This window comes from Heterocephalus glaber, unplaced genomic scaffold, assembly GCF_053883595.1.
Source record: "Heterocephalus glaber isolate CG9 unplaced genomic scaffold, H.glaber_assembly_v1.0 deba00001547, whole genome shotgun sequence".
In the NCBI taxonomy this organism is placed as follows: domain Eukaryota; kingdom Metazoa; phylum Chordata; class Mammalia; order Rodentia; family Bathyergidae; genus Heterocephalus; species Heterocephalus glaber.
In genome coordinates, this window is record NW_028258340.1 from 9,250,133 (window position 1) to 9,393,550 (window position 143,418).

The 143,418-nt window shown below is 48.5% G+C and overlaps 3 long non-coding RNA genes across 3 annotated transcripts; 2 read left to right on the top strand and 1 right to left on the bottom strand.

Moving 5' to 3' along the window:
• Positions 1-6,627: 6,627 nt before the first annotated feature.
• On the top strand, positions 6,628-15,832 carry LOC147824341 (uncharacterized). Its single transcript, XR_015442433.1, has 3 exons — positions 6,628-6,926; positions 11,557-11,778; positions 12,130-15,832. It is a non-coding gene; the product is annotated as an uncharacterized LOC147824341 (long non-coding RNA).
• A 31,351-nt stretch (positions 15,833-47,183) lies between these two features.
• Positions 47,184-90,541, top strand: LOC101704914 (uncharacterized). The gene is made up of 3 exons (XR_205471.3): positions 47,184-47,367; positions 80,079-80,212; positions 80,319-90,541. It is a non-coding gene; the product is annotated as an uncharacterized LOC101704914 (long non-coding RNA).
• Positions 89,581-90,929, bottom strand: LOC147824342 (uncharacterized). The gene is made up of 3 exons (XR_015442432.1): positions 90,652-90,929; positions 90,260-90,397; positions 89,581-89,719 (listed from the first exon to the last, which is right to left on the bottom strand). It is a non-coding gene; the product is annotated as an uncharacterized LOC147824342 (long non-coding RNA).
• Positions 90,930-143,418: the final 52,489 nt, after the last annotated feature.

The window sequence follows — 143,418 nt, forward strand, 5'->3', positions numbered from 1 at the left end:
GAGAAAGAAGGTTCTGCAAAGTTGCACGGTCATGGGTTATAACATACTGCTCGCTGTTCCAACTCAAGCTCAAGGCTGGTCACAGAAGGCTTGTTTTGGGGCCCCCGATTCATGATTATCCCATAGGGTAGGGTACAGGTTCTTTTTTGCCCCAAAGACAGCACCCAGGGCCATCACCACACGGAGACCTCACTTACCCACAGTGGATCCGCTGTCCTTTGTTGCTGAAGGCAGCGGCCCATGGGACCCTGCGGGCGGGTGGCATTGTTCCCCTCCCCAGGCATTTCTTGCAGCCCTTTGCCCCCAGTGACGGAGGGAAGAGCGCATGGGGGTGTGGGAAGGCTGGGAGTAGAGAGGTGTGCCAGTCACCCCTGGATCACATGCCTTTGTTTCTTCCAACTTCCCTCCTCCTACCCAGTGCCAGGATGGCCGCATTCTTAATGGTAATTTTTGAAAAGTGCCAGGCCTCTGTTCATTTGCAAACCATCATGTCTAATTTGCATAGCAGATCGAGGAGGCCCCAACTCCAAATATGGAAAATGGAATATGTTCTAAATATGATAAATGGATTAGGTCAGCTGATTATAACTGTAGCCACGGCCCACCCACAGGCCCGGTGCCCATGAACTACAGAGGTTTGTCAATCAGGCAATTTATTCCGATCTTGGAAGTGGAGGAGTGGGATGTGTGCGCACGCTCACAGCAGGCTCATTGGCAGACTCGCTGCAAAATAGGCCATCAGACAGTTCCTGCACGCATGGCCTCACCCCCCGGGGAGGGGGGAGCTCCTGCAGCCCCCTTCATTCAAGGCTCTCTGTCAGAAGGGCTTTGCCTGCAGCCCGTGAGGGGTCAGTGGAAAGCCAGTGTTCTTGAACTTGCTAACTCAGTGACCAGCAGCTGAAAGGCCGAAAAGAATGGTTGCTGGAGGGAGTGGCTGGTGAACTTTCAGGGCTTCCCACCTGTCCTGGTCCTCACAGGCCCCGTCATCCTGGGCCAGTCATCTCTCGAGGCCAGGCCTTGGCAGTGGTGTCTGGGGACCCAGGAAGTCTTGGATCCTGCTTGGTGTGGGGAGCAGTTACCCTGGCAGCTGGCCACCCATTCCTGTCCACCCCTCAACCCTCTTCTCGGCCTGACACATGAGTCTCCATGGCTGACCCCCACCCTTTCAGGACATGGACCATCCATCACGGTCGTGTCACTCACAGCAGTAGCAGGTGGCTTGTTGTTTTTATCAGCACAACTCAGGAAGTGAGGTGCGGGTGAAGGGGCTGCTTCCGTGGATTAATATGATACGCTACAGGCACCTTTTGCAATTAGTTAATGGGCTGGCTGTATGGGGTATCCTTCTCTGGCCTTCTGTCTCGGGACTAATGACCTAAGATGACAGACGAGAACCTAAAATCGCTTGGGAAAAGAAAACAAGCCTGCAGAGGGAGGAGGGGTGGGTAGAGTGGTCCAACTCCTGGGCCGGGACGGTGGTGGGGAGAGGAAAGCAGTAATCAGTTAGTGAGGAGGGAAAGGGGGCCAGTGCCCAGGGATTGCTTTATGACCTGGCATCTTACAAGGAGCTGTAGCCAGATGCATACGCATGTGTGTGTTTATGCATGTTTGAGTATATAAATGTGCACACGCGTGATTGTAAGTGTATGTGTGTATACGTGTGTACACATGTGCGTATATATGGGTGACTGTGTATATGTGCATGTCTGTGTGTGTCAGAGGGTCTGTGGTGTGTGGTTAGGGGTGTGTGTATATGCGTGGTATATGTTGATGTGTGCTTATATGTGGCGTGTGTGCTGTGTATGTGGTGTGCCTTGTGATGTTTATGTGGAGTGTGTGGGGGGGTGCATGTGGAGTGAATATGGACGTATGTGTGTCTACCTCTGGGTCCGGACATGCAGAGGCGAGCAGGCTTCACCTCAGGATTGCACTCACCAGGCCCCTCTTAAGGCTGCTGGGATGGCTAGGAGTTCAGACATGGCTGGATCCAGGAACACACAGGATACTGGCAGCTCTCTCTTTCTCTTTCTCTCTTTGGCTAGTTTTGGACTTGATTTCTCTCTGTACTGCTTTCATGCTCTGCTCCTGCTGCTGCTGCTGCAGCACATAAGTCTCTCTGTGCAGCACAAGAAGTGGCTGCCTTCATTGCCTCCCAGTTTAGCAACTTACGGGAAACAGCTTCTCTTTCTCATGATTTACCACATTTGCTACTTTCTCCAAGACACAAATATTCTCACCGTGGTCAGTTTCAAGTTACCCAATGCTGCATGTGTTCAGCTTTCCGGAGCCAGGGAACGGGGCTCCAGCAGGCCTCCGTTCCCATGTCTGCAGGCCCATTAGGGAAGGCAGCTTGATCGCTCTTCCTCAGCAGGCAGCCACAGCCTGGCCCAAAGCTCTGTGCTGCTGGGGGAAGGGATTGTGTCCATTGGTCAGCACTTGGATGCCCTTTGGTGGGGGCTGGGGAAGGGGCACGAGCTGCAGGAAAATGAGTGGGGGTTACCAAAAAGAAGGGGCCCAAATAATGGGTTCATAGGATGCCTCTCCCACTGCTGAAACACCCTGGGGCTTCTCATCTATGACCCGAGCTGCTGCTTCGTAAAGACGGAACAGAGGAGCTGCCGTGGGAGTGACATTTTCAAGGCAGGAAGCAGAGGAAGGGAATGGGGCAGAGGAGGATCTGGGGGAGGACTCTAAGGGGGAGAGGAAGGCAGCTCTTGGCCAGGTCTCAGCCCAGTAGGAGACTGGGGGGGGGCATCGTTGGCCTGAGTCTGGCAGGGACCCAGCAGCATTCTGTGTTCATTTCGCCTAAAACAAAGATGTTAGAGGAAATCACAGAGTGGCAGGGCTGCCTGCAGAGAGGCAATGTCGCATGACCAGGAATTGTGACTTCCTGGCCTGAGCACAGGATGTCGCAGGGCTCCAAGGAGCGGTTGGTTGACTCATCTTCCCCTAGGAAATGGGCCAGGCATCCAGGTGCAGCAGTTAATTGGAGACTTTGTGCGCGTGCGTGCATGTGTGTGTGCGTGCGTGCGTGCGTGTGTGTGTGTGTGTGTGCACGGGCGCGCGCGAGTGCACGTGCGCACCCTCAAGTTTGTGTATGTGCGTGTGCGTGTGTATGGGCATGCCGTGGGACAGCCAGTAAGATGGCCAGGAGCGTGAATGAGCACTGGGCAGAGGAGAAGGGCAGCGAAGGCAGGAGACAGAGACAGGGTGAGGGCCGCATGTCTGGAAGGGCTTGTGGCCCCATGGCTGTTGTCTGCCCGCTGCTGCTTAGGAGAGCTCCAAGTGCTGCTGGCGGTGGAGCTGCCCTGCGGGTGGCCAGGTACCTGGCTAACCGCTGAGTAAGGAAGAAGGGAAGCTGCTCTCCAGAAATCTCATGGGATAAAGCAGATTGTCACAGGTGGCCCAAGATCAGCAGCATCAGCATTGCCTGGGAGCTTGTTAGAAATGTACATTCTCCAACCCCACCCCGGACCTATGGAATCAGCCACTTTCTGGAGTGAGCCCAGCCATCTCTGTTTAGCAAGGACTCCCAGGGCTTCTGAGGCACACTCAAGTGGAAGAGTCATGGCTGAAAAGGTGCAACTAGCAGGGTACAGTGGTGTGCACTGTAGTCCCAGCTACATGGAAGGCTGAGGCAGGAAGATCACTTGAGCATAGGAGTCCGAGGACAGCAAAGACTAGTGAAAGGAGCAGCTGAAGTCCAGAAGTGTCCAGAGCAAACATCATAGTGTAGGCATGTTCTTGTCCTCTGCTTGCCATCCAAGATTTGTTTCAACCATTTTCCTGAGTTCCAGAGCCCAATCTCTGTGGACTGCTTCACTCAGCTACCTTGCCAGTTAGCATTTAGCTGGGCTTGCTCAGTGGGTGGGCCAGCACTCAGTTGGATTCAGCCAATGAGAGGGTCAACCTTCAGTTGGATCCAACAAATTGAAAGTAAGAGATCAGAGGCAGGAGGAGAGAAAGAGGTCTGGGTATTCTTCTTGGCTCCCTCCCTGCTTGCCTCGCTGCTAGGAGGAAGGCAATGCCCCTCAGTTATTACAGCTCCTCTGGAGGCCCCCTCCAAGGTCTCACCTCTCCCTGGGCCCCGTATAACACTGTTCCCTCCTCTTATCCCTAAGGGTGGTAATAGTGCCCTGGTGTTCCTAGTGTCTGGGTACCTCAGCATCTCCTCCTACTTCTTTTTCCTACTGGTATCTCTGCATGTGTCTCCTGCCTTAAAGCCTCTATCTGACTCTCCTGGGGACAGGGGTGGGGTGGGGGGTGGGGCTGCTGCTGGCAGCACCTGACACCAGGCAGGGCATAAACGGGTGCCACATGCTGATGTGAGTGCTGATGCTGTCACCCACTGGTCTCCGGGAGGGGACAATCCATTTCTCTGGTGCCCATAGGAAAAGAGAAGAGATGAAACTGGCAAAGCATCTACTGCACATGGGTGCTCGGTGCTGTTCTGCGTGTCATTTTAATCCCCCTGTCCCCAGCTGTCCGCTGGGGGGACCATCATTTCTAGCCTGACAACAGCGAAACCAAGGCTTATGGTCTGATAGCCGGTAGAGGCAGAGCCAGGATTTGAGTTCCTATCTGGTTCCTAATTCTGTGTGCTTCCTACAACTTCATGATATTATTGAATAATCACAGCACCATTAGATCATGTCCATTTGGTAGACGAGACAACTGAGGCCCAGTGCGTAAACTGGAGAATTTCTGGCTTCCTGATTGTCCTCTTCAACTTCCACATTTTAGAATCGCTTCACATTTTGAATGCCCTACTTTAGGATTTGAACAAAGAATCGCTGCAAGTGCCTTCTCTCATGTACTTGTGTTACAGCCACCTTTGAATGTGGTCAGCCAAGAACTTTCTCTATATGAGGCTGTCAAGTAGAGAAAATTCATCACTGGTATCTTTGGAAATGTGTGGCCCCCAGCCCTCCTGGCTAGGCCAAAGGCAAGTGCCAGGCCTTGGAGTGGGAAGCTCCTACTTCGGGTTTGATGAGCATTCGACCTGGCATACAGCAACTCCAGCCACAAAAGGTGCAGTCTACCTCTGGACTTCGTATGGGGGAGTTTTGGTTCAGTGTTCTCAGACTATCTTCACAGGAACCTTGAGAGCTAGGAATTCTGAGGCTTAGAGCTAGATAGAGGGAGGAATTCTTGTCTTTTTCACAAAAGTATGTGTTTCCATCATAGCCTCAGTTATTCGAGGAGGAAAGAAACTTAAAACCAACAAAAGATTGAAAGAATTAGGGTGTAATTCCCCACATTCCAGTGTAGAGGGCTAATCTTAGGTTCCTTTAAATGGCAAAGCCCTCTCTTTCTGGGCATTGAAAATATCATTGATCATTCATTCACTTTCAACATTTACTGAGCTATTACCATATGGCAGATGAGTGGCTTGGTGCTAGGGATTCAGATAGGAGATAAAATATTTATGTCAATTAAAAAAGATATCTGTGATGGTCAGTTGTAGTGTCAACTTGACTGGGCCCTGGGGTGTCCAGATATTTAGTCAAACATTATTCTAGGTATTTCTCTGAGGGTGTTTTTGGATGAAATTAGTATTTAAATTGGTAGATTGAGGAAAGCAGATTACCTTCCCTAACTTCCAAAGAGTTGAAAGCCTTAATAGAACAAAAAGACAGGTCTCCACAAGCAAGAGGAAATTCTACAGTGGACTACCTTTGGACTTCATCTGCAGGTTGAGTGTCTCTGGAAATTATAATCCCCCAAGCCCAAACCAAGACTTTGTGCAGGGGCAGCCATCTTGTACAACATGGCTCCGCTTTTGCTATAGATAGTTGGCTTGAGGCAGAGACACCTGCTCCCCTCAGAGCTGTTCCTTAGGAGCTTTTATTTGGGATAGATGCAAATCTCAGTTCAGGTGACAGCAACTTTAAGAAGCAAAGGTCAGGAGCCACCCTGAAGAGCACATTCTTCTACTCTGTGGAGAAAGCTGGGGAGTGGTGAGAGAGGGTGATGGGAAAGCAGCCAAGACAAGAGGAGGGGGCAGCCAAGTGGCCCCTTGTTCCAGCTGTCGCTCTTTCACGGGACACTCCACTATCCTTATCGTTAGGCCCCCTTTTGGCTTAATATTGTTCAAGTTGGTTTCTGTCACTTTAAACCCTTCACCAAATCATTTTTCAGACCAAAGGGAAGATAGAAGTTGGAAAATAAAAAATGAAGCTAAGGTTAAGGTTAGCTGGCTGAGCTTGAGGCTCTGTGGCCCCATAGATACGATAGAGCTGGGTCGCATGCTGAGCTCTGAGCTTTCCAGCAGCCAGTCCAAAGAGAGAGGTATGTTTTGTAAGATTCGGGGTGTCTACACAAATTAAAAGAAACCTATTGGTCAAAAGCAGCACTCATCTCAGTATAAGACCGAGACCAGATAGAATTTTCTCTATGGGGCTTTTTAGAGTCAGCAACAGGCAATCTGCTAGTAATTCTTAAAGTGTTGCCTGGACCACCATCGTTGTTTTCATCTGGGAACTTGGTAGAAATGTGCACTCTTACATCTGTACTCTGGGGGCATGGCCTAGCAATCTGTGTTTAAACAAGCCCTTCCTGAGATTGTGAAGCATGCTGATGTTTGAGAAACATGACAGTGTGATAAGCAGTGTCCCCGCAGCACCCCGTCCCAACGGTCAGCCCAGCAAGGAGTTTTACAGGGCTCTTTCTCCTAAACGCACTCAATAATTGCAGTGTCTACCTGCTGTTCTTGTCTGCCTGGCACCTGTCTACCAGCTATAGAAGCCCCCCTCCACCATTTTCCGTGGTCTTGGGGGGATGGTCCTGGGACCCAGGCCTGGCCTATCCCGGGACACTCCCCTCTGGTCCAAAATGACTGCTTTAATGTGACCCTCATGTGACCCTCATCCAGCCAATCAGGAGGCCTTCATGAGATGGAAAATGGACACTGGTGGAGGGTGAAAGTGAGTACTGTTTCTCTTTTGACAGCAAGCTCACAGGTGAGAGCTCGGGTTGCCGATATTTCCTCTTTCGGAGAGAGCCTGTCTGTGGCTGGGGAGGATGAGGTCCACATGGAATTGCACAGAAGGAGGGACAAGTAGAGCTGAGGGAAGGAGATTGAGGGGAGGACTGGAGGGGGAAGGAGAGATGGAGGGGATGAGAGAGAAAGAGGGAGGGAAATAGGGAGGAAGAGAGAAGAGGAGAAAGGAGGGGAAAGAGGAGGAGAAAGAAGAAGGAGGAGAAGGAAAAAGGAAGATGAAGATGAAGAGGAAGAAAAAGGACAAAAAGGAGGAGAAGGGAGAGAGGAAGGAAGAGGGGGAGGAGGAGAAGGAGAAGGAAAAGAGAACAGATTAACTTGTGTCTTTGTGCTTATGGTCCTAGAATCCACACCCTTAATGACTACATCTGACTGCCTCACTTTGCAGAAAATCCGTAAGACTTTCCTAACTCGACTCAGGCCAGAAATGAGTTATCCTGCATGTGTGGCTACCTGAGGAAACAGGGTGCCATGCTGGTGCCTCCTTGTTGGCTGTGGGACAGGAGCAACAAGAGTTGGAGGCTTCTGGGTAAATCTTTAAAGTAGCTGGGATGAGACCAGAATAGTAGCCCTTGGACTGTATATCAGGAAGTTCTGTGGTTCAAAGTGAAACAGCTCCGACCTCTTTGCTGAGATTTGCGGGGCTGAAATGGACTTCTGCTTTAAAAAATTGTTCAGGCTAAAATGATGATAGTCTGACCCTATCACAGATGCAGAGCTTGGACACACATGTGTTTCTTAACGTCTCCACTTTATGGAGAATCCTGGGTGTGCACGTTTTCCTGAATGGATGGCCCTTACCTTTCATCTTTCTCAAAGGGCCTGTGGCCCAACAGAAGGCAAAAATGCAGTAGTCCGTGATAGGACAGGGTGTATAATTTTCTCTTCTGTGTAAAAAAGGACCACAACAGCTTTTGGAGTAAAACTTTGGCTTGATTTGATGGTACAGCCTTAGAACCCCAACCCTCACACCCTTTCTCCCCAAAGACAGTGAGAGAGGGCTTCAGATCACCTGTGTCCTCACCAGGCTCTTAAGCTCCTCCAAGCGTCAAACCCCAGCATGGCTGATTGTTAAAGCGCATGATTCCATATCCAAATGGTAACACTGAAGTCATGAGCTCTGGGTATTTGACTAGGAGTCTGACCTTGACTGCACTGTGGCTTAATGCCAGGCAAAGGCTGGAAGAAAAAAATATATTCACGGAGGATTTTCTGACAGTGACACAGTCTATATATTCCACCCTCTGAGATTTATCTTTGGATTAAACCAGAGTTAAGAAATGAAATGGTGGAGGCGAGGACAAGAGCAGATGGCTTAAGGTCAGGTCGTGGATGTATCAATTCCTAGCTGTGCTACCTTGGGGAAGTACCCTCAACTCTGTGTTTAGTTTTTTAATTTGTAAAATGAGCTCAATGATAATTAAGCTACTTCTTTGTGGTAGATTATGTTATTGGTCTCAATTCTTCTTGAATTCTCCTTGAATTTGTGGCCTCTGCCTTGCAACTTTGAAAAGTCACTCTCCTATTGAGTGGTTTGTCCCACCCCATGAGGCAAGTCTCGGCCATGTGACTCAATTTGGCCAATGGGATGCTGGCAGTTATGACACACGCAGAAGGCTTAAAGTACACTAGTGCAGTGGGGCTTGCTTTCTTGTGCTTTGCCATAGACATACAGACACCATGAGGCTCATAGACTTGAATGGAGTCTCCTGGTTGCAGCCAGTCAGGATCAGCTCACCCGTGCCATCATCAGATACACAAGAAAGCCCAGGCAAAGAGCTGCAGAGCTGCCCAGCCATGCTGGCCCTGATCAGTGGAAGGGAGCCTGCAGGTACTTGAGAAATCAGTACTGATTGTTTCATGCCACTAAAACTTCGTGAAGATCGGTTACACAGCTCACAGATACAGCCATGCTGGGGTTGTGAAGATGAAATGAACTCATGCATGTGAGTACAGCAGTGAAAGGTGCATAGGCTTAGCAAGTCCTGGGCATGCTTTGCACCTACAGGGTTTCTTTCCTAGGAGGCTGGCACCTGGGCTGCTCTTCCTGGCACACTGCGGGTGCCCTCAGTGCCTGAGGCCAGGAGAAGCTGAGATGGAACAGACTTCACACCATCTAACCTGGAGCTCAGGACTTAGAACACTTTGCAGTTTGTCCTTCCTTTCTCTGGCTTTGATCTCTTGGGATCAGATGCTACGACGGGGACTCCATGAGAGCAGATGCTTTTCTCACTCCCTGCTGTGTCGCTAGTATCCACAGCAGTTACTGACGCCCGGTAGTTTCTCCGTACACGTTGGTGAGCTGATCACAGACTCACCAGTTCCGGTTTGACCTTGTTCTCAACACTTTTCTCTATCCCAGTGAAGTCCTGCTGGCTCTTTCTCCCTCTTTCCAAGTGGGCTTAGAGCTCAGGGGGTGGCGAAGTCCAGAATCTCATGGGTGTCTCACAAAGCCCTGGAAAGCAGAGGAAGCATTATCAGCCACCTCCCTGGAGTCACAGCCAGGGCAGCCACATTTGTAAGCAGAGTTGCAAGTTGTCTAATGGTGCAATTTGAGGAATATGGGAGAGAGAGTCTTGTTTAAAATAGCCACCCATCAGTGATTATAAAAAATCCTCCCCAGAGCTTCTATCTCCTGCCATTAGCTTAGAAATGCAAATACCCCTGTGAGGCCTGCCACTTGGATGGCTCTGCTCATTATGTGAATGTATTTCTAGAAGTTTCTTTTTTATAACACTATATAATTATACTTACATGATATACTCTGAGAGCATTTTTACACCACTTCCTAGCTGTTTGGGTAAAAAAGATGCAAAGATATCCTGCCCTCAAGGAGTGTTAGGGAGTGGGAAAGGTGTTTCATGCCTACAGCTTTATAAGAGATGGGATAAAAGGCACCTTCAGAGAAAGGATGATGATAATCATAATTATTCTGGTCATTTGCAAAAGTATACACAGATTCATCTCCTCCCTCAGTCCATGGCCTTAGTGTAGATTTGTATAACAAGAAGTGACACTTTGGGGCACCCCTCCAATCTGGGCTGCTCTCACAGCTTGCTCTGGCCAGTGGGGGCCATGGTTCACAAGTGTGATGCAAACTGAGCCTTGAATGGTGCTTGCGTTTTGGGGATTACCCTCCTTGTGGACTCCAGCTGCCATGTCGCATCTTACCCTTAGTTTGCTGGGTCCTGAGAGACATGTAGCCCTGTCACCACCATTGCCAAGAGCCAGCCAACCTCAAGACGTATGAGTGGGGCGACTCAGGACTAGCCATCCCAAGGCCCCTAACTGGCCACAAATGTCTCTGTGAGCCTACTCAGGGTCCTCAGGGCCCAGCTCGTGTCTAAGAACTGACCAGGAGACCTATGAGTGCTTGAAGTCTTAAATTTTAGAGTACAAGTTAACCACATGGCAATAGCCAACTGACATAATAATAGTATCAGTGATAACTTCCACTTACTAGTTGCCGATTAGAGCACGACACATAATTTAATATGCCTTCATTTGAAAATGACAACAGCATAATGAGGAAGGTAAGAATTTACCACTATTCCACAAATAAGACAGGCACAGAGCAGTTAAGTCAGCTACCCAAGGCCACACAGCAGGAAGACCCCACTCAGCTCCAAGTTTCTGAGGCTCCATGCCGGTATTTCTCCATAATGCTAGGGCACTTACTGCAGGGGTCTCGCGGACAGCATGCCTGGAGTCTGCATGCAAGCCCTCTCCTCATGGGGACCTGGGTCAGAGAGCAGAGGAGCAGAGGAACCCCCTTGCCTGTCTGTCAGTGTGAGCCCTGTCTGCTTAGAGTAGTCCCCATCCAGAGGAAAGACAGGGCTCCCATGTCATCTCCTCTCTCTTAGTGACAAATGGCCCTATCCCTCCTCCCTCTGCTGTGCATAATCAGCCCCTTTCTGGAATCTCACTGGTGTATTCTCCAGTCCCTGGCTATTTCTCTGGGGCCGACATCTCTCAGCTGCCAATCCTCGGTGACAGGCTCCCTGCTCCAACCCCCGACGGCTGTTAGGGTGATTTGTCAATAGTAAATTCTGAAGCAAATTGAAATATTTCATGACAGCATAAAAACAAATGGGAGAAAACGGTTCCCATCCCGAAATGCTGATTGAATCAAATATTGCAATATCGATTGTATGATACATTTTCATATTTAATTCAATGAAAACCATGGGGTTCGAATGCTTTCCATTACCCTACAGAATTTCTCAGTTTGCTGGAGAATTTATTATTGGTGTGCCACCCAAATCGGATTACTATTGAATCAAAACTCTGCCATGTTATTCAATCAAAGACTGTGATTCTAACCCCAAGAGTCGATCATTACCACTTTTCCCAAAGAGTATTTCCTTTTCCCTGTTTCACACAAGAACGGCCAGTTCTCTTTGCCTGTACATTATCCATCCCCTCCTCATCCTGTTTAAATCTACTATGGACAAAAACCTAGAAAAACATAACAACGGGCCTTTCAGTATCAATATCAGCCTAGGCTTTTGGGGGAAATTCATGTGGTCACCTTTCTGTTTTTGTGTCCCTTCTAGGTTCTGGAATGGGCATGTGTCCACTGCTTGCAGAAGGCGACTTATCAGAGGCAATTAGTCATTTCTGGGCACACTGAGGACTTGGGGACTTGTAGCAAATGCCCAGAGCACTCCCCATACCCCCTCGAGAACCATCTCTCATGCTTGTGCATACTGTCTTCCACATGCATTTGCTCCCAACTGCCAGTACTTGTGTCACCTGTCTGCGGATGGAGGGAACGCGTGAGTACCTGGGAAATGATGTCTGTGTGGGGTCTCCATTAGCTAATACTTTAGTTTCCTTGGTCTCCAGTTGGGATACCTCTGAAGGTGACCTGTCCCCAGGAATTCCTCATGAGATTGAACCCAAGTTCTCCTCTCTGTGACTTTATTTGCCAATCCACCTTTGCTTGGTTCCCTTCCTTCCTTTCATCATTTCCTCACTTCTGGTTAGAAGCCGGATTATATACCCCAACCAAATTCATATGGTGAAGTTCTGAACCCTGGTGTCTGAGAATGTGACCTTATTTGGAAGCAGGTCTATAAAGAGGTAACCAAGATGAACTGATGCTGTTCTGGTGGCCCCTAATCTAGTGTGACTGGCAAGTTTGTCAAAAGAGGAATTTGGATCCAGGCACACATCCAGGAAGAAGGTTGCATGGATGTAAAGGCAGAGATGGGAGTGGTACTCACTTCTACACACCAAGGAAGCCTGAAGATGGGCAGCAGACCACCAGGAGCTAGAGCACAGGTGGAGAGCAGATACCCCGCTCAACCCCGGGGAGGAACCAACCCTGCTGACCCCTTCATCTTGGACTTCCAGCCTCCAGGACAGTGAGACAGTTCATTTCTGATGTTGAAACCTCCCAGTGTGTGGCACTTTGTCACAGCAGCCCTAGCAAATGAATATAGCGCCCCATCCCACTTTACTGGCAGAACTTAATAAAATTACTTCAGCGTGAACCCATCTCAGGGTCTGCCATGGGAAGTGCACAGCTAAGCAGGACTCTGCCAAGTGCACGGAGCCTGGTGCCCGGAATTGTAGATGTGAGTTTACGTGCCTGATTGAGATTGGATTTCCAAAATCCAATTAGAAAACCTCCACTTAACAAAACCCCCGCACAGGCCAGAGCCTGCGACCATAGGCAGCATTGTGCAGAGACATGCTAGTTGGTGCGGTGCTCTCTGGCCTCCTCCTCACACACATCTTTCTTCTATGTCCCTCACAGCTGTGGCCCTGGCTGTTTCACCAAAGTTGAATTGAGTGTCCCTGAAAAATATAGCGTAGCATCCTTTCCCTGCTGCGAGACACTAAACCAATAAATTATAAATCAGCCAGCAGCCCCATGACATGAGGATGTAATGAGAAATGCAAAATAAGAAAAGACATGGGGAGGAGGACACGCTCCTCCCTCTCCCCCAGTTCAGCTCCCTTTTCGAGCAGAGAAAACAATTGCTTTCTTTGCTCTGTTGTTACATGGGTGCAACACACATGTGCACATGTGCACAGACACACAGACACGAAGACACACAAACAGTGCCGCTACTAATGAATGATTGGAGGCTGCCAGCAGGACTCCAGGAGCAAACCCAGGGAAAACAATGATTTGGTTCCTGGGCTTATAAAACTCCCAGGCTAAAGGGCCAAATCATACCCCCAGGCCAATTTCCTCTTGCATGAGGTCAGCCCGGTCCAGCTTTGCCCTCTCCTGCCCCTCGGGTGATGGCCAGGTGGATGCTCACCTTGACCAGCACCTCCTACCTGGGTGTCCCCAGGGCCACCAGCACATCTTCTGGAATGCCCCGTGGAAACTGGTGACTGGAGATTTGTCTTCAGGTGCAGAACCCAGCTGCTCCCCTCTCCTCACTGTTTGTTTATTCATTCATTGCCTCGCTTCCTTTCATTTGGCTTTTCAGCGACTGATAGAGGGGGTCTGGGAAGGAATACTTTCAAGGACTCTGGGGAGCGTAACGATGCTACTGGAAATGCAGGAGCCGTCTGCTTCCTCTCCCACCAGCCTCTGCCTGGTGGCCGGTCTTCCAACCATTCACCTCCCTTCCAAGGCCTTCTGCTCACCACCACCTGGTCTTCCCCCTCCTTATCTTGCCCCTCACCAGAGGCAGAAGGCTGGGGACTGCTAATAAAGCTACTCACTTGCAGTATAAAATCCTGAGTCCCCATCCTGAGGTTTGGCCCCAAACTTCTTTGATGGCAAAATCTGGCCTGAAGCTAGGGGAGGTACTTATGGGAGGCTACTTTAAGGCCACTTTGAACCCCAGTTAATGTGTCTGTTAGAGCATTTGTTGCAAAAATGTTAATGTATTTGATTGTGAGGTGTTTCCCTGGACACAACTGGGATTTCCTGTAATATGTGGTCAACGTACTGTATGAGCTTCCTAAAATCTGAACAACACAGAATTCTGCAAGCTGTAAATCCCCACAGTCTAGATAAGGGACTATGGGCCCACAGTAGCTTCCATCTACTGCATGACTGTCAAGTCCCAGGGGTAGGGCTGACCTCTTTGTAAAGCATGACATGTCAGATATTAGCAACTTGTTGTGCTATTATTCCCAATTGACAGATGAAGAAACAGAAGTCTAAAGGATTAAACAAGCTGCCCTAGGTCCTAGGTCCTAGGTCCCTGCCCTAGGTCCCAAGCTAATAAACGGTGGGGCTGGGAGTTGAACCTACCTAGATTTGACCCAAAACCTTTAACTTCAACATTTGACAGCTTTCTCTGTTGTGTTAATTATTGTACCATCCAGTGACCTCCCAGGCCCCAGTATGCACTTGGACTTGGGCAATACTGTTGAAGTAAGGAGTGGGAAGGGAAGTTCGATTCTAGATGATCTGGGATGGGCCAGTAGGAGAGTGGAAGGGGCAGGGAACTAACAGGGTCTGGAGAGAGAAATCTAGATGCCCTGGCTCCACTCTGAGCTTGGCCCTGGGAATATGAGAAGTGCTCCCATGAGAAGTGCTCCTGTCTTGCCCTCACTGGGTCATCTACATGTGAAGAAGGATGAGCATGTTTGTAGTTCTGCCCATTTTTCAGACATCTTCCTGCTCCCAGGCCCTGCCCCTTCTCTAGCCCCAGCAATGCCTTCTTCTGTCTTAAGAAAGAATATTCTGTTTCTGGGGAGCATCCCTTAGGGCTACTTCTCACTGGCTAAAATCAAGTTGCCAAAGGGAAATGAAATTGAGTGTATTCTTGAGTCCCTAAACTAATACCACCTTAGGCTCAAATGATACTAAATCCTACTAAAATGCATCGTAGTTGTGCAATCTCAGTAGTTGTCACTAGTTATTCTAGCCACCTAATGAGGACTTTGCTCTTCATTAGTGACTCTCCAGTGTGGCTCCTTATTTGAGCTGCCTCATGCATTGTCTGCCTAACACTGAGTTCCAAGAACAAAGCATGCATAGAATACTTATCACGTAGGTAATGCAAAATTTGGTGGTACAAGGAGTAGAGACAAAGGATATCAACAAAAGATATGCACTTGGTTTGCTACTCCCTGAGCGAGTTGCCATGACAGGAGTCAGGATCCTGGAGGTGGTCACCCTTCAAAGTGGCAGGCTGTTGTGCTGCTTTCAGTAACTCCCATGTGATTAGACAGAATAGGTTTCCACTTGTTGGCACTGGGTTTGGGCATGTGACTTGTTTTGTCCAGTGGAGCACAAGCAGTAGTGATAAGGTGCCAGGTCTGAGTCCAGGCCTTAAGGGACAGCTCATGTTTCTACTTCTGCTATCTGTCCTAAGTAGCTGTGGATTCAAGAAAAGTGAAAAGAAGGAATCATTCAATCCCACTCAGGAGCCTGAAGCAGAGCTTCCCCTGGAGACCTTTGAGCAAGAAAACTAAATATTTTTACTTTAAACTACAGATGCTCCTTGACTTCCATGGAGTTAGTGCTGATAAGCCCATGACAAGTAAGTCAAAATGCATATACACTGTAGAGTGACCAGTTACTGCTCCTTATGATGGTGTGAGGTCTGGGAGCTGCAGCTCACTGCCACTGCCCGGCATCTGAAGAGCCCAGAAGAGATCAAAACTCAAAATCTGAAGTGCTGCTTTACTGAATGTATATTATTCCACACCATTGTAATGTTAAAAAATCATTAATTTGAATCATTGTGAGACAGGGATCATCTCTACAGAGTTCTGGGATAGTTTGTCACTCAGCATTATTGCAGAATTAGCTGACTAATGCACCTAGTAAAGTTGAATCCTTGAACCTGAATGTGGTACAATCAGGTACATTTGAAATCTCCTTGCAACAGAGCTGGGTTCTGACTGCCAGTGTCCTGTGAGTTACTTAGCGTTCTTAAATCTAGTTAACTCTGGAGTCAGAGCAAATGCTTTCTTAAGTTGGTGGTTTGTTCTGAGCCCTCAGTAGGTTTGGGCTTCCTAATAACTTTTGAGTCACCAAATATCTGTAGCTCAATATTTGAACAGCATGTTTCAGTGTTTAAAACCTTTTGATGTAAATTGTTTATATTACCAGTTGCCGTGCCCTCAGCTATGTCCCGAGAAATTCTTTCTGATGGCTCAGACCAGTGCCATGGAACCTTGTCACCCTTACATGTGTTGGCCTGACCAGGGATAGATGGGCACTTGCCTGATAACATCCAAGTCACACTGGCCAGTGACCTGGTGAGGTGGCCTGCCTCCAACATTCCACGAAATAGGGCCAGAAGTAACCCTTTCTTTCTCCATGATTGGGAAGATGTCACCATTGGAGTCTGTGACTTATTAGGACCAAGTCATGGAAGAAGAACACAGGCTTCCCAGCCACTTCGCCTCTTTGACCTATATAGTCAACAGCATCAGGGTCATCAGGGAGCACGTTAGAAAAGCAGATTATCGGGCCTCGTCTAGATCCACTGAAACAGAATTTGCACTTGAACACTATTTTCATGGGACTCAGGTACATCATCGTCTGAGAGGTATTGTTCAGAAGCATAGGTCAGGGTCTCCTCTTCCACTATGGCCTTTTTAATGATGCCTTTTTATGAATTAAATTGTGCTCCCTCCAAGAGATATGTTGTACTTAGAATGTGATCAACCTTATTTGGAAATAAGGCTGTTGTCAATGTAATTAGTCAAGATGAGGTTGTTGTGGAGTAGGCTGGGCCATTAATCCATAACGCTGGTATCCTTTAAGAGGAGAATAGACACAGGTATGTACACACACACACACACACACACACACACACACACACACACACAGGGAAAGACAGCCACATGATGATAGATGACAGAGATTGAGGTTGGAGTAAGGCAGTCAAAAGCCAAGGAAAGCCTGAAGCCACCAGAAGCTGGAAGCAGCAAGGAAGGTCCTCCACTGGAGCCTTTGGAGACAGCATGGCCCTGCCAGCACTCAGATTTGACAGCACTGTGAAAGAATCAATGGCTGTGCTTTGAAGCCACCCTTTTTGTGGCACTTTGTTATGGCAGGACTGGAAAATGAATGCACTCTCTAAACTGTTAAGGGCTTAGTTTGGGTTCTCTCCCTTTTTGAGGTACTGGGGATTGAATCCAGTGCCTTCATACTGAGCTATATCCCCAGCCCGTTTTTATTTTTTATTTTGAGACAGGATCTTACTAAGTTGCCCAGGCTGACCTCTAGGTTGCAATCCTCCTGTTTCAGTCTTCCCAAGTGCTGGGATTACAGGTGTGCGCCACCATGCCTAGCCTGTCTTCCCTCTTAGACTAAGGAAGATACCAAAAGAAGGACAAAGGGTTCAGGTGTGGGAAGCACCAATGCAGAAGTGTGGAGATGGGATGAGGAAAGAGATCGTAGGGATGGGCAGGTTGCTGCTGTGGGCAGCTGAATTCAATCTCACAGTAGCCCTCCAAGGACAGTGTGTAGACAGAAGGACAAATTGGCATTGATCCTATGACTCTTACCCATTGGTTGCTGCCTGCCCCAGGACCATGAATTTCCTCATACTCTAGGGGTGGTCCTCCCAAATTCGGCATGGCACTTGTTACTTCTTCCCCTGGGGGCAAAGGCTCAGGCATCCCAGGGCCTGGACAAGTATGTGTCCACTTGCCTGTCCTGCTCTTACTGTGATGCTCAGCCGTGGGGTAGGAGAGCCAGGCTGCTACCAGGCAGGGGAGGGTAAAACAAGGTGTCTGGGCGTGGACTGGGAGCCCCACAGTCAGCAGAGGACACTCAGAGGCAGTGTGACGTGCATGGGGGTGGCTGGCTAAGGGAAAGGAGGCCAGGGAAGGTTCGGAGGGCAGATGGGAGCATGATGAGGGAGGAGGGCCATCCACAGACCCTGAGTTCTACACCTTGGAGTGGTCAGCACAGTGTTTGGACACCTGTGCCTGGGGCACGCCCCGGCCCCGCCCCTTACTGAGTGCAAACTGTCGAAGCAGGAGGATGCTCACATCTCTGTCATGGGGGCACTGTGAAGCTGGACCACGCTTGGTCCTCTGCCTGACACCGGGCGGTACTCCCCCAAGTCACTCACACCATAGCCTCTCCCCAGAATGGGAAGCAGAGGCAACCAGGCCAGGAGCGAGAAGGCCTGTGACCCTGACCAGACTCCCCCCACTCTGTCCATGGCTTTCCTCTCTGGCTGCTCATAGGTAAGGGTAGATGGCACTGGCAGGGGGCTTAGGCTTCTCTTTAGTGAGGTGCCAGGTGTAAATGACTCACGTGAGGCCTGTCAGGTGGTCAAGGGTAGGCTTGCTAGAGGCCACAGTCACAAGTACTGGCTTTATCCCAACTGCCCCTGCTTGGGCACAGTCCCTTCCATTGACCAGGCCTCAATACAGCCGCCAGTCATGTAGGCCAGGCAATAATATGCTGGGGAGTAGCATAAATGCTGGAATCAGATTACCTGGGCATAGCATTTACCAGCTGTGTGACCGTGGGCAAAGTTACTTAACCTCTCTGTGCTTCAACTTCCTTGTCTGCCGAAGGAAGGTAAGAATAATACGTATTTCATGAAATGGTGGAGTGCCTCAGTCAGTTAACATGGATACAGTGTATAAAATAGTGCCCAGAACATAATGAATTCTATATTAAAAGTATGAAGTATTATCACTGTATGACGTAAGAGACAGTGTTAATGAGGGCCCTAGCCAAAACCTTCTTGGAGGTGACCTAACAAAGAATTCTGTTTACTGTCTTTTGCCTGGGAACCTGGCCTTTAAAGATCCTGCACTGTCCTTGGTACTAGGGGCAGGGAACCAAAGGCAGAAGTCATAGAAACTCTTCTCAGGGTGAGTAAATATTGACCTGGCAAAAACTGGGGGACACAGCCAATGGTAAGTGAGCCAGAGTAAGGGCCAAGCCACTTTGCTAAGATGGTGACCATTCTGTCCACCATGTGAAGGCATTTAGGCTTTATCCTCAAGGTGGTGGGCAGCATTGAGGTTATAATGATGAAATGCTATCTATGAGGTTCATTCATTCACTCATTAAGTATTCTTCCAGCAATAGCCCTGTGCCAGGCAGTTCTACACCCTGGAGTGGTTAGCAAGACAAGCATCTTGGCCTTCAAAGAGCTGATAGGCAGTGGACTTGGGAAGCCAAGACCTGTTAAGTCTTTGAGTGCTAGTAAGCCCCATCCCTGCTGGGACACAGGCCTTCAATCTGCATTCCTGTTGTTGGTCTGAGCTTTTACTTCTGCAAAGGGACCTGCAGGAGAAACCTGTGCATTTCTTCAGGTTGCCAGGTGCAAGGCCAGTTGTATTAGTCAGCTTTCTGTGCTATGACAAAATACCTGAGAAAAACAATTTAAAGAAGTTTATTTTGGGTCATGATTTTCAAGGATTCAGGCCATGGTTGCTTGGCTCCATTGTTTTCGGGCCTATGGGAAGGCAGAGCAGCATAGTGGACAGGGGATGGTGGAACAAAGCTGCTCACTTCATGGCAGTCAGGAAGCAGAGAGTAAGAGGAAAGGTTGGGAGTCCCGATATGGCCTTCAAAGACACATCCCCAGTTACCTACTTCTTCCCATCAGGCTCCACCTTCCAGGGTTTCTACCACCTCTCAATAGTGCCACCAACTGGGGACCAAGCCTTCAGTCCATGAGCTCTTGAGGGCCATTCCAGATCCAAACTCTACCATCTGTGCTGGCCATCCCGGAAGCCAGGCTTTGGACCAGCTTTTTTCAGAAGGCCCAACAGCCTTCAACCCCAGGGACTCCTAACAGCTGCCTGGCATTTTCTCTTGGTTTGCTAAAACCCCTGAGTTGTCTTGGTACTCAGCAAAACACCTAGTATATTTTCATTAAATAGTCACTGAAGGCAGCCAGAAGTCAAGATCTAAAAAGCCATCTTATGAGAGAAAGATCAGTCTCAGATTGGGTTCTCCAGGAAGCAGATGCTGAGATGGAGTTCATGATTGGGAGAGATGATTCAGTTATTCAGTGGCTCCCAGGAAGGCCCAAATGAAATTGGACACAAAATAATAACACAGGAGTAGTATCCTTGCAAGGGGATGGGGAGGAGGTAAGACTGGCCAGAGGAAGCTGTCTAAAGGGAATGCAAATTTCTTGAAGAGTCCCTGCTGGTCCAGCAAATGCTTCAAGCAAAGGGTGCCCATCAGTGGGGTGCCACAGTGGGCAGAAATGGCCAGCCCTGATTACCACTATCTTGCTCAGCCATTGGTGACAAGTCACCCCTAGAGGGATGTGACCTCAGCTCAAGAGCTGGGGGCAACTGTGCCAAATCCAACAGCTGGAGGCTGTCAGCTGGCCACCCCCGGAGCGGCTGGCTGCAAGTCCTTTCCTGAAGGGGCGCTGAGTGATACCTCTCTGTGTCTGTAACAGAACCAAAAGGAGAATCAGGCGTGCACCCTGGTACCACAGGCACAATAGAGGCAGGGGGCCTCTCTGCCTTCAGGCTGTCACTCTGTAGAACTTTTTAAGAATTCACAAGGGGGCCAGGGATTTAGCTCAGTGGTGCCGTGTCTGCCTTGCAAATGGCAAGGTCCTGAGTTCCATCCCTGGTACTGAGGAAAAAAAAAAAAAAAAAAAAAAGAATTCACAAGACTCCGGGAAGGAGAATCCAGGCAAGCAAACCAGAGCTCCCAGTCTATAAGAGGCTGAGTTGATAATGTTGGAGGCTGCTCGATTTGCCCGGTACCCTGGGAATTTCCCCACCCAGACCAGCAAAAGTGATCCTTATACTAGCAACCACGAAAACCTTTTCTATTTTGCTTTTGCCTAGTTCGATGGAGAAGATGCAAATGGATATGGATTCCATCAAAATGTTCTCACCAATGATAGATATCTCCTATTTTGTTTCACTCCCGTTTGGGTTGTTAGCGTGGCAGCAATTAAACTTGACAAAATAGTGATTAAAAAACAATGAGAGGCAAATGTACCAGCACACCAGTGCGCATCTAGACCATTCCGAAAATGATCTCTTAAGTGTTTGAAATCTGCTTTATTTTCCTACCGCAGGAATGAGTTTTCAAAAAACAGCACTTAGGAAGGGCATTTTGCCACAAGCATTCCACAGCCCCAACAAACAGTATTTCTTTCTAATGGACTCTCCCCCTCCAAATTTTAGCTGCAGTTCCCAAATCAGATTCATTATACAAAAGAAGGAATGAATGCCACAAAATGCCCAGAAACTGAGACTTTCCCCTGCCACTTTTAATGATGCAAAAGGCAAATGAAACTTCAGAATGGTAAGGGAAACTTGCTTACCAGGTCTCCAGGGTACCAGCTGCTGGGCTGCCCTGGTCTGGGAGGTCATGGCCACCTGAGATCTGGGACCTCTAGCTGAGATCAACCCAAAAGTCAGCTGTTGTTGCCTTTTGAGCAGGGTTTTTGTTTTTTTATAACATCTACCAGCTTCTTATAGGACAGAAGTGTGTGACACACAGGGGACCTTTTAGAAAGAGAAATTAACAGCACGGGGCATTTTCAACTATGGGGGTTTTGTTTGTTTGTTTTTTAAATCCTGATGCCTATCTGGCTTTAGTGAAGCCACGGTCATGTCTTTCTCTCTTTCTGATGTGCAAGCAGCTTTCTGGTCTAATTATAGATGTAGTCTGTGCATCCTTGATCAATAGTTCTGAGTGTCCTCCCGCCCTAAGAGCTGTTTAGTTCCTGCTGATGGGCTGGCATTTCAACCTCCAGCTCAGAGCAGGAGTTGTCAACCCCATCAGCAAAGCCCTGGCTTCTCCCAGAGTGCCCTTTGAACTTTGCAGAGCTTGGACTAAGCCCCACCTCAGGAGGCCCCATGTGCAGGAGGCTGGAGGAGGCTGCCAACAAGCCTCCCAATGGCTGGGAGACCTGCCACGGGAGGCCAAGGTTCAAAGTGTGGTGACAGCCAGAACCTGGAATGCCATCAGAGAACATCCCCCTTGAGGTGCCCTCTCTGAGGAGGGGCAGAGGAGACATTTGGCAGCAGAAATGAACCTTGGGAGCCAGACAGCAATCTATGTGCTCATCCTCCATTCTCTCTGCTACAGCCACAAGCGTGCTCGCTTCAGAGACTCAGAAAGTCGCTCTGTTTGCAGGCTTCTGTTTAATGAGAGATGCGCAGCACAGGGGTGGCAGGGAAATGAAGAGGCAGAGCAGAATTTGACCTGCAGGGCACAAGAAACCATGGAGCCGAGAGGTACTTAATAACAGGGTTTTACCAGCGGAGAACGAGTGGCTGCCCCTGGTGGTCTGGTGCCTCCTCTGAGCGTGACTTTACCTGGGCTCTCTGAATAGGCTCTGGGACCTCTGTCAGGCTGGAGGGCACTGTGGGAAAACTAACTGGACATAGCATTGAGTACCCAGTGAAGGGTAGCAGAGGACTGGAGGCTAGCAATCACTCCAAGCGAGGTGGCTTCGCAGACTCTCACTGCCCCGGAATTCAGTGTTAGGGGAAGCCCCCAGCTCCCCTAGACTTGGGCACTTTTCCAGAGCAGGCCTGGGCACAGGCATGGTAAGGGAGGGAGGCAACCCCAGGGAGGGGTTGAATAGCAGCCAGTGTAGGGAAGGCTCCCATGGCCTGCTGCCAATCCTGGCCCACCCGTTTCTATGGAAACAGGTGCCAAGCTAGGAGCCTGCTGCTTCTGGGGAGCCCAGTCAGGGCGGCTGTCAGGCTCAGCTGCTGGCTGCCCGCTGGGACGTGGAAGTGCCCTTTTTCAAAACCCATCTTCTATGGCTCTGAGTCAGAGGGGTCTCCTGGCATCCACTGAGCTCAGAGCCTGAATAGAAGAGAAGAGAGAGGAGAAGGAGGGGAGGAAATAAAAATATTTACGCTTAACAAACACTTTGATGTTTGAAGACTGTGTGTACAAATGAGGGCTGGGAACATCTTTGGTGAGGGGTTGGCGTTTCCAAGCAAATCCCTTCATGCACACACACACACACACACACACACACACACATGATCTCTCTTTCTCTCATGATGCATTTACCTTATTGCCGGGCAGAATGCAGGACTGGCCTTGGGAAAAGTATGGGCAGTGATGGATGAGTATCCAGGGACCACATTCGCATGTCTTGGTGGGCCTCCTTGTCAGCCCTGAGGTAGCCCGGGTGCAGAAGGAGGCTGGAGCCAGCTGGCCACAGGGGCATGCTGGGAAGATTTCCTGTTGCAGCTGCAGCATGGCTGGGGCCACTGGGACTGGGACTGGGGAGGCCTGTGTTCCAGGTTGATGACTGTGAAGGGAAAGCCATCAGGGCTGGTGTTCTGCTGCTTGGGTTAGCACAAAGGCCTTTTCAGAAAAAAAGTGTGGTGAACCCTTACATGGGGTTACCTTTTGTCTTCACGGACCCTAAACATTGGAAAGGGTATGTGCCAATCTGTATCGAGCTTGGGCAGAGGAAGTGGTGATGAGGAACATGGGCTTTAAGGCCAGACAGCACTGGCAGAATGGCCTTGGGAAAGTCACATTTCTTAAGTTGGAGGTAGTAATAATAATGCCTCATGGTGCTATGGCATAGACTAAGTACTTTAAAAATATAAGGAATTCAGAGTATTTGTGCAATAAATGTCAGTGAGTAGTGTTGATGATTGAGCCTGTACAATGTGCAGGGAACTGTGTTAAGCCTGTGGAAGATACACAGTTATTCAGGCATATAATTTTCCCTAAGGGACTTTATAGTCTAGGGAAGAAGCCAAGAGAGGAGCATTTTAATAATTATTAACAGAATTGTAAGCTACAAAGTGAAAAATCCAGAGTATATTCTGTACCCTTCTTCAAATAGTTCTTTAGAGGTAAAAGTAAAGTCACCGTGTATTACCCAGGGAAGGCTAGTTGCTGTAACAACCCTCAAACACAAGTGACCATACACTTGCAGTCCTCTATGAAGTGATTCAAGAGACCAGCCTCCTTCTTCTGTCTTCTAAGACCTTAGAGTCCTCTGCTGGTCCTTTTTGTCCATTGGGCAGAGGAGGAGTGGGAGAGAACTCTTAGAATTAGGTAGAAAGTTTGAGACCAGGCCTCACTCTGTTCACATTTTACTGTCCAGAACCTAGTCATTGGTCCCACCCTACTGCAGGCTGCAGGGAAATGCAGTTTTCCTGTGTATCCAATGAGTAAGTAAAATAAGGATTTGTGAACATATAGTGTTGTTTCTGCCACAGTTGGAAAGGACTTTGAGAATTTAGCAGCCATATAATTTTCAGGGTAAGGATGGTTGTTCTGATTACTTATTACTGTTTTATAAACCGCCAGAAAACTTAGTGGCTTAAAACATTTACTTTGCTTATAAATCTGCAATTTGGGTAGGGCTCAGGGGGACAGCTCTTCTGTACTCCACTCAGTGTCAGTGGTGTTGCCTCCAAGGCTGAGGGCCAAATGATCTGGAGGCTGCTCTCTCACTTTTCTGTAGTTCATGCTGGCTACTGGCTCAGAGAACTGGGGCTGGAAAAACTGAGGCCCCTTGGGCATCTCTCTGCATTTCTTTTTTGTTTTATTTTTAAACATTTTCTTCACTGACAAGTGAAAATTGTGCATATTCATAGTGTACAGTGTAATGTCTTGATATCTGTATATGTTGTTGTATTAGTCTATTTCATGTTTCTGTAACAGAATACCTGAGACTGGGAAGTTTACAAAGAACAGAGACTATTTCTTACATTCTGGAGCCTGGGAAGTCCAAGGTTCAGGGGCTTGACTGGAGAGGGTCATCTTGCTGCTCTATCTCATGGTGGAAGGCAGAAGGGCAAGGCAGTGTGAGAGAGCAAAAGAGGACCAGACTTGGCTTCCTAATAAACAGACTCTTGTGATAATGAACCCATTCTCATGGTAACAGCATTAATCTGTTCATAAGAGCTCTGCTTTCATGACCTAATCATCTCTTAAAGTTCTTACTTCTCAACACTGCCACATTGGAAATTAAGTTTCTAACACATAAACATTCAAACCATGGCAGTTGTGGAATGACTAAGTCAAGCTACTTAACATAAACAAGCTACTTTCCTCCCATACCTATCATTGTGTGTGTGTGTGTGTGTGTGTGTGTGTGTGTGTGTGTGTAGTGAGGCACTTAATATCTACTCTCCAAGCAATTTTCAAGTATACAACATATTGTCATGAACTGTAGTTACCATGATGTACAATAGAGCTCATGAACTTATTCTTTCTGTCTAACTGGTATTTTTTTGTACTTTGATCAACATTCCCCATACCCCTCTATTTCTTTGTGGTCTTTCCATGTGCTGTCTTCACCACAGAACCTTCACTGAATAGCAGTACTTTTCACATGAAGGCTCAGGGCTTGCAAGACAAGTGTCCTAAGATAAAACAGTACAGGCTGCATGGCCTTCTCCGACCTATCCTTGGAAGGCAATCCCACCTTGGCACCAAGGGATAAATTCATACAAGTGTCTGGTCCACAACTTTTGAAGGCAAGACATTTCAAATGACCTCATCATGCTTGGCTTGGAGGTCAGAGCTGGCAGGAGCAGTGATTTCTGGGAGACTCCTTTCCTTCTGTAGAGTCTTTAGAGTTCCTTGGGACTTCTGCAGAGTGGAAACTGGAGGCAAGGACATGGTGAAGGCCACTAAGCTACTCACTGTCAAAGATTCCTATTGACATTGTCTGCTTTCTTAGGATGCACCATGATCCCCAAGATCTTCACTGAGGGTCTCAGGCCCATGGAGCTTAGGGTCTAGGTCTAAGCCAAGCAGTGCCCCTGGGAGAGGTTATGGCACTTCCAGGACCTATGTAGGAGCTTGAGACTGGTCTCCTATGGCATCTGCCACCACCAGTGCCATCCACTAGTGATGAGATTCTCCTTCTATTCCTTACCCCTGCCTAGTTTTTTCTTTTCTTTTACTTCCTTTCTTTCTTTAGTACTGGGGATTGAACTCAGGGCCTTTGCACTGAACTACATTTCCAGCTCTTTTAAAATTTTTACTTTTTATTTTGAAACAAGGTCTTGCTAAGTGGCTGGTTTGCCCAGGGTGGGCTTGAACTCAGGATCCTCCTGCCTCTGGGTCCCAGGGTGCTAGGATTACAGGCGTGGACCACTGTACCTGGCTATCATTTCATTTTTCATTTTTCTAACTAGGCCCTTTCATGCTCCCCACTCATAGCCCCTGTGAGTCCGATTCTCACTCTTGGCCAATTAGTCTGAGGTATCAGCATGGTGATTTCTGCAGAAGACTCTTAAGAGGAGACAATCTGTACTGAAGGGATGCTGAGGCTTGGTCCATCCAGAATTAACAATACTTTATTTTCTAGTTAATTCTGGCCTCCAGGCCTTAAAGCTCTGCTCTACTCATTTCTTTCCCTTGTTCTACCTTGTCATCCTTCCAGTTTGAAGAAGGAGCCTGTCCCAAATCTTCCAGAGTGTAGAGTCCATATGATGTGCTCCTGAGGCTCAGGAGAGGAAGACCTCCCTGCATAGGAAGGGAAGAAGTGACATCTTATGGTGTTTGAGATTGGCTGCCCCTTAAAGAAATCCTGGGACTAGGGTTTTTGTACAAGTTCTTTACTTGAATGGAGATCCCCTCGGGGAACTTGGAGAGGGAGCCTGAGAAAGCCAGGGTAAGGCCCGCTGAAGAGCAGACGGGGCTGAGTCCCACTGGGTACTGCTGGGCGGTGATGAGGACCAGGCTCAGAGTTGTAGCCCTCAAGGGTGAGGAAGCCAGGATGTTCACCACCTACTGTGTGCATCCATGGAGAAGAGCTGCATGGGGAGTTTTGTGCCCTGGCAACCCGACCTGCCCTGCACAAGAACTGAGCATGCTCTGTCACCAGAGAAAGTCGTCAGACAGAGAGAGGCGCTTGGGTGCTGCAGGAATGACCGCAAGTGGGCAGGACCCCAACAATATCCATCATGCAAAGAAACCAATGTTATTTCTTGACTTTTCATTATGGAAAATATCAGAGGTACACGAAGTAAACAGAGTAGTACAACAAGTTCCTGTGGAGCCATCTGCAGCTCCAACAATGACCAGCACTCTTCCCTTCTTGTTTCATTCATACCTCTGAACTGAATTTTTTTTTTCAATACTGGGGATTGAACCCAGGGCCTTCACACTGAGCTACAACCCAAGCCTTTAAAAATTTTTTTATTTTGAGACAGGGTCTTGTTATGTTGCCCAGGTGGGTGAGAACTTGAGATCCTCCTGCCTCAGGCTACTAAAAATGCTGGGATTAGAGGTGTGTGCCACTATGCCTGGCTGTTGAACTGATTTTTATAGGATAGAAGAAACATGGTAAGAAAAGGAGGGTAGGACTCCAGGTAATAGGGACACCAGATTAAAGGCACAGGAACATGAAATCAGGAAGTTAGTCAGCAGTGCTCTTTGATGTCTGTGTCACATGTATGGTGGAAAAATGAAGTACAAATTGGGAGGATGGGCTAGGGCCAGCCTTGGACAGCCTTGAATAGCAGGCTAAGGAGAGGGTGGGGAGATGTTCTGTGGCCAGTTGTGTAGATGATTAAGCCAACAGTGTGAGCTTGGGCTCCCCAGAAATAGGCTCCAAGAAGATTCAGGGACAGGAGTGAGTTATTTGGAAGATGGTGGTAGAAAATAGCAAGGGAGCAGAGAAGGGAGACAGGGAAAGAAAGGCAAACATTAAGGGTATTGCCAAGCCAGCTACTACTGCAGGCAACTGCAGCTGAATCCCACGGGGAGCTCTGGAAGACACCGTAGAACACAAGGCTCAGAGTTATCCCAATAAGTGGCAGGGGCCTGGTGGACTTATCCACCAACGCCCCTTCTGGCTTGCTGGATGGCTGTGTCCTGGGGGTACTATTTCCTTGGCCCTTCCAGCTTACGGTTCTGGAAAAACCCCTCAGGGGTAGAGATACAGACAGTGACAATTGGAACTCTACCAGAACACACCAGACTGGAAAGGTCGAGAGGAAGAGGGACGCAGCACGAGGCTGCTCCTACACGTGTCTGAGATGGCTCTTACTTGGATGCAGGAGGTCTGATGGATTGGGACAGGGACACTCAGGAGGCAGGGACACCATGAGCAGGCTTTTGCTGTGTCCAGGTGGGAAGTGGAGCTCTGAGCTAGGAGAGTAGGAAGGAAGAAGAGGCGACAGATGGGGAAAGAAAGACTGGGGAGGGATCATCAACAGGATTTGGCAACTGATCTCACATGTACACACGTAGGAGGAAAATTACCAGAGATAGATTATAAACAATGCTCAAACATAGTAGCTACACTTTTAAACTTCTGGTAAAGCAATCAAATTCATCAACAGTCCTGCTGGGTCTCTCAATTCCAGCAGCCCCTCCAGGCTCTCAAAGGCTTGGAGGTAGAAGATTACATGACTGAGGGGCTGGTATCTTCTCAGGTGTGGCCACAGGCCTGGCTCATTCTAGACCATTCCAAACTGTGCTGTAGCTCAGAGAGGCGTGATGAGAACAGCACTGGGTTATGAGTCAGGAGATACCGGAGCAGGTTTCTCCTCCACTGTGCAGTCTGGAGCAAACCACTGGCCTCCATTTCTTTGCTGCAGAATGGAAATGATCACAAACACCCTCCCTGCCATGAAATACTTCTTGAGGGCCCAGCTTGTTTATGTGTCTGTTATGGTTTAGATCTAGAATGTCTCCCAAATCTTCATGTGTTCAGAGTGCGCCTTTCGGAAGGCGACTGGATCACTGGGGCACTATACTCAGTGGATTAATCCATCTAAATAGCTGTTAGGAGGCAGGGCCTAGTTGGAAAGGGTGGGTCACTGGTAGCATGACCTGAAGAGTGTCCCCAGATCCCTCTTCACTCTCTGCTTCCCTGCCACCGTAATATGAGTAGCTCTTCTCCACCATGCTCCTCTGCCCTGGAGCCAGCAGCCTATTGACTGCATCCCTAAAAACTGTGGCTCAAAATGAAGCTCTCTTCCTTGAAGTTGTGAGTGTTGGGGGCTGGGTCTGAGTGATGAGAATGTAAGACAGTGTCCATTTGGCTCTTTTGATCATTCTGACAACTAGATTGCTCTTCTCCACCTTTAGTCTCAAGGTTCTGAGACCAGTGTGGCCACCGACTCTTCCTCTGTCAGCTCAGTGACAGTCCCTGAACATCTTCACTTTTCTGCGCTGCTAACAACAACTCTGTTTCTCGAGATCTGTGCTCTGCTCATATCTGGTCACTTTTTCTGTATATCTGCAGGTATCCGAGAGCCCTTACCCCCAGAAGGCAGCTCTGTCTGTGTGGGGCAGCCAAGAAAGATCTAGTGTGCTGGGCTGAATAATAATGGTCTCCAAGGATGTCCATGCCCTAGTCTGAGATCTGTGATTATGGTATCTGATGGCAAAGGGACTTTGCAGATTCAAATAAGGATTTGAGATAGGAGATTATCCTGGATTATCCGAGTGGGTCTTTATAAGACGCAGGCAGGAGGGCCAGAGTAGGAGAGTGTGATGTGACAATGGAAGCAGAGGAGGAGATGTGACAACAGTAGCATAGATCAGAGTGATGCAGAGTGCTGTAGTTTGGCTCAGTGTCCCCCAAAGGTCAGTGTGTGAAAGGCTTGGTCACCAGGGTGGGATTACTGGGAGATGCAGTGGAAGCCTCAGGAGGGGAGGCCCCAACGGTTATCTTTAGGTCATTAGAGAAAGGCCTGCAAAAATGATTGTGGGACCCTGGTCTCTTCTTCTCCCTCTTTCCCTTCTGCTTCCTGGCCCCAAGGTAAGCCATTTTGTTCTGCCACAGGCTTGGCACTACTGCAATCTGGCATGCCCACCAGTCCCCCAAGCACTGAGTCTGCCTAATCTTGGACAGGAACCTCCACGCTGTGAACCGAAAGAACTTTGTTCTGTTCATAAGATAATTATCTCTGGTATTTTCTTACGGTGATGGAGAGCTGACTAACACAGAGGCCAGGAGCCAAGGAATGCGGGCAGCCTCTGGAAGCTGGAAAAGTCAAGGAAGTGGATTCCTCCCTCGAGGCACTAGAAGGAACACAGCTCTGCTGACCCATCTTGGACTTCTGATCTCTAAGAGATAATAAATCTGTGTTGCTTCAAGCCACAAAGTTTGTGGGGGAATTTGTTACAACAGTAATAGAAACTCATACATTCAGAAATGAACACTGGCCTGAGAGTAGCTCTCAGCCGATGCCTGATGGGTGTGGGTAGATAAATACCCCAGTTCCCTCACCCCTCAGGAAGGGTAACTCTGAGGTGTCTGTTTTACGTCACTCTCATTTCCCCCATAGGAGTAAGTTCTTGTCACTGCTGGACAGCGGGCTTGGTAACATGCCCCTCTTTGTCTTCTGGCCTCACTTTAGTACTTCCTTGCTGAAGATTTCTGGGATCCCTTCCCAAATAAGTCAGTTGCCCTTAGATCTTTATTTGGGGTCTGCTTCTGGGGAAACTAACCTGAGGTAGCTCTCAGAGAAGGCCTCCTATGGCCCAGGGCCTTTGTCAATGACATTTTACCTGACCAATCCTGTGACATGGGTCATGTTGCTATTTTTCGTAGGAGGAAGCCCAGATTTTGGGTTGTGTCTCCTAGCTAGAAAGAGGAGTGGCCTGGACTTGAAACCAGTTGCACCTGAGTCTCAGGTCAAGCTTCATCTGTGGGAAAACTGACAAGAGGGGTCACAAAACTCCTAATGCTTAGGAGAGGCCGCTTCTGGGGTCTCTGTCTTTTGTGGTGACCATTTTCCTTTTGGTGGTCATCTTAGGCCAGTTGCCCCTTGAGACTCGTCTCATAGAACCGTCACACTCCACAGTCACACCGTGTTAAGCTGCCGGGATTGTTGTGACAAAGCACCACAGACCTGGTGGTTTAAATGTACTGTCACACAGTTTTGGAGGCCAGAAGTCCAAAATTAAGGTGTTGTCAGGGTTGGTTCCTTCTGGGGTGTGAGAGAAGGATCTGTTCTCGGCCTTTCTCCTGGGCTTGTGGATGGCCGTCTTCTCCGAGTCCTTACATCATCTTCCCTCTCTATCTGTCTCTGTGTCCAAATTTTCCTTTCTTAAAAGGACGTCAGTCAGATTAGATTAGGGCCTACTTCATCTTGAGCAACTTCAATAACTTTATTTCCAAATATGATCATATTCTGAGGTACAGGGGTCAGCACTTCAACATATGACTTTTTTTGGGAGGATGAAATTCAATTCTAACAGCACCAGCCTTTTGTAATAGACTTTTGGAGTCACATGCATTTTTTTTCAGGGACCCTGGTTATCTTTCTTTGGGACTCTAGAATATATCACCTTTTGTTTTTGAGGGGTCCAATGATTGAGTCTAACCAGGAAAGAGGCAGGGAAGAGCTTCTGTGTATCTGGTCAGCTGACGCAGAAGCGACAAGATCATCAGCTGAGGGCTTGATGGAGAAGACCAGGAGAAGATCAGGCTGCCACCCTCAGTCTGTATCTCCCTGGGCCATGAAGGAGGAGGCCAGTCACTTGAGACCTGCCTGAGGGCAGACAGCAATCTTTCTTGTTCACCTTCATGTCCCAGTGCCTGGCACTGTGCTTGGTACCCAGCAGGGCTCTGGTGAATTTGCTGGTTGCTTGAATGGGAATTGGATTGGACCTCTGGTCACTTGGGAGAGTCGCATGCACATTTGTGGATGAGATACAAGGTTGGAGTCAAGAGTTCTGAGTGGGGAGATGGAAGTTGATGAGGGTTCTGGGCCCTGCAGAACCAGAACCCAACCCACACCATGTTTGCAAGTGCAAGCACCATGGACTTGGCAGCCCAGCTGACTAGTGGGAGCTATTTGCTTGTGTTGCTCTGCCTGGGGAAATGAGGGTCAAGGCCAGGCTCAGGGAAAAAGAGACCTCCAGGAGGAAGGGAAAGGGGCAAATGAGGGCTAGAAGGAAGACAGCGCAGGTAGTCTTTCACCAGTTGCCGGGGCTGCTGTGTCATATCACCACAAATGGAGTGGCTGAAACAATGGAAATTGATTGTGAACAGCTCCGGAGGCTGGAGTCTGAATCAAGATGTAGGCGGGGTTAGTTCCTCCTGGAGTCTCTGAAAGACATGCTTTCCCACTGCCCTGTCCTGGCTTCTGGTGGCTTCTAGTTGTCTTTGGTGCTCATCTCGTGGCTGGTGCACGCCAGTGTCTGCCTCTGTTTCTACACTACCTTCTTCTCCACGTGTCTTCTCCCTTTCTCTAAAGGCACTTGCCATTGGATTTAAGGCTCCCTCCAATTGAGGAAGATTTCCTCAGTTGGGGAGATCCTTACCTTAATTAAGTCTGCAAAGACCCTTTTTCCAAAAAAGGGTACGTTCACAGGCTCCAGGTGGACATACTTTTGGGATTCATAATTTAACTCACTATAGATTTGATGTTGGCTCCTAGCCAGACCCCTTGAACTCAAACTGAGACTTATGGAGAGGTTGCTGGCTGCTCTCCTAAAGGATTCTCTTCTGTCGTGCAGGGCACCAATGGGCTTCCCTGGTGCCCAGACATAGCAGTCCTTGGTGAGGAGGTGGGCAAGACCGGCCCCTCTCGCAGAGCCAGGTGTGGGGAGTGAGGGTGGGGTCGGGGAGGAAGCAAGAGCACTTGCTTTGGAGAGCAGAGGCTCCAGTCTAGGGCCTGAAACTGCACGCTTCATCTGGGGTGCCAAAGACAATAGCTAAGAAATTCCAACAGGAGACCAAAATGCAGATTTTTCAAAGGAAATATCAAAGAACCAGTTAAAGGACTTTAAATCCAGAGGAGGATATAAAAGGTTGAAGAGAGGAGACACTGGATTTTCTATGAACAGGTTTCTTTGGAGAGAACTGATCCCTCACTGTGAATCCCCAGGATCTCACCTAGAAAAGTGGGTTAAAGCATCTGGGGGGTGGGGTGGGGAAGGGTGTTCCCCCGAGCCCAGAATTCATGATGTCATACTCCACTTCGAAAGCCCATCATGCTGAGCCTCTGAGGTTACCTGATACATGCCTTTCTTCTCTGGGAGGCTGGGAGGGAGGGAAGGAGAGGCAAAGGGAGAGACAGAGGGGGAGAGAGGGCCCTGCTTCTGTAGGGAAAATGAGTGCCTTCCCTTGGATGGCACGTCAATGGGTCACTGGTGCAGGAGTGTCAGGCACTGCGCTCCAAAGCACAGTAGGGACAGAGGTCCAATCCGGCGTCATCTCTACAAGGGGCTCTGCCAAGAGGGCTCTTGGTTTCCCCATGTACTACCTTAGCACTTCTTCCTTCAAAGCCTGGAACTTTCTGCCACAGGCACTCTTGACGTAGTTATGTGCTTGGGTCCTGGTTGGGCAGTTTCAACATGTCAGGGAGCTCATGTGCCCGGGGATTAGCCCTAAGCCGGCGCAAGGTGGGAGTAGATGCTTAAACCCTCCATTTTCCTTGCTTTTAGGTGGAACAAGTCTGATGTGTGCTCCACACAGCCTCTCAGGTCCCCAGTGGGATGAATCTATTTGCCTGTAGTAGTGAGCGGTCTGCCCATTAACGCTCCCTGTATCCACCGTCTTTGCATCCCTGACTCCTTTCCCTGTGTTCTGCTGGTGTTTCCTTGGATTCCCTCCCTTGTAAATGACTGGCACCAGAATCCTTGTCCCCACATGTATAGGGGGAACCAAAACTAAGACAAGGTCAGCCTACTGTGGGCAGCAGGGGTTCCCCTCCAAGGAGAGGCAGTGTGCTTTGCTGCGGGAAGTGCACTTGGGAGCCCTGTAAAGCTTTCAAAGGCTCCCATGAAAGATCAAGAGACTGGGCAGGCCCAGGATGTCATGTGAGAAGTGTCCTGCTGAGGCAGAATGTGTTCTGCCTCTCTCATACCCTCTCCCCACCCTTGAAACTGGAGGAGGCAGAAGCTGCCCTTAGGAGGGAAGAAGCTGCAGATCCCACTCTGAGCCCCCAAGGCTGGTGTTTGTCCACAACTGCACTGTGGCTGAGAGGGGTATGGATGCAGTGCCAAACCATACCTATAGCTGTGGCCATCGCCTGACTCTGGGTACCAAATGGCAGCTGTGTGTGTGTGCACGTGCATGTGCATGTAAAGCTACAGGGACCTGGCGGAAGAGGAATCAGAGAAATCACTGGGGTCTGGGAGCAGGGGGGAACCGTCCTCAATTTTTTTTTTTTTTTTGAGGCAGGGTCTCACTATGTAGCCCAAGCCGGCCTGGAACTCATGGCAATACTCCTGCTTCAGCCTCTGGAGTGCTAGGATCACAGACATGTGCCACCATGCCTGGTTTGCTGACGTCATTTGCAAGGGACAGCTAAAGCATATTTGTTTCCTGGGGCTGTCGTAACAAAGGACTGCGGACTAGGTGGCCGGAAGCAGCAGAAGTGGATGCCGTCAGTTTAGGAGGCCAGCAGTCCGAAAGCGAGGTGCTGGCTGGGTTGGCTCTTCCTGGAGGTTCTGAGGGAGGTCTGTTCCTGGCCTGTCCTAGGTCCTCATGATTGCCTGCAGTCCTGGGTGCTCCCTGACTTGGGGATGCCTCACTCCAAGCTGTGTCCCAGTCTTCACGTGGCCTCTCTCTATGTGGCTTTGGGGCCAAATTTTCCTTTTTATAAGGACACCAGTCATTGGATTTGGGTCCTAAATCCAGTACGACCTCATTTTAATTTGCTTACAGCTGCAGAGACCCTGTTTCTGAATGAAGTCACCTTCCTAGGCGCTGGGGGTTGGACTTCCATATGTCCTTTTGGAAGACACACTTCAACTCATGACAGAGAGAGTACAGCAAAGGTGTATTTGACGCTAACTCTTACGAAGCGCTAGTTCCATGTGCTGGACATGTTTTGGGAGTGGCTGATAAGCAACGTCTCGATGGTCAGCACGGCAAGGAGTGTCACAGGCTCTTTCTCCTCACAGCACTCAATGACTGCAGGGTCTGTCCTCTGTTCCGGTCTGCCCTGCCCCTGTCTACCAATTGCATCAATCTCCTCTGCCATCCTCTGTGGTCTGGGCTAGATGGTCAATGAGTCACCCAGGCCTAACTCACCCTGGGCTACTCTCTTCAGGTCCAACACGATTGCTGCAAGGGGACCATATGATTCAACAACGATCCCAGGGAGAGATCTCAAGGCAAGACAAGAAGCCAGAGTGTGGGCTGGGCTTGCCCTTTTATAATGACCCACTCTTAGAGGAGCTAACTGGGTCCCATGAGAACTACACTAATCCCTTCTGAAGGGAGTGCCCCTGAGCACTTCCCACTGGGCACTGCCTCTTGAAGTTTCCGTTGCCTGTCACATCACCACAATGGGGACCAAGCTTTCAACACATGCACCTATATCCAAACCACAGCAAAGCATATACAAAAGAGTAGTTTAATGAACTTTTCTGTACCCAACACTCACGGTCGATCTGTTCCTTCTATAGGAACATCCTTCTCCCCCGCTTCTCCCCCACCACCTGATTTTAGAATATATTGCAGTATTACATCATCTTACCTATAACAATTTTTGCTATCTAGCTCTAATATGCCAGGGTTTTAAAAAAAAGTAACTGAAATATCATTATGATATCTAAAAATATTTTAATCTTTTCTTAGTATCAACTATCCAGTGAATATTGAAGTTTCCATTTCCAATTGCTTCATAAATGTCATACTTTAAAAAAATGGATTCTTTGGTTTGGGATCCAAATAAAGGCCATGCATAGCTAGTAATTATGTCTAAGTCCACTCTGTCTCTTTCCCTCTCTCCCTTTTTCTCTCTTCTTGCCATTTATTTGTGGAAGAAAGACAAAGCTTTTGTCCTGTAGTTTCTCATCTGCTTTTTCTTGATCACATACATCCTCTGTTACCTGTGAACCTGGTAGATCTAGAGGCTCCTTCAGACTCAGGGGTGTGGGGGGGAGGGGTGGGGGTGGGGGAGGGTACTTTATTCATGGTGGTATGCACTTGATCAGGAGGGACTGAGACCGGATGACTCTCCTTCTCTGATGACTCTTCTTTCCTGTCAAGGATTGCTGTCTACATCTATCACATCATGGGGCACAAGTTGTGCCCAGAATGCTCTTCACACCCTCTGTAACCAGTCACCTCCTACAGTCCTCAGATCTCTGCTCAAAATTTGCTTCCTCAGGGAATAGTTTCCTCACCCCAGATGAGCTCACACCCCCTTGCCAGAAAATCTCATAGCACCTTCCACCTCTGCAAATGAGCTCCTGCATTCATTTAGGATTCTTTGTCCTGCAGACTGCAAACTGTTGAGAGGGTGGCGGCTGAGTCTGTTCTCTTCCTCACTGGATTTCCGGTGCCTGGTATGAAGTAGTTGCTCGGGGAGTATTTGCTGAATGGATGAGTATGTGAGAGTTTTCGTTTTTTGGCAACTGGATAAGCCTGCCCCACCCCCCACCCCTGCAGGGCTGAGGCTCTGCATGACCTGGTTTTCTATAGAGTGACTTTTGGTGACCAGAGCATGCTCACCATGTGACAGCACCCTCTGTGTCTCCACTCTTGCTGCTGCTGAATTGCAAACTGCAACTTGCCCCTTTTAGCCTGGGTGGCATTGAAAAGATAAATAACTCCTCTCATTCTTTCTCCACAGTTCTTGGAGATGCAAAATATCCTATCTTTAATTACTGCCTAAAATGCAGGATTTTGATTTTCTGGATTAGAAAATGTTTCTCTCTCAGTGAGGCCTTGCCAGGAGCCCTTTGCATCTTCCTTTGATCTCCCTGGAGCATTCCCCCGGTCTCCACACTCCATCTTGTGAGGAATGAAACAGAAGGGAAGAAACTCAAGGAAGAAGCTCTCATGGGGTATGGGGAGAGTGCCCAAAGGGCAGGAGATTTCCGCCTGCCACACCAGGCCTCTTCCGGTTCAGGCTAGAGGACATGGGAAGGTCACATTGTTCAGTAGTCTCAGGAGACTCTTTGCAAGATGTGCCGGCAGAGGAACAAGAACTCCCTCCTCTGCCAGGCATGGTGATGCACGTCTGTAATCCCAGCCCTTGGGAGGCTGAGGCAGGAGGATCACTGTGAGTTGGAGGACAGCTTGGGCCACATAGTGAGTTCAAGGACAGCCTGAACTTCATAGCAAGACCCTGTCTCAAAAAAACAAACAGACAAACAACAACAAACAAACAACAAATAAACAAACAAAACCAACAACAACCCAAAACCAAAACCTCCCTCTTCCTCAAGGGTAGGAGGAAAGAGACACCCTGGCCTCAGCTGGGGCTACCTGTGTGTAGCCAGGGCAGGTTGGACAGAGCTCCCAGAGCAAGCTGACCCTGGCACTGGTGTCCAGGTTGATGCTAAAGGTGCCCTGCAGAAAACAGAAGGTGCCAGAGAGCTCCCAGCTTCCCTTGCTGCAGTGCCAGGAACCCCACATGCCAGGCAGAGGCTCAGCAGAACACGGGAGGGGGACTGGGGTCAGTCAGGCCACTGGACTGAGAGCTGGCCTTGGCCAAGTTCGGCTTTTGGTGTCAGCCTGGAGCTACCTCATCCCTTGCAGACCGATTATTCTGGGGACCTGAGTGGAGGGAGCCTACCACAGTTCGATTATCAGCTCGGCTTTCTCTAGGGCCTTCTGGGGAACATGGTGATTTCTTTCCTGTCTCTTGTCTGTTTGGTTTACTCGAGTAATTAAAAAAAAATGGTAGACGATAATGAAGCCTTGTATTAAAAAGCTGCATTCCCTGGCTACTTCTGGGTTACAGCTGTTGTTCTCTGAGGGAGTCACCTTGGGAGGCATTTACCAATTGCCAGGTGGCTAGGGTCACTCCAAAAAGCTGTGAGGACACATTTTGTGAGTGTGCTTTTTGAAGCCTGTGCCATGGGCTTCCAGGTGGCTTCAGTGGAAGCAGACCTTGGTCCTTTGGGGTCAGAGGGTGCCCAAACTGTGAACTTATGGGTCTGTCTGGCTTGTGACACTGCCCAGCAGCTTAGGAGCTATCTGTGGGATAAAGAAACAATCAAACCCTTGCCAGGGTCAGAAATGAGGTACGCTGATTGGTCACAATGATGCTATGAACTTGCCCTGCTTGCTTGCTTGCTTGTCAATGGCCCTGAGAGATGTTTTCGGAAAACAGCTTCATGGTATGTGACCCCTCCAGCAGGTCCCCAGAGCTTGTGGAGCTGATCTGCATTGCCAAGAGCAACGCACCTCACAGAGAGCTGACTTTCCAGATTCCTCGATCCTTGGGACCAGCATTCAGGGACTCTGGGAACCTTGCCATGGCTTCCCCTGCTCTGAATGTCAGCTCCTAGCACGGTGCACGTGGCAAGCAGCCCAGTTTGCATTCTCTGAAGGATGTGGATGCAAGTCGTCTAGCTGGAAAGAGAATAAGGGATGCAGAAGTGAGACAGGGAAGGAAGCAAAGCCAATCCTCAGTGTGCTAAGGAGCAGGTGGGCAAGTGAGGCTGGATGCTGCTGGGAACCTTTTGCAAAAAACAATAAGGAACATAGCCTGGAGTTGCCCGCTGCCATGCAGCTGGGGTGTGCAGATACCAACTCCTCTCCCCATCTTCGTGGAGGGTGGACACTTTTGTATCATTCCCCCATGCTTCCAGCCTGTCTGCAGTGCAGGCTGAGCACACTCCTGCAGCCAGGGAGAGCCTGGGGGCAGACAGAGCAGTGCTGGAGGCAAGAAGCTAGCGGAGTGTCCAGAGCTCTCCACCAGGCTGTGGGTGACCTCTGGAGTGGGCTGAAGGGATAAAGGACAGGGCAGTGTGTTCTATAACAAGTGATCAATTGTTCGGTGATTGAATGCTTGCTGAGTGACTATGCCTGAACTATAGATCCTTGCAATGATTTTGCAAATATTACAGTCAACAGGAACAAGCCGTCTCCATTTTAATCTCACACACACAGGTGTACACAGATGCCAGGCCTACAAGATTGAGCATTAAATGCATATTAAATGATTTATAATTAGTTCTGCTTGCAGTACACGATGTTCTTTTCCACATTCTCAGCAACCTCCTAACAACAGCCCTTTACATGTTTATGTACTGGGAAGAGGGTGGGGTTTGGAGTCAGGCACGCCTGAGTTTGAATCTTACTTCCACCTCTTTGTGACCTCGGACAAATTATTTTGTCTCTTTGAACCTCTTCCCCTGGGAAATAAAGCAAGGATGTCATTTCCCTGAGCTATTTTGAGGATCAAAGGAGATAACGTTGGTACAAGCAGTCAGCTATGTAGAAAGCACTGTAGAATGTGAATTAGTATTTTCTTTAAGGTTCTTACTGCATTCAGAACATTCCTTTATTTAGTAAATATTTATCAAATGCCTGTGATGTGCTGGACAGTGTTCTAAGTGTTGCAGAAACAACTGTGAACAAAATAGTCCCCAAATCTTTGCTTTGCAAAGCTTAATTTCTAGTAGAGAAACTACAGACAATAAACAAAACAAACCAGCTCATTTTATAGTATGTTAGAAGGTGACAAATCCCATGGAAAAAATACATCCAGGAAGGGAAATAAACAATGCAGAGAAAGTACGTAGGGCTGTGTATGTAGGTGGGGCACTTGGATGAGACTCACTGTAAAAATGATATTTAGCTGACTGAAGGAGGGAGGGAGGAAGGGAGGGAAGGAAGGAGGGAAGGAGAGAGGGAGGGAGGGAAACATATTGGTGTCTAGGGAGGAGCAGCCCAAGTACAGACAATGGCGTGAAGTCCTCTGGGTAGAGGCTTGTGGATCTTGTTTGAGGACCAGTGAAGGGGCCAGTTGTACTCATGTCCTGGGGCTGCTGTGACACATGACCAGAAACTGGTGGATTAAACAATAGGAACTGAGCCTCTCCCAGTTCTGGAGGCAGGCAGTGAGACATCGAGGATCATTCCTTACCTCCCCCAGCATTGGTGGCACCAGGTGTTCTTTCCATGTGTCTCTCTTCTGTGTTCTCTTCCAAGGCCACCTGTCATTGGATTTAGGGTCTACTTGAATAATCCAGGTTGATCTTGTCTTGAGACCTATGACTTAAATATATCTATCTGCAAAGACTGTTTTTCCAAATGCTCAGCTTCACAGGGCCTGGGGAATAAGGTATGGCTGTACATTTTCAGGGCCATCATTCAACCCATGACCCCAGTGTGGCTGGAGAGAAGCTAGCCAAGAAGAGCCCAGAAAGAGCAAGGCTAGAAAGCTGGTGTCACCCAGAGAAAGGCAGGCCTCTGCACCTGGCTGGTTGGCAAAGTGAGTGGCTGCAGCAGCCTGCTACCTATCTGCCCATCACTGGGCTTTCACCAACTACAATAGTTTTCTGCCATTCCACCTTTCTCTGCCGCCTTCCTGGAGTCATGAGAGGTGCACTGCTGGTACACGAAGTCTTCTCGTCTCTGCTGGCCCACCACCTGATAGGACCTTCTGGCCATTCAAGTGGACAGTCTAAAGTGTCTGGCCCACTGTGCCTCCTACTGTGGAGCTGTGGGCTGGATCTGTGTGGCCTGGCTGGGGCTATCGGGCATGTTTACATCCACAGCACCCCAGTGCAGGACAGCACAGGGTGCTGAGTAAAGGCCTTGGTAACAGCAGTGATGGCGCCAGTTTGTTAACCTGTGCCAGGGAGATCTGTAAGGAGGACCCCAAGGCTGTTTGCGTATCATGGGAGAAACAGATATCTAAATAGCTCTACTAGTCCCCCCTGATCTGTGAGGGTACCTAAAAGCATGGATAACGGTTTGGCGTTTCTTATACATCTATTTGGTAAATTCTAATCAATAAAGAAGGCACAGTAAGAGATTAACAACAATAATGACATAGAGCAATCTTAATACTATACTGTGGTAAAAATCACGTGTGTGATCTGCCTCTCTGTAAATATCTTATTACACCATCCTCACTGTTTTCATAATGGTATGGGGTGATTGATGCCTGCAAGATGAGAAGAAGCCAGGTGGGGGATGTGGGCACTGTGACATCACATTAGGACACTAGTGACCTTTACCGTGGACTCCTGGAAGCTGTTCTGAGAAGCATAAGGCAATCTCGCGTCTTCCTGCTCCATTCTGCCCTAGACGTGGAACATCCCTTTGTCCAGCAGATCCACACTGTATACAGGACCTACTCGTGAGTCCCTCAGCAGCTTTCTCCTTTAGATGAACTGTCCCCATGTCACAGGGCTTCTGTTCAAATAAACCTGAGAATGGCATATGATTTAACACTTAGGAATTGATGACTTCTGAGGTTTTCCATGTAATACTTTCAGACTATCCTTGATCTTGGGGAACTGAAAGTGAGGAAAGTTAAGTGGCAGGTGAGGGGGGAAGGCGACAGTTTGTCACTAATACTCAGACTGGGTGCTGTTCATGACCTGGCTGCAGCCTTGTTTTCTCATAGTTTCACTGCCTGAAGGCTTGGCCTAGGCCCTTGCAGAAGCCACCGGAAGATGGAGGGAGCTAAGGATCCAGAACACCTGGCCAGGAAGAGATATTGGGCTCTGATAAATACCCCAGGCTCCTTGTCCTGCAGGGCTGATTCTCAGGGATTCGCCAGGGCAATTAAATCCCAGCTCCCCATCCGCTCGGCTCCTGTTAATGGCTCCCTTTCCTTTCGGTCTCCCTCTCCACACTCCTTCCTTCACTGGGCAGCCAGCACTCAGATCCCTGTTTCTCATTTTGCCTTTGGAGAAAACCACACCTGTGACTGCAGGCAAAATGTGACATCGTGCCTTTACGCCGCCTGCTGAGGGCCAATGAGAGGGGAGATGTGAAGTCCATGGAATGCTCATGGAAAACCTCTTGGAGGAGGTGTGATTGCTCTGGGTTTTGAAGGACATGTAGGAGTTTAACAGGCAGTGAAGGACAATCCAAGAAGAGCACACAGTGTGAGCAGAGAGAGAGGTAGGCGAATGCCAGGTGGATTTAGGGATGGGAACTGGGGTTCGGGGTGCACAGATAAAGCAGAGGGGGAAGACAGCCGGTGAAGATAAGGCAGGGAGAGCAGGTTGTGATGGGCTTCCCACCCCAAGGTGAGACTTTTAAACTATTCTGCAGATGTATTCACTTTGTTCTGCAATATTCAGGGCCCCGAGTGCAATCCCCGATGTGTGGTCCACAGGCAGGAACAAGATGGAGCCCGCTTGCCCACAGTCAGCTGGCACTCCTGGAAGAGGCTAGAGAACAGCCTGGGCACCACACTGGCACTTCTGGGTATCCTAGGTTGTGTTCTCTCCTCAGCAGTCTGGTTCTTGGCAGCAGAGCGGGGTCCTGGGTGGAACTGCAGAAAGCTAAATTTGTCTTTGGCTTACCTTCCTTCTCCATTCCTTCCTTGAACCTTTCTGCCTACCCTGTACCATTCTTCCTTTCCCCCAGCACAGTGCCTTTCTGTTCTTTCCTTCTCTTTCCCTGTTACTATTTACTTTCAGGGTTTATACTGAAAGGGTTTATACTTTCATTTTTACTGGTGTCAGTGACTGATAGGAAAGCAATGTATTAATATGCATTAAGGAAAGGCATAATTAAAGCTAAAAGGGGACAAAGTCCTTGTTTCATTTAAGCCATAAGAATGAATCTTGTAGAATTTAAGTATGGAGTAAGCTGAATAGTTTGTGGATCTTCCGTACTCCCATGGAACTGTAAACAGGTTGTACCTGTTCTCCTCCTGGTGCGGGCGTGGGGGAACCGTCTCCCTGCCAGGCTGCTATGGATTTGATGCCAGCGCTCCTCCTGCCTGTAGGGTGGAGGTGTCCTCTCCAAACGTCTGCCTGAGTCTTCATTGGAGGAAGGAGGAAAACCCAGGCTCCTATTCTGCCTCGTGTTACTGGGGTCTTTGCACATGGCCTGAGGTCTGCTTTCCCGTCCTGCTGTGAAAGCTTGTGACTGGGGTGCAGTTGCCCTGAGGCAGAGGCACAGAGCATGGGGTTCCCAGGCAGCCAGGACCCGGATAACCTCCCTTGGCTTCCCTGTGGCAGAGTGGTCCCAGCTCTCTGCTGAGGACTGATTGGCTCTGGAGGCTGCCTGGGCTTGGGTAAGGCTTTTTCTTTTTAATGAAAAGGGGAAAATTAAAAAAAAAAGAAAAAAAGGTGACAAGTCTGCCTTGAGTCTGAAATTACCCGCAAAGTCACCTTTTCCAGGGCTCACAGACACCCTGCCTCCGCTCTCAGCTAACCATATGCTGCCACCGCTGCTGGCCGCGTCCTGGGGGATGGCTTTTTCCCCTTCAGCAAGCCTCCAGAAATGTCATCGAAATTTATATGCTTATTCACAGAGCCGATAAAGCAGAAAACTGGCGTTTCAGCTATTTTTGTTTTGCTTTGCAGATGGAGAGTAAGGAGCATAAATCTCTCCCTCATTGGGCTCTGTGGCCCCCACTCTGGTTCACATCAGACACTGCTCAGCCCTTGGGGGTGACACTCTGGGCTGTGGAACCCACCCCTCCCGTGCCACCACCCACGTCGAGCAGCCGACTCCAGACTGGGAGCCGAGATCCAGCCATGTTTGTTGCTCCTCGGGGCCCAGGACACCATGGGACCCTTCTCTCCCGGTGGCCCATGGGAGGGCGTGTCCTGGAGGAGAAAAGAACCTCATGGTGGCACAAGGCTGCTCCTGTGACAATTGTCTCTCTGCAAGTGAGCTGGGGACATAGGGCTCCAGGCTCTGATCTACTTACAGATCATCTGCAGCAGGGCTCCAAAATCAACGTGTCCTCATATTATTGCTGAGTGACAGCCTGTCTTCAGTCTTGCAGGCTTTCCTTTCCTTTCCTCGAGGTCCTATGGGCTCAGCTGGGCACTTCCCACCAGGACTGCCATGTGATGCCCGATGCGGCTGTAGTCATCCGAGTGCTCCACTGGGCTTGGTGTCCTGAGGGCGAGTGCATGGGGCTGCTAGAGGCCCTCCACCATGGTGTCCTGGGGTGGCTGACTTCTGGAGTAATCCTAGCATCCTCCCAGGTGATCATGCTGAGAGTCAGGTGGAAGGCACATGGCCCATCATCAGATGTCCTGGAGTGTCACTTCTGCTACACTCCATAGATTACCGGAAGTGGCTCAGGTCAGACCAGGGGCAAAAAGAGGGACTATAGAGCCTGCCTCCACCCGTGTGTGCAGGAGGGCGCCCAGGGAGCTGAGGAGAAGCTTCAGGGTGTAGGGTAAGGAGCTCTCCGTCTACTGTTGGTTGGGAACTGACTCTGGAGCCTTGGAGCTCTCAGTGTGTTAGCAGGGAGTGGCTGGGGAACCTCTGTCCCCTTCACCAGCCCCTGATGCCCCCTCAGGTGAACAGCCCTTACCCCCGTCGTGTTGCACATGCCCATCACGTAGACAGGGGGAGTCTCCAAGTCACGTCTGGCACCTCGTCCCTCGTCCCCGTTTGCAGGGGAAGGGGCAAGGGTGCGTGAGATCTACCCTCCTCTCTCATTCCTGGAACAAAGACCTTTGCCTGTTGGCTGCATCCTGGTGACAGATCTACAATCTGACTGCTTCTCTCCACCTTCTCCTCCACCTCTCTGGTCTGCGCCACCCTCATCCCTCAGCTGGACTATCACTAGCCACCCTGACCTCTGTAGTCTGTGCCCCTTAAAGCGAAGTCAGGATCTCAGAGGAAAAGCCGGAATCTTTACAGTGTCCTCCGGGTCCAGCCCCCCGTGACCACCCTGGCTTCACCTCCTACTTCTCTGCCTCTCACCATCTGCCACACTGGCTTTCTTATGTTCCTCTGACAAACCAGCTGGGTTCTTGCCCCAGGAACTTTACACTTGCTGTTCCCTCTGCCTGGGGTACTTTTACTTCAGATACATGTGAGGCCCGCTCTCTCACCTCCTTCAGGTCTCTGCTTCCGTACTACCTCATCAGGAGACCCTCTCCCTGTCACCTGACTTAAAATCAGAGTCTCACCCACCTCCCTCTGTCCATTTCATTGCTAGCTTGAATTTGCAGCACAATGTTTCTTGCCTCTTGGCATCATTTTGCCAGGAGTTTGTTTGTTTCCTGTCTCTCTCTTTCACTCCGGGAGAACAGGGGCTAGGTCCACTTTGGTTATTTACTGCAGCTCCGTATCTATAATTAGGCCATGCACATAGCAGGTGCACAGTAAATCCTGAATGAATGGATAGACTGCAGTCTTAGTTTTTGAGACACGAGGTGTAACAACCACTCAATTTTCGAGACCAGGGTCAGCAACCTTTCTGTAGAAGGCCGGACAGTACAGTACTTGGTTTAGGCTTTGCAGGCTATAGGCCTCTGTCACAATGACAAAAACCTGCCATTGTAGCACACACGCAGCTGGGGCTGGTATGTCAACACATGGGTGTGTTTGTATCACAATCAAACTTCATTTACAAAAACAGGCATCAGGCTACATTTGACTCAGGAGCCCAGGGTTTTCCAACACCCGCTTAAGCTATGAAAAGTCTTCTAAAATCAAAATTGTGGTTTTTTGTTTTCTAGATCAAACATTTGAAGCAAAGAGATGGTGAGTGGCTGACCTGAGATCATACAGCATGCCAGAAGCAAGGGTGGGTAGGGAATCCTGGTTTCCACTCAGGGCTCAGTTTACCCAAGCTGCCTCCCTGTGGGCTACTTGGACAGGAGGCCAGAGGGATCCCTAGCAACAGGGCTGGGGAGAGGCTTCTGTTAGCATCACGGAAAGCTCACAGTAAGTGCTAAGTGCTTGAGGTGCTAATTGCCCACGGTGTTGGTTGGGTGTTGGTGTACAGGGCTCCAAACTGCTACTGAGAGATGGAGGGAAGGAAGAGGGTGAAGGACTGGGATAGGGCCTGCATGTCAGGAATAGGGCTGACTGCTGGCTGGGAGGAGGAAGTGTAGGAAGTGGACGCCGACTTGCAGTTGAAGATGCAGGAGGACAAAGCAAAGGTGGGGCCTTGGGATGAGCCCAGGGGTGGGAGCAGAAGGAAGCAGGGCCACGGGGAGCTTGGGGACCAAGGAATGGCCCACGGGTGGCCTCCTCTCTAGCCCTCCTGTCAGTTGTCTCTGCTGGTGGCTACATTGGGGGAGGAGCATGCCATTAAGTGAGACACCCTGAGGCACCCAAAAGCTATTTGCTGACACCACTTGCAGCTGGGACAGCAAGTCCTTTATTCTCGAAAAGGGCTCTGGTTAGTATACCCCGGCCTTCCCCCAGGGTTGACACAGGGAAACGGAGGAGCTAATGGGCAATAAGAATTCCCCACACAGGCCAAGGCCAAAGCCAGAGCCAGGCTGATCCATAGCCTGAGAGCTTGGAATGGAATTACTCTGCCATAACTTCTTTGCCTGCTAGGATTAGTGACAGGAAATGGAAAATAACAATGGCTCGAACGCAATGGAAGTATACGAAGCTGGTGTCACACTGCCCAGTGCTGTTCAAGCAGTTTCACAACATTGTCAGAGACCCGAGCTTCTTCTGTCTTGTTGCTCTACCATCTCAGTCTGAGATGGCTGCTCAAGCTCCAGCCATTACTCCTGCAGTCCAACAACTAGCAAGAAAGAGGCAGGGATGAAAAAGTGCACAGACTTTCCATGTAAGAACATTCCCTGATAGTCATGCAGGACATCTTAATCCCATTGTCTAGCAAATTTAGTTATATAGTCACATATTGGAGCAAAGGAGTCTGGGAAACAGCTTTATTCTGAATGTCCTTTTCTTTGACCAGAAATCAGGGGGAAAACAGATATTGGGGGACAAGTAGCAATGTCTTCTTCAACCTGGTAAACCCTTCACCTGTAAAGAGCAGACCTTCAGGTCAAACCTCAGGTCCCCTCTTCCCAACACCCTGCCTGATGCCCTTTACTCAGCAACCACCCAGCACTTTCACTGAAATTTGTTTCCATGTCCAGCTTCCCCACTGGGCTGAAAACTCCCTGAGAGGAAGGAACTTGTGCTGCTGGTCTTCCATACTCAGCACCCAGCACTGGGCCAGCTGGTGGTATACAGTAGAGCTCAATAAATGCTTACTGAACAACTTCTAGATATTAGGAATGTGTTGCATTTCACACCTCTATTTATTCCACAATACCTTCCCTTTACAAGGTGTTAGCAAATACCTTTCATCAAACTCATGGCGTCTCACTAAGGAGTCCTAAGGAACCCTTGTGTTTTCAAGGAAATGACAAGCGATCGGCGGTTACAGCCGGGTGAACGTTTTCTCTTTTTCACCGGATCTCAGTTAAGTGCAGAATGTGGTTGGAGTGTATAAATATGACTTACTGTGTTGCATGTTATTAATGGTTGACAGAATCACAAGTTGAACCCGGTGCTTTTCACTCACTTGCAGCAAGAAGCATCAGAGAAAGCCTTGAATGATGTCTTGCATGATGTCCTTAGCCGGGAATGAACCCTTTGATCTGCCCACAGCCCCAACAGAAGCCTTCTGCTTCCTCCCGGGGCCACGCCCTCCTGCCGGGCCACGCCCCAGAGCCCCCCCCCATGCCCTCCCCATCTCTCTGTCCACCGCCTCTCCTTTTCCAAGCAGAGCCCTTCCTTTGCTGACAGACAGGCGGCTGGCTTTCTCTGGGGCCGTTTGTCTGTCAGATGGCTTATTTCCTTGCCTCCCTCAGGCGCTAATGGAGTTTAATCCCTCAAGAGGCAGGTCCTGGATTGGGTTCCCTTCGGCTGGTGGAGCTGTCTGCCGGAAGGAAGGTGGGTGTTGACTCCTATCCACCCACATCTACCGCCTCCCTAGGGTGCTGTCTTTGGTAGGTGGGACCCACTTTACTGGGAGATTCTGGGAGGCTACATGTGCCACCTTGGGGGTTGTGGGGAGGCATAGCCAATGGCCTCTGCCAGAGGGACAAAAACTTGGACTCCTTGTCTTCAAGGCAGGGGACAACTCTGTGGTGATGTTCACGCATCAGAGTTCCCTGTGGGAGCAGATTGTTAGGATGACCAGCTTGTCCCAGTTTTCTTGAGACTAGATTTTAAGGAAGCCTTTGGTTCTGGGCAAACTGGGACAGTTGGTGGGTTAGTGGCCCTGGACTTTGTGGGGTACACCTCTCCCTCCCTGCTCCCACACCCCCTGCAGGTCCTTCCCCACAGCTTGTCCTCCCTCCCTCCTGCCTTGTGTTAGGCAGCTTTCTGTCACTGTGGCAACAGGCCAGAGAAAAATCACCTTAAAGGAGAGGGTTATTCTGGCTTGTGGCTTCAGAAAAGGTCCATGGTCTGCTCTGTGCTTTTGGGACTGCGGTGAGGTAAACGCCTTACCGCAGGGCATCTGGGAAGCAATGAGAGAGAAGCAACTCGGGTCCCAGTATCCCTTCCTGGTGACCCGACTCTTTCCCATGAGGCCTTGCCTCCCAAGGCCCCAGGACCTCCCCCTAGCAGCACCAACTGGAGACCAAGCTTTCAACACACAATCGGGATATTTCCACAGCACAGTGCATCCTCATCTGCTGGCCAGGACCCCTGGGGAGAGGCCTTCCTGGTCTCCTCCCCTCTGAGTGTCATACTGTTCTCACAAGGTGCTTGGCTGTAGGCCAGGAGCTCCCTTGGAGCTAAACCCAGATTTGTTTCCTTGTCAGGGGTTTTGAGTGGTGCCCGATGTCCCAGTGCTCCGATCCGGCTCAGGTTCCCCACCCTTGGTGACACTTGGATGGTTTCTCTCCCCTGCTTGTGCTCTTTGGTCTTGTTGGAGAGAGGCTGTTTCTTTCCAGTGGCTGCCTATTTCCCCTAGGCTCTGTCCCTTCTCTCTTGGAGAGATGGTGCAGTGCAAGGCAAGAATCTGAGCACAGGCTTCCAGCCCTGGCCTGGGGCCCATCCCTGAACTCCTCCAGGCCAAATTTGGTGACCCCAGAAAAATGGCTCAGGGTAACAGGAGGACAGGTTGGGGGTAGGAGAGGTAGGAAAGCACTGGGCAGAGAGACTGACTCCAACCTGGCACTCAGCAAAGTCACTTCCTCTGGGCCTCTGGTCTCAGGTTCCTCACCTGTGAGAAGAGATGGCTGATGTCCCCTAAGCCTGTGTCCCCTTCTACACGGGGGGATCAATTCGGGGGGTGGTGGTCGCAAGGCAATGGTTGCATTGGCTTCTTTGCTTGCTCAACTTTACAGCTTGGCCCCACTTCTTGGAAACTTCTGGAGTTTTACTGGGGGTCAGCCCCTCCACTCTTCTCTCCTGGGTACTGCAGAATTCCTAGCCAGTTGTCTATCCCCAGGCTTTCTTCTGCATACCGCCCCCCCCATCTTTCTGTTACAAACTGAACTCCATTCAAGAACTCCCAATTACAGATCAAAGCCTGAACATATTGGTGGGATGATAATGGCCTTCCACCTTTGTGCCAGCTCCAGGTGTGGGCCCTGGGCAAGGTCACAGCACAACCTCACCTACCCTTTCCGGGTGAGGGGCTGAACAGGACTTTCAACAAGTTTTTTTTTTTTTTTTTTTTTTTTGGTACCGGGATCGAACTCGGGACCTTTTGCTTTCGAGGCAGGCGGTAGAACCACTGAGCTAAATTCCCAGCCCAAGTGTGTTCTTTTGAAGGCTTGGCAGATGGGCCTTTTTCTTGAGCTGCTCAGCAGTCCTCCCTAACCTGGGCACTTGGTTCCTGACTGTAGTTCTTCTATTGTGCAAGAGTTGGGAGGGGGAGTTTAATTTTCTCTGGGGTAGGATGAGCCTTCCTGAGGGGGTCTGGGCTAAAAATGGCCATTCCATTGGAGGAATGTCAAGACTCACTGGTACTTCCTGTGAAATACCATTAACAGAGTCTCCCTACCCCCCATGACCGCAGCAACTTAGAGGCTATTCCAGGTCAATAATTTCATGTCCCATATGGAGTATGCTACAACGCTGGTGATCAACACATTAATTTGAGCTGAGAAATTAACATCCGACAATGGCCTCCATGTAATAGCCCCGTCAGAGAGCATCATGTTGAATGTGACTTAACGTTTTACTTTTGGAAAAAACGTTAATGTAGATTTTCTTCAAATATAACATCCTGATGAAATGTGCACATTTCCTAAATGCCAGTAGGATGAATTGACACCAACAGAACATACTCACCCATAGACCTACACCTGGATTGAGAAACAGACCATGGCCAGCACCCCAGAGGCCAATGTGCTCCCTTCTCGGCCTTACCTGCTCATGGGCAAGCACCATCCTGACTTCTAAACCCAGAGTAGTCCAAGTTTTCCCTGGTCTGGAACTTTCTATAAAAGGAGCCACACAGTGTGTCTTGCTGTCTTGCTCAGCACAATGTGTGCGATCACCTCTGTTGGTTGAGCACTGTAGCTAGATCATTCTTGTGGTACAGGATTTTTCTTGCACCAGTGCTCCTAGATTTATTTATCTATTGCACTATTCACAGGCATTGGAATTTGTTGTTATTCTGGGGTGATTACAAATAGCAGTGGGGTGAACATTCTCGGGGAGCCATTGAGTATACAACTACTAGTTGAGTGGCTGGGCCAGAGAGTGTGCTGAGATTGGATTTTAGTTGAACTTAAAAAAATTATTAAATCCTGAATTAGGATTAAGAAACAGATGCAGAACATTACCGGAAATAATATGAAAGAGCCGTGAACCTACCATAGAGGTTAGACAGATAACATGTTGCCACATTTCTTTCATTTCTTTCTTTCATGTATTTATAAAATACAGATTTCCAAGTGTAACTAAAAACCCCATCTCTCTCTTTCCCCTCCCTTTCCCAGGGTCACCATAGTCTAGGGGCTGGTGTGTCATCTCAGACATGATCTATACTTGTATCGAGAATGCATCTAGCCACAAACACAGGGCCTGTTGTTTTGAATGCTTTCAGATTTTACGAAGGCTGTAGCATCCTGTACATATCCTCATATCATTTTGCAACCTGTTTTTTTTTTTTTTGCTTAACGTTATTTGTTTGTAATAGTGGAACCATGTCATTCCCCTAAGTGTCCCACCACAGACAGTGTAGTCCATTGACTGTGGCAATTGACACCCATCAACATGTACCAACATGGAAACTCAGGGTGCAGTGATATGGATTTTTTTTCTCTATTTTTGGTGGGAAACCCTTTGTGTGTGTGTGTGTGTGTGTGTGTGTGTGTGTGTGTGTGTGTCCAGGTTGCCCTGTTGAGCCTGAAATGCTGTGCATTGTAGAGACTATTTTATGGCCATGCAACCAAGTACAAATTGAAAAGGAGATTTGTCGCTAGGACCCAGAAAGCCCTCCCAGCAGGCTTTCTAAGCCCTGGATGGGGGATGGCACAAGGCAGTCCCAGACCTGAGTCCCCGCTGCAAGGGCTTGTGGGCTCCTGCTCTCTGCTTCGCCACTGCTGATGCTGACACTGACGCTGTCCATGTTGGCGGGCCCCCACATCTGTGCTTCTTCCTGGGCAGATGCTGGTGACTCAGGCTCTTGGCTGTCTGCCTCAGGCAGGCCTATAGTGGCCACAGGCAAAGCAGGCTTTTGCCAGGTCTCCTCTGGCAGTCTTGAGGCACAGTGCCTACAGAGCAGCTGGGCTTCTAGAGCCAGGGCTGGGAGGCACATGGCTGCTGGGTTCTCTGGGGCTCTGCCTCCTGGCTCCTGGCTGTTCCACTCACACATGCTCTCTGCTGAGCAGTGGCCAGCAGCCTAAGGACCTGGCAGGACCCACCACTTCCAAGGTCCAGTCCTTGAGAGCATTTGCGCGGTTGCTCTTTGACCTATGGGTTGGCTGACTTGGCTCATCCCCTCAGCTTTGGCTGGGTGGCCTGTATCATGGATCTGGTGGATAGAAGCAGGCTATTGACAACTGTGTTCAGAATAGAATGGCTCAGTCCTGGGGGTTTCAGTTAGCCACAAATATGGGACGGTGTAGGGGGAGTGTCACATGCCCAGGACTGTGAGCAAGTCTTACACATATCCTGGCTGTCGAGTATTTGGGGCGGGGTGGCTTTCTTCCTGAGGTGGCCATGTGTAGCACATGTTGCTAGGTATCTTTTACAGCACCTGTCCCCTCCCCACTTAGGGGGCTGTGCTGCCATCAGCTGTAACCTTCACAGGGTGACCCCTGGAAATTGGCACCTCTCCAAAGGTATGGAAAACTGGAAGTGCCTAGGAGTTTTCTCTCCCCCTTCTTACAACCTCCCCAACCTCAGGGCATCCCAGCTCCATTGCCTGGAGGCGGATCAAATTCTGGGGTGTAATTTCTTCTCCAGAGGCCCCCGCCCTGTGCCCTGTGGATAAGGCAGGACTTTGAATTCGTAGCCCAGCTTGGTTTCCTTCACTGTCCTGTTCAGGTCCTGTGTCCCTTGCTGGCTTCTCCTGGGAGCACTTCTTTAATAACACACCTTTACCCACCCCTCTCCATAGCGCCCTCTCCCCGACAGCTCTCATCCCACTTTCTTTCCCCTCCTCACCCTTTTTCCCCTCCTTTCTCACTTCTCCTCCCCCATCTGTCCTCTCCTCCCTTTCCCCATCTCCCCTCCCCTGCTTCGAAGGAAGGACTAGTGCCCAGGAGCCAGGCAGACCTGGGTTGGGAACCTACCAAAACCTCAGTGTCCTGATCTGAAGCATGGGGACAGAAACAGGCTTGGTGAAGACACAGTGAGGTAGGTGGTGGTGGAAAGCACTGAGGGGCAGGCCCAGGGTCATCACTGCCAAGGTGGCTCAGCTTGTGATGAGAGTGACGAGTGTGACATGTGTCTGGCAGGCAGACCCTCAGGGAGCTGCCCCATGTGGCCTCCCTCCTCCAGGGTAGCTCGCAAGGGCCTGGGGTCTGTTGCTCACCAGCTGCCCAGGCATCACAGGAGGACCTGCCGGGCTGCACCCACCTGGACTGTGAAGGAATCAAAGGACAAATGCTGAGGCAACTCCGGGGCGAGGAGCGGCGACCCTCGGGTAACGCCCTTTGGGGGTTCTTTCTTTTTATTCATGTTTTCCCCAATAAAAGTTTTAATGAAAAAGTATCCAGACCCTGGGGACTTACGATCAATTTGAGTGCGGAGCTCCTTGGAGAACATGTCTTGGCTAAATACACGGAACAGATTATTATTATTTATTATTATTTCCATTCCAAGAAATGGCGAACATTCTTTGGCACTTTTCTTAGTGATTTGTGGCTGCTGCAACTCTGGTCTCTGCTGTGGGGAGAGGAGAGCAATGCCTCTTAGCTGCCCAAGATGGCCAGGCTTTGCTAATGGAGGGAAGAGTGTACTCAGTGGCTCTGCTCCTCATTTAGGTCCGGCGCTTCCTCCCTGGGGCCTCCTCCGTGTCCAAACCAAGTTATTCAGATGGGCTCTGCCTCAGCCGAGGGATCGAGGCTACACCCGTGGTAGCATGGGGAAAAGTGGCTTCGGAGCTTGGCCCGGCAGGCCCACAGATGGGTGGCTTGCCAAATGCTTGCTCCTCAGGCCTGAGAATCACCCTCCGGCCTTGGGAACTGCAAGCCCCTCTGCTGCTTTGGTGATTTATGTGCCCAGGAGGTCCCTGGTCTCCTTTCCCATGGGTCCTGGTCCAGAGTCCTCTTCCACCGTGAGCAGACTGCATCCCCCAGGCAGTGGGGAAATTCAGGTGGGAATTGGGGCCGGGGTGGGGGGAGTGGCATGGGATGGTCTGGAGAGATATCAGAGAGACAAGAGACAAAAAGGAGAGAGGGAGAGAGAGAGAGAGAGGGGAGAGACAGAGAGAGGAGAGACAGAGAGAGGGAGGAAGGGGAGAGGAAGGGGAGAGAAGGGAGAGAGAATAGAAATGGAAGAGAGAAGGGGGAGAAGGGTCAGGAGATATCAGAGAAACAGGCTGACAGAGGGGGAGAAAGATATGGGGGGTGGGTCTGGGCCCACAAGGGGCGACAGGAGGAGGCAGGAGGGCCAGCTCAAGCAGGGCTGCTTGTCATTTTTGCAACCATTTCCTGCTTCCTCCTCCGGCCCATCTGACACTACCTCCTCTTCTCCTGTCAAGCCCTACAGTGTCTTGGAGACACCTCTGTGGGCCGTTTACTGTGGCCCGGGCTCACTGGAAGCAGAGCAGGGCCAGGGATTGGAGTGCAGAGTTTACTTGGAAGGAGATTTCAGGAGAACTCGACAGGCACAGTGGCTTCTGTGAGCCACCCAACCTCAGATGGGCTTGCTTGCCTCTGTGCTCATAGCTCAGCTCACATTTTTTTTTTAACACTCTGTTGTCTAAAGAGTTCTCTGAGCGACACCAGCTGTGGAAATGCTCCTTGCACAGAGTCGAGTCCCAGGATGAAAAGGTTGGGGACTATGCAGCACTGTCTCTTCTTTGGACAGGCACAGCACACATGATCCTCCCAAAGGCTTGGACAGGTCTAGCAGGAGCTGGCTTAGCTTCCTAAACTTCCTCCGGTGGAAGGGCCAATGGACTCTCCTTTCTCTGGAAGCCACACTTAATCTTGTGCAACCAGTGTTGCACAAAAAGCCTCAAAAGCACAGGTTTAGCACATTTGTCACCAGTGTCTTGTGACTTCCCCTGGATGGTCACTTTATATGAAAAGCGTGTTGTGGGAAGGGGTCGGCACCCAGATGGGTATCTCAGTTGCTGTTTAGGGAGCTCAAGTGTCTAGTGTAGGGACTAGAAGCCTCAGGGGAGATGGAAGGAGGGAAAATGTCACAGGAAGCTGAGTTTCAGCTCCAAGTTAGGCAGAGACCTTTTTCTCATGGACAAAGTGGCCACCTGTACGGTCAGGCACTGAGGTCCCTGCTGCTGACTTGCATCCGGATCCATGGGAAATAGGGGAGGGAGGCTTCTTGCCTTGGGCAAGTGTTGGCCCAGGAGCTTTGGGCCCCTGTCAAATTTGTCATGCTGGTCTTGAAGGCACTGATGCTCTTGGCATAGGTTGTACTCTACCTTTCTTTCTTTCTTTCTTTCTTTCTTTCTTTCTTTCGTTCGTTCGTTCGTTCGTTCTGTCTGTCTGTCTGTCTGTCTTTCCTTCCTTCCTTCCTTCCTTCCTTCCTTCCTTCCTTCCTTCCTTCCTTCCCTTCCATGCTTTAGATGGAACCAAGGGCCTCACATATGCTAGGCAAGTGCTTCACCACGGAGCTGTACCCTGGCCCTCTACATTTCTCCCAGGTTCCCACAGTGTAGGGACATGTGCTAAGCCCAGGGTGGGCCATTGGCAGACATTACCAGATGTATGCATAGTGATGGATAGATGAACAAGTTGGTTTCTGGAGCCCACTAGCAAAGCTGGGCTTTCACAGGCCCGATGTCAAGGGCTTCCATAGCTGCAAATGGTGCCTGCATAGTTTCAACATGAGGTTCAACCCTAGCATCGTATGTCCCAGAGACTTATGATAGCAATAACAGTGAAATCAGGACAGAATTATGTTCAAGCTACTGTCCAGTTCTTCCTCATTTTGTCTTCACTGCCTCGCTATGAGGAAAGCATCATCATTAGGACCATTTTCTTTTCTTTTCTGTTTTACTTTTTCTGCAGTACTGGGAATTGAACCCAGGGCCTTTGCACTAAGGTACATCCTCAGCCCTTTCTCATTATTTTGAGTCAGGGTCCCACTAAGACACTAAGCTGTGCAGGTTCACCTGGAACTGGTGTTTCTCCTGCCTCAGACTCCCACAATCCTGGGATTGTAGGCCTGCCCACCACACCTGGCTCAGACACATTTTCTCGATAAGAAGGTTGAGGCTGAGAGAGGTCACCAGGGTGGACAGTGACCGGGCTGGATTGGGTTCAGGCCTGTCTGGCTCCTTCGTGCGACTAGATTCCCCTCTCATCACACATCCCAAGCTCGAAGTTCTCAGTGCCATCCCAGAAGTACTCTGTTGCCTCGAGTAGTCCATGGGGCCTATAGCTCTGGGGCAAGGCAGGAGGAGAGTTTTGTATGTGCTATGACAAGTGGGGAAACTGAGGCCTGAGGTAGAGTGGCTTATTTGTTTTAGGGGGATAGAAGGCTGGGAGAAAAACATGGCTGGGGTAGGAAGAACTCAGCTGATTCCTGGACTGCATGTCACATCCCCATGTGCATGGAACTGTCCCCATGCTACTTCACGAGGGAGAGGAGGAGGAGCCACAGGAGCAGTTGGGGGCGGGTGAGATTCCAGGAGGCCACATGGCCATCTGGCCATCATTTTGAGCCCAGGCAGGTGTCTGGCAGCTGCGTCTGCCCACCTGCTTCCTCGAAAGGCCCCAGAAGTGGTTAGGGCCATGGCTCTTCATGACACAGGCTATGTGTTGAACATCTCTCTGACTTCACGGCAGTAATTCCTATACTAATCGTGGTCTTGGAACACACCTCAGTGGCTGCTCAGTCCCACATACCCTGTCCAGCCCAGAAGCTTCTATGCTTCTCTTCGCAGCCCCTGGAAACCTCAATTTAAAATGAACCAGGAAATCTTGTCCCAGAACTTGAAACAAAGGAAACACTAGTTCTCTCCCCACCCCATCTTCACGAGCTAAAAGCATGCTGTTTTCATACCTTGCTATTTTTTTAGGTGTAAGGGATTGAACCCACGGCCTTTGCATTGAGCTACATCCCCAGTCTTTTTTTATTTTTTAATTTGAGACCTGGCCTCACTAAGTCATTAAGTTGCCCAGGCTAGCTTCAAACTTGTGATCCTTCTGCCTCAGCCTCCCAGAGTGCTGGGATGACAGGCATGTACCACTGTGCCTGGCTTTTGTTAAATTTTTAAATGAGCCCTGCTGTTGGTTATGCAACTCTTTCCAATTTCTCACCCCTCCCCCAACCATGTCCAGAGCTATTCCTCTCATTAGAGATGGGTTTCCACCCTGTTGACCCTAGACTGGCCTGGGCAACTTGCAGTGACTTTTGAAATGTAGGCAGAAGTGATGACCTGCCAGTTCCAAGATGAAGCCTTAAGTGTTTCCACTTGACAACCTGCTCCATGGAGCCAGCTGGTCTCAGAAGAACCAGAAGACGTGTGCAAGCTTACTCTGAAGCCGTTGCCTGGAGTCCAGTGCAGCTTAGACCAGCTGACTTACCAACATAGAGTTGACCCCTAGTCCTTCAGGCATGGGAATACATGCTTATTGTCACATACTATTGAGTGCTGGGTACTTTTGTTACCCAGCAAGAGCTGACTTATACAACATGTGCCTTCTGGAATCCATTTCTCTGATGTGTGCAACATGGGCACATTATCTACACAGTATGTCATAAAAAAGGAGGAAAAACAGAGAAAAAGTTATAGTGCAGAGATACTTAGCCTACACTTTTCTGTGTGGACTTGTTTCTGCTAAACGCATCAGTCTGTCTAGGAATATTAATTTGAGAGGATGGGTCAATAACCCTCTGACAGAAGGGGCTGGTATGCCATTAGGTGTTTGGAGCTGTAATCACACCATAGTGGTTCAGAGCCTTGTTCTGCAACTTACTATGTGAGTATCTTTGAGAAAATTACTTTTCTTTTTTAAGCCTCAGTTTTCTTATCTGTAAAATGGGTACCTTTCTAAAAGCATCATTTGGAGGTTTAAGTGAGAAAATTGTGTCAAGTGCCTGGTGTAGTGCCTGACCATTGGCAAGAATTTACTAAACCATTTAGCTGGTGTTATTTTTATGTATGTATTTTATGTACAGCAAAAACATCGTGATACTTTAAAGAGTTATGACTCATACCTGTCTCACATTTCGACCCCAATTTTTCTAGTTCTCACTATTACACCTTTGCTAAAGAAATCTCTCCTAACCATAATTTTTGTGGAAAAAAAAATAGTGTAGTAATCTCTGACCCCTGAGTTGTGGCTCTGGTTCCTCTATTAGCTTGCTGAGTGACCTTGAGCAAGGCTTCTCCAGTCTGTGGGTCTCCACAGTGAAAGGTCAGGATTGAACTCATTTCTGAGAACCCTTGATGCCCATCATTTTGCGAGTCCCCTTTGGAAAAGATCTGGATGAGTTGAAAAGAGCTTTCACAAAGATACTGATTATAGTTCTGGCATACTAAGGGAAAAATTTTTCTTCACGTAGTGGGTCAAGTATGGAATTGAAGAATTGCAGAACATTTGACCTGGAAGGACCTTAGAAAATTTCCAGTCCAGTGATCTCACTTTATAGGACAGAAAGCAAGGTTCCAGTGCAGCTAAATGGCTGGCCCAAGGGCATTTGTATAGTCCGCAAATACTTGTTGAATACCTTGGGGTGCAGGCCCCAGGCTTGGGGTTCTGACCACATAAGACACCCTCCGTGGCCACTCAACCCTGCTGAGGAAAAAGGCAGCAAGCACACTTGGACATACAGGTGGTCAGCGCTCCCCACAGATCCTGTATCGGGCGCTAAGAGAACTTGGGAGGAGTTGCCTCCTCTGATCTCAGGCATGGGCAGGATACAACAGTGATCTCATTACAAGCCAGGCCCTGTTCTAAGTACTTTACAGTCACACTGTGAGGGAGGTACTCTCATCATCACCATCTCAACTGATTGGGAGGGAAACCCAGCCACAGAGAGGCGAAGTAACTTATTTAAGATTATGCAACTAGCAAGCCAAAATTTGAACTCAAGTTACTTAGTAGCAGAGTCCATGATTTTGATTACCATGTTATGCTGACTCTCTGGCAAAGAAAAAGTAGGTGGCCCAGAGAGAATAGCTTGGTAGGAGGAGTGGCAAGTGCAGACTTGTAAACTCCCAGAAATGAGTACGAGTGTTTTGTGTCTCAGGAGCAATAGGCTGGAGTGTGTGTGTGTATGTGTACAAGTCTCTGTGTCTGTGTGTATATGTGTGCCCATTCTGGAATGCCTGAGTATATGTCTACAGATATGCCAGTGTGTGTATTTATGTGTGTCCATATAGAGGTAGGGGTATCTGTGTGTACTTTTGTATGCATGATGCACATGTTTCTGTGTTCTGTGAACATGTATATCTGTATATCTCTGTGTGTCTTGTATTTGTGTATGTGAACATGTGTTTGAGAGGTGGAGGTAAGGATGGCTAAGTGACCAGAGCTATGCTGATGTCAGATCATGAGGGGTTCTGGAAGTCTTTACCCATAGGGCCAAGGGCAATTGTTCAATGATCACTTTAGAAAGACCATTTGCCCATCCATAAGCATTCACTGAGCACCTGCTATGTCAGTTACTAGTCCAAATGTTGGGGAGTAAATACTGAATAAAAGCAATGTCCTCGTCCGTGAGGAGAATACATTCTAGTGAAGAGAGACAGTCAATAAGCAATACACAAATGGAGATGTAATGCAGTGTCAGGTTAGGCACTCTAGAGAAAAACTAGTGTATTCAGGGGAAAGAGAATGGAAGAGAGCATTTGGGAAGAGGCCTGAGCAGATGTGAGTGTAAGCCTAGGCTTTCAGAGGGGAGAGCATTCCAGGGAGGGGGAAAGCAGGGGCAAAGGCCTTGAGGCGAGTGTGGGCCTGGCAGGCTGAAGGACAGCGAAGAGGTCAGGAGGGCTGGTTAAGTTGAAGAAGGGGATAGAGGAAGGTGCTGAGGTTGGGATCATTGCTGGAGCCAGTTCCTGAAGGGCTGGAGAGCTGTGGAAAGGATTTTGGATTGTCATCAAATAATGGGGATTTACTGGAGGACCCTACGCGTGGCTGCTATGAGACAAGTGTAGAAGGAGACCCAGGTCATCACACTCTCAAGTCCGTGCTCCCTCCAGGGTGCCACCTCAAGAACCACAACAGAGGCTGGCCTTCCTTCTGGTGTCAGATGTACAGTGGTACCTCAGTTCAGGAACTAAATTTGTTTTACGATTTTGGGGGAAGATAGCTGCGTTTGTGTTGGTGGGCAAGATGGCTGTGGTCGTGTCTGTCACACAATTTGAACAGATGCAACATTTTACCAAATGCTTTTATTTGCCATCCAAATTGTTTGTGTATCGAGGTATTACTGTAATTCATATTACAAAGTAAACCAATCTGTTTTCAAGACACATATTTTTCTTTCCTAATTGATTATTCCTTTGTTTCAAGTCCTTTCAATCTAATTAGTGTTGATCATAATCAAATAACTTGCACAGTTTCTTGAAGCCCAACTAGGTTTCTAATGGTCAGAGTTTGTCTCAGCCTTCCAGGCTGGAGTAACTAATACTACAGGTAAAAGGTGTGGCATGGATTCTGAAACACTGTGAGCATTCAGTAAGCATGCCTTATTATCTCATTGAATTCATTCATGAACTGCTATGGTTTGGATCAAAAAATGTCCCCTAGAAGGCCTGTGTGTTCCAAGGTGGGGATTATGGAAGGTGATGAATCCACTGATGAGTTCATAGCGGAATTGCTGTCAGGAAGTGTGGCCTGGTTGGAGGAGGTGGGTCACTGAGGGTGTGACTGAAAGGGTGCATTCTTGTCTCCAGCCCCTTTCTGTCTTACTTTTCACTTGCTCTGCTTCCCAGCTGCCATGAGTTGAGCAGCTTTCCTCTACTACACTGTTCCACCATGATGTTTCTGCTTTAGAGCCAACCGACCAGGGACTGAAACCTCCAAAACCATGAGCCAAATTAAACTTCTCCTCTTTTAAGTTGTCTATGTCAGGTATTTGTCCCAGCAATGGAAATCTGACCAATAAATGAACACTCTGAGGTAGGTGCTAGAAAAACTTTACATATAAGGAGACTGAGGTTTTGAGAGTATACATAATTATCCCAAAGACTCACAGCTAGTTAGGGGCATCCCAGTTCCCAAGCAAAAACAATCTAGTGGTGCACAGTTGTCGCACTCTGTGTTCTCAGGATTCATTGCTGGAGAAAGCCTGTGTGAGCAGGTTTACACGGCCATCCCCTTAGCCAGGTGTGTGTGCAGTAGGGCAATGGATCAGTACCATTGTCCATGTCACCACTAAGGTGCTGAATATCCACAAGGCTGGGCTGGTCCGCGGGATGAACATGGCTGCTTTATGAGTGTTTCCAGATTGAGTGGGCCCACAGATGGGAACAGCCAAAAGGGAGATTAAAAATGTCTTAGTGAGCTGTAGAGAGGCCTGACTTACAGATGTGAGCAACTGAATATATAATAAATTCTACAGACACTTGCTCCTCTGCCATGTTGCTTTGGTCATGTAGATGTGGTGGTCTTGGTGAACTTGGCAAATTGGCTCTGGGGTGTTAGAGAACAGGCGGGAGAAAGGGAGGCTGTCTCCCTGGCCATGAGTCCTGGGTGCTATTTTCCTAAAGTTATTATCGGAATGAAAACAGAGACATGGGCCTGTAAGGAGAGGCTGTGAATTAGTACCATCACCCCAGCTAGGCCTGCTATCACCAGACAGACTGCCGCCTCATCTCCTTTTGAAGAACATCACTGTAGAAACACCAGGCAGATCCCTTTAAGACCTGTGAATCTGGTTATGGTGTTAGGAAAGTATGAGGTAGCCATGATCCTGACACAAAGGAAATCTTGGAGTTGTCCTCAGAGGGACAGATCAGTGTCAACCAAACTCAGCCCAGCTCAACCCTTCCCCAACCTTGCCCATCTCAAATTGGGAATTTGGAAAATTTGGGGTTTAGTTGTTACATGTATTGGTTTAAAAAAAAAAAACACAACATACATAAGCAACCTAAAGGAGAAAAGGCTTATTTTGGCTCACAGTTTTAGAGGGTTCAGTGCGTTGTTGGCTGTCTCCAAGGCAGAAATAGCATGATGGAAGGGCATGGAGGCAGAAAACTGCTCATTTCATGGCAACTAGGAAGCAGAGAGTTCAGAGAGCCAGAGAGGAAGAGGCCAGGGACCAGATACACCTTCAAAGGCACATCCCAGTGACCTACTTCTTCCAACTGTGCCCCGACTCTTAATATCCATTTCAGCTATGAATTTAGGAATAGCTTAATTCATTAATGAGGTTAGTGCCTTCAATAAATGAGTCTTTGAGGGAACACTTCATATTTAAACCACAATAGTATGATTATATAACAAATCACCCCCAAACTTAGTGGATTAAAGCAACAGTAAACATTTCTTACACTCATAATTTCTGTGGATCAAAACAATGTGGACAGGACCTAGAGAGACAGGTTGCTTCTGATCCACAATGTCTGGAGCCTCTGCTGGAAGCCTTCAAGCCTAGGAGCTGGGACCATCTGCAGGTTGTGTATTCCCAGTGCTGGCAGCTGATGCTGGCTGTTGCCTGGGGGCCTCAGTTCTTCTGTCCCCATGCCTGTCTGTGTGAATTCTCTTCATGAGTTGATTTGGGCCTCCTCATATGGGGTGTAGGTTTTTAGAATGAGCTTCTGAAAAACAGATAAGCAGGTGGAAACCGGATCCTTGTATTGACCTGGCCTTCGAAGTCAGATCACATCATCTTCCCTACAGTCTGGTCAGAAGAGTCATCAGTCCTGCTCAGATTCGAGGGGAGGATGCTCCTCTGGGAGGAACATTAGCCACAGTGTCAGGAGAGCATGGGGAATGGGATACATACATTTTTGCAGCTATTTCTGGAAAATACCATCTGCCACATTGTCTTAGTCTGTTTGGGCTACTATAAGAAAATACCATAAACCTGAAGGATTATAAACCACAGAATTATATTTCTCACAGTTCTGGAGGTTAGAGAATATAGGATTAAGGTGGCAGCAGATCCAGTGTCTGACAAGGGCTGCTTCCTGGCTCCTAGTGTTCTTGCTATGTCCTCAAGTGGCAGAAATGGTGAGAGAATTGTGGGCTGTCTTTTGTAAGATCACTAATTCCATTCCTGAAGGCTCTGATCTCATGACATAGTCATTTTACAAAGGCCCTACCTCCTAATGCCATCACATTGAGAATTAAGATTTCAATATATGAATTTGAGGGAAAGGAGGGACATAAACATTCAGATATAGGTGAGACTCAAGGTATGATTCATCCTGAGGCAAACTGATCTTCACCTGGGAACCTGTGAAGCCAAGCATATGCTTCCAAAATACAATGGTGGCACAGACACAGGAAAGATATTTCTATTCCAAAAGGGACACATAAGAAAGGAGGAAGGCGGTAATGAATTCCAAGTAAGTCCAGACCAAAGACAAACTCCATGAAGTCTTTGGGTTTGAGAATAACCTTTGGCCCAATGTTCTGCCTTGCTAGGCCACTGGGCAGTGGTTCTGCCCCTGAAGTGTTGTTTGGCAGGGTTTGGTACCCCTGGTTCTTACTGACCCTTCCCCAGAGCTCTGGGTGGAGATCATCTGGTCTGCAGAAAGCAAGGTGATGGTCCCCTTTTTTGAGACCAGGGAATTTTCTTCAGGGTCATTCTTCCCTTGTCCCAAAGGATAGCACCTGGCTTCTACTGAGATGCCCATTTAGGCCTGTGGTTCACGTCCATACGAATCTCCTTATTAAATGGTTGCTTCGGTACATCCCTAGGATTCTCTTGTGATCATGGCTTTTCAATTTTTGCAATATGGATAGGCTGAGAATTTCCCAAATCTTAAGGTCTAGTTATTTTGCCTTACGATTCTGTCTTTAAATCATTTTTGCCTCTCCCATTTTACTACAAGCAGTCAAGAAGAGCCAAGCCATACCTTCAGCATTTTGCTCAGAATCATTTCAACTAGGTATCTAACTCCATCACTCATGAGTTGTACTTTGCACCAGCCATTGGAACACAAATACAATTCAGCTGAGTTCTTTGCCACTTTATAGCAAGGACTGCTTTTTCTCCATTGTCCCATAACATGTTCCTCATTTTGGTCTGAGACCTCAACAGAATGACATTTACCATTCAATCCATCTATCCATATTTCTGCTAAGATGCTCTTCATGATTACTTAGATAGAGGCTTTCTCTGTGGCTCTTCTCTTCTTTCTCAGCTTTCACTAGAATCACCTTTAGTGGCTCATTCACAGCAATGCAGACTTTTTCTCGCAGGTAGCTCAAAACTCTCCCAGCCTCTATGCATTACCCAGTTCCAAAGCTGCTTCCACACTTGCAGGTATTTGTTACAACAGCACCCTCATTTCTTGGTACCAATTTTCTATCTTAGTCCTTCTGAGCTGCTGTAACAATATAGACTAAGTAACATAAACAAGAGAAATGTATTTTTCATGGTGGGGTGGCTGGGGAGCCCAAGGCTAAGGTTCTGGAAGATTTGGTGTCTAGTGAGGCCTCATGTCTCAGTTCACAGATGGTGCCTTTTCACTGTGCCCCTTACATGGTGGAAGCGGTGAGGGAACTCTCCAAGGTCTCTTTTTATTTTTGATTAACATGTATTAATTGTGCATATTAGTGGGGTTCAGTGTGATATATCAGTACATGGATACAATTCACATTGATCAAATCCAGCCTTACTTTATCCATACTCCTCCCCCTTCCTAACCTCAGGTAATGACTATCCTGTATTCTATTCATTTTAAAAAAATTTCTGCATATGAGAGAGCACACAGTATTTGTCTTTCTGTGTCTGACTTATTTCACTTAATATAACGTCCTTCAGGTCCATTCATTTTGCTGCAGATGATAGGATTTCCTTCTTCTTTATGGCTGAATATTATTCCATTGTGTGCATATGTACCACATTTTCTTTTTTTTTTGTATTACATTCTTTTATTGGTACATTGTAGGTATACAACACAATTACATTTCTCATTGGGAATTGTACCTTTACATAATGCATCCTGGTTCTTATTTTTTCCCCATTCCTAGCCCTCCCTTCACGCCCTCCACCCTTCCCTATTTACAAAGACTTTATTTCCATTTTTTCCATTTCTCATCATTTTTCCTTTCCCTTTTTTCCTTTCCCCTGCCCCTCCCACTACCCCTACCCCTTTGGACCTTTTCTTCCTATTTTACATTATCGATTATTCATTCTAATCATTGGTACATTTTAGGTATACAATATAATGACATTCATCATTGGAAATTTGCACCTTTACATAGTCTCTCTTGGTTCTTATTTTTCACCCTTGCCCAGCCCTCCCTTCAACCCCTCCATCCCTCCCTATTTACAAAGATTTTGTTCCTGTTTTTCCATTTTCTCCTATTAATCCCATCCCCTTCTATCCTTTCCCCTAGCCCTCCCACTTCCTTCCCCTTTGCCCCTTTTCTTCCTATTTCACATGACCTATTATACCTTTAGTCCTTACTTACGCTTTCAGTTTCTCCCACCAGAGAAACCATTCGGTATTTACACACGTGTGTCCTGTTGATTTCACTTAAGAGTATTCCCTCAATTGCACCACGTTTTCTTTATACACTCATCCGTTGATGGGTGCCTTGGCTGATTCCATATCTTAGTTACTGTGAACAATGCTGCAGTCAACTTGGGCATCCAGGTATTGCTTTGGTTGCTGATTTCTTTTCCATTGGATTCACTCACAAATAGGATTGCTGATCATATGATAGATTCCTTTTATAGTTTTATGAGGAATCTCCATAAGGTTCTCCATAAGGGTTGTACTCATTTACATTCCTATCCGTAGTATAGGTGTGTTTTGGGGTCTCTTTTATATGGTGATCAATCCTGTTCATGAGGACAGGGTCCTTAATAGCCTGATCACCTCTCAAAGACCCCACCTCCTGCTGCCATTATATTGTGGATTAGGATTTCAACATATGATTTGGAGGGAACACAAATACTCAATGACTAGCACACACCATGTGTCTCTTTTGGGGGAGAGCAGTGAGGTAAGCCCTTCACCCCTCAATTAGGCAGGGCAAAATCCCTCCATTGACCTAATAAAAGCAGGCCTCCCATGAAATGGGGCCCTGTAGGCCCAGTTTGTGACAGCAGTGATAGGAGAAGGGTCAGGAAGCTGGCGATGGCCAAGTTATGTGACATTTTCCTTGTGACCTTTGCTGGAGGGGGTACAATATAGTTCCAATTTCAAACAGAGCTTTGAAGCTCTGTGTTCTTTGCAAATACCCTTTGGCCACCTAGGAATGCATGGCCCTTGGGGATGGCTGAGGCTTGGTATGGGAATAAGGTGAGGATTCTGACAAGGCAGGTACTAAGGATAGGCCTGGGGGACCCGGCTGGGGAACCACATCCATCGCGGCCTGCGTGAGTGATGACCAGGCTACTTCAGAGCCTCTGCTTCCTGTTGGTCCTTCACCTGGAATACCTGCCACCCTCCTGTTTCAACGCTGGAATTGTACCTATTCTCAATCCCGCCTCCTCTGACAAGGCTTTGAGGGAGAGCAATTTATGTGGGTAGCATTTCTCTGAAGTGCTGGTAGGAGGTGGGGATGTGGGACAGGGAAGGGAAGATAACAATTCAGGGTGTGCTCTCAAGCAAGTAACTACTTTGGGTGACTAAGGCTCAGTCCCACAGGGAAACTCTTGAGAATCACCATGGAACACGAGCCTTGCAGTTATGCCATTCCCAGTGCAAGGTTGCTGGCATGTTTATCCTTCACTTCCCATCAGTCATTGGGTGAGGGCTGCTCCTGGGCTGCTGGCAATTCCCCACCATGCCTTGCTTGCTGAATGGATGGACATAGCAGGCTGTGGCCAGAGGAGCCCTCAGGGAAAGAGATGCAGGTATTGTCAGCTAGGAGTTAGGATCATGTAACTAGCGGGGAGCAGGTGGGGAGATAGAGGAGGGGCAGCAGCGGCATCTGCTGCAAGCCCCTTTAGCATATTTCCATTGCTTCGCTCATTTGCTATTTACTGAACTCTGCCTTATGCTGTTAATTCTACTTTAACAGCACTTCCACAAGCTTCTCACCGTGACATTCAAAGCCCTCTGCCATGTGGCTCAAATCCTCCCTTTGTTGCAGGGGTGGTATAACACAGCGCATGGGATTGCAAACCCTGCAGTATGTACTCTGAAGCATGGCTCTGTCATTTATTGGCTGTAGGGCTGTGGCCAGGTCACCTCCTTACTCTCTCTTGGCCTCAGCTTTCTCACCTGAAACAGGGATGCCAAGAGCACAGTGCTGAGGATGAAATAAAACTGATGAAAAACTCTTAAAGTAGTGCTTGACACTTAGCAGGTGTGAGGTAAGAGGTAGCTGTTCCTGTAATTTCTGGGTTTGTCTGCTTCTCCATGGGACCTAGATGGGCTATTCCCACCCATTCGGCTCACTGTTGGTCAGCCATGGGCAGCCGCCATGGTTTTACATATGTTGAGAATGGCCTCCCAGTTTCACACAGCATCTTCTCTCCATCCTCCAGGCTCCAGCCACATGGGCAGCACACACTGTGCTCTCTCCTGCCTCTGAATGTACATACATGCCACTCTCTCTGTTGGGAAGTCCTCCCCGCAACTCCTTCCAGACCTTCAGCCATTTCCTCAGGCAAACTCTGACCTTGCTAGCTGGCTCGTAGTCTGTCATAGCATGCTCTACCTCTTTCAGAAGCTTCTCCTGATCCTCCTTAGGTGATTAATTAATGAGCTGCATATTTAATGTCCCTTTCCTTAGCTAGACTGTAAGCTAGGGACCTGGTCAGTCTTGTTGGTCATTTGTGATAAATACAGTGAATCGGCTTATGTGGTATATACAGCAAGGGTTCTGGAGATGGTTTTGGTTTCATTAACTGGAGACCCAGCAAGGCTTGGGCTTGTGTGCCTCTTGACATGTCTGTGACTGGAGGCAGAGCACTAGGCATCTGTTTTATTGGGTCTCTGCAGAGGCAGTGTGTTCCCACAGCCAACACAGTGGCTTTGGGACCATTGAGGAATCCTTTGCATGGCTGAGCCTCCACCAGCAGCCCAATCCTGCAGGGTGGTTTGGGGACTCAGTCATTCCTGAAAGGTCAGTCTAGAAGTTGCTTCTACAGAGTTGCCAAAGACTCTGCAGTTAATACTTTTTTAGCTCAAATTAGCTCAAGTGGATTCTGTTCTCTGCAGCTGGCCATTGACTCCTATATCACTGCTGCATCCCCTGGATCCAAGATGGGACCTAGTAACTAAGACACACAGTCAGCTAAGAACTTATCAATGAATTAATCTGCTGATGAGTACAGAGCACACATCATCTAATCACCTTTGAAAAGCTTTCTTTCTGAACATAGGACTTTTGGGGGACATTTTAGATCTAAACCATAATACCATCTGATCCAACTGTCCAAATGACCCACTGTTAGGGAGGCTCAGACCCAAAAAGTAATAGCTAAGGGCAGGGATTTAGCTCAGTGGCACTGTACCTGCCTCACAAGCACAAGGTCCTGAGTTCGATCCCCGGTGCCCCCCCCCCCCCAAAAAAAGTAATGGCTAGCCACAGAGTGCACTGCAAGTCAAGGGACCTTGAAGAAGGCGAGACAAGGTTGAAGAAATCTTGCACCCAGAGCAACAGCTCCCACCCTGGGAAGTTCCAGTGAGTCACAGCAATAAAGTAGAGGTGATGGCAAAATGCCAGGCCAAATGTAAACAGGCATCAGTATTCAAAAGTGTCCAGATGGGTCAGGAAATCCTATGCAAATCCAATCAGTGGACTAATCCAGTTATTACATGCCCATAATCCATATTCACACTCCCTAGATCCAGCCACCTCTGAAAGCCCCACTTGTGAGCACATAAAACTTTGGGGGGGCATCTAGATATAAGCTGTAACACTGTACTGTTCAGAGGTAAGGCCTAGTAGAAAGAGGCGGGTCACTGGCATGACCTAAAAGGGCATATTCTTGTCTCCATCTTCTCCTCCCTCCTTTGCATCGAGTACTTTGTTGGCTTATCAGACATATAATATACAAAAGTTGTGGGGTCATAAAGGCTGCTACCCAGATTTCAAGAAAAGCCCAGGAGGCCAGGCAAAGTGCTCCTGAGAGGGTGACGCATATAGCTGTGAGAGTAAGGCCAAAGGTACAGTAGAAACCCCAGGAAGTTAGAGGTGCCCAAAATGTAAAATGTCTGCCAAAAAAAGCTGCAATCAATGAGCAGAGCCAGCTCAAGAGGGAAGCCAGTGGGCTACACCCAATAAGATCATAGAGGTGGGGCTACCCAAGCCTTTGGAACATCTCATCACTGTGTGCTATGGTTACTAGACATAGAGCTATAAGATTTGTTTATCTTGATGGTTTTCAGCCCTGATTTAGTCCAGTTTCTCTATGTGCCCCCATTCCTCTCTTTTGGAATTGGAATTCTTACTCTGTACTATTATATGTTAACTTTCTTTTTGATTTCTCATAGGGGCTCACAGCTAAGAGTTGACCTCAAGTCTCAGAAGAGTCTTTAGACTTAAACTTTCCAACAATGCTGGGACTATTAAGACTGACAACTCGTAGAGATAGACTAAAGACATTTTATGTAATAAGATAGACATGAGCCTTTTGGGGGCAGGGGTAGAATGTTATGGTTTAAATCTAAAATGTCCTCTCAAAGTTTCATGCTCAGAAGTGGGGCTTTTAAAAAGTGGTCAGATCACAGGGGCACTACATGCATCACGTTAGTCCACTGAGGAATTCATAGGTGATTGTGCTGTTCAGAGGTGGGGCCTGGTCACTGGGGGCATGACCTAAAAGGGTATATTCTTGTCGCTGGCTCCTTCCCTCTCTCTCTGCTTCCTGGCTGCCATAGAATGAAAAACTATTCTCTGTGGAGGTCCTTCCACCATGGTGTTTCTGCTTTACAGCCAGCTGACTTTAGACTAAACCCACTAAAAAATGTGAGCCAGATAAAACCCCCTTCCTTTAAATTGTGGGTGTTGAGCAGTTTGTCCCAGCAACAGGAAAGTGACTAATACGGAGGGGTTCTGCAGACCTGGTTTAGGGTGGTTCAAGCAGTCAGTCCCACTGGCTTGAGTCACTAGCATGATTCTCACTTGTGGGAAAATTCTGGTGTGAAGCCCACCTTGGGGGACGTGTTGATGGCTCACACGAATATGTTACATCACCTGGAGACTTGGGCAATGAATGCCTTGTGAATCATTGGCAAAAAAGATTCCTGGGCTCTTTCCAATAGTCTGCTTTGACCTCTGAAGTTGGGTTAAATGGCTTTGCGTTCTCAAAGGATAGTTCCTTGGGCTTTAAACACAATCGATAATGAATTCCCCCAGTCCTATGACACAGGCTGCCTTCTCACATTTTCCCAGGTTTAGGATGCCACTATTTTCATTTGATTTTTAAAAATATACAAGTGTCCCTGGCTGCTTTGCTTCCTTCTCTTTTTCTTCTTCTTTTTTATTAGTACGTGTTTGTAGCACATCATGAATACATTCATTGTGGATAGTTGGTACATGTACATGACGCACCAGTTGGTACAACATGATGCATCTTCTTTTTACATCCTCTCCCTTCCTCTCCCTCTCCCTTCATCCCTTAGTCTCTTTACTACATGCCAAAGATCTATCTCCTTATTTCCCATTGTTTATCTTTTATTTTGCTCTTTGATTTATTCATACCTTGGGTTTCTCATATAAGAGAAACCGGTATGATTTTTAAGCTTATTGTCTGATTTATTTCAGTTATCATTATGGATTGAAAGTGCTTCCATTTTCTTACAAATGACTCAAGTTTATCCTTTTTTAAGACAGAGTAGTGCTCCATTGTATATATGTACCACATTTTCTTTTTTTTATATCACATTTTCTTTATCAGCTCATCTGTTGATGGACTCTTTTTTCCTTGTCATAATTTAGTCAATGACATTTAATGATCAAAGAAGTCAGGACTTAACTATTGAGTGAACGACTTATCAGGGGTAGCTTTTTCTTTTCCAGCATTCACGATCCCTTTTCCAGGTTAACTCAGGAGCCTAGTGTAGTGATTTTGAAACTCCTCTTTTTAAAGAGGACAAGATATTATCCCCACTTGAGTCCTAGTCCCCTTCCTAGAGGTTGGCACTGTCACCACCTGACAATCCACATTTCTTTTTGGCTCAGCTCTCAGTATACAATAGGTGCTCAGTAAATGCATAAATGATGAATGCATAAATAATTAGGTGTTAAGGCCCCTGTTCCAAATAGGGCAAGGGTGGGATTTACCAGACATCCTTCAGGATTGTTGCAATTTTTTCAAATTATTGAATACAGGAAGGGACTGGTGGGAGGGGGGAGTGTCACTACCCTAAAAGCCATTTGTAAGTCTAATAGGCTCCACGTGTCTTCATTCAGGGCCCAGGGTGAGGGCCAATAGCCATCCAGAGGGAACTTCTCATAGGGTGACAGGGACACAAGAAGATGAATGTAACAACTTGTGCCTCTTGAGGACTAGGATTGGGATGGACACATTGTCCCTTCTGCCTCATTTGGCCAATGCAGGTCATATAGTTGAATCCAAAATGAAAGTGTGGGAGACAGACTTTGCTCCTTAGTGAGAAAAGCTGCAAAGGGTCAATGGCAAAGGGCATGGCCACAGGAAGGAATGAAGACTAGGGGGTCAGCAATGTGATCTACCTGTGTTAATCTGTTTTCTGTTACTATAATGAACCTCCTGAAGCAGGCCAACTTTATAAAGAAATAAGGTTTATTCAGTTTGCAGTTCTGGACAGTCAAGGGCATAGCACTCTCACCAGCTCAGCTCTGGAGAGGATCTAGTGGCATCGTGGTGTCTGCATAGGACGCAGAGATCATATCTTGAAACAGAAAGCCAGAATGATTCAGGGGTCGGCTCATTCTTTTAACAACTCATTCTTGTGACAGCTCAAGAGTCGCATGAGAGCTACCTTTATCTCTTGGGAGCACAGTTCTCCCAGTGACCCAAGGACCTCTCATAGGCCCCACCTCTAAAGGTTCCATCACTCACACATTGCAACACTGGTAACAAAACTTTCAGTACATGAAGCTTTGGGGGACACACTCAAACTATGTCCAAATCATGCCACTGCCCCACAAGGCAATGTTTTGACCAACTCTTGCTGCTTCATAGTACATGAGAACGGTGTCAGCACCGGGAGCAACAGAGCAGAATGTGTATGGAGCTTAGCATAGTGTCTGGTGCACTATTATTAGGGGTCGACTAGGAATTCGAACACAGGTCTCCTGGTTCCCACCCTGTGATACTTTGGACACATCATGGCCTCCTCTCTACAAGTTCATCGCATGCAGAGGCAGCTTGTCAAAGCCAGACTTGTCCTGTGGCTATTTTTTCCTGCTGACTTTTCACCAGGGGTACGCCAGCCAAACAGAGCTGGTGTCACGGGCTTGACGGGTGTCAAACCTTGTGTGTGAAGAGCGTCCCAGTTATACACTTATCTCATTACTGAGGAGGGGGCAGGGGAGCCGGGGAGGGAGGCAGGCAGTGAGGAAGTGTTTATTCTCTTCAGGAGCAAGGCTCTCTCCTAATTAGTAGGTGATTCTGCGAGATGAAGCCCAGGTGGGGAATCAACGTGGGGGTCTGGAGTGGTGCTCTAGCCGTCCCTGATTACCCCAGTCCCCAGCTGGGGTGAGGACCTCTCACGTGGGGTGGGAAAGCGGGGGAATATTAGTTTCTGATACAACGAGAGACAAGAGAATAATTCTAAGAGGCCGTGTAGAACAAGCAGAGAGAGAAAAGCTCTTTGAGTGCAACAAGGAACGGGGTTTTAAAATTTCATTTGCACAGCAGCAGGTCTTGCCAATTGGATCCTTTCCAGAAAGCAATCTGCTAAGTCTGACAGTCGGAAGAAATGCCGGGCTGCTGAGCGAGGAGAGGCTGGGTTTTTTTAAGGGTTTATTTTTCATCCAGGTCCTTTGTGAGCAATGGCTTTTTTTTTTTTTTTATTCTGTTTTAAAAGAAAAAGACATGCAGTGATCCTCTTTGTGAGGCGGGAAAGGGCTTCCCTGACCATCTGGGCCTCTGAGGGACTCGGGGAGAGGCGGCCTTTTGTCGGGGCATTCAATGCCCGCTCGGCCGCCATTTATCTTTGCTGCCACTCACACCAGGCTGGCCTCGCTGACGGCTGGCCCAGGGCACACTCGGCAGCTCGGAGCAGTCCTCAGGGCCCTTATCTGTGTCACGGGCAGGAGGTCGGGGGTTGGGGGGACTTTCTGAGCCCACCCAGAGGTCCATTGTGTTGGCTGCTCAGAGTGACAGATCAGCTCCACAGACATCTCTGCCCAGCCCTATTCTTCAGCGTCTATCCCCTTCTCTTCCCTTCCTTGAATCCATTCCCCTCCTGCCAGTGGAGTCGGGGGCATCAGGGTAAATATGGATTCTAGGCCGAGGCCAGCTGTTAGAGAGTGTTTCATTGCACACACACGTGTGCGTGCACACACACACACACACGCGCGCGTGCACTCACTCACACCCTCCCAGTCCCGCCTGTCAGCCAGGCTCTGGAGCCAGAGCAATCTTTTTATAGAAATGCTGAGGTGACGAGGCTGCCTTGTGGTGGGTCCTCGCTCGAGTGCTGGGGCTGTTTGTCCTCAGAAAACTGTGCTGCTGCAATGCTGGCTAAGGAGACTTGGGCACACCCAGCTCTCTAGGGGCACAGAGGGCTGACTTGGGGCAGACTTGGCAGAAAGGGCTGCAGGGGCTGGGACTAGTCAAGGGCTCATTCGGGGTGTCTTCTTTTACAGCTTGCCGTGCTCAGTGGTACACATGTCACTTGGTTCTCACAATAGCTCTGTGATATAGTCAGGATTCACATCTGACCTATTTCCTGGATGAGTAAACTGAAGCACAGAAAAGCTTTGCTGGCCTGATTGTACCAGCAGGGAAACTGAGCAAGAGAAAGAGCAAAGTATGTTGCGTGTAACGCATCTCTTCCCACCCCAGCTCCTGAAATTCCACTACACACTACCTGTGCCTTTGCAGATAGCTATTTATAAGCTCAACATGTGATGCTTTCAAACCAGGCTGACTGCTGGATGGAGGTCACCTCATCTTGTTGAGATAGCAAAGCTGCCGTATATATCAAAAAGGCAAGGACTTGGGGATCAGTGTCTCCCAGGGACTGTGGCCCCTCAGATCATACGTGTCTGAGGCTAAGCCCAGAGAGAATGGGCATGTGGAGAGAGAAAGATTTGAGTCCAGGCCTTTCTCCCTGGCTAGAACAATGCTGCGGTAACGCGAAGATGTGCAGGATAAAATTTGGGGTTGAGGAGGAGGCTTGGCAGTGTCATCCTTTGGGTGATTGGGGTATCTAGACACACTCGACGTGTGCAAGCCAGCTGTGGAGAAACATGCCAGTTTCTGCTCTCGGTGGGCATGTGCCTCAGAAGACCCAGTCATCTGATCCTGTCTCTACAAGGGCATGGCCCTGTGCCTGGAAGCGGTTGGCTAAGGAAGGGCAGCTTATGGCTGTCCTGGGCACCAAAGAATGAAATGCTATGAGCAGGCAGGGGCCCCCTGAGCCTGGCTAAGAAGGGACTGCTGGACCTACGCATCCCTAGCATTTGCTATAGCATTGAATGCTTCTTTGGCATTGTCCCCAGTGCCCCCTCCACCTGGGCTGCCTGATACAACTGGAGGTTCCCACTTGCCTGCCCCAGGGCTGAGGCTAGGGCTCATTCTGAATGACCATCCTGTGGTGAAATATTTTGAATTTCACCCCCATGAAGGCTCCACCGCTCACTCCCACAACCAGCATGGGGTTTTGTTCCCACCCATTCGAGACCTCTGAGCTCAGAAATGCCAACCGCTCAACAAATTCGGGTTAAGTTGGCTTTGCCGCGGTCTGTGAGCTGTGCCTCCGCCGCCGCCGCCGCCGCCGCCGCCACCGGGAGAATAATAGCATCTCCCAGAATGTTAGGAAAGCAGCCCCTGTTGATTTTGCAGCCCTTGAATAGCAGCTTCGTGGCAAACGTTTCTGATTTGCGCAGAGGCTCTCCCCTAGCCCCGGCCCCCCAAGAGGCCGGTGTAATGCTTCTTTTCATGTGGCAGGATCGGATATGACCAGCGTGGGTTCTTTCTGTCAGATATTACGAGTGGTTATTACTGAGGCAGCCCAGCTGCCGTGCGGGGCTCGGCCCTCGCTCGAGGTCTGGTGAGGCGCCGCTGTCGTAGCTGAATTTCTTCATCTACAAGATCTGAATCCAATCTAGTCACTGCAAGCCTGTTTGTGTAGCAGAGGGGAGGGGGTAGGTGAGGGAGACGGGGTGGGGAGGCCCACGTGAGGTCGCTCATCCTTCCGGGAGGCTTTGCTGCTTAATGAAATCTCTGATTTGTTGGCTGGGGGAGGCCCCCTTCGGCTGACGCTGAACACCTGATGGGGACATCGGTGTGTCAGGATGCCAAATGGTGACAGTTTGGACCTGCACCAATGGAATGGGGTATTTTCCACCCTGATTGCCTCCAGTTCAAATGCAAGTGGGCTTATTTGAGTCAGGTGCATCTGGGAAACAATCAGAGAGAGAAGCAGAGGCAGCCTTTAGAGCTGCATGTGCATGTGTGTGGATGTGGTGGTGAGCCATCATTTGTAATTCCACATTTATAGAATTCGCAGGGCTGGGTGCGTTTTTAAGCTTTATTTGAATCCTGATGCTCTATAGACAGGCCAATTATTTCTCCCCTGGGGAATGCAGGCCCCAGAAGGATGGGCCTGAGCCCCTCCCCCAGGGTCTGGGGCCAAGCTTTGTGTAGGAGGGAGGGATGTTTCTCTGGTGGGGAGGGAGCACATGGCGGGGGGGGGGGTCCCTAATGCAGTGCATGCTGAAGCCCAGCTAGGAGTGGATGTTCTCTTGTTCTCTGGATGAGAAAGAATTGGGGAAAGCATTTCAAAAAATCAGGTTCCCCAAACACTGTGTGCTGTCTGAAAGCCTTGTCAGAGGCGGGCACGTTTGGCTGCCTCAGCTGTTGTTTAAAGAGAGAGGATTAGGAAGGGTCTGGCTGTGCCTCATCCCCTCCTCCTACTTTTGTGCCTTCCTTTGAGACCCTCCTCAAGGATGGCAGGGGGTGGGCAGGGGGCTGCGTGGGGGCGGGGAAGGCTCCGTCAGCAAGGTGTGCTTTTCCCTTGGCTGGGATTTATTTCAAGTGAAAATCCGTGTGTTTGCCCTGGGTTCACACTTGCCCCAAACACATCAACCTTCGTGCTGTAAGTTGATCAATTCCAGTAATGCTGTGCTCCATCAGTCCTGCAGGGCCACACTCCGAGCACCTCAACCAGGAAGGGTGAGGGGACCGCGTGGGGCATGGCTCCTTCACACCAGGGCAGGGTGGGGATGGCTGTTCTCTAGCCTTTTCCTGGGTGCCAGTGAAGCCAGGCCCTCTGCAGAGTGCCATAACAGCATAGGAGGAGGCACGGGACCTCCCTGGATTTGTGTGCTCACCACTGCAAGACAGCTCCGCGCTGGCCCTGACTCGCGGTTAAGGCATGGCCAGGACTCATGGCTGCTCACCCAGCCTCATTTTTCATTCATTCATCTGGGATTAATCACCCCCTGTGTAGCCAGTGCTGAGAGGAAGAATGGGGCATGGCCCGTGCCCTTGAGGAGAGGGGAGATGGGGGCCAGATGCTAGGGCTGGGGCATGCTACTCCCAAGGCTGGGTGTAAGTGCCTGGGTCAGGCTGCAGCAGAGAGAGGCTGGTCCTGAAGGCGGGGGGGGATATGGGAGGTGCAATTGATTGGAAGAAGTGCATCAGAAAGCCGACTTTGGCACTAGGCCTTGAAGAAAAGGATTTCACAGTGGAAAATGACATTCCAGGCGTTAAGCATGAAGGAATCGTTCTGTGATGAAGAAGGGAGAGCCGCTCTAATTATAACTGACACACTGATTTAAACATTTATTCACTCCAACCACACAAATATACACGTGCATGTACACTCACAGCACAAACAACAGGGAGGGGGTATCCTGGGGGCTCCACCTTCGGCTGCAGCTGAAGTCCTTCTACTGAACAGGACTCTGGTTTTCTGACCCACTCTAGCATTCCATGTCACACAGTCCACTGCTACACCGTGCATTCCAGTGACCAATGGTCTGTGGCCAAGGGCTGGCCGGATGTCCCTTGGGATTTTCAGTGACTGATTTAGGTGAAAGTACCCTCTGTCTGGTCTGGAAAGAACCTGGTATTTGTTCCTTCTGATTTGTTCCAGTTCTCCTGGAAGCAGACTCTTGATGGAGATTTGCTGATTGAAGAATCCTCCATCAGAGAGTAAGCATCCATCCCTGGGAGAGAAAACCAAAGGCCAGACTGGGGAGAGAGGAAGTTGAATTGCAGTATGATTGCACTAGAGGGACAACTGATTCCATGGGGATCTCTGTGAACTGTGATGCCCCCCCCCCACCCTGAGATCCACGTGAGGAGGCAGGGCCTTTATATACCAGTATCCACCCAACATTGGTAGTTTGCTGCCCATGGGAGTGGATGTGGCAGTGGGCAAAACCAGCTCTGTTGGCAATTCCAAGAGGAGGCTGGGCTGAACATCTTTAGAAGGTGCCATTGCCAGCCAAAGACTTGCAAACCTTGGCTGGGAAGGAGAATCTGGGGGCCTTCACCAGGTCTGCTGTGGATGGCTCCATAGAATCTGTTGTTTTAGGTCAAGGCCTCTAGGTGGGAGAGGGAGGAGCCACACTGGACTTCCAGGTTATGGAAGTCTGGGAGATGATTATGGCTCATGGCCCTGCCTCAGGTTCCTGCAGCACCTCCAGGTACCTCTAATAACTCCCAGTCACACACATGGACATGTACCCAGAGTGGTCACTGTGTCCCTGCTTTTGATTCAATGCGTGTGTGTGTGTGTGTGTGTGTGTGTGTGTGTGTGTATTGGAGATCGAACCCAGGGCCTTTGCCCTTTAAAAAATATTTTTATTTTGAGACAGGGTCTCATTATGTCACTAAATTACCTCAGCTGTGCTGGAACTTGGGATCTATCCTGTCTCTGCCTTCCAGTGCTGGGATTCTAGGTCTGCACCAGTACACCTGGTATGATTCAACTTTTTAACACCCTGCAATGGTCCTTCCCATTGAGGCTAGGCAGAGAGAAAGCAGTGTGTGCTCACAAAGTTTCTCCTGCTCCCCGCTTTGTAAGAGGGGAAGATTAGGAATCACCACCCCATCTTTCGCGTGGGAAAACAGAATGAGAGGGTTCAGCAACTTGCTTGTGGTATGCAGTGATATGTGGGGAACCTGAACCCCAGAAATAGCAGTATCCCTTTATAACAATCACTCGGCAGAAGAATTAACCCTTAGCCTATAATCTAAGAGTCCCCACCGTGGTAGATAAGATTGTTATTTCTCATTGTGACTCTATCCTATCAGGGAATGATCCATCCATAGCCTTTGACATGGAACTTGGTGGTTCTTCCTACAAGTGTCAGTTATTATTCTTACCCAGTCAGTGCTGGACTTTGCCATGAGACTGGCTTTAGCCAATGGAATGTGAGTGGCTGTGATGTGAACTGAGGCTTTCCATGTGATTGCATGGTTTGGGTGGCCTTTTATGCTCCAGCCATGGCCCTGTACAGCACTTATCCTGCATAGCTATTTGTCTGAATGAGGAGTACAACAGATTTGAACCAACATTTACAATCTGGAGCTGAGTCCAACTGAGCCAGGCTGAACTCAGCTAAATTATGGCTGACCTGTAGATTGGTGAGAAAAGCAAATGTTTATTGTCATGAGCTACTGAGGCTTGGAGGTCTGTTTGTTACACAGGAGTATCATAATGATAGCTGACTGATACATTAACCCTGATTGTCCTCTAGAATTATGGGGAAGTTTAAACTTATACCTATACTCAGGTATAACTCCCAGAGACTCTGATTTAACTGGTGTGAGGTACAGCCCAAGCACTAGTATTTTCCTTTATGGTCCCCAGAGGATACAGGACCAAAAGCCAAGGCACACCTATATATGTTAATCAGGGAAGAGCCTTTGCAAAATTATGAAATCTTTAATACACAGCCTTCTCTTTTCAGCGCTCCTCTGTCTTATGACTTTGGCTTCCCTGTCCCCATCAATGCCTTTCTTTTTTCCTTTAGACCCTTTTTTTCATTGTCCTTTTATATTGGAGTGTGAATTCAAATAAAAGAATTGCTTCCCCTGGTGTTATTTGCAATTCAAAATTCATCTCTATATTGTGGAATAAAAGACTTACCTCCCATTAAAAGATTTGTAGGCAAAACTGGGCAGAAGAGTAAAAGAGTTTTAGGGGGGCAGACAAGTTATCCCAAATCCCTTCCATACCAGGCAACCAGATCTACCAGAAGCGAGGAGTCATGGGATGGAAAGTCATTCTGAGACTTGGGTTGCTCAAGGAATTTGTTTCCAATGCACAGAATTGGGTGAGATCCAGCTGTGGTGGTGGCCTGCCTGTGTAGAGGTCTTCTGGAATGTTCCAGAGGAATGCAGCTACTGTTTTTGGCTATTGATGCCTGTTTTCCATATCCACAGGCTCCTCAATCTCCTAGGCCACAAACCAACCCTGAAACAAGCTAGGGCAGGCTCCTCCCCTACCTTTGGAGCCTGAGGTCTCCTTCCCAGCCATTCCCCTCACCCCTCAGGGTCCAGACAGCCCTGCTTTAGGCTCTCCAAACCCAAAGGGCTAATCTTACCCTCTCTTGCAGACAACAGAGCTTGATTATCTGGACCCAGACCTTTAAGTCACAAAAATCAGTTTTCACACTGGCTTCAGGGAAGCCCACATGGGCCTGGCAGCTCTCCACTTTTTATCCTTGAACACAGAAGGCCTATTTCATTTAGTCCGGTGGCAGTCCTGCCTCAGTGGTGACTCACACTCCCAAAGGGAACCCAAGAGAGTCCTTTCTACTTCTCTAAATAAAATAACAGGGAAAACACAAGCTTAATCTCTGGCAAGACATTCTGCTATTACCTCTTTCCTCAAAAGTTCAGGTGTTACAAGAGACACTGTGGCGTTTAAGAAAAGCAATAACAAGTACCATTCTCCATATGCATCTAGTGCTTCCTTTGGGAATTGATAGCATTTGGGGTGGCACTGTGATATACTGGTCCCCTTTAGTGAGGAACTGGTTGACCCAGCCACTGGAAGTGGTATTGTACCTTCAGTGGGCAGTGTCTACAGGGACTACCTCAGCAGTAGGGACCTTCGGTGACACCCCTTCCTGGAGTATCTCACATCCATTGACTAAGAAATTCAATGGTGTAAAGGTCTGGCCATTTCAGCCTAATGGGGGACAACTCTGAGGGGCCGTTGCAGTTTCAGGGCTCTCCCTGGGCACTGAGGTCAGAACACTCTGGAATGGTGAGGCCCCCTTTTGATAACAAAATCCTGTTCCAAGGGGTTGTTGGTCAAATGCAGTGGTGGCGAACCTATAGCACACATGCTGCAGTGGGCTGTTTGTTATCATTGAAAGCTTTTTAAGGTTTGCCATCACTGGTCTAGTGCCAGCTGAAGAGAGTCACCTTGTCCTTAACTTCCTGGGATTCCCTGCTGGGCTACAATGGGCTTCACTCCTGCTTGGTGTTTGAGAAAACAGTCCACAGACCTTGTGGCCACAGATTTCTTGTTCCCAAGAGGAAATGTCCCCACTTCTTAGCAATCATCATTTTATAAGGATAAATTCTGTTCTTCATCATTTGAAATAGAGCATGTATAATCTTGAGAAGAATTAATTCTTGATAATGGGTGGTCTCATAAATGACTAGATAACACACTCAGAATCACCAGATGACGAGCATAATAATAATAATTATAACAAGACAATTGTGCTGTATTTATTTTAAATAGTTGTTTACCTTCCTCTTCATAGAACGTAGAGTCAGGGTTATTAGGAAATAGGAAAATTTCCTGATTTGAGCTTTGCTTCTTATATCTTCCCCTGTAGGAAGAGTCTCTCTGAGCACTAAGATGGTCCAAAGCCTGCCCAGGTGAAGTACATGGAGGGGAAACAGATGTTGTTGTTTGGATTGAAGATGTCCCCCAAAGGCCTCGTGGACTCACAGGCAGGGCTTTTAGAAGGTGAGTGAATCATGGGGCTTTATAGCTGACTTGCTTTTGGGAAGTAGGATCTGTTCAGAAAAGACAAGTCACTGGGGGTGACTAGAAGGATGTTTCTTCTTTCCAGCTCCTCTCTTCTTTCCCTGCTTCCTGGTTGTCATGATGTGAGCAGCTTTCCTCCAGCCATGCTCTCTGCCATGCCATTTCTGCCTTGGAACCAGCTGACTGTGGACTGTAACTGTGCATCAAAATAAACCTCCTCAAGTGGAGGAAAACCACTGCAACCCCTGCTGACAGTCGCTAGGAGCACAAGTGAAGCCACTGTGAGTGTGCAGCCCCAGCTGAGCCTCCAGATGACTACAACTGTGTGAGAGACCCGAGTGGACACACTGCCCAGCCAGCCTACAGACTCCTGAGAGAAATAATCAATCATGGTTGTTTTAAACCACTAAGTTTGGGATGGTTTGTTATGCGGCAATAGCTGACAAATACACCTTGCAAACAGAGTCAGCAAGAGCATGCAAGAGAGGTGAACATCTGCTCCCTGGAGTTGGTGACATGTGCCTCACCCCAAAAGATGAATGGCTTGGAGAACTAGCTTGGGGTGGAGGAGCTGTGTAGTGTGCATGCTGAAGGTGGTTTAGGCAGTGAAGTTCTAGAATCCTGGTGTGGCTCCACAGCACTTAGCATTACCCTTCAGAACTTGTGTTTCTCTGCGCAGGACTCTGGTGGCCTGTTGGATGCATGAGCCACGAAAGCATTAAGAATCTGTGGTCTCAGAGTGTTTCTATAGCAGGGAAGAAGTAAGAGGTGATAGTCATGTGTCCACACTCAGAGGTGCAGGCTTGGGGGTGTGGTGGAGGCAAAGGGAAAATGTGGTGTCCAGGAAATCCCCCATCTCATTTTTTGGACTAGAGAAATGGTCCTTCGAGCAGTCAAGCCAATAGAAGGGACTGGGCCCTGTGACGTTTTCAAAGCCACCTAAAGCATAGTTTTGCCTTTTTGTGTGTGAAATATAAAAGAATGAATGAACAAGACCTCATGAATTGGGTTGGGGAGGATGGAGAGGAGGACTTAGGGAATGAAAAAAAAAGTTCCAATCATTAAGTCTACCAGCTAATAAGATTAATTTCCAAGGCTTATAGAGTGTCTACTGTATGCCAAGCAGTGTGCTAAGTGCTTGGCATGCCTTGTCCCATTCACTCCTTATGACATTTCCAAGGATCATGGTACTGTGACCCCCCCCCCATGATAGACATAAGTCAACTCATGTTCTAGGCAGATGCTGCCTGCTGCTCAAAGCTCAGCCAGGTTGGCAACATCCCCTGTAACAGCGTGTGACCAGCACTGTCTTGGTGATAGGGGTGTAATCAAAGGTGCTTGGAGAGCAAGGTGAGCTTCCCCACTTAAATGCCTTCAGTAGGCTGCGATGAGCCAAAGGTGCAAGTGCAGTGTGGTACGGCCAGTGTGCTGAGATGCGTCACCTCTGGCCAGTCTCCAGCACCGCTCCCCAGCCCCACAACACTGTTGGCGTTGGCTTGGGAGGTGGGCAGCATGGAGGAGAGCAGAATGCAGCCATGAGAGGGGGCAGGGAGAGGAAGGACTGACACTCTCGGGTTTCAGGAAAGCACAAAGCCAAAGGAGGCAGAGATTACCTGTTTGTGCAATCTGGCCTCAGGCTATCAGCAATCCCAACCTGCCTCCAGCCCCCAACCCCCCTCCCCGTGGGCTGAGCAGTGCTGGAGCTTGGGAGAAGCAGCCTTGGGGACAATCGGGGTCTGGGAAGTGGCAGAGCCTGGGCACAGGCAGGACTGCTGGAGAGCTACAATCCACGCTTTATTTGAGGGAAACTGAGGCTCAACTGCCTATCCCATGGTTGCTTAGAGAAAAGGGCAGGATTTCAAAACTGGTGGCAAAGAAGAGCAGGCCAAACAGCAATCAGGTGTGGCTTCAGTCCCCTCTTTCCCATAATCAGCATTTTTTTTTTTTTTTTTGCCTGTCTTTCCCCTCCCTTCTGCATCTAAGCCTTCAGTTTCCATAGTGGATGCATCTTGGAGCAGGCAGGAAATGCCTCACCATCTCTCTGGAAATAGATGTTCTTTGAATCAGCCTCATCAGTATGATGAAGAAATAGAGAGCAGATCTAATCTATTGGCGCATTTTTCTAATTACCAGATTGATTTACCAGAGAAATCTCCCCAGGAATTTGACTTCTCGGCAAGGTCTTTGCAAGCTCTAAATTTGTTCTCTGAAAAAAGCCCCACAAAATCCTGACAGATTTGGGGGGAACTGGGTCCCTCTAATCAGGGCACAGAGCTTATTTGTTTTCTAATGGAATCTGAATAGAATTGAATGCACAGCCACTCTGTGTGGAGCACATTCATATTTTTAATTAACAAATTAGGAGCTATTTTGTTCCCCCTTTGAACACCAGTCATGTGGGCCTGGTTCCTTTTCGGCCAATTTAGTCAACTTGGATGATTTTAATTACAACAGTCACGAGCACCAGAAATTCCTGCGTCTGACAGATTCGCGACCTGGTCCATTGACTCTCATTTAAAAGCAAGTTCTCCATGAACAGAGATCTCCGAGGGCGCCAGTGGGCGTCAGGAGAGGGGGCCCGGCATGGTGCCTTTGGGCACGGGGAGCCTCGTTTTCCACGTGGAGTCCTGATTACAAGGTGGTCAGCTGTCCCGGCCGGGCCTTCCCATTTTTAAGAAGCAGCAGCCCTCCACGGAAGTGCTTCTGAAGCTCCGGAGGAAGCACTTTGAAGCGCCTGGACAGGGAGGAATTGCGCTCCTGGCTTCTTTCCTTGGAAGCTTGGCCTCACTCCCACGCTTCTCAAACTTCAACAGACCCAGGAACCCCCTGGGGAATGTTGTTAACAGGTAGACCTTGATTTAGTTGGCGTGGGGGTGAGGCCCGAGATTCTGCATTTTCGATGAGCTGGCCACTGCTGCTGATCGTCGGACCACACTTTGAGTAGCAAGGCTTTGGCTGATTTCTCTATTTCTGGTGGATTGCAGAACCTCAAAGGGAGCCAGAGGCCTGAAAGACACTCACATAAAGCACAGGCGTGGTGATCAGGTTTGAGAGTTGGAAGGCAAGTGGGAGGGAAAATCTTGCTTCAGTTACAGCATCTCCCTGGGGTGCTGAGCAGGAGAGACCCCACCCCTGACAAGCCTGATCCTTCCTCAACCATGCTCCCTATGCACAGTGCATCGCCTTGCCTTCCATTACAGGACGGCCAGCCCCGTGTGCAAAGGGCTGTGAAGTGGTCTCATTGAGCCAGGTGTCTGGGTGAGGTCCCAGACTTTGAGGGCTGGTGGAGCCAGCAAACCACCCCGGAGGCAGAGTCCATCCTGGAAACAGATCTGTCCTCCAGCCTTCCCTGTGCCAGCAGAATGGATGCTGAATTAGCAAAGCTGAGAGAACAGGGAATGGGGAACACAATGTTCCCTGAGAGGTTGCAATCAAAGGGGTCCCAGCCCCCCACCCCCTGCTGAGAATTCTGTGAATTTATGATGTGTCGACAGTTTGAGCCCTAGCACATAGCAGTCTGATGGGCTACAATTAGGAGAGCGTGTTAAGCCCCTCCCTAGTCCTCCATCGTGTATTCATGGAATTTATGTGGTCTCAGCAAAGTGAGCGATGTGCACATTTGGGGCAGGAATTTTAGAACTATGATGTCATTATCCCAGGAGAGGTGGCCAGGAGAGGAGAGAAGAATAACAGTAGGGATAAAGTAAAAAATCCCAAGCTGACTTGGGTCTGGATTCAAAACAAACTATGTGTCATAATTATTTTTATGACATTTTTGAGGCCATTGGAAATTTGGAGCCCTAGGTATTTGATGACATCAAGGAATTTTTGTTAATTTGGGGGTGCCAGAATGGGATTATGGTTATGCTAAACTGACAGTCCTTACCTTTAGTGATGCATACTGAAATATTTATGGAGGAAATGATCTGATGTGTGGGATTTGCTTTAAAATGATACAGAAATAGGAGAACTAGATGAGGATATGAAAGATTGATCACGCACTGACCATTGTCAGAGTTGTGCGGTGGGTGCATGGGAGTTTATTATGTAGTTCTATTTTTGTATGTGTTTCAAATGCTCCATATTAATAGGTTAAAAAACTCCTAGTGCACATCATTCATTTTGCTGATAACACATAAATTCCCTGAATACATGATGGAGAGGAGAAGGGGAGGGAAAAGAAGGGAAAGCAAGAGGAGGGGAGATTCAACATTATGGAAAGGATATTGCCTTATGGCTTGGGTATGGTCTGAGTGTGTCCCCCAAGGGTTCATGCACTGGGAGCTGTTCCTCAGTGTGGGGATGTGGGAGATTCTGGAACTTTAAAAAGGGGCCTGGTGGAACGTAATTAGGCCATTGAGGGTGCTGTCTTTGGAAGAGCTCATCTGGCCCTTGCCTCTTTCCAGCTTCCTGTCTCACTATGTGCTGTCTTCTCCAGTGTACCCTGCCATCCACCATGATGTGACCTACCCACGGGGACCTCCTCAGAGCTAAGCAGGTGTCGGTGCCTGTGCTATTGGACCTCCAGGCCTGGAAGCTAAAGAGACTTCTTTTCTTTATAACTTCCCAGCCTCAGATATTTTGCTGTAGCAATGAAAAAGGGACTGATGCATTGTCTCCTTTTCTCCTACACTCTGGGCTCAGAAAGAGGAGAAAAAGTGATCAGAACATGATGAGCCAATCCAACATACCTTGGCAGTGCTCTGTAAAGCAAAAGACTTCACTTTTGAAGAGTGTGTGGGAGCTTAGTTTTTTACTCTGTCTGGGGAGAAAACCTTAGCCTATTTTGGAATATATTTCCATAGCTTTAATTTATTTCATTCATCTGTCTCTGTGGTTATCTGTCTAGCTTTTCAGGTAAGTAGGACCTTGGGGATGAGGTTATTGGTTTGTTTGACCCTTGTCCTCACCCAGAGATTCTAGACTAGCTGCACCAAGCAGATCAAGAGCATGATCTGAGGTTCTGAGTTGTGAAGGAGAATGTCATAGCCATGTCCATCAGAGCCGAAGCTAACCAAGGTGGCAGTGACTATTTAGCCTTGAACTGAGTTGTCCAGGGAATGGTGAGGACAAGGAAAATCATATGACTAGGTAGGGTAGGAAGAGGTACAGACATGTGTTTCAGTAATTTCTGCTCACAATCACCAGTTTCTAACAATGGCTTAGGTATCAGAAATCAACCTGGCTACCATTAATTATAACAGTTAAACTTTATTGAGCATTTACTATGAATCCAGCTCCGTGTTATCACTTTATATGATGAGTGCCTCTGATGGAGGTGTCAATATCATTCCCATTTTCAGATGAGAAAATTGTGGCCTACAGAATTTAAGCAATTTGCCCAATTTTGCACCCTAGGCACCTCATGCACTTCACCGTAGCCCCAGCCCTGATCAGGGTTCAAGCCCAGTTCTGTACCATGTCTGCATCTGCACTCCTGAATGAGCACCCAGGGACTTTTCTCCTTTAGAAGGGGATTGCTTGAATAAGGTGGGTGGGGGTTATGATTCAGGGAGCAAGAACTCTAGCCTGGAATTGGTGGGATAAAGCAGAAGGAGAAAATAATTGATAATCCCTTTGTGTCATCCTTGAACTTTGCATGTTAGGATTACGGACTTTATTGTAGGGTCTGCTCTCCTGTGCAGTAGCACTTCACCCATCCCAGGAGACTGAGTAGTGGAGATGATCGGTTTCCCCACCTGCGCCTGTCGAGCCCCAAATCTGTGCACTCGAACACTAGAGACTTTCACCTCAAATTTCCCTTTGTCAGTTTCATTTGCACCAATGATTGGTCTTGGTTGTGGGAACTTTACCTGATGTTTGTACCTATTTTAAAATTAGATAAAGACCTTTGCTCAGGCCTTTTGTCCTATATACTGCTGATGGGAGGGTAAATTGGGCTAATGCCCTTACACAGCTGCTTAGTAATACCTGTTAAGTCTAACCCTAAGTTATCCCACAAACCAACAGCTGCACTGGTACATGTATGCCACAGAATGTTCATAATAACAGCTTGGTTCGTAATCGCTCCAAACTGGAACCTATTCAAACATCCATCGACACAAGGATGGAGAGCTAAACCGGAATGTGGCACAGCAGCAAAAAGGAAGGATCCTGGACGAGTCTCACAGACAAAATGAAGAGCAAGGAAGGCAAGCATGAAAAGTGTGTGATGTGTGATTTATTTCATTTATACACAACTCAAAGACAGGCAAAACTTATCTACAGTGATAAGAATCAAAACAATGGTTGTCTTTAAAAAGTAATTGATTGAGAATAGGTGCAAGGGGGGTTTCTGGGATGCTGATGATGTCGTATCTCTTCTTGAATTAAAAATATATTAATAGGGCCGGGGATTTAGCTCCGCGGTGCTGCCGCCTGCCTTGCAAGCTCAAGGTCCTGAGTTCAATTCCTGGTACCAAAAAAAAAATATTAGTTTTCTCTCTTTTTCATTTGGGGCAGGGTTTAATTTACCCTCTCAATATCACACTTGCAAACTACAGCGATGATTCTAGAAAGTTTAACCAGAGCTGGGTGTGGTGTTGGTGCATGCCTATAATCCCGAAAGGCCGAGGCAGGAAGATCACAAGTTCAAACCCAATCTGGGCAATTTAGTGACTTAGCAGCCCTGTTTCCAAACAAAAAATAAAATAAAATAAAATAAAGGGCTACGGATGTCACTTAGTGAGAAGGCCTTGGGTTTAATTCCCAGTACTTAAAAGTTTCAGCAGAAAGAGATTTGTTAAAAGGTATTAATTAAGTAGGTATTAGGTCCCGGGTAGGGCCAAAGATCTGGCCTTGTTTGCTTCAGAGCCAGGGCAATGCACCCAAGACAATTTAGCAGGCAACACCCAACCACACACAGTGAGTGTTCTCACTCAAACAACCCTGACCTTTCGGCCTAGAACTCAGCACCTTTGACTCTCAGCAGTGAGTGCTAGAAAGTCGGACTTGGCTGTCTCAAACCAGATGCCCCTGTGACCATTCTTCCACTCGACTGATTGGGGCTTATGCTTCCCATTACTCATGTCTGCATCCAGATCTTATTGTGTGTGAATGATTGGTGGAATGCAGGTCACATGCCTGACCCCTGATTATAGAGAATCTTGGGAATTGTAGTTTGTAGCTTTCAGGCCCTTTAATAGAGGAAGGCAAGCTAAAGGTGTTGGACTGTGTGGTAAGTGAGCCTGTCACACTTCCCCTTTGCCTGTTTTCTTCCCCAAGGGGAAGGGGATGCAGCAAAGTCTTGTCCCTAGCAAGGAGGCTGACTTCCCATTTTCCATGGAGCTTTTGTACATTTAGCTCTGCATGACCCCCCTTCCTCCCAAAGCCCTGAAGCAGGGCCTCTGTTGGCTCCAGATGGATTCCTTCACATGGTTGACTGAAAAGACTAAAGTCACTGATTTGGAAAACACAGTAGAACCACAGGCCAAATTTCACCCACAAGAGAGAAATATGAATAACTCTCAGGACACCTCAGGGGATTTCTGCGAGTATGCTCCTCTATTATTTCCTGAAAAATTCAGAGCCTTTGACTTAGAAATTATATTTGACAATTGCAGTCAATTTTCACCAATTCAATCAGATGGATGCATTTTGATTCATTACTGTGCTTTGTAGGGAGGCCACTGTATTTGTGTAGGTGTGGCTGGAGAATCCTTGTGCGGTAGAAGCTGAGTGGTGGAGGGGGGAAAGCTAAGAAAGGAATCTATTTGTATCTGAGAGGGAGCTGGGTTGAAGGAGAAAGAAGCATGGAGAGAGCCAGGTAGATGGCACAGACCTGAGGCTGTCTGATGGAAGACCATTGACCACACTCATCAAGAGCTTGGTGAGGAGAAATGGTTTGTGGACTCCCAGGATTCTGATTCTACAGAAATGAAGGAACCTCAGTATCTGTATTCTTAACAAACGTTCTTGATTATCATGACGCAGCCAAGTTGAGGAAGTAATGGTGTAGAGGACCTGTCAAAAACTATAACAACAGTATCAGAACCCCTGTGTATTTGTCAGCTTGCTCATTGCTGAGACCAAATATGTGATACCTACAACTTAAAGGAGAGTAGGCTTATTTTGTCTCATGATTTCAGAGGATTCAATTCATCGTCAGCTGGTCCTAAAGCAGAAACATCATGGGGGTGGGGTGAGTGAAGCGAAGCTGCTCGCTTCCTGGTGGCCAGGAAGCAGGGTACAGGGAGGAGCACAAGTGAGAGATCTGCCCTAGGGACCCACCTTCACCAGCTGGGCCCCACCTCCTAAGTGAACAGCAGTGGATTCCTATAGTGCTCCCATGATCAAGCACTTCTCCAGGAGTCTCTTAATCCAGTCAAAGTGACATTACACTTCACTGTTGCACTCTGTTAGGCTGACCTGCTTTTAAAATAACTTCATGTATATTTACTTCCTCTCCAAAGAGTTTTGAGAGGCCCTCATCTCTGACAATTTGTTCAAGCTCTCTGAACTCTCCTCTCCACGGTAAGGCATTCCAGAAATGAAAGGACTTGCAGAAATAAATGTTTCTGGAAAACACATGCTCTCCCAGGGTGATGTAGAATGTTTTTGGCTGCAAATAACAGAATGGCAAACTGAATCCGATTCAAATAATGAGAATGTCTGACAAGAAGTTTGGTTGCAGGGTTGATTGATTCTGCTTTTTAGTCAGGTCATTAAAAATGGAAGGTCTTCCCATTCCTCCCCTCCTTACACAGAATATTGGTTTTTAATCTTCAACTTGTTTCCTCATGATCACAAAAGGGCTGCCCCAACTCTAGATGTCATATCCTTATTAAATCACATCCAAAGTAGGACATAAAGAGAAGTTTCTCCTTACATGCCATTTTTAATCAGAGGAGAATTTTTCCCCAGATCTACAGAAGCCTCCTTCTCAGGTCCCACAAAGTTATATGGCCATGGTCTTTCTGAGTAGTTGAAATCTGACAGGAAGAAAGAAGGGGGGGGGGCTGTGGCAGAGGCCACCAATGGCATTTGTCATAGCTACTTCTTCGAGGAACAATGAGAAGTTTTCGGAGTTTTTGATGTCTGTGTTTCCCTATCTTTCTGATCAGAGACCCTGAACAACCCACCTTTCCCATAACGACGCAGTCTCAGCATGGAGCAGAGTACTGTAAAGCAAACTTCCCAGGCCCGAATTTAGGCTGCCCGAGGAGTTACTGGCCCAGGGATCTTTGAGGAGCCACCCCTCCCCCTCCGTTCCTGTGCTGGGAAGGCCTTTTAGCTCCAGCCTCCAACACCGCGGGGCGTCTTGATATCCGGATGTCAACTCTCACATCTTCCATGTCATTGCACTTGCCACTACCTCCACCTACCTTTTAATTTCTAATTCTGTTCTGGGCTGACAAATCAGATAACCAAGTCTTCTAGAAGTCTGCGTTGAATATGAGCCAGGGAGCTGTGAGTGAGGGGTCAGGAAGTGCCGTTTCCAACATTAGTGCAGTGTCTAGAGTGGCTCAGAGGCTCTGACACTTGTTTCTGAGGAAGGAGATGGTTGATTGACTGATCGGTATTTTAAAAAAATCTTTCCATTTGAAAAAAAAATCAAGCTTACGAAAAAACTACTAAAACAATATGTATATATTGCTATATTCACAAGTCATTAGGATTCAACAATTCTTAATATTTTCCCACATTTTTTCCTCTCTGTATATGAGCACACACGTATTTATTGTGCATGTTATTGTTGTTATAGTTCACATTTCCTTTAACTGCAGTGATTGGGACCAGAAGTATTTCAGATTTTTTTGGGTTGTGGAATATTTGCACATCCAAAATGAGATATCTTTTGGATGGAACTGAATTCAAAATGCAGAATTCATGTGTAGTTATATATACCATAACCATGTAGCCTGAAGGTAATTTGACACACTATTTTTCAGTGCACCTGCGTTTTGACTGGGCCCCATCCCGTGAAGTTAGGTATGGAATTTTCCATTTCTAGTATTGTTTCAGAACTCAAAAGTTTCAGATTTTGGAGCATTTCCAATTTTGGGATTTTTAGAGTAGGATACTTACCCAGTATTGCTGCTGCTGTTATTAGTGTTGGTATTATTTTGTAGCTGAGCCATATGAGAGTGAGCTGCAGGCATCGTGACATTTGGATCTTATCCTTCCTCCCCTAACTCATAGGGATGGTTACAAACTCTTATATAGCTGCAATACAATGACCAAATTCACCAAGTTTGACATTAAGACAATACTATTATCTATTAGATAGACTTTGTTCAAATATGGCCGGTTGCCCCAATAATGTGCTTTTGAGCATTGCATCTTCTCCTTCTCCTTCTCCTTTTTCTTTTTTTAAAAAAACCCAAACCAAGATCCTGTGTTGAATTCCATCAGACCTTTGAAAGCCACTAGCCAGTTGGGGTCTGTGTTCTGAGAGCCCCGGCTGCCAGAAAACTCACCTCTGGGTAATTAGTGCCTCTCCGAGTTGACAGCCACAGAGGACTTTCAACTTTTCAAAAACTTTTGTCTCTGCTTTCATCTCCCTTGATCCTTACAACAGCCGTGCGCAGGAAGCAGGGCACAGGTTAGCATCTCCATTTTATGGGTGAGGAAACAGAGCCGCTGAGGGTCACGCAGCAGGTTCCAGCTGGGAGATCTGTGCCATGGCTCTGGCTTTGCGCTCAATCCTCAGCCTGTCCTCCACTCCCCAGCAGATGAACAGCAGACAAAGGCTCAGCCAGGTCTTCTGCCTGCGGGACTTTGGCCCTGCTGCAGAGGGTACCACCTGTCCCCTAGTTGGCACTTGTCCCTCTGGCACCAGGGACTAGGCAAGCAGATGTCTAGAAGGAAGCGAAGGTCACAGACAGAAGCAACTGGGGACAAACCCTCTCTTGGTTCCAGCACCGGCAGTTGTGTTTCTCAAGACTTTGAGAACGCAGTGAATTGTTCAGGGAGCAGCATCTTCATCTCTTACAGAAGAGGCTGGCTCACTGACTTTCCTGGTCCAGTCTGCCCTTTGTATCCAGGATGCTGTGTGGCCCACCGGGAGCTCATTAGCGCGTCTCTACACTTCCAGACGCCAGCATCTCGCATCTCCTCGCTCAGGGCCTTTTCTGGCCCTGCACACAGAGACAGGAGTGGCACTGGTCCTCTGCAAGCCACAGTCCCTGGGAGCAAGTCCCCGCCTATGCATTGGTGTATAATACCCCACTCCCTCCCCCCTTGGGCAGGCTGGGACACTTGTGATCACTGTGTGGTTCCCTGACTGGTGCCAACTGGGAGCTGTTTATTATCGGCTTGCAATGGGTACAGCATTTGGGAACCTCTACAGCAATTTCAGAGAGTAATTATGTATCTCTTGAACCCAATAATAAAAAGTTGAGGCTCATCTTTTGCATGTTTCGTCTTAATTTTTCTAATAATTTATTTTTATTGTATAATCTAAAGTATCAGGAGAACCAAAAGGTGTGGGTCCAAGATGGCTTAACATTAAAAAGGAACCCCCCTCCCCAATTCTTCACCAGGCATCTGAGAGCCATTCTGCACTGATTCCCAGTGGGATTAAGCTCTGGGTGAGCTGCCTACCATTGCAGTAAATGCATGCTTTATCGAGGCCATGGTCTGACTGTGTTCCCAAAATTTCACATATTGGAAACAATCCCTAAAGTCTTATGTTGGTGGTATTTAGGGGTGGGCCTTTGGGAATGATTAGGATTAGAGTGGGTCATGAGAGGGGAACCTCATCATAGCACTAATGACTTCATAGAGGAAGAGAGATCTTAACTAGCACGGTACCATCTACATCAGGTGATGCCTCTGCCATAACACAGTGCAACAAGAAGGCCCTCACCAGATGCTAGCACCATGCTATGGGACTTCCCAGTATCCAGAACTGTGTGCCAAATAAACTTCTGCTCTTTATAAATGATCCAGTCTCAGGTAGTTTGTTATAGCAACAGAAAATGGACTAAGACAATTGCTTCACTTCCCTGTTTTATTTCCCCATGATTTTCCCAGTGCTTTCTGGAATATCTGCTAAATGCACACTTTACATCTGAATTCTTGTCTCAGAGTCTGATTCTGGTGGGAAACTCACCTAAGACAATGATTTCTGTTTCTTTCCAATGAATTCCAGAATGCAGTTACATCTTGGGCTTTTCAAGTGTTTATATTTTTGAAACAAAATGCCTAAGTTTCTCCATGTAAATACTTGAAAATACTACAAGACTTTAAGAGCATTTGGGGCAATTCAGGAGGCATTTAAAATAATTCTATGTCTTATTTATTTAAAAACATAGTGAGGAGTGGGAGCTCCTGGAATTTGATCACCTGTACTTATCCATGTGTTAATTTCACAAAAGCAGCCACTGGTTCGCTGCCTTCTCCCTCTTTGTTCTGCTTTGCCCCCAGAAAAGTTTCAAAGGTTGCACATGCTTTGCATCCCCCTCCTAAGCTCCAGGGGTCTTGAGATCCTGGGAGACAGACACCAGGCCTATGAAGCAAGATCATACTCATTCTCAGAGTCTTCTAAATACATGGGATTTCAAAGGAGCTGATCGCAAATCAAAGTAAAGAGCCATAGTCTTGGCTTTGTTCCCTGTCTGCTGTTTGTATATTTTATATTATGCATGGGCCGGGGGCGCCCACGGTGGGGCCTGCTGGTTATAACCACAATCAATCAATCCCAACCTATTTTCAGGACCTGCCAGCCACCGGGACAACTTCCAGAACTAGTGGAGCCCTCTTTTCATTATTTAAAGACTGGTGAAAGGATGCAAAAATACTTAATGAAAGGGTCAGGCTGACCAAATGACAAGGCAGCTCGGGCTGGAGGCCCAAGCTGTCTTAGAGGCATTAGCAGTTTGGTCTCTGAAGCCAGGTGGCCAGATTGGGCATCAGATCCTCATTTCACCCCAAGAGTCAGGGTAGAGTCAGGGTACCTTGCAGCTGAGGTACCAGAGGGGCCAATGAGACATTTACTGCTGATTTCTCTACTACCTTTGCAGTCTTGAACTTTGTCCCTGGTCAAGACACAGTGGCCAAGAATCTCCCGTGATGTGAGAGGTGGCCCAGGGCAAAGCTAGTGATTCCACAGAGGAAGGTGCACTGCAGCATAACTAGGAGACAGGGAGCAACAAAGCAAAGGTCTACATTGTCATCTTTGTGTTATGCGCCTCTGGGAACAACAAACATGGCCCACTATGCTTCTTTGAGCAGGCAAACAGGTCAGTGTTCTGCCAGATGCCTTCAGGTTAGGATGCCAACTAAAATTCAGGACCCCAGTTACATTTGAACTTCAGAGAAGCAAATAATGATTTAAAAAAAATTACAAGTATATCCCAAGTAGTGCATAGAGGTGAACTTATACTAAAAAGAAATGATTTGTTACTCATCTGAAATTCAAATATAATGAGCCATCCAGGATTCTCGTCTGCTTACTGTGGCAGTAGCTCTGCTTTGGATCCTTGCTCCCATTTTTGCATGCTCCTTGTCACAGCTTGGGGTGGCTTTGCCTGTGATACTTTTTTGGCAGGCCAGCTGGATGTGCATAGGAGTTTGCCTTCACAACCTGGGGGAAGGGTGGTCCTAAACTGATCACAGGATCAGGGAGCCCAGCTCTCTTGTTTTGGGCTGGCCGAGTTGGGTCTGATATTGCACACTCAGTTGGCTTTGTCCCCTCACCTGTCCTTCTCCCTGGCTCCCTCACCAGATTCCCCTGTGAGCTCTTCCTGAAGAACCACTTGCTTCAGAATCCACAGCTCAAGGTCTAAGAGAGCTCTAGGAGGAAGGAGTCTTCAGGGGCTAGAGAGGAGGCTGGTGGTGAGTTTTTGAGAGCCCAAGAGACAGCACTGGGGAGGCCTTCCAGGGAGAAAGGCTCTTGATCCCTGCACTAAGCCATGCCGAAGAGTAAGATGGGGAAATTAAGCTACCCTGACTCTTTTCTGGAGATGGAAGTTGGCCAGCCCAGCAGCCTCCAGAGCGGGACCTGAGCACTTGCCTCCTGTCTGGGAACCCACTGCTGTAAAAGTTGCACTTGAATGCACAATCTCCCGTGGGGCCTCTGAGCCAGACTCGAGCCCACATTCTGTGCCTGCTTGGCTCAGTTCTGACACTGGTAAGACACGCATGTGCCCAGCCGGGCTGCCTGGCATGCACAAACTACTATGGATGTGTTGGGAGCAGGGAAGTCTAACAGTCCATGCCCTACCAGTCCATGCTCTGTGTGTCTCAAGGCCTCCCTGATTGGACCCAGTCTCTTCAACTTGCTGCAACTGCACCAAGTCTGTGGCCATTGAACATTTAAATCCTGAGAAGCTAGAACAGGGGAGTTGCACACATGGCAAAAGGTGAGGGCAGGCAGCCACAGGGGTCCAGCACAGGGCCAGCCCCAGTCCCTGAAACAAGGAAAGGTTGTTCTCTGTGTTGGCTCCACATTAGAATCAGCCAGGAGAGCTTTAAACCATTCTGATGCTTTTGTCTCAAGCCTAGAGATTCTGTTTTAATTGGTCTGGTTGTGGCATGGGCATCAGGATTTTTCAAAGCTTTCAAAAGATTATATTATGCAGCTAGAGTTGAGAGCCATTGAGCCAGCAGGTCCTGTACCAGGCTGGAAAACTTTGGGGTACCCAAGGTAAAATGGGGTGATGGTTTTAGAGATAGTCATCAGTTCAAATCCTGGGTGCCTGCATTTCAGGAAAGAAGTTGTTCTAGTTCAGCAGTTGCTGCAGTGGATCTCAAAGTCAGGTGGCATCAGGAGCGCCTGCAGGGTTTGTGAAAACTCAGGAGGTCAGGCCCCGCCCCCAAACTTCTGATTCAATAGGTCTGGGGAGAAGCCCAATATGTTCAGTTTCCAATGAGCCCCTGATGAGGTGGAGGCCGCTGTTCTGGGGTGCACATGTTGCAAACCACTAAGTTGCAGTTGTCCCTTTATCTACAGTTTTGCTTTCCCCAGTTTCAATTACCTGCACTCAATCACTGTCCGAAATTATTGCAAAGAAAATTCCAGAAAGAAACAATTCATGAATTTTAAATAACTTTCATTATTGCTTTCATTGTTCTACTTTATTGCTAGTTATTGTTGTTAATCCCTTTGGGCCTAATTTATAAATTATACTTTTTATCATAAGTATGTATGTATAAGAAAAAACCCCAGCATATATACAGTTTGGCACTATTTGTGTTTTCAGGTATCCATAGAATGTCTTGGCACATATCCTGTGTGGATAAGGAGGTCAGTTTTATATATATATATATACATATATATATATAGATAGATAGATGTATATATATATATACATATATATATAGATAGATAGATAGATGTATATATATATATATATATAGTCAGCTGAGCTGACTATATGGAGAATGAATTTCACTTTCTTTCATTCATTTTTTATTGGTTTATCCCTCAAAAGTGTTACTTAGGAACTTGTATTAGTAATTTTTTTCTGTAAACATGTTGTGTAACAAGTGGATCTTTAAATCTTAGCAACCTGCAACTGCAAACACTGATTCCATACATGCAGATCTAGAGATTGGCTACAATTGCCCCTGTGCTGGATCTGAGTTCAGGCTTCAGTTTGGGTTCATGCTTGCCCCACATGGAGCCAATGTGAGACTGATCCAGGCTGAAATAGCAGCAGCTATGTGGGACATGCCCTTTGTGTACCAGAAGATGGGAGCTTCAAGAGAGTTGGCAGATGCTTAAAGCTTCAACTTACAACGGACCCGCTGTCATTTACACCCACATTCCATTGGCCAAAGCAATTTCCCTGGCCAAGCTCAAAGGCAGAGCATGGAGAGATATATGTTGACCACAGTCAACAGTGTCAGAGACAAGGAGTAAAGAATGATGGACAAATAATATTATCTATCACAACTTGTTCAGTGTCAGGCCCCACGTGAAGTTTGGAAGAAACACAGATTGGTATGACATACAGGGACAAAGATACCAGAAGTTCTTAGAAATGAGATGTTGGACAAAGAAGCAGCAGGAGCATGAGATAGGAATGGCTCTCATTGCTTCGATGTCTCCCCTCCAACACTGCACAAAACCAAAGTCCCTGGAGTGAAGCCAGGGCTGCGTGTGGGTACAGCTGCCTTGGCCCACAGCTGGGGGGCAGGCAGCAAAGAATCGAGTCTGAGCCTGGGCCGGAGAAAGTTCATTCCAGAAAATCCAAAGTGCCTGGTCCAAAGCAGAGAACAACTGAGAGAGAGAGAGAACTGTTTCTGTTTCTGTTTTTTTTTAAAATAAAAAAATTAACATGAAAAGCAAGAAATATGAGTGAGTCAGTGGGGAAGTGAGATTGTGGTAGTCTGTGGAGGCGAGAGGTTCAAGGAGTGGGAGTGTTTGACAGAGTGCCTAGTGCATGGGACTGCACGCAGCAAAGGCACTCAAAAGTCATCAAGTTGGAGAAGAAAGGAAATGAATTTAGGCAGAAGTGAAGGTCTTCTAACTGGGGCACTGCTGGTGAATAAGAGTTTGTTAGTAGATGGGAGCTACATGCTAGTAAATGTAGTGTCAGACTTTGGGGTGACAATTCTAGGGGGACACAGGCACCTCCCTTTTCCATAAGGTTCCTACGGTTTTTTTGGGGTTTTTTTGGCACCGGGGATTGAACTCATGACCTCGCACTTGCGAGGCAGGCACCAGCACCACTGAGCTAAATCCCCGGCCCAGGTTCCTATGGTTCTTAACTTTGGCCCAGTCCATTCTTTACCAACTCCCTTCGCACCCCCTGGCCCCGGCTGGCACCCTGCCTGGTGCTCCAGGCTGCCTTGCTGCCCACAGCTGTCTCTGTGTTTCCAGGTCACTGGGGTTTTATTGCCTCTGAGGTTCAAGGATTTTTTCCCCCCTCAAGTAATTACCACTGAAATTATGTGGTTTGATCTTGGATTGATTACAAAACTCAGACTCCCAAACAGTGTAACTTTGACATAGTGAGTTTTCTGGGGCCTGGAGCCCTGAAGCAACATCTCCAGTGCTGGATTCAAACACATGATCTGCTGGGATCCTTGCTTTTCTGCTGCCCTCCCTTTGTGGGTGGGGGTGATGACAGCCTCCTGGGAGCCCCTACTCTGCTCCCCAAGGCTGGCTCCAGCTCTTGCTGCCCGCTATGCTTAGAGAAGCACAGGAAATCACTCAAGATAGCACGCTTGAGCACTCCAAGGTCTTGAAGTCATCTTTCCAGGGATCTTGACCTGCTGAAAAATTGGCTTCTGGGAGTCTGTCAGGACATCCCTGAGTCCTGGAGTTGGATGAGCGAATGAAACCAGAGAAACTTGATTCCATACAGACATCTGAGGAGGGAGGCAGAGCTAGTGCAAGTCACAGAGGGGTCAGCATATCCGAGGTACTGGGTGAACATGATCAGCTAAACAGTTGGGGTCCAGGCTATGGCTGAGGGGCTGGAGGAAGAAGATGCAGGGGAAGGAAAAGAGGGTGGCTCAGAGGGTTGGACTTCAGCTTGTGGGTGCTGGTGGCTATCAGAGCAGTTAGAAAGGGGAAGAGGCATCATGCAGACTTTATCAAATTTCTGCTGAGTGTTCCCTTCCGTCGAAGATGGAGGAGACTGAAGACTTGATTCGCAGGAACCCCAGCCAGGACTTTGCTACTGGAAACCTGAGAAGGGAAGATTCCAGGACAGCCTCTAGTTTTTTTTCAGCAGAAGATGCAAAGTCAACTTCCAAAAGGGACAGGGCAGGGAAGTAAGGGAATGAGCAGGCTGATTTTCTCTTTTCTTTTCTTTTTCTTTCCATAATGGCATCTGAGGCTTTGTTGTGCTCTGTTTGGAAACACTTTGCACAGTAATTACATAAAAAGAGTCTCCACTTCCACCAGGTATATATGTCCATTCCCATTTCCCTTTTTTGTCTGCACCTTTGATAGAGACATGGGTGTAAGAAATATTTCACTCTCCTTTTAATAGCGCTACACCAGACCTACAAAATGAGAATAAAAGGTTATGGAAAACTGCATAGGTATGTCAGGACCCAAAGTAGGGGCATACAGCTTCAGTGCTTCAGAAGGTGAGGCCAGATTTTCTAATTTTGCAAAAGAAATGGAAAACATATTTTAATATAGTCTTTCCAGTTTTAGACATTGGTGCTATAATCTGAATGTGTTGCCCCAAAATTCAGGTGTTGAAATTTGGTCGACACTGTGATGGGACAGATCTCACTAAAATTCATGTTGATGGGTATTTGGAGGTGGGGCTCTGGGACAAGGTCACGAAGGTGGGGCCCCCCGTCATGGCATTAGTGGCTTTATGAGAAGAAGAAGAAGAGAGGCTTGAACTAGCATGCTGCTGTTTCACTGTGTGATGCTCTCTGCCATGTTAGGATGACATAAGAAGCCCTCAACTGATGCCAGTATCATGCTCTTGGATTTTCCAGCTTCCAGAGCCACAAGCTAATAAACTTCTGCCCTAAATTACCCAGTCTCAGGTATTCAGTAATAGCGACAGAAAAAAGAATGGACTAAGGTGATTAGTTGCTAATTTATATTTTTTACAATGCTATTGAGACCAAGCACAGACTGTGGGCCTTCAATTTTTACCTGATTTGCAAGATCTTTACTGGGGCTAATGGTTGTTATGATTTGGATCTTAAATGTTCCTCAAAGTATCATGTGTTGAAAGCTTGGTCATGACACTATCAGGAAGCAGTGAAAACTCTAAGAGATAGGGTGTAGCTGGAGAAAGCAGGTCACTAGAGGTGTGACTTCGAAGGAGATATTGGAATCTCTGCCCCTTCCTCTCTCCTGGCTTCCTGCCTGTGATGAGGTGAGCAGCTCTGCTTGCCACTTGCTTCCTGCCATGATGTCCTGCCTTACCTCAGGCCAAAAACAATGGAGCTAGCTGACCATGGACTGAAATCTCCGAAACCATGAGCCAAAATAGGCCTTTTATCCTTTAAATTGTGGGTGTTGGGTATTTTGTGACAGTGACAAAAAGCTGACTAACATAGTATCCTTAGATGTGGGATTGTCAAATTTTCCCGAAAGTGGCACCTACAAGACAGGCGTGTCCAGATGGCAGGTCTGTACCGAGAGGCTGGGGGTGGTAGGCTTTGGTTTGGGTGGGCATGAGGGTCACCATGGTGGCCTCTGAGAACAGAAGGTGGGACAGGCTTTTATCTTCTGGTTATGTCATGACCTTTCCCTGGGGCTATGCCTGTGAGATGATGCTGCCTGCTCTCCTCACAAAGGAGAGGAGATCTTAATACATTAGAATCTAGATCAGCCAAGAGTCCAAAAGGGGCCAGACAGAGACTGGGGCTGCTAGGCTGGCAGGCAGTTGAGCCAGCTGTGTTCATCCCCTACAGCTGCAGTAACAAAGTACCCCAAACTAGGTGGCTTAAAACCAGAGATTGATTCTCTCACAATTCTGAGGCCAGAAGTCAGAAATCAAACTTCTTGGTATCAAGAAACATCCCTGCTATCTGGTGCCTTCATCTCTGTGTGTGTGTTGCCAACTTTCTTTCTTTTTATAAGGACACCTGTTAGTGGACTTAGGACCCACCTCATCTTAACTTGGTTCTATCTACTAAAGCTGTTGTGGCATGAGCGCCACATGGCCTTGGCGGCCCAGCTCTCTTCCCTCCCCCTCCCCTTACCTGTCGTACTCAGAGGGATTGTAGACTATGCCAAGAGGACAACGTCTTCAGATGAGGAGTACCTATCTGGAACAGTCTGGGTTATGTCTTCTCTGTGAGTCAAATTTCTATTAGTGTAACAAATACCTGAGACAACCAACTTATAAAGAGGAAAGGGTTATTTTGGCGCACAGCTTTGGAGGTTTCAGTCCATGGTCAGTTGGTCCTGTTGCTTTGGGCCTTTGGCAAGGTAGCACATCACACCAAGAGCACATGGCAGAACAAATCTGTTCACTTCATGGCTGCAAGGAAGCAAAAAAGAGAGAAAAAAGGACCCCATAATCCCATTCAAGGGCATAGCCCAGTGACTTGAAGGTCTTGTACCAGGTCCTACCTCCCTAAAGTGCTACTTTCTCCTAACAGTGCCATACTGGGAACCAAGCTTTTGCCACATGGGCCTTTGGGAGGTGCTCAAGATCCAAACCCAATGTCCCCATTCCTCCTAGATCAGGATGTTCTTTAGTGCTTGTTCTCAGGAATCCCAGTGTTGCTCATGATATAGAATGCAGGGCAGAGTGCTTTCAGGGTCCCTCAGCTACGGTGAGACATGGGGCAGACACAGAAGAGACTTCACGCACCCTGGCAGATGTCCAGAGCCTTAGGGGACCAGTTCGCCATGAATTCTAGCTTCTGTTTGTTCTTCCTGCCCATCTGCGAGCAAGAAATCTGCTTTGCTTGACTCACTGTGTGAGTGTTCTGTTTCACACAGCATGCCAGTGGTAGAGAACCTTTGTACCTATTTCCAAACAAGGTCACATTCTGAGGTTTTGGGTAGATATCGATTTGGGGAGGGACACTATCCAATCCAGGACATTGGCCATATTGAATTCCTGACTCATTCATCAGTGAGTGTTGAGGACTAGAATGGCTGGACTGCTGTTCCCCTGGGCCCTGCTGAGGCCACCTCCATGACTCAGGCAGGAGTGCAGGGTCCTCTGGGAGCTGAAGAACTGCAGGCAGGTCCAGGCACTTGGAAGAAGGATGGGGTAGGAGGGCTGGTGGTAGAGGCAGAGGGCACTTCCTGCCCCAGGACTGGGGTGGGACACCATTGCTTGTCCCTGAAGCCCCTACTTGCAGGTTCTTGTGTGCTTATGAGCTCTGTCCCGATGAGGTAAAAACAAGAGGCACATGACCAAGACCCCCACAGAACTGCAGTGGCTGAGGAGGAATCTCTGGGATTCCTATGAAGTTCTGATGGTTCTGTGCCAATGCCCCAGATGTCGAGATGGCTGTGCTTTGGGGAGCCTTTTCTTCCCTGTTGAGCTTCAGGCCTACTTTCATATCCTGGCTTTCCATATTTCCGTCTTTTGGGGAAGACTTTTCTGCCTTCACACTCTTATATTTTTCCTAATGACTACTTTGTGGCCTCCCTATGTTAGTTTTCCATCACTGGGACAAAACACTAGAGTCAATCAATTTAAAAGGAGCAAAGGTTTGTTTTAGACCACAGCTACTTGGCTTTGCTTCTTTGGGCCTGTGGTGGCCCATCAGAGTGGAAGCATGTGGCAGAGAAGGCTTGACTGCCTCATGGTGGCCAGGAAGCAAAGAGAAAAATAGAAGGGGACAGAGTCCCTAAATTCTCTTCAAGAGCACGTCCCTAGTGACTAACTTCCCTCTGGAAGGCCCCACCTCCCAAAGGCTTCACCACCTCTCAATAGTGCCACAGCCTGGGGACCCAGTCTCTAATACATGTACCTTTGGGCACACTTCAGATCCAGACAGTAGCATCCTCCTTGGTTATGTGTCACTGTGCTGGCCCTAACTGGAGGGTCTCTGGTCCCCAGTGGCAGAGGAAGCTGTCTCCATCTAGCTTCGATGACAGAGCCCAAGGAGCTCATGTGCCACCTTCGGAGGTCCAGAGTCCCTAAAGCAGATCTTGTGGGCTTCCTGAGTCAGAGAGGGTAGTAACAGTCACCAAATGTAACCTTCTGAGCTGCCTTGAGTTCTCCCTCGTGACTGCTCTCCGGAGTCATCCCACGCTTGACTGAACAGGCGGAGACAGGGCACTTGCTACCTCCAAGGAAGCCCAATTCATTTTTAGACAACTCTAACCTTTATCAAATTCATCCTGATGCTGAGTCAGAATCCGCCTCCCTGGCACGTCACCCCTTAATCCTGGTTTATCCGCAGGGGCCCGAAGTGCAAGTATAATTCATCAAATCATCAGCTATCAGAGCTGGAGGCCACCAAGGCCAACCCCTCATTTTAAGTTCCCTCTCTTGCTCCAGATGCCACTTCTAGATGCACCAACCTTGGCTGGAATTGTCTGCAGTTTGTACTCGTCTGCCTCCTCCCTGGATTTTAGTAGTATTTTATTTTTATTTCCTTGCCAGCCTTGGGTACCCTTTTTGAAAAATCAGGTTGGCCTTCTCATTCCAGAAAGGAAAGGAGGGTAGCAAGGGTGTTCTGTCCGAGTTTGACAAATGGGAGGCTAGTGGCCACACTCACAAGCCCAAAGATTGGAGTGGCCCAGAGATGTGTTCTCCACAGACACAGTGATGGTGGCAGGCCTGTCACCCTCTCCCCAATTCTAGATCTGCACGTGACCCATGGCTGCAAGCAGCTGCTGCTCTCTCTGCTCCTCCCTGGCCCAATATAAAAGCACACCCATCATAGTCTTTATAGAACTAGTAAATAAAGAATAAAATAGCAAGTGAAAGTAGGTTTTGATTGCCTATGTGTTGGTAAAACCCAGCTGGAATAATTTGACTCATGCATGGAAAAGTGCCTCTGAAGCAGGGCCTTTTTTTAGTGTGCTGAAACTGAATCCCTTCAGCCGCAGATAGAAATTTCTCCTCCTCTAGTTTGGCTCCAAGACTAAGAATTAAAATCTAAAACGAGATTCTAAGAGAACTAATTATTTGATCCCTCGAAATATAACAGCTAGCCGTTTTCCAATCTTGCAGATGAAGCTGCTGAATGAAGGAGAGATGATAATGTCCCCTTTGGCACCTGGCCTCTTTCCCGGAGGGAGATCATCCTCACCCAGTTGGAAGGGACAGCAACTGTCTCATCTGTCAGACCTCTGGACACAGCCCCAGGGCACAGGGAGCTGTGTTTTTAGGCAAAATTAGGCACCATGTGAATTTGATTTCTGGACCCAGTATCAAGGGGCTGGGACTAATTTTATATTCTGCGAGTGGTTTTTTGAAGAATGAAAAACCTATCCTTCCTATCCCCAATCACCCACTGCCTCAAGTAAGAATTTCCCTTCTCTAGACACCAGCTTGCTTTGTGAATAATGCCCCTTGCTTGTCATAGGAGGTTTCTGTATGAAGCTGGTATGGGTGAGACATCCTGGCTTTTGTTCTAGGCTGTCCTCTGGCTTCACGGTCGCTGAACTTAGTGATCCATGGTGCCGACAGCTGCTGCTTTTCCTGCCTGTGACACGCCCTCAGCACACACACAATCTCTCTCTCTCTCTCTCTCTCTCTCTCTCTCTCTCTCTGTCTCTCTCTCGCGCGCGCGCGCACACACACACACAGAGCCCTGATGTGATGATATTAAGAACTAGTTTGAAAAATACTTTTGTTTGAGTGACTGTGTGGGCTGATGGAAAGATGGAATGAAGCTGTAACAATTAAGAACTGTGCTTTGGGGTGTTGATCCCAGGAGGCAAACTCCCAGCAAAAGCTCCTTCATTGTTCTTGACAATTTTTCTTTCCCTCTGGTGCATGCTCTATGAGTGAGGCATCCAACTGGCTTTCTGAGATTTATTTTTTAAAATATGTATACTTCTGAGGATGAAGGAGTTCTCAATCACTCACATTTTAGTGCAAATTAGTCCAGCAAAATTGCTTTCTTCAGAATACCTTTTTGCATTTGATTGCTTTGAAAAGGGGAGAATTGGAGTGAGAAAGAGGGGTGATTCCAGCAATTGTGCACTTTGGGGACCATGGAGCCTGAATGAAGAGAAAGGGGAGAGACATGAGAGATGGAAAATGGAGAAGAGTACATCAAAAAACAAATTTCCCGTCCCATCACAGTCTATAGATTCCTACACTCGGTTTCCAACATTTTTCAGCATTCAAATGTATCTGATAAATTGTGGTAATTTGTCTATGGAGATTGACCAGCACCAGTCCTGAGCAATTAGTGAATTTTTTGAGCCAGTAATTTAGGCTCTGCCAACCATGAGACTAATACTCAGAAAGACCAAAAGATCTCACTCCTGCGGTAGTGGAAAAAGAATCTGCTCTCCAAATGTAGGAGACATGATATGACAGATCAAGGAAACACTCTGAGTAACAGGAATTTTTGAGGACAAGCCTATGGGGTCACTGTCAAACGCTTTGTCACTACATTCCCTCCAAACTCCCCGCCACACCTTATTTCTACCCTCATGGCTGTGTGTGTGTGTGGGGGGGTAGGGAGGCTTTCTACAACGTGGCTCCAGAAGTGCCCTGAACCCCAGACTGCTGCTAAGGACATCCCTATTGATGTTCACCACCCTCCCCATGGGGGGACTTCCTTGGAAATCTAATTATCCACATTGCAGTCATTGCCAAGACTCCAGCACTGGGAATGATGCATGGCTTCCTGTCATTAGAATTCAGCTCAAATGGTTAGAGTTCTGTGCTGGCGACGGTTCCAGGACCACGGGGCAGAGCATGAGGTCGAGGATGAGAGAACTTCATTGCCCTCCTCCCTTTGTGGTCCCTTTGCTAGGAGTGACAATAGCTAGCCGTACAGCAGTTTCCAGAGAGGAGAAGGTGGTGGTGCCCCAGGGCGAGGGAGCGAGGGAGCGCCTGGGGTTGTGTGCAAGATTTCCCATGTGGGTCTTTCCGTAGTGGGAGCTCATAGTTTCATCAGATTTTCAAAGGGACCCTTGTTCCCCCACCCCCTAAAAAGAAAATTGAAAATGCTGGCATAGAGAATAATTATGGCATTCCAGTAAGTAATTTCTTATTAGAGAAGATACCCGAACTAGGATGTTATGTAGCAAAATGATTGCATCGGCGCACACAGGTACAGCTCTGCCAGAGCAGCAAACTCAGTGGCTCAGTAGAACAAGGCTTAGTCCTTACTCTGGCTGCATCTGTGGTGGCTAGTGGGGAGAATATGCCCGCTGTGGCCCCTCGGAACCCAGGCCGAGAAAGCCTTTGCCTGCACATCCTCCTGCTCCATCCGTTGCCGCCGCAGCAGGAAAACCATGTGGCCTGGAAGCCCAGCAGCCTGCTGGCTCTTAGCCTCTTAGGAGCTCTCACATTTAATTGGCCCAAACAAGTTACATGGCCACAAGTAACACCAAAACATGAGGGGCCATCCCATCCAGTTGTGTGCCCAAAAGGAGAACCGGAATATTTGTGAACAGCTCTAATGACTACTGCTGTGATATAAAACTTTTTGAAAGAAACCCATAAAGTGTTCAGCTCATCCACTTTAAAAATTAAGAGCAAGGAACATAAAACTGTATTCAACAAATATAGTAGATAATAAAAAGAATTCCAGTTCCTTGTTATGGCCAATTAAGATAGAAAAAGTCGAGGGAAAGAGATTGAGAGAGGGAGAGAAAGAAAATGAGAGAAGGGGAGAAGGAGCCAGGAAGCAAATGAAAGGGGCTTTTGTGGGGACAGGAGGAGGGGCAAGACCACATGCCACAGCAAGGTCTGTCTTTTCTGCCGGCTGAACCCTACAGCTCATTGTCCCGTGCACCCCAGGCTGCTGCCCCAGGAGGCCAACTCCCCGGGAGCAGGCAATCTTTCCAGTTTCCCAGCACCTCATCTTTCTGGGGGTGCTGTAGTGAGCAGCAGGAAGCCAACACTCCATGGGGGCTCCTTGCAGGGAATCCCTCCCATATGCACTTCTTGGGGACAACATGCTAGAGTCCACTGGAGCAAAGCTGAAACCCAGGCTTGCCTTGTGAGCAGTGTTTCACCCCAGGTCGCCCCTCTGCCAGACACCAGGGTTCCTTTCATGCGCGAAGACCACCTGCGTGCAGGCTGCAGATGGACCAAAGTGTATCAAAAGCGGCAAAAGAAATCTCCTTCCCTAATGCAGCAACTCAATTCAGTGCACACGTTGAAACTGCGACATAAATATGCTAAGCACATATTTTATAATAGAAAAGACTCGTTCTGTCTCTCTGCACGTTTGCATGTTTTAAAAGCATAAACTAGCCCCAGGGGCTGCACCTCCTCCACCTTACTCCTTTCCCTAGCTCCTGGAGCAGAGCTGTCCCTTTACCCTAGGAAAGCCATGTTGATGAGGCTGGCATCCTGTGGCCACCTGCTAGCTCTGCTTACCCCTCACTGTGGAGAAATGGAGAGGTGCCCCAATTCCTCCTGACACTTTAGAGGAGGGATGGGCTAGGCTGGGGGCGGGGAGGCAGGGGCAAAGGGAGGACTCTTCAGGAGGACATAAGGCTGGACTGTCACATTTTCTGCATCAGTTTCAATTCCTTCCTCGATGCTGCTGTCCTGGGGTTGAGGTGGCATGAACTTCACTCTCAAAACCATTTTCCCTATATCAATCAGCTGTTGCCATGTGACGAAGTACACTGAGATTTAGTGATCTAAAACAACCAGCATTTATTAGTTGTCACCAGTCTGAGGCTTAGCCAGGTGGCTTTTCTGGTTTGGGAAGGGCTCTATAGATCTCCACTAGGCTCGCTCAGCCTCAGTCCATAGCCAGCTAGCATGAGGGCAGAGCTGTCTGAGTCTTCTCTTCCCATGGGGTGATGGGTAATCTGGGTTCCCCGATAGACTGGGTTGAGAGATACCTAGGAAATTGGTCAGGCATACTTCCCGGTCGGTGAGGGTATTTCCAGAGATGATTGGTGGGTTAGTCAGCTTTCTGTTCTGTACCAAAATACCTGAGAAATTCACTTAATGGACGAAAGATTTATTTGGCTCACGATTTCAAAGGTTTCAAGCTGACTCCACTGTTTCTGGGCCTGTGGTGAGGCAGAACATCATAGCACAAGGGTGTGGCAGAGCAAAGCGGCCAGGAAGCAGAGAAAGAGCAAGCAGAGAGGAAGGGCTGGGACAAGATGTAGTCCCCAAGGTCATGTCTCCATCACCCACTCCCTTCAACTAGGCTCCACCTCTAAATTTTTGTTACTTCCCAATAATGCCATCAAATTACAAATCCATCAATGGGCAATCCACTGATGAATTAGAACCATCATGATCCAATCACCTTCCAAAAGCCCCACCTCTGATCACATGGACCTCTTGGGGAACATTTGAGATCCAGACCATAACAATTGGCATGGATCAGTGAACTGAGGGAGAAGACTTGCCTTGAATGTGGGTGCCACTTGGCAATACACTGGGGGCCAGGATGGGACAAAAAGCAGAAGATGGGGGCATTGCACAAGTGTACACACTTGGCTTTTCTTGTGTGGGTGTATGTTTTTCTGCTATCATTGTGTGGGGACATCAGACTCCAGATTCTTCAGCCTTTGAGCATGGACTTATATCAGGATTTTCCAGGGAGCTTCTATGCCTTTGGCTTTGGTCTGTAGCTGCATCCTCTATTCCTATTGTTCTGAGGGTTCTAGCATCTTGGACCGAGCAGATACTGGTTTCCCCAGCTCTCCAGCTTATAGATGGCCATTGTGGGACTATCCACTTCTGACTGTGTGAGCAAACCTAATAAATCCCTTATGTGATTACATGCATTCTATTGGTCGTGTTCCTCTAGAAAAGCTTAATATATGAGACTTCACATCTTCTACCCGGCTGGCCTGGGTTTGTTCACATGGCCATCTCAGGGCTCCCAAAGGCAGCAAAAGAGCAAGCACGTCCCAGTGTTCAAGTGCTCTCCACATCTCTGCTCTGGGCACTTTTGTTACTATCTCATTGGCCAGAGCAACTCACATGTCCAACTTGGATTGAAGAGGAGATATATAGATTCCATCTCAGTGGGAGGAGCTATAAAGTCTCATTGTAAAGGTGAGGATATCGAGGGAGGTTGTCTGTAGGCATTTGTGCATTCTGCATTCCTGTATCCTAGCCTCTCCAGGTCACTTCTCTGTCTGTGTATGGTTTCCCTGATGTCTTCTTCCTTTGTATGAGGGCAATGCACACTAACCTGTGAAAGATAGGGGGTACCATTACACATGAACAAAGGAAACCTTTATAGGTTAGAAAAACAATCAATCCAAAATAATTGGATTTAAATGAACAGAATGTTTTCTCTCTGGCTAAATAGGGAGCCTTGATGAAATTATCAAGGACTAAGGCTTCTTCCAGTTTATAGTTCCTACCCCTAACCAACATCCTCATAGCCTAGGAAGGCTGCTAGAGCTCCAGTCATCATATCTGTAGGCAGAAATACGGAAGGAAGGAGGAAGAAGGGCATATCCTTCTCTTAAAAGAGAGCTTCCAGTGGTCTCAAACAATTCTGCTTACATCTCAGTGGTTACAAATCAGCCATACTCCTGAGGCTCACAAAAAGCTGGGCACATTAATGCTTCAGATATATTTCTGTGACTAAGGAGGAGGAGCAGAATAGATTTTGTGGGATGAAGGAGTCTTTGCCAAATGAAGTCCACTGCAAACATTTTATGTGACTGGGAAATCACGAGACATCTTTGCGTCTCATTTGGTTAATCATCACATCTGGAGTGGATTCATGTCATCTAGTTAGCTCAGTTGCCACATCCCAAGCAGCTCCTCATTCCCTTGTGAACTAATGGCCTCTTGGGTATGCTCTGCAAGGGCCCGAGGACTGGCTCACCTACTTACCTCAGCCTTGAGGTTCATGGAAATGTTTTTCCAATTTCAGTTAAGGTAGACAACTGCATAAGAAAGGTCACAAATCTGACCCACAGAGCTGGATGATGTTTATATATGCAGCACCCACGCATCCACTGCTCAGATCATAGACATTTTCAGGCCCTACCCCCACACAGAAAGTTTCCTCATGCCTCTTTCCCGTCCATACCCACCTCCAGAAGTAAGCCTGACTTTGACTTCCGTTACCAGCGAGATAACAGGCCCTTCTCAGGCTGCTGCCACCCAGAGCCTGCTCTCTTTGCCTTTACCCTCTGTCTAGACCCTGGCACAACCCACTTCCCTCCATTCATGGCAGCCGGGCAGAACTGGCCACCAAGCTTGCTACATTCGGGGCACTGCAGCTGGGCAGGATGGGGCAGGGAGGAATGTGGCAAGGTAGAGTATTAAACTCTTCCTGCTGAGGCTGACCCACAATATCCTGTCTCCTTCCTTCAGGTGCAAATTCTCCCAGTTATCTGTTTGGCTGTAACCTCCCAGCACCCAGGTTATACAATTGCATTAAGTGATCACACCCAGATGCCTGCTCCTTTCTTACCCCTCATGTAGCCTTTATTAGATATCTGGTCCTGGTCTTACTCCCTCAAGGCCTCTCCATGCTCCCAAAGATATATGATCTTTCCTGTTTGGCTTCCCCGCTCTTGCCACAGCCCTGCTTGGTCATGTTCTCCCTGCTGGCACCAGATCAAAGGAACTTGATGATTTATGGTACAATTTCACATGATTTTTGCAGCTGCCATGGCCGATGAGTGAAAGTTATAGGGAAACCCACTTTGGTTCAATCGAAATGACTTTGTGGTATCACTACTTAAAGCATAGTCCCTGGTAAGAGGCATCAGCCTCACCTGGGAGTGTGTTAGAAACACAGATTCTCGAGTTCCACCTATGTGCATCTGGTTTTTTGTTGCTGTTACTATGATGAAATAGCTGAGGCTGGCTAAGCTTGTAAATAAAAGAACTTTATTTAGCTCACAGTGTTGGAGGTTCAAGGCCATGGCATTGGTGAGGACTCTCTTGGCTGTGTCACTCCATGGCAGGTGTGTATGGGCGAGGAAGAGATCATATCACAGAACCTGAAGGCAGAGAACTACTGATGTCCTCTAATCTTTTGCCTGGACACATCGCCCCAATGACCTAAGCACTTCCCACTTGTCCTTACCTCTTAAAGGCCCCACCTTCCAACATGGCAGCACAGAAGACCAAGCTTCCAATGTATAAATCTTTGGGAGACACTTTTTGAAATTAACTTTATTGGTTCATTTTAGGTATACATTATGATCACATTCACCATTGGGAATTTGTACCTGTACATGATGTATCTTGGTTCTTGTTTTTTCCCATTCCCCTTCCCTCCCTTCCACCCCTCTCTATTTACAAAAGCTTTGTTTCCACTTTTTCCTTCCTTTCTTCATATTTTTTTCTTTGCCTTCTTTCCTTTCCCCCACCCCCCTACTTCCCTTCTCCTTTGAACCTTTGCTTCCTATTTCACATTATCTATTATATATTTTGGTCCTCATTTATACTTTCAGTTTCTCACACTAGAGATACAATTTGGTATTTACACACATATGTCCTATTTATTTCACTTAAGAATATGGCCTCATGTGGATCCATTTAGCTATAAATGTCTCTAGTTTATCATTCTTTATGGCTGAGTAGTACTCCATTTTATAATACACCATCTTTTCTTTATCCATTCATCAGTTGATGGGCATTTGGGCTGTTTCCAAGCTTTAGCTATTACAAACTGTGCTGCTATGAACATGGGTGCACATATATCACTGTGGTATGATTCTTTTAATTCTTTTGGGAAGATACCCAACAGGGGAATAGCTGGGTCAAATGGGACTTCTAATTCTAGTTTTTTGAGGAATCTCCACACTGATTTCCACAGTGGTTGGGGGACACTTTAAAACCATTTCCAAACCATACAATGGCTCCAGACCTGCTGACGAAGAATCTACCTTTCCCCAAGGTTCCTGGAGCTATGTCTGTCCCTAATGTTTACACTGTGACATTGAGACTTTTGGAAGCAGCTCTGTCTGAGTGACTTCTGTCTGATCACCGTAACTCAGGTAGAAGCCTTGTCCTATGAACTCTGAGTTGCTCCGGCTTCTTGACAGTCACTCTCTGGCTCTGGTTTTGGAGATTCCTCTTTCCTTATTACTGATTTCTAACTTCTATCCACAAGGGAAAGCCAAAGGTTTTATATAAGTTTGGTACAAATGTATTTGGCAGCAAGATCTAGTCTGAACTGATATGAAGCTTTTTAGAGTCATTATTTATCCCACTTCGTATAATAAATAGTCTTATGTCTCAGCATAGAAATATTAATGTGTCTGATTATTCACCGGGGAGGAGGGATTCATAAAACATGTTTTCTACAAGTCTTATCTTCCTAATACATAAAAACTTCCCAATCCTGAAACTCCTCTGGCCTGAAGGGCTTCAGATGAAGGATGTGGACTTTTCTTCAGTCATCTCCTTTTCCCTTCCTAGGTTATGCATTCCATTTCTTTAATTTGCTCTTTATTTGAAATTATTATTAATTGGAAAGGTAATACTGGTTTAGAAAAATACAGACTATGGAACTAGATGATTCTGCCCCTGCTCCAGATCGCCGTGTGCTGTCTGTGCTTTTCTTTTTCTTTTCCCTTGTACATGTGTACAGATGTGCCCCCAAACTCACACAGGCAGATACACATTTGAATAATAAAAATGCAATCACACATTGTGTGCCTAGTACTCTGCATCTCTTTCTCTACTTAAACAATGTAGTCAGGGATTTCTTCCCATGACAATACAGTCATGCACTGCATAACAACATTTTGGTCAATGACAAACCTCGTGTAGGATGGTGGTCCCATGAGATCATAGTGGAGCTGAAAAATTCCGATCTCCTAGTGATGTCCCAGCTGTATAATGCTGTGGCATAACACATTATTCATGAATTTGTGGTAATGCTGGTGTAAACAAACTTTCTGCGTTGCTGGTAGTGTGGAAATACAGCGCATACAATTATGTACCACACATAATATTGCTAATGATAATAAACGACTGTGTTACTGGTTTATGTAGTTCCTATACCGTACTTTTCATCCTTATTTTAGGATGGACTTTTTGTACTTATAAACAAGTTTAGTGTAGAGCAGGATGCCAGGTTATGGCAACAGCAGCTTCAGCTACCCCGTGTTTACTGCGCCTCCTGATGGCATTGTTTCCTCATGTGTTTGATTTAATTCTGTGTTGTTTCCTTCATCATGGCCCTAGGAACAATATAAGCTGCATTGTAGAGCCTAGATGTGTACCAGCCAATTCCATCTAGGTTTACGTAAGTGTGCTCTGTGATGCTAGAAAGACGATGAATTCACCGAACCAACGCATTTCTTGGCCGTATCCCGTCACTAAGGGACGCCTGCCTGTAGTTATGTGTGATAGATGCCGGGGGTGCCTGCTGGGTTTACTGCTGGAGGGTGTGCCCCTACCTTCTAACTGCCACGGTCCACATCCTGTGGCTCGAGGCTCTCTCCATTGCTCTTCAAAGAGCAGGGAAAGTCAAAAGTTCCAGGGAATTAACAGCCCCGGGAGCAGCCCTCAATCAGTGAAGCCCAGAAATTGGTGCATAATCTCATGGACTCTCTTGCACCTCAGGTGGGCTGACTCCTAGAGGTCCCCAGTAGGAATGAGCACCAGGATAAGGTGCTTTTGTTTGGCTGCCCTCCCTGCCCTGTCTCCCTTCCCCACTCCCCTCCATTTCTATCACCCCCTCCTGTGTCTCCACCTCCCAGATTTTGCACGCTTAGGCTTGTCTCGGGGTCTGTTTCTGCAGAAACCAAAATTATGACAATCTAGAAAGACCTTTTGCCTTTTATTAACTGTGGTATATGCCTCAGTATGGATATGCCCTGATCTCTAACACTATTCCCCTATTACTTTCTTACCATTGGGCAATTACAGTGCTGTTAATTTTTTAGTGCTACAGACAAGGTGCGGAAAACCTCCATGTGCATACAATATTGGGTGTCAGTATGAGTATTTCTGAAGGAAAAAGGTTCTCAGAGGTAGAATTTCAGGGTCCAAGGGTATGTACATTTAAAGTTTTGATAGATTTATGGGCATTTTGCTTAAAATATTTTGGATGTTGGATCCTTTTCTTTTGGTTTACTCCATCTGTGTGGACTCTGCCTTGCTTCTCTACTTGGAATCTATGCCCTCCTGGAGACCTACACTGAAGCATCTCAGGTAGGGTGACCTAGGACAGAGGGGTTTCTCAGGACACAGATCTTTCAGAGCATCAGCTGGGACAGCCCTAGACAAATTGACCTCTACTCCTAACCTCTCTACTCCTTCGGCCATGCTCTCAGTTTCCAGAGGTCCTGGTCACAATTCCTCTACCTTAGCCTCCCCATTTGGAATCTCCCTCCAGACTCTCTTGGGGTCTCCCCTCCCAGCTTGCAGGGCACCTTCTGCTCTCAGGATCACCTTGCCTCCAAACACATGCATGTATCTGCAGTCTCACAATCGCCCTTCAGGCTGTGATTTGCATTGCCTGTTTACAACCACAACTCTGTGTCACTTCATGTCGGAGATCCTTTCTGAGCAATATGTCTTCAGGTCATCTCATCTTCGTGTAAACACCGCAGTGTTTGCTTATGCAAACTAAGATGGCTATGATATCACTATGTGATAGAATCTCATGGGACCACCAGCATATATTCGGTCCATCACTGACTGAAACATTATTGCCTGGCCCATGACTGCTGACCAAACACAAACATGTCTGCCCTTCCTGGGATCTCCCAATAGCCAGTGCATTTCCACAAGCATCGAGGGGATGCTTGTCTGTCCCGTCACCTGATCCATTCGTTTCTGTGTCTCCAGTGGTTGTCTGTCTTCCCTTTCCACCTTTTGTTAATAGAGGATGTACAGTCTCTACCCTGTTGATAAAATACAACTTTTATCTGTCTTTATCTAAACAGTTTGAGTGTGTTTTACTTTCATCTGGGATGGGATAAGTGGAAGACTGAGACAAGGGGAGAGATGGAGAACAGATTCTTGAGAATATTACTTAAGCACCTAGAACCAGCCAGACCTGAAGCCTCACTATTTACCTTGGTTTGAGTCCTCAGAAGCAGACATGGAGAAAAGGATTTGATTGAAAGCAGTTTTTTTGTGTGTGAAAAGATCCTGGGATTCACACACAAATGAGGGGGAAAGGAGGCAGGACATGGAAGGAGATCAATAATGGCTGTGTTACCAAGCCAATTACTCTTGAAACAACTAAGGCTCAGTCCAGCTGGGGAACTCTAAGTGACAGTGTGAAACGTGCCTTTAAGGAGCCTGCTTGAGAGTGAGGGAGTGGGGGTAGCTCTTCATCAGCTTCCTGGCTGTCCTGGGGGGAGGGTTACTTCAGGTGCTTTCACCCTCTAGCACTTCCACTGGCCCTGTGTATGTGCCAGGGCTGCTCCTTGTGGGCAGCAGGAAAGCCTTGGTGTTCAGCGTCCTGTGCAGGGGAAGTGCATGTGGGTAGATGCTGGCATCTCCCACTCCTGTCCTCACCCCACCTGTGCCATTCTGTGCCCTTTGCTGCTAGCTCCACTCTGGATCTACCATCACTTGGAACCACAAGAATCCTGACTCCCACACCTCCCCTGACTGTGCAGCCCTGGAGACCTTCTCCCTGCCTCTGTGCACTCGGTTCCCAGGCCTTTGGCACTGACCACCATTGCCCTCTAAGAACTCTGTGGTCTTTGTCACGTGTAAGTTCCCTTTAACCCAGCAGATGAGGCCTAACTCACCGGGTGCCTACCACATGCCAGACCACCAACCCTCGGAAGTAGGTAAGTACTGGAAGTGCACTTAATAGGTGAGGTTTGGAGACAATGAGCAACTTGCTCAAGATTACATGGCTGGGACAGGACAGAGCAAGAACTTGGACACAGACCTGCATGACCTGAAGACATATTTTTTGCTCTTTTTCTTGCTGTAGGCCTGTCATCCTCTATCCTGGCTCATCAGCTCTCATTCTAACTCTTCAACATGACTTCCTACTGGGCGCTGTCCCAAAACCTCCCTCCCCACTGTCACCTAATAGCAACATTTACATCATCTCTGCTTCTTTTCCCTGTTCGTGTTGGCTCTTTTCAGATCCGTGACTCTCTGAACCCCCTACATTTGTCCTATTTGGATGGAGGGTCCTCTTCCACTTGAACACCTCCAGTGTAGCTTTTTGGTACACCTAGTAAGAAAGAACCCTATCAGTTTCGAACAAGGTACCAGTTGTTGTTAGTTTCACATGTCACAGATAAGAAAGAAGGGCCAGAGGGTGGTATGAGGCTTCCACGCCACACAGCTGGTGGCTGGAGGAGCTTGACTTGGAATCCAGATGTACCTGTAACCCTTGGGCTGTGTCTTTCACTCTGCTATGTTTACAGAATGCCTGCTGGTCCAATCTGCTGCACAGATTCCCATGGGGGGAGCACACATGTGACCTCAGTTGGTAGAGATGCAGATCCTGTCTTGATAAAGCATTTGGTGAAATTAATTGCAGTTTCTCTAGATGTGTCTCTGAAGTGGACTAACAGACCAGTTCCCCGGGGATCTGGGAGCATGAGAAAGGTCTGGCCCCACGGTCCAGTGACCACGAGGGCATCGGGCCTGGGAGCTGGTGGGGTGTGTGCTTCTTCATGTGGGGCTCATGTGGCAGTGTGACACTTGCAAAGCCCTTAGAGGGACAGCTCCGTCAGGGGCCCAAGGGCCAGGAAAATGCAAGCCCTGTTCAACTGTCGCCCAGCAACGCCACACACAAACATTTGCTGACAGGAAGAGGCGAGCAGCATTAAAGCTGCCTGACAGGGAGGTGACGGGGCAGCAGGGAGAGGCGGAGGTAGACAGTGTGTAATTGCCAAGCCAGAAGGCTGGCCTGTGGCCAATGCCTTGAGTTTAACTGCCTGTGTCACTGCCCTCCACATCCAAGAAGGATGCCGCCCGCGGCCATGTTTCCAGGCTGAGTGTCCTGTCATGGGCTGGTCTGAGCCGACCCGGGGAGGACACAGTGAGGTCAGCTTCTGGCGTGGGTTCCCCCTGCTCCATCACAGTCTAGGTGGCTGCTCAGGGACCAAGTACAGAGGTAAGGCCAGTTCTGGCTCTCGGGCGCCCTCTCTGCCAGGGCCATCATCTGAACAGCTGGTGGTCCCCTGCTGCTGCCAGCTCAGGGCTCTAGAGATGGCCTCGGAGGCAAAGCAGGGCACAAGGAGGGGCTGTTGGCAGCCACAGCCTCGGCACTCTGATGCTCTCCCACCTGTGGGCTTGGAGCTCAGCCTAACCCCATGAGATGGGTCCTTGGCCTGTAGGTGGGCTTTAGAGATTCTAGAAGAGTCTCCCCCAGGACAGCTGAAGATTCTACCCATCCTCCTTCCCTGGCCCACCTTTTACTCAGCAAAGCTCCCACTCAGTCCCCAGTTGGCCACAGAGCCCCTTCAAATGTGCCCACGGTGGCCACGCAGAGGGTGCCAAGAAAGAGCTGGAAGAAGAGAGAGCCTAGTGAAGCTGTGCCCCACGGCTGCCTGCTTGGCCCAGAGAAGGTCGCCCTGACAGTGGGCTGTGACATCTGATAGTAGTCACATAGCTTCCAAGAAATAATTATTCCAAGAAAAGTGTTTTCAGTTTTTAGATAAACTGCTGTTTAAGAAGCAGAGAGGACAGAACAGGAGCAGTGGCAAGCATCTTCGGCTCCCCCAGAGGCTGGTCATTAACCACTGCTCCCAGAGCTAAAGCCTGCAGCTCGCTCCCCAATTAACAGCCACATTTCAGCGAGCTTCCAGTTTATCAAGGCATTAGCGCTGACGTCTGGAGACGGGCGCCTGCCCAACCTGCCAGCTGCGAGTTTGGGCCCCCACTGGGCCACACTCAGATGGTCAGATGGTTGTGTGGGCCCCGAGTGAAGAAGGGTGGCCACTGAGGAAGCAGCCAAGGCCCCCTCTGTGCTGGCTTCTCCCCACTCCCTTCCCACCACTGCTGTGTCATTCTCCAGCCAGCGGAGTGTGAGCCAAACAGCCCCGTCCCTGTGGTGACACGTGTGCCTCTGTGTGACTACGAGTGTGCACATGCACCCGTGTGTGAGAACCTTATGTTGCCGGAGAAGATGGCGTCTGGGGAGGATTCTTTGTCAACAGAAACCATTTCTCTCTCTTCTCAGGCCGTTGTGTGTGTGTGTGTGTGTGTGTGTAGAGTGCCATATCTACTTCCTTCCTTCTGTGTATCCCCTTCATTATCTGCCTTTTGTTTATTTCCTCTCTGGTCATAGTCATGAAATCACTGGTTAAGCAGCCCTCCGTTCCCCTCTCTAGGCTGGGTACAAATTTTGTTGACCCAAAATGTGCTTGTTGGAGTTAAGAGAGCTGAGGTCCCCAGCCCTTGTCAGAGCAGGACAGCCCATCAGCTGCCTTATTCCAGGGACTAGAGACTTCTGGGTTCTGGAAATGTTAACTCCATAGCAGGGACCCTTCCCACACTCTGTCCCTGTCCCTCAGCATGGCCGTTTTCTGACTTTCTTGATTGCTAGGCTACGCTTTCACTGTCTTGTGGTCCCATTCCTTATCTGATCCCCTAAATGTGGCATCTAGGAAGGGCCAATTCTCAGCCTTCCTGCTTCTGTCTGTGTGAATGTCCCTCAGGAGCCAGGCTGAATCACTCTCGGGGAGGGGTGCAGTGGTGCCTTTGGGACCTTGGGATTGACAGATCTGGCCTCAGCTTTCTGTCACTTTCACCTGGATGCACTTGTGGCACTTGCGTTTCAAATGAATAAAATGAAATTTACTCTTTCCCTTAACAGAACCCCCCCATTGCTGTCGGTCCCTGTTCTCTCTGCTACCACTTAAGAGTCATGACTGAGTCCTTCAAGACCTGCTTCCAGATCCATGCAAGTTACCAGCCCACTCCTATGTCCACCCCTCCCTCATCCTGTCCCTTCTGCCATGCTATCCAGGACTTTACTGAGGAACCCAAAAGGGCCAGGCACGGGCCCCCCTCCTCTTGGGCTGGAAAGAACAGTGCGCCCGACGCTGCCAGGCTCCGTCAGCCTTGCACCCCTCCTACATGCAGCTGCTAGATTCATCTTCCCCCTGCCTGGGCCGCCTCACCGCTGGGCCTCTGCGCGGTCAGTTTTCCCCTGCCTCGAATTGATTTGTATGAGTTAAGAGATTAAATGGCGTAGGTGCTAGGCCTTTGCAATTTGTGGTTTTGAACAAATGCTGGTTACCATTTAAACAAGAGGAGGAGGAGGAGATGGGTGGGGTCAAGGCTCACCTCCTTACTGAGGGGGATGTTTGTTAGTTATTTTGCCTGGCCAGTCAGTATCCATTCCCCATATTCTCCCCACCTATCCTTTGAGGAGCCACCCTCTTCCTCTGTGTGACTCAAGTTAAGTCAGTCATGTTCCGTGGGCTCTGGAGTGGACTAGGGCTCCAGCTGGCTGATTCTAGCTAGGCAGTAGCGGCCTTGGGGAGTTTTCTGGAACTCCTGAGGAAGTGTACCTCTTAAATAATGGTCGCTCTATTAATAAAATGGAAGTTTGAAACTTCTGGCGGTCATCTTGCTACCTCTTGGGACAAGTGCCTGATCAAGTGCCTGGATTCAGCCATGCCTGAAGCCAACTAGCTTTTATTTAACCTATTGGTTTCCTGAGCAAATAAGTTCTTTTGTTTGTTTGTTTTTAGTTGAACCAGCTTGAGTTGCATTTCTCTGCCTTTCTGAGCTCACATTCCTTGCTTTTTTGTACATCCTCTCACGGTCCGGCCATATTCAACTTTGCAGTATTATTTCAGTTTTCATGTGGATACCCACATCTCCACCGCACTGAGTGTGAACTAAATGGGGCCTCAGTCTCCTGGGTGCTGGGACCCTGTGGGTGATCATTGCTGAATCACAACGGGCCCCATTGTCTCTCCCAGTTCCCAGCCCCTGGGTACAAGTACTAAGGGCATTGCTCAAGCTAACACGGCGCTGTGAGATAGGAATTACTACTGTGCCCATTTCACAGATGGGCAAGCTGAGGCACAGCAAGGTTATGCAACTTGGCCAATGTAATGCGGCCAAATAGTTGCAGAGGCGAGATTTGACTCTAGGCAGGCTTGCTCCAGCGTCCTTGGTCTTAACCATACCGATCTGCTGCAGCTTAAATGTGTTGCTAATATACCACTTGCCTTCCAGGTCAGGGTGCTTTGAACTCCTCCTGTGGCCCCAGAGCTTCAATCAGGTTCTGAAGCAGTCCTCCTGCCATACGAACACCGATGCTATGCGGCTGCCCTCCAGCCTGAGGCCAGGCCCCTCGCCTGAGTATGCTTTGGAACAGCTAGAGAGTCAGGGCAACTGCTGGCTGCTCCCAGCTATCCCGGAAATGAGCCTGAGTCCCACACCCATTGTGCAGGGCACCCTCGGTGTGGAGGGCGTGCTGGGAAGCGGCCGAGGTCCCACGTGGAACTGCTCTGTCTTAGCACCTGAACGTGTAGGGCGGGGCCCACTGGAGAGCCCGCACCTGCTGGCCTGTGTGGCCAAATAGTTTGTGTTTCCAGATAAGAGAGGCTGGCATTTGGGCCATGCTTGGGATGTGGCAAATTGTCCCTGGGACTACACTTATGTGGTTGCCTAATTTTGCAGAACTGTGTAGCCAGAGTGATCTCCACAGAAAACAATTCCTAGGAGTCGCAGACTTAGACTCAGCTAATGAAGACCGTTCCTTCTCCCTTCTCCAACAGGGTAACACTAAGTCTCACGTGGCAGTTTTTAAACCAATAACCTTGTTTGTTTTCCTCAGTATTCCCATTATATGGGTGAGAAAAACTGAGGCTCAGGGAGGCTCCAAGTAAGAGATGGGAAGATTGAGATCCAAAGCCATATTTCATGGCTTCAGGGGAACAGTCTTTGTCCTGGTGGGGATCTGGTCCCTCAGGGAGGCTCCTTGATTTATCAGTCTTTTTTTTTTTTTCTCCACTGAAAGCCATTTATTTCTCTGGTTTGAGTGAGCAAGGTCACTACAACATTAACCTCTTTTGTAGAACAATGTAAATAACAGTGCATACACATCTTAAATTTGGTAGGTAACAAAAGTTAGAATGCAATCATCTTTTGATGCAACAAGATAATAAATAAATAAAAAATTAAATACTCGAACTTTAACCCAACATTTGGTATAGACAAATCAGTAGTGTCGACTTCACATATGACGGACAGTAGAGTCTGTTTTTTTGAAAAATGCTCAATTTGGGCTAAAGATATTTAGAATATTAAGTTTTCCCTTTTTGCTTAAAGAAACACAATATAATCACCATCAAAAAACAACAACAACAACAAACTTCTGATTTATCAGTCTTACCTTGGGTATTTTCTACATGCCAGGTTGTGTGAGCTCAAGAATTACAGATGACCATTGGGCCCCAGCCCCGGGAAAGCAGCCATGGTCAATGCAGTGAGAGCCACGATGCTGTTAAGAACACTACTGCAAATTGGGCATGGTTGCATATGCTTATAATCCCAGCATTCTGGGAGGCTGAGGCAGAAAGATCTCAACTTCAAGCCCAGCTCAGGCAACTTAGCAATTTAATTTAGTGAGACCCTGTCTCAAAAAAATAAATAAATATAAAAAGCTAGCAATGTAGCTCAGTGTGAAGGCCCTGGGGTCAATCCTCAGTACCCAAAAATATATATAGAGAGAGGAGATTGTGGATTCTCTCTCTTGTGTTAGAGAAGCTTCTGGAGAAGTGACAGTCACCTGCTTGTCCATCTTTAGTGCACAGACAGGCTAGGTGGCTGAGATACAGACACGGGCCATCAGAAGATATAGCCCAAGTTCTCCAGTCTCCCCCTACTAGTTCTCACTGTGTTCACCTGTGGTCCATGACCTGTATTTCTTAGCTTTACAAGTGCAAGATCAGTAATGTACTCATTTTACAGATGAGAAAGCAGGAGCCCAGAGAGGTCCAGAGCCTCAGCCTCTTGCTTCAATTCAGAAAAACTCTGAAGAGTCATTTCCACTGCAGAGGTCCCTGGGGAATCCACCAAAGCCACTGTTGTGACTGCACAGCCCTTTGGCTTCCATGCTTACCCTTCTTCCTTCATTCCAACTCCAGTGTTGATCTTGAGACCGTACCCCAACAAACATCTCCGTCGCCAATTTCCATCTCAAAGTCTGCATGCATGCTGCATGCTAGAGAGCTTCAACCAGTGGACATGTTGTGTGTCTTTATCAGTTCTGTTTGGGTTGTCTGTGCAAAACAAAAACTCCAGAGCAACAACATTTACATATACTAGAAATGGATTTCTCCCACAGAAGTCCAGAAGGTGGAAGTTCCAGGCTGGTAAGATGGTTGATGTGAGAGTTGTAAGATGTAAGCATAAGCTATACCGTTCCTTTTATCTTGTTGCTCTGCCCAACATGGCTTCTAGTTTCAAAGTTACTTCATGGTTCAAGATGGCTGTAAGAACCCCCACCCCCAGCATATCTTCTTTCTAGTGGGTGAGGAGGAAAGGACAAAGAAAGATATAGTTCCTCCTTGCTAGAACTCATCCTAGCAGTTGTATTTGCTTACATCCCATTGGTCAGACTTGGTCACATGCCCACACTTGGCTGCAAGCCAAGGCTGAGTGATGGAGTCTTTATTGGAGAAGAACATGTGTCCCACTATGTCCAAGAAAGAAGAGGAGGGTGAATATTTGCAACTATTACCAGGCTTTGAGTGCCTGTCTTCCACACTACTGGGGCCGTGTGTCCTCCCAGGGAGGGCAGAGGCTTCGTGTGGCTTGGATGGCATTCGGCTGCTCTTGCACAGCCCCATGCCTCCATTGGGACCCCTGAGCCAGTGTGCCCTCCCTTCACCAGCTTTGGGTTTTTTTTGGGTCTCCTCTAAGGCTATATTTGTCCACCTCATCCTCCTCCAGAATGGCTTGGGGAAGAATGATGCGCTGTCTTACCTTTCCCTCCCTTTCTCTCTGATTCTGTGGTCCTCTTGAACCTGAATGGGGCATGCTTCAGCCTGGCTTGGGGCAGAGGCATCCCTGGCTTACCCACTGAACACATCCACAGATCCATAGTGATAGGAAACGTACTACATCACAGGCTCCTGGGTGGTGAGTGGGTACCTCGGCTGGCTGAGCTTTCCTCTGGCTGGGCCCCTTTGTGCATTCCCAGCTCTCTCCCCACACCTTGTGGGAGGGGTGCTATGGTCCTTGGCCATGACGCTGTGATGAGTGGCCTCCTCTGTGTGTACATACATTGTCAAGTTCACCCTCTGCAGGGGCCTTTTTGCTGAGGCAGTAGAAACAGTAAGTTTGGGGAGTGCTGACAGTGTAATTGAGCGCAGGAGAGGAAGCAGTAGCATAAGGTGAGGGGAAGAGCTCAGCGCTCCCTAAAATGCAGAGAGCAAGGCCAGTGCAAACCATGTGCGCAGGAACCATGTGCAGGAAAGGGCTGTCTGGGTGGGGCTGAGGGTCCGCATTTGTAACAAGCACCCTGGTGCTGCTATGGACCCAAGGACCACACTTTGGGCAGCAAGGACCTACAGTCATTTTCGAATTCACTCTTCCCCTTAATCCTCCCAATGACCCTGTTTTACAGATGGGGGAATTGAGGTTTGCAGATGCCAAGTAACTTGTGTGAGGTCCCCAGGCCGGGCAGCCGGCGGCAGCAGCTTTCTGTTTAGTATGTAAAGCTGCGTCTCGGAGTGAGTGAGCCCGAGAACATTTCCACACGAGGGGGCCGGGAGTACGGATCAGGCTCAAAGGATCGGAGGATGCTTGGGATGTGTCCTGGATGAGAGCCCAGAGGCCTTGTTTCTCAAGGACCAAGAAGCTGAGACACACAGAGGAAAGAAATGGCTTTGGGGGGCATAAAACAGGATAGGATTAGAGAGAGGGGTAGAATATATCATCTGTTAGCTGGGGCCAAGCTGGACTTTGTTACTAAGCCATGTGCCTGGAATTTCTCCACCTGGGTAGTGGTTGCGTCTTGGAAAACACTCATACTTTCTAAGGTCAGATCTTTGTGTTCTGCCTGCAAATGTCTTGATTTGGATTCACAAAGGAGGAGGGACTGCTAAGGGAGAGGAAGCAATGGAGCTGTCACTCGGAGAAGGGTACTCACGCTCTGGGCACATGCGGAGTAGTAGAGAGTGTTTTGCTTGGTGGTGGGGGCGTGCCCAGAGTTAGGCAGTCAATGAGGTAATGTGTGGAAAAAGCTCAGTCTCTCGCTGTGGGCTCCTTGTGCAATCGTTATTGTTAATTACATTAATAAATCATCAAGGCCTCTTGAAATACGATGCAAGAGTTTGATGTCAAGTGCCTCCCCACCACAGGTCAGCAACACGTGCTGAGAGTCACCACAGTGAAAGTCTTAAGTTTGCTATAAGTTAGTGCAGAACTTAGCCTCTACCAGGGAGATGCCAAATATGTGAGCCACAAAACCAGTTTAGGAGTCTATGAAGGGTCATATTGCTGGGAGCAGGCTGGGCAGAGAGAGGAGGCTTCAGCCTGAGCAGAGGGAAGAGGAGGAGGAGGAGGAGGAGGAGGAGGAGGAGCAGCAGCAGCCGCAGCAGCAGGAGGAGAATGTGGTAATGCTTCTAGGTTAGGTTGGGTTCTTTGAGAAATAGGTGCTCAGAGAGGTAAATGGACACGGATTTTAGTAGGGAGATACTGGTGACAGAAACGTGGAGAGGGTTGGGGGAGACTGAGAGAGTGGAAAGGCTGTGTCTCACCGGAGCCAAGGAGAGGCCAGGAAGGGTGCACATGGCATCCTAGACCACTGCACGGCTCTGGAAGGCTCTGCAGGGCTGGCAGGCTGTCTTCAAACCAAAGCCAGCTGTCAGAGGACTCTGGTTTCTCCCAGGGCAGACTGCTTTTGTGCCTGCTACGTGCAGTCATTGGCTGGGAGTGGCTGGGGTGGGCTATAGCCTGGGCCCCCAATGCTGGAGCGAGTTTCAGAATTCGGCGGCTAGGGCCCTGTGAGCTCCCTCATGCTCCCTGGAGTCAGAGGTCTGTGCATCCCCGTGCATGCCACAGCTTCCAGTGCAATTACTTTACACAAAGTTGCCTGACAGAAGGGAAAAAGACCTTAAGCTCTTCGGGGACAGGGGCCCCAAGCCAATTGCAGTGCCTGGAATGTAGTTGTCACTCTGTACATATTTGTTAAATGGTCAAGAAAACTGGAAAGCTAATCCATTCCTGAAGTATTTGTTTTCATTTTGCTAAATGTGCCCCCAAAATGAGATTGATTCTTCTCTTTCCTAAGTATTCCGCTTTTGTGACATTAATCTATTTTGGCAATGTGTTGCCAGGGCCTGGTGCAGCCCGCTCTTACAGTCGTGCAGGGTGAGAGGCCCCGTGGCCCGGCCAGCTGGGCTTTCGAGTTTTTCCTACTGCATGTGGACAACGGGGCTGTGCTGGATTAGCTCGCTTGGGAACAGCCTTGGTCTGGCAGAGCCACCCTGGGGTCAGATCTGCCACAAGACAGGAATCTGAGTAGAGGTCTCCTTTGCTTTGGCAGGGAAGGGCCATGTGCATCTTTCCCCACTGTGCTCACTGCTGTTCCTGTCCCTCTGTGTGACATGCAGCACATTGGTCCCCTTGGAGACCGTGTCCACAGAAGCAAGCCTGCGAGACACCACAGGCAGCGAGGGAAAGGGCTTGCAAAACGCACGAGCACTGGATACTGGGCTTGCGACACGGAGGGGAGCAGCAGCGATTCCTGGACCAGCCTCCAAAGCCTCCCAGCACTCATGGGGTCAGGGCCCCAGGGGCAGCCCCTGTCCCTCCTCTCCAGGGTCTGTGGAGCCATCCCGGGTGTGTTTTCCTCTGACAATGCAGGCAGATGCTCTTTGCATCCATCTTCCACACATGGGCTTCTGCCTGGAGAGGAAGATAAAGCAGCTTTCCTCCCGCACTAATACATTACCGCTGTGTGGCCTGTGGCAAATGAGGACTGATTATTGAGTGTGCCTGTGTGTGCGTGCGTGCGTGTGTGCCCGCTTGAGAATTCGGGAGGGGTGCTGCTGCTGAGGAGTAGAGAAAGGAAAGGTAAATTTCTCACCTGACATTTACATCACTGAGCACATTTTTAACAGGATCCTCTTGGGCAGGTAGCCCAGAATCCCCAAACAACAACAGCAATGATAATAAGTAGCATTTACATAGCACTCCAAGTGACTGCACAGGGCCTGTTCCCGGATCTATACGTATCTTAACTCATTCAACCCTGACCTTCCCTGATGAGAAAAGGCCTTTTATTATCCCCATTTTACAGATGGGTAAACCAAAGCAAAGAGAGGCTGAGTGACTTGCTTTAGGGAACACAGAATAAATGGCAACACTAACACTTTTTTTTTTGTATCTGCAGTACTGGGGAGTGGACCCAGGGCCTTGCACTGAACTATATCCTCAACCTGTTTTTTTTTTTGTTTTAATTTTGAGACAGAGACTCTTTCTCCCAGGCTAACTTTGAACTTGAGATCTTTCTGCCTCAGCCTCCCAAGTAGCTGGGATTACAGGCATGTGCCACTAAGCCCTGCCAGCACTAATACCCTTTACCTATCCACCACAGGGTCTGAAATTACCTTCCTGCTCTTCAGGATGTCCTTTGGCTTGAAGGGAAGAAAAAAGTACTGCTCAGGTAGGAGTGGAACTTTTTAGCCCTTTTGCCACAGTGCCCGTGTCTAAAAGAAAAATCCAGTTATGTTTAAAAGAATAAAAGCATCCCCCCATCTGCCATCCCAGATAGTCAGTTACCAAACCCTCCCTGGCTGGTAGAGGCCAGTTTCTGGCACCAGAGAGAGCTGGAAATGCTGGAATCGATACATAGGGAGCATAGGAATTGCTTTCAGGCTGGACTCCTGCCTTTAGGTTATTTGCCTCTTCATGACATCCTAGGCATTAAGTGGTCAAACAGTGGTGGTCATGTGCTTTCCTGTGTCCATGTTGTGAATGTACCCAAGCCATGCCTGGGAGCTGCAGGGGCTTAGCCAGCCTCCCTGAAACCCGGGCACCCAGGACAATAGGAACTGACATTCAACACCTTGTGCCCTGAGACTCTGCAGGTGCCTTCTGATGGGCAAAACGTGATCGGATTGCTTAGCTTTGCTTTCGTATTACCGTATGCCTTACGGTATCTTTACTGTAGTAAGATTTATTAACCTTTGCAAGCTTGTTTTGTCCACATGAAAGCTGTTCTGGGTTCCTGTTGTTGTGTGACATGTCACCCCACAGCTTAGTGATCGAAAACAAAAACAGTCATTTTATTATCTCCAACGGTGTCCGTGTGTCAGAAATTCAGGAGTTGTGCAAGGTGAGAGGCCAGGGGGGCTGGCCTGCTGGGCTTTTGAGATCTTTCCCACTGCGTGTGGACAATAGGATTGTGCTAGATGAGCTCACTTAGGGACAGCCTTGGTCTGGCAGAGCCACCTTGGGGTCAGATCTGCCACGAGACAGGAATCTGAGTAAGGCTGATCAGGGCCCATCAGAGCATGGCAAGCCCTCGGGTGTCTGATGGAGCTGCAGTTAGAAGGGGGTCCCTTCAAGTAGCCTTTGAGCGAGGGCTAGTTTGGACCATATTCCCACCTCTCACATGGTGGCCTCGGGCAGGAGGGTAAGGGGGTCCGTGATCCCCGAGGCCAGGCCAGAGCTGCACTGTCTTTTATGGCCTGTTCTCAGAAGTCACTGAGGGTCACCTGCACTGTAGTTAGACTTCAGAGAAGGGAATACAGATGTCACCTCTCCAAGGAAGAAGTGTCAAAGTCACCTTGGAAGAAGGGCTTGTGGGCCGGGAAATATTGGAGCCATCTTTGGAAAACACAGTCTGCCACTGATGGGGTGCGGAGGGCTCAGGAGGGTTTGAGAGTCCCGAAGGGGTCCCTGACAGTTACACCTCTGGCACCTAGCTGCCTGAGGGGACTGCCCAGCTGAGAGGCTGAGTGGCAACTCGTCTGGAGCAGAAGCCCTGGGAAGTCGAGGCTGAAGGAAGGCATGTTGGGGGCTGCTGTCTAGAGGCAGGAGGGGCTGAGTGAGGTGACAGAAGAGGGACCCTGGGTGGCAGCCATTCAGGAGAGAGAGCAGAGCCAGTGACCCAGGCCTCCCATATCAGAGAGAGGGAATAGTGCCACACGGAGGGAAGAGGGGAGGGGGACAAGCGACAGCCAGGGACACGAAGAACTGAGTTCAGCCCTCCCTGTGAAGACCTCAAACTCCAGTCTGGAGAAAGTAGGGGCCAAGCCCAGAGTGGTGTTAGCGCCCCTTCGCAAGGGGCATCAGTTGGCTCAGTGGTATCCTGCCCCACGCCCTGCTGCCGGCACCCCAGGCAGCCAAGAGCAGCCCCCTCTTAGGGGCCGGGGGCAAAGATTCCAGGGATGTGGCTGGAAGGCTGCATCGCAAAGCCCTGCCTGGGAGCGCGTGGCCCAGAGCCAGGCCGACATGAGAAATTGATTACGTGGCCAACTCGACCGCTTAAGGCCGCGGCAAGCAGAGAGCCGCATCCATAAAGTGCCGCCCCCCACGCCGGGCGCCTCGGCGGCCTCTGTTTGAAGGTAAATCCATCCATAAGCCCGCCGTCACTCCGGGCTTAATGTACATGATTTCTGGCATTTACAGCAGCGTGGCTCCAAATGCTGGAAGAAACTCCAGCAGAATAATTTGCCAGGGGAAGGCGAGCAGAGTGGCAATTGCTCATGGCACATTGGAGCGGCAGCAGCTCCTGGGAAAACAAGCTCCCTGACAAGGCGCGTCCTGCTGGCCCCTCTCATGGTAACCCCGCTGCTAAGGAGGGCTTCTCCGCCGGGGAGTGGGGGCTCTGGGAGCTTTTGTTCAACGGGCAAGTGCCAGTGTGGGGTGGCTTTATGGCCCTGAGTTGGGGCTGAAAGGTGAAGATATGGGACGGGCCAGGGAGGGCCAGGCTGGGCCCAGAGCCAGGGTGCCTCTCAGCTTGATTCCAGCCTGGGAGAGGGGTGGGGTTGGCCTTCAGGGCTCCGGGGATTTTCGGAGTGAGCCATGGTGGGGCAGCTTTGTCCCTTGCATTCCGGCTGACCCTACCTGCAGCTCTGAGGACTACTGTAGCCCCTTCTGCTTCTGCATCCCTGTCCACCCCCCCTTTCAGCCTCTGCATCACTTTCCTCCTCTCTTTGGTCTCTCTCCCCCATCTTTCCCTTCCTTACTTCATCTCTGTGTGTCTTCACTTCTTTCTGTGTGTGTCTAGCACTCTCTTGGTCTCTGTGTGTCTTTCTCTTTGTCTCCATTTCTCTGTTTCCCAGACCCTGTGGCAGTGTACAGTCTGAGAGTGCTTCCTGGGCAGACTAGGGAACCAGCAAGCCCAGCACTGTGCTCTGTCCCTGGCCCAGCGGCACCCTCAGCCCCTCCCCTTCCTACCCAGTCCTTCCGGCCAGCGCAGTAAGATTGGGCAGTCTCATCTGTTGGGTGCATGGTTTAGTTTTGGTCTATCTGTACCAGCACTTTCACCTCAGCCTGCTGGCTCAGAGCTGAGTTCTCTGAACAGGTTGAAGCCATGCACACTCAGGAGCACATCCTGGAAGCAAAGCCCTGGCCATTTCCCCACTGCGAGACTATGCCCTCCTGTCTTTCCTTCTGCATTCCTTTAACTGACTCTGTTCAACCACCTAGATCCTAGTGCAAAACTTTAGTGCCACCTATACAAGTGACATGGTGAGATTCCCCCGCAACATACCCAGACATGAGGGTTCTTGTAAGGGACTTCTGAAGGAAGTGCTCCCCAGGCTGGTAAGGGAGTGGGGAGATGGGGAGCAAGGAAGCCAGGGAAGGGTATGAGCTCAGACAAGAGCCCTGAGGAGGTTCCAGCTGGTGCTGCAGGGAGGAAGGCAAATTTTGCCTCTGAATTGTCCCAGCCCAGGTAAAAGAGCAAAGGTCAGTCTTGTTACCAGCTATGGGGGACCTGGGAGGGGTCATAAAAATCACAGGCAGCTTCAGTTCCCTGCATGGAAAGCAGGATTAGGCTGCAAGCGCAGGCCTCTGGAAGCGTGCTCCAGGGTGACAGCACAGAAACTGTCACAAAGCACCCCAGGGGCTCTGGACAGAGCATGACATTTTCTCTTAGACCAGCCAGGACAGCTTCATTCAGCTCCCTCTTCCCCTTCCCCCACCCTCGAAGCCTTCTATGTCATTCTCAATGTTCTTAAGAGACAATGTTAAAAGAAAAGCGAATCCAGATATGACATTGTTCACCTAAATTGAGCAACAGAGAGATGGACTCTCTGAAGCAAAGAGTGTGCTGGGAAGGGCAGGGAGTTGCAATCCAGGCTGAGGGCGCTATGGTGGACGATAGGTACATCCAGGGGTTGAAGCACAGGGGAAGCTTTTAAAGATACAAAGGAATCCTCCATGTAAGCTGTTTGGGGACAGAGGCCATTGGTTTCTAGGCCTTGTCGCAGGAGATGGCCTTAGCTCATTGGTGGAGACAGCTATTGTTTGGCAAGTGTCCTCATGCTGTGCTTGTCTGGAATACAGTAATTTTGAGGGATTTCTTGCATGTGAGCAAAGTCCCCTCCATCATGGCCACCTGGCTCCATTTTCTTAGGGTTTGGCATTAGTGACTCCATTTCAATACCGACAATCACAACATGTAGAACCATCTGTCCACCCAACACACAGTAAGTCCCTTTATCCAACTGAAACTCCCAAGAATGCCTATAATGATGAAGATGATAATGCATTCATCATACATTTACACACATGCCAGACACGATCTACACGTGCTTATTAATTCATCAAATCCCCACAACCCTGTGAAGTAGTTACGCTCATTACCCCTATTTTACAGAAGAGGGAAACCGAGGCAGGGAGAAGTCCCTTCAGGAGGGACTCTGAGTAACTGGCAGAGGCAAGGTTTGAACCGAGGAAGACTGGCTGCAGAGATTACATTCTTAGCAATCACGCTGTGCTGTCTCCTCTAACCTGTGGCCTTGACCACATAGAAGTCGCCTCCATCCCTCAGCATTAGAAACAGTGATTTTCATCCCCCCCCAAGTGTTCCATTTTTAGAAACCAACTCCTGTCAACTTATACTGGTTCTTGCAGTGGTTTTTGATGTTTTCAGGAAGCACACATTTCACAGCCTCTGGTCTTAAACTTACTACTTTTTGGGACAAATGCCAAATGGCACAGCACAGAAAGCGCGCCTCAAAGGAGACAGGCCACACAGTGTCTCTAAGGCCAACTTCTGAGAAAAACCGCTGCCTCAGCAACAAAAATGTCTGCCTCCATGGGCACAGGGTAGCAGCGTGGGATACAGTTGATCTGCTTGGTGGCAGTAACCAGGCAGTGGACAAAAACTTACCAAGGGATCTGGAGGCCTGAGGTTGCCGAAGGGGCCTCCTGGTGTCCACTCGCATCTTTTCTATGCAAAGCAGCCAGAGTCGTACAAATATGGTCATAGCATTGGCCTGTTTTAAACTTCTTGTTACTCTTGGACTAGAAACTAAACCCTAGCCGGTTGGTCAGTCACGCTGCAGGTCTGGCCCCTGCTGACATCTTCAGACTTGTCCTCCACATCTGGGCTCCAGCCTCTGGCCTCAGAGAGCCTTGCTGTCCCCTGCCTGCCCCAGGGTCTTTGCACATGCTGTTCTCTCAGTTTAATCCACTCTCTGCTGACTCCCTATGGAGTTCAGTGGTTCTCAGGCTGTGGGCCTGGGAATGGCAGCTTCGGCATCACCTGGGAACACTCTAGAAATACACATTAACAGGCTGCACTCTAGACAGTCTAAGTCCTGACTCTGAGGGTGGGGCCCGGCACTCTCCCAAAGTAGCCCTGCAGGCAAGTTTGTTGCCCAAGCTGAGAATCTGGCCTAGGCAACCCTCCTTATTGAATGAGGCTTTTTATGATTTCTGAAGACTGCCTGACAACCTCCACCCCAGTGTCTAGGCACGGTCCTTTCCTGCAGGAGGCTTGTTTCAGCTTGAAATTGTGCACCGTTTATGGGAATATTTGGTTCCAGCCCGTCTCCCTGGCTAGACTGGAAGCTCCTGGGGGCAGGGAACACATTTGTTTTGTTTAGAACGTGGATCCCCATGCCTGGCATACAAGTGGCATGGTGACAAATGAATAAGTGAATGATTGTGGAATCCCAGCAATGACAGTACTACTCCCCTGAGCCTCAGTCTGCTTGTCTCTTACACAGAGGAGCCCATGCTCACCTGCTAGCCTCACGAGCATACTGTGATGGGGAGAATATCACCAGTAGCAACAGTGGTAACAGCGTTGCCATGGCATGTGTAGCGTTGTCTGCAGCACAGGAGCTGCTCGGAGAGCTTGGTGGAAGCCAAACTCCAGGGATCATGCACTGCCCGGGTCAGTGCACACAGTGGTGGTGGTGGTGGTGGGGATTTCTACCCAGCTATGCTGGAGAAAGAAGTGGAAGGTGAAATTTCGGGTGGTCAGAGGCAGCCTACGGGGTTATAAAGCAACCTCTCTTTGCGGCACCTTGCACACAACAAGCTCCTGAAAGCAGGCTTCCCACTTTACATGGTGCTGTAGTCAGCTTGAGCTACTACCTCCACAGACCATGGCCTGGGGGCTTTAAATGCAGGCATTCATTTCTCACAGTTCTGGAGGCAGAAGTCCCAGATCGAGGTGCTGGGTGAGGACTGTCCTCCTGGCATGTAGACGGCCACCTTCTCATTGTGTCTTCACAAGGGCACGGAGAGAGCTCTCATCAAATCCCCTCCTTGCAGAATACTGATCCCATCATGGGCCTGGGGACTGTGTGGTGGGCATCTCCAGGGTCTGGTGCAGTGCTCCCTGGGACTTAGGGTGCCTGCACTGTGGGATGCTGAATCTTTCCCTTCACCCACTTCTCCAGAGCAAGAGTGACCAAGCCTCCTAAAGCAAGAAACCACTCCAGCCATGCTACCGAGAGATGGGCGGTGCCCCTAGGGCCACACACACTGCCATGGTGTCCAGAGGTGTGTGTGTGCCATGGAGGCAGGCATTGGGCAGGGCTGGAGCAGAGTATCATGTCCTCATGAGTGTAAAGGATGAGGAAAGTGCAAAGCAAGGCTGCAGAGCAACGAGCTCGGGGAACAGTGTCCGCGCTCGCCACATCTGTTCTAGCAGCTTCTGTGGACTCAGGAGCTCTAAGTGCCACAGTGGGGATGTCTGGTTTCAGCAGAGCCTGGGGTGATTGTGAAACCCAAACACACTCCAAAGAGTCTAGCGGAGCTGAGTGTGGTGGCATACCCCTATAATCCCCACACTCTGAGGCTGAGGCAGGAGGATCTTAAGTTTGAGACCAGCCTGGGCAACTTAGCTAATTAGGGAGATGCTGTCTCAAAACAAAAAATATAAAAGGGCTAGGAATGAAGTTCAGTGCGAAGATCCTGGGTTCAAGCTCTAGTAGCAGAAAAAAAAAAAAAAAAGGCCCAGGAGGTGCATGAGAGAAGCAATGTCTCCTCTAGATGTGGCTCCTTCATCTCTCAGCACCAGCACCTTTGGGGTGGGAGCCACAGCTGGAGGGGTTGACCAGAGATAGGCAGGGCCTCTGCCTGGGGGCAGGGAGATGAATATTTCTGACAACTGTGGCCTCCAGCCGCCTCTTTCTGGCCTGCTGTAACAGCTCACCCTTCTGCCATTTGCATACAGGGCACACTACCTCCCTGGCGGCCTCCCAGCCACCCCAGCACCTGTGCCCTTTGCCACATTCAGCAAGTCACCCATCATGGGGCTTTGCCTGCTATCACCTTTCTTCAGCCTCCTCCTCTCCTCAGCCTGGCTTCCTTGCTGTGTGGCTGGGTTTTCGTAAGGACATTTACCAAAGAGACACTTTGACGGGGACCCTTGTCTCAGGGTCTCTGTCTGAGGACTCTAACCTAAGACAGGGTCACTGGTCCTTCACACAGCAGCAGTAGCAACAGTGGCTTTTTTCAAAATGCCTGCCACTCTCAGCATCTTACAAATCAACTAGCTTCCTTTTTGTTTGTTTGCTTTGTTTTGTTTTTGCAGCACTGGGGATCAAACCCAGGGCTTTTGCACTGAGCTACTTCCCCAGCCTTTTTGTATTTTGAGACTGGGTCTCTCTAAGTTGCTGAATTGCCCAGACTGGGCTGGAACTTGTGATCCTCGTACCTCAGCTTCCCAGAGGGCTGGAATCAGAGGCCTGCACCACCATGCCTGCCTTCACTAGCCCCTTGTGCCTTCCAGACACCCCTAGTGACAGTGAGGAAACTGAAGTTCAGAGAGCAGATGACTTGGTCTGGACTCACATGTCTACAGTGGTAGATTTCCAAACCACGGCCTTTGCCTTGGTTTACAATCTTGGTGAGATCCGCCAGTTCCCACCCTACAGGCGATTCCTTCTTGACCTTCCTGCAGGGGACTGTCCGGCTCTTACAGGAGCCCATCGGTCATTACCCAAATACTCTCTGAGCACCTCCCAGGAGCCGAGCACTGAGTATTGGTGTCCAGCGGTTAAAAAAAAAAAAAAAGTATTTATTCTCAGTTCTGGAGAAAGATTGATGCACAAATGTATGATTGTAACGCAGGGGCTGTGACAAATCATGGTTGCCACAGGAGTCCACAGGAGTAGTGCCACACAGTCTGGGGACACTGAGAGGATGGAAGGATGACTGACTGAAAGGGAGGTCCTCTTGTCTGCACTTGAAACACTTGGGGAAAGCTACAGTCTACTCCCTGAGGTGTCTTCTCTTCAGCTCAAGGGCCACTCCCTACCCTCTTCAGACAGACTTGGTCGCCGGGCTCTTCTATCTACTGGCTGCCTCTCTGAATACCTGGTTGGAAATACTACTTCTGAAGTGTGAGACCCAGTCTTGCTCAGAACTCCAGCTGGGGTCTGATCAGGGCAAAAAGCAGTGGGCATATAGATCATAACCTTCCCCGAAGGAAACCCCTTGCCCCTATGAATACAGCCACAGTTGCTTCTTACAGAACCTAGAGCTGGCTCACACTTCTACAACTTTTCCACACAAAATGTGTCCATTTCACTTTTACACAACTGACTTTCTGAGGTGAATGCACTTTTCCATGGATTTCTGTGAATCTTCTTCCCCCTTCCGGATCAGGCTTTTGTCCTTAGCTTGCTCTGGGCCTTGGGAGGGTGATCTCAGCATCACTGGACGCCTTGGTCCTCTGGCTCCCCGTTGGGGTAAGTTTAAAGTGAGCAAGGAGCATGAGGTTGCAAATCTCTCTTCCAGGACATAGCATTGGCAGGGTCTGGCAGCCCCTCTTGCATGGCCGCCCTGAGGATTGTGGCAAGACCCCTTGCTCCCTTCCCCTTTCGTGCCTGCTGTTGGTAGCCCCTGGGTTTGGAACTGTTCTTCCTCCTTTCCTCAATGCCACTTCCACTTTTGTCAGTAGCCCCATCCTTAAACACTCTTCAATTAAACTTTCTGAGCGTGTGAGTGGTTCCTGCTGGGTCCCTGACAGGTATAATTTAATTTTCTTGACTAGCTCATGATGCTAGTCCAGTGAAATACTTGTAAGGCTTAGTTTTCCCCCCATCATAATAGCTTTTATTTCCAGCTCCGTCTTACCTGCCAACTCTCTAAACAAAACTTCTTTGCTGTCTAGAACCAGCCAAATCCCATACTGCCCAAATGCCTCCTGGGGAATCTGGCCTGTAACGTGCATGCTCCGTGTGAGTAGGGACCACAGCTACCCCCAGGACAAGTCAGGCACATTCCCTCCCCAACTCGGGAGTTTCCAATGGAATCAGCACGGGACAGCACTCACCTGATGGGAGGAGAGGACAGAGAAGAACATGGTTGGACCAGAGGACTGAGTCTGGAAGAGTACTCCAGTCACATTTGAGACAGGATATCACTAAGTGGAGGTAATGAGAGCCTGCTCCTGGGGAAGGGAGAAGGCCTAGGCCATAACCAGCTCCCAGAGGTGTGTTGGAGCTCCCTCCCTCCCTCCCTCCCTCTCTTCCTTCCAGTACTGGGCATCAAACCCAGGGTCTTCACACAGAACTATATCCTCAGCCCTTTTTATTCTTTATTCTGAGATGGGAGTCTCACTAAATTGTAAATTGCTGAGTTGCCCAAGCTGGGCTCAAACCTGCACTCCTCATACGTCAGCCTCCCAGAGTGCTGGGATCATAGGCATATGCCGTGGTGCTGAGCTGGATTCTTCCATTTCTGCAAGTCACCCAGCCAGTGTGAGATCTGGCACGTAGGATACACTCTTCTTGGAGACTCCCAGTGAGCTGCTATTTTGTACTATATCCCCAGTGAGATATACCCTAAAGGCATAGCAAGGGCTATTGTATGTCTTCACCTGTCATCCAAGAAAACTAGTGAAAATTAGGGAAAGGCAAGAGATACAGTATGGCTTGTCACCGGAGATCTCCCTGAAGCCTGACCTCAATGGGATCAGTGCTTGTGGAGGTCCCTGCTGAGGCTCACTGATGCTCATACTCTTCTCTTCTTTCTGGACATATGACTAGACTTCATTTGCCAGTCCCGCTTGCATGAGCTGCTTACGTGTGACCAGTGGAATGCAGGTAGTGATGACACACACCATCTCAGGCCTGGCTTGAAGAAATCTCCCACACAAGATTTTCCCCTTTCCCCTTTCCCCAGAAGCCTTGGTGGTCATAAGTTAAAGATGGTAGCATCATACAATGGAAGGGCCCTTGTGACCCGAATGACTATGTGGAGTCAAAGCCCCTTTGCTTATTATACTGAGCAGGAAGGTGAGCAAGCAAGTTTGCTGGTTAAGCCTAGATTCTGAGGTTGTTTGTGAGAGCAGTTAGCCTGCCCTGACTAATACAGTAAGTCCGAGACTTATGAATGTTCGATTTGTGAACTTTCACAGGTGTACTGTATAAGACTCACTTTGTTGGTTTATAAACGAATCTGACTTACAAACATTCTCCTGGAATGGAACTTGTTTGTAAGTTGGGGACTTACTATACAGGAATGAGTACCAGAAATGGAGTTTAAGCCCACATAAGCATACAGCTTTTTGATCAGCTACAATTCAGCAAACTACATCACCAGCCAACCCACTTTTGTTCATATTTTTCAGAAGAATAACCTGTGAAATTTTGTAAAATGTTTGCATAAATCAAGAATACTTATGCGTATTATTTTTCCCTATCCACTGGGCAAGTAGTCTGATTTATCAATAAAAAAGGCATAGAATATAGTTGGCCTGACTTGTGTATAGGGAATGCATTTTGGACTGTAATAATCCTCCCTCCTTTCCTCCCTTTCTCTCTCCCTTCCCTTTGCTTCCTTTGCCTCTCCTTCCTTCCTTCCTTCCTTCCTCCCTCTGCCTCCATCCTTCTTTCTTTCTTTTGCTAGAAGTTTAAAAAAAGCCTCTTGGACAGTCAGCTTAATATTTTTTTTGAAAAGCAAGGCATTTATTCTCTTTCAGTAAATTTAGCTTCTGTGAATGGAGAAAAATATGTACTTCTCCCACTTCACAGAAAATGCCAGAACCTTATGGCAGTTTAAGCCCACTTCCCTTCCTACCACAATAACGTACTTTCAACACTGTGCATTAAGTCTCCTCAATCCTCACTGTAAGCCTGTGAGTCTGGTAATGTATCACCCCCATTCTCCAACTGGAAAAACTGAGGCACAAGGGCTGAAGTAAGTTCTCTGGGTCCCTCTCAGCTTCTAAATGGCAGACCTGGGTTTCCAATCCCAGCAGTGTACCCTATGAGGCCACGTGCTGAACTGCCACTCTGTTAGCTGCTGCCACACTGTTAGCAGGATGTATTTGGTGGGCTCTGATTGTAGTGGGTATCATTTCCCCAAAGGGACAATCTTTACTGTCTCCGCCTGCCTCAGCAGTGTCCCAGTGGACACAGAGAGGCACTACAGCCCAGTAGGATTCTCTGACAGGCTGGATGGACAAGAAAGCCCAGACCACTGGGCAGTTGAAGCCAATCCTCTTTCTCACGCCCAAGGAGGAAGAAGGCATCCTTGGCTGTTTCCACTCTGTGCTTCTTCAACCTCACTGGAGCTCACCAAATCCACCTTCTTGGACACTCACTCTGTTGCTACCTTGTAACTTCTCTTGGAGCACTTGGGGGGCAAAGGAGAGGGAGCATGCCTGCAATGTAATTAACACTATAACAACTTGTTTCCCCCTTGGAGAATTACACCATTAGCTGCTTCAATTGTGCATGAAATATAAATTACATTACTCGGAGGCATCATGTTGGAGCAGACTCGATGCTAAGTGACGAGGCTCTCCACGGTGCATCCCACACCCCAGCCGGCGGGTCAGAAGCAACAGGGACCTTGCAGCGGAGAGCCCGCAGATCTGCCTGCGATCTCCTCGGCACCACCACTGAGAGCCTTTCTTGGCGCTCCAGGTGGCAGCAGCCCAGCACTTGGGCCACTTTGAAAGGGGCTGGAGTCTTGCACTTCCCTCTTCTCACCGCCAGCTCCCCCACAAGCGGCAAAAAGGAGCCACTTTCTTTCATGCCCATGTGTGTGTGTGCTCACAGTGTGCGTTCGTGCTTGCACATTTTGGAAGGCTGAAGGAGCCAGTCCTGAGTATTAAATACCAGTCTGAGAGGTAGTAAGCTGGTGGGCAGAAGCACTCAAGAAGTGAGCTGAGTGGTCTCTTGCCAGTCTAGTGCAAACTGTTCCCCAGCATTCATCCATCCTCCCACTGGTTAATTCAGCTCCTGAAGGTAACTCTCATCCCCTCCCCCGCAGGAAGCCAGGCCCACACAACTTCAAGCTTCCTCCCCAGCCAGCGTGGGACCCACTCTGGGTAGAATTCAGCTGGGATCAGCAGGTGCTGAGGAATACAATTCAGGGTCCTTGTCTTCCTTCTTGGGGACAATGAAGGACCTTTCTAGATTCTGGTGTCCTGAGAGGGGTCTTGCTTTTCCAGAAGCAACAGAGGTTATTTCGCATCTGTTTTCACTTGGAGAGGGGGAAGTGACACAGAATACTACGAACAGTGAGCACCAATGTGCCTTTTTGTGGAGCCACCACACCTCCGATCCGCAGGCTACCTGGGGCCCCTCTTTTAGGGACCCAGTGTCTGGTCCCCTGGGAACCCTGGAGGTGGCTGCCGCTGGGTGCCATCAGCAGCTGCTAGGAAGGATCCGAGCCAGTGCCTCTCACCAGACCCCGTGTTAACGGGCAGGAAGTTTGGAAAGCAAGCCTGAAACTGCAGGAGAAATTTGGGAAAATATCGAGCAATTACCCTAATGACAGCTGTACAAATCACACAACCACCCTCAAATCCCCCGCCGCTGAGCAGAGCCAAAAGCAGGAAGAGCCAAAACCCACAATATGGATTCAGAGAGACCTCTGGAAGCTGTCCCTGCAGAGGAACTGGACTGGGGTGGGGTGGGGGGCTAAAAGGCTGCAGGGGCTCAGGCTGCGCTGGGAGGGAGGGGACCACTCGCAGGCAGCCCCTTCCTCTGTGAGGAGCCCATTCAACTCAGCGCCATCCCACAGCAGTTCTGCCCTCTGCCCGTTCTTTGCTGTTTCCTGACTAACACTGGATCGCAGCTGTGCCCAGGCCAGGACTCTTTGAACAAGGGCTCATGGGATAGGGTGACAGCTGTTGGCCATTATTGGCCTGGCTTGGGAAACTTCCATTCTGTAGATCCAAATATTTTCTTGGCCTTTGATCAAGCCCTGGAATGAGCCTGTCATCGTCCCCCTTTTCTCACGGCCACCCTAGGCCCCCTCCCGCACGGTGCATGGCCACCAAAAGCTTCTCTCTCTGGCCGCACCCTAGGCACATACTAGGTGTTTCAGTGCAGTTAGGAAGGACTGCTCTTCAACTGTCTGATTTCATTAGCAAAGATTCTCTGTAGGTAACGGCATGTCTTTGGCAGATCGGGAAACTGAGGCTTGAGAGGCACAGAGGTCCTCAGTGTTTGTGGGGCACGGTGCCAGGCTCTGGATTAGCCACCAGGGACACAGCTATGAGCAAGCCACCATCCCTGGCCCTTCCAGAGGGGGTTACTGTTGAACAAGAGGGTAGGAAACAACGTCCTCACTTTGTGGGTTAAGCAGGGTCTGAGCTGCAGAGAAAATCATCCTGTGTCAGGACCCAGATCCTGAGGAATCCCAAAGAAGTTACTGAAAAGGACACCCGAGAGGAGGAAGGCTCTGGCTTTGAAATGTTGGCTGGAAGGGCTGTCCCTTGCCTCTAGATTAGACCGAGCTGGAAGGACAGCAGAGGCCGTGTGGTCCGGTGAGGAATCTGAAATGATAAATGATTTTCTCAGTGACCAGGCAGCCTCTCCTTGTAACTCATGGCAACAATGGCTACCGTTTGTTGGAAGGTTATCCCATAGCAGGCCTTCCTGGGAGAGCATTAGAAATCCAGGACTTCAGTCCCACTGCCCCAGACCTGCTGGATACTAATCTGCATGTTTACAAGCCCCCAGGGGATTCGTGCACACATTGGTTGCCTCGGCCAGTAGTAGTGCCCAGAGCAGAGTAAGTGCTCCAAACTGTTGGCTGTGATTAGTGTCATTATTGATTACCCCATCTGATCCTGCAGCATACCCACTGGGCAGTGACTCAGAGCAGGTCTGAACTCAGCCTCAGCTGAGCACAACCAGGAGGTGGCGGGAGGCAGCAATCAGCCCGCTATGGTGGCCACCCAGGGCCCCGAAGTGCTAAAATCTGGGCAGCTCTGGCAAAAGCACTGCAGTTAGTCACCCTCAGTGTAGGGAACTCCTGGGCTCTGGGGAACTGGCATTCATTTTACAGCTGTGATTAAGTACACATGACATGAGATTGACCATTTTGTAGTACAATTCCATGGCATCAAGTGCATTTCACAATGTGCTGCAACTGTCACCACTTTGTAGTTCCAGAACTTCTTCTTAAAATCACCTCTAAGGGAAACCCCATACACATTAGCAGTCACCCCTCCTCCCCCAGTGCCCACACTCACCCTTGGCAACCTCAAATCTACTTTCTATGTGTATAGATTTGTCCATTCTGTACATTTTACATCAGTTAAATCACTCATGTCCTACACAGCATAATGTTTTGGAAGTTCACCCGCGTTGTAGTGTGCATGAGAATTTTATTCCCTTTTTATGGCTGAATAATATTCCATTGTACATACAGACCACACTTTGTTTATCCATTCATATGTTGATGGACCTTCGTGTTGAATGGTGCTGCTCTGAGCACTCACACACATGTGTCTGTTTGCACCACTGCTGGCCTTTCTTTGTAGGTGTATACCCAGGAGTGGACTTGCTGGTGCCTATGGTCATTCTGTTTAGCTCATTGAGGGACACTACGAATTTTTAAGTTCCCCCATGTCTCAGTACTGAAAAGAACCTGAAGATCCAAAGAGGAACAACACACCATCTTGCCCTTGAATGCAGGCCTGCCTGTTGAGGCCACCCCAAATCCCCTTTCAGGGAACTGAAGGAAGATTATTGACTCTAGGATGAGGCGCCCCAGACCCTCTTGCTCAGTTACACTGAAGGAAACCAACAGGGACAAAGGAGCAGAGTGGAGTGTGTCAAAGTGTGTCCTGGTCCTTGAGTGTGGGGCCACAGTATCTGTGATTAAAGGGATGGGGGCAAGCAGTCAATTTCTGGATCCGCCCTTGGGGAAGGAGGAGAAAGTTCAGAGCAAAGAGGTGAAAGCCCCTCTTTGCTTTCAATGGGAGCTCCTCAGGCAGCCAACTCCTCCTCCTGATCATGCCAGGTCTGACTGTACTGAAGTGCTCGGTATGGGCATACAAGGAGGGTGCCTGGGAGGTCACCGTTCAGGGGCATTCTGTACATTTGGGGCTAATCAGTGGCCCTCTGGGATTCCCCTGAGCCTTGCTGCAGCCCCCTGAGGAGCAATAGCAGATGGAGGTTGCTATGGAGAAGTGAGAGGGTGCACCTGAGACACCCCCACCCAGGCTGCAGTGGGGAGCAAGGGTGTCTCTTTCTTCTACCTGGCAGGAGGGGATTTGGTTCTGCTGGTTCTCTCAGGCTAGAAGCCAAGCCAGGGCTAGAGAAGTGAGAACAGAAAGATGAAGGAGGAGGAGAAGGAGGAGGAGAGTGCTTTTCCTGGACAAATAATGACCAGGAAGGTACAAGTAGGAAGAGGGGTGATGGGCAGGCTGGCAGCAGCTCCTGCTGCTGAGGCTCCTGCCACAGGAGCCAGGGGGAGTGGAGGGCGAGAGGTGAGGGGAGGCCAGCCTCAAGGCGTCCTGGAACAATGTTCCCACCCTTAACCCAGCTGCACAGGCAGATTTTTCCTCTCTCCACTGTAAACACTCCAGCCTTCACCTCCACCGAGCACTGAACCCCAAAGTGGGGCCCTTATCTGCCCGCCCCTCCCACCAACCTGTCCCTGTTGCCATGGAAACTATCTCCGGGGGTAAGGTGATCTCTCTCTGCTTGCAACCTCCCTGCTTTCAGCACCAATCAATCAAACCCCCAACCCCATCTCCAAGGGGGAGGTCCTAGGGGAGACTAAGGAAGGAGAGAAATTAAACACAGGAAAAAGAACAACAACAGTAATGAAAAATGAACAAAGAGAGGGGGTGATGTAATTCCGGCTGTTGATCAATTCCTTTTGTCCCTCCATCTACCACACCTTTCCCCTGCTTAACTCCTAGAAGAGGAAGGGGCTCTTGCTGTGGGTTTTGCAGAGCTCAAGGCTGGGTCCCAGGGCAATTTCTCTGGCCTTCTAAGGCTTTGCATTCCAACTGTCCATGCCCCTCGTCAGAAGGAAGGTCACAGGAATGACAAATCAGCCTGGTCATGGGTAATTAAAGACGGGCTGGAGCTTACCTGCCAAAGTAAGCAAGGTCAAAACTGGGTTGACCATTGAGGATTTATTTCCTGTGGCAGATTGTATTTGCATAAATGGCTGAAACAATAGTTCCTGCTTTATATGCTTTTCAGGAAACTTGTCTCAGCCCCTCCCTTGCAAAAATGGAGTTTGTATTCCCTCTCTTTGAACCCCCAGCAGGACTTATGACTGCCTGTATGAGTAGAATATGGGTGGAAGTGATGTTATGTGACCTCCGAGGGTAGGTCAAAAAGGCTAAGACAGCTTCCACCTGGCTTTCTCTCAAGATGGGGTCTTTGGGGGCCAGTCACCATGCTGTGAAAAAGCCCAGACTACACAGAGATGCCCACAGAGATGTTCCGGAAAATAGCCTTACTGAAGCCCCAGCCCCAGCTAGCATCAATGGGCAGAGAGGCAAATTTGGGAGCTTGTGCAGGGATTCCAGCATCAGCCACCATTGGATTGCAACCAGACAGAATTGCCTAGCCGAGCCCAGGCAGTTTCCAGAAGCAGAGGAGATAATCCCAACTAATTGTTGCAGTTTTGATCCATGGGGCTGGCTGGTTTCACAGCAATAAAAAAGTTGAATGAAGTCGGACAGGAAGAATCCAATGTTTGGATTCTATGCAAGATTTGTCACAGCAAACTAACTTTAGCTTCTCAACTTGTCTGCCTCTCAAAATGCAGAGGCAGGAAGCTCCGAGTTTCTCATGATCTGTTTGATGGTTGGCTTTACATCAGGTACACATAGTCATAATCAATCATCATTCTGTCAAATGCCATGAGGGATCTAGGTGAAAATTATGATCCATCTGATGATTTTTTTGCTCCAAAAGAAATAGATGTCATATTTCCACTGGGCATTTACCTTAGCAATTTGCTCATGGATGTCAGTCTTGACTGTGCCAGTTGATTATATTAGCTGTTTGGTTTTTGTTACTGGCTACCTGTACAATCTTCCAGCACATTCTGTGTTAGTCAGCTTTCTGATGCTGCAACAAAATGCATGAGAAAATCAACATTAAGGAAGAAAGGTTTATGGCTCATGGTTTCAGAGGTTTCAGTCCATGATTGGTTAGTTCCATTGCTGTGGGCATGAGTGAGGCACGACATCATGACAGAAAGGCATGGCAAAATGAAGCTGCTCACCTCATGGCAGCCAGGAAGCAGAGAGGGAAAGAGCCAGAGAGAAAAGGTTAGGGACCAGATATACCCTTCAAAGGACCATCTCAGTGACTTATTTCCTCCAACTGGGTCCTATCTCCTAAGTTTTCATTATTTGCTGATAATGCCATCAAATTCTGATCTCATCAGTGGGTCAGCCCACTAATGAAGTTAGAGCTCTCAAAATCCAATCACATCCTGAAAACCCATCAAGCAACCAATGAGCCTCTTGGGAAACATTTTGGAGGGCTGGTTAAAATCAGATTCCTGGACTCTAGCCTTAGAATTTTGAATTCAGTAGATGGTTTCTGTGAAGGCAGGTCACTAATGCTTTTGAAGCAGTCAAAACTAGTGACTTTTGCTGGGCTCCTTTGCCTCCCGCTACACACCCCTTCCAGCTCTGAACCTATTGTTCTTTGTCTCTTTCCCTTGCTTATCTCTCAAGAGATGTTCTCTTTGCAATCTTTTTTTCTGACTCTGTCTTTTGTTTCTGGGCTCCTACTGTCATCTACCATTGTCACACCAGCACCTTCCACATTTACAGCTCCAGTTGTAGCTTCTCTCCTGATACTCAGGTCCATCTTCTCACCAGGTTCTAGCCATGTTATTAAGCTTTGCATCATTATAATACAGACCTGAGATTATCAGCTTAGAAAGATTTTGGCTCATGGTTTTGGAGGTTCCAGTTCATGATCAAGTGGGGACACCTTTGTTTTAGGCCTGTGGCAGCACATCAAGGCAGGAGCAGGTGGTGGAACAGAGCCTCTCTGCTCCTCTCTCATGTCCAAGATGCAAAAGAGAAGAGGAAATTCTGTCACCTCCCAACAGTGCCTTCCTGGGGACCAAGTGTCCAGCAAATGGGCCTTTGGGGGACATTTAAGATCTAAACTGTAGCACAGC